Below are 103103 nucleotides of genomic sequence, written 5' to 3'. Positions count from 1 at the left end.
TTCATTGTGGTTTTTTTTGCATATGCGTTTTGTGGAATGAAAACAATATTTTTATGCTTGGAGGGACCTCATCTTGTCTTGGGGCCCCAATCGCCTGTATTGCCTGTTGGATGGGCCGGCCCTGTACAGAAGAAACAGTTACACATTTATTCTTACATAAACACAGTTTTTACACCAAACATTTATGTTTATCATTAAATTACAGTTATTGAGGTTTCATAATTTTTTTCCAGATCACAATCCAGCAACAAAAGGTTATAGCTAAATTTTCATATCAAAGTGTCTAATTGATTCATGCTTTGAAGATTTTTTTGAGTTCTTTGTACCCTCACATTATTTGCATGTCTATTGCAGCCTAAACAAAAACATTTTAGACATATTCAAAGTTACAGTAAGTCATTTAATTCAATACAACATTGTACTATTTTGTATTGAAACTCTAGTGAAGAGGCTCAGACCTACTTTATTTGTACAGCACTTTTCACAATGCATATCATTTCAAAGCTGCTTTACTGGCAATGCATGAAAAGTGGTTATAAACTTTGCTAAAAAGGCAAAAATGTTATAGCAACACCTGATGATAAAAAGTGCATTAGATATGTATTAATTGTCAGTTTGATGTGTTATGTGAAAATTCCAGTTAAGACCAGTATAAGCTGGTAGCTGGTTTAAGCTGGTTTAGGGTGGCAGTAGCTGGTTTAAACTGGTCCTCCCAGCCTGCCAAGCTGGTGGGTCAGCTGGTCTTTCAGCCAGACCAGCTAAGTTCAGCTTGACCAGCTTAAAAAGTGAACAAAACAAAGCTAAACTAGCTTGCCACACCAGCTTAACCTAGTAAAACCAGCTTGGTTTGAGCTGTTTTTACAGTAGGGATGGTTGGAGGTTTTTTATTATTTGCACAGCTCTGCTTATTGAAACTCTTGTGATGAGGCTCAAACCTACAATGACATTAGTAGAGATTTATAAGTGTATCAGATGTAGATCGTCTTTATATTTCATGTGTAAGCTTTACTTTAAGATTTGCACGTTACTCCTTCAGTCTCTTTGGATTTATAACATTCATATCATTTACAGTTGCATAAAGTACATTTACATAAACTACCCATCTCACAGCTACTGCCATAAACCTAATGTGACACAAACCCAGTATTTTTTTTACCCCTGTTGTCTTTACCCAAACTAAATATCCAGGTTCTTGCTTGATTTCTGAGCTAAAATGCCACCTGTTCACCTACACAGCACCCTTAGTGACATTAATTTTGATACATATTAACACAACTTTACTTTGGACTGTATTTTGAAAACTTCAACCTCAAATATTGTCTTAAAACATATTTGTCTATTGTGTTTTTCCTTTACTGGTCCATAATATCATAAGAATAAACCATGTCTGCAGCAACTCTCAGGCGACCTTAGCAACCACATAGCAACAGCATCAAGATTTCTTATTTTATGTAGGTTAGAGAAGTTTAAATAAATTAATAAAAACACACATGAATAAAATGAAAAAGGAGAGAATGTGTCATCAAAATTATTTTTGAGTTTTTTTGAGAGTTCATGGGTATGAATGTAGGCGGAAATAAAGTCCGATGAAAAATCCCCTCTCAAAAACACAAGCTTTGAACGTCACAAAGAAACACCACATGTAAGAGAAGACGCTTTCTCTTGTTTTTCCTCTTTATTCTAGAAAGAGGTCATTTAAATGTCAATTTGTTACACTGATTTTACTATGGTAAAGGTTGTGCTCAAATCATTTTCTATTATGGATTACAGCACGAATTATATGAATATAATTGACATTGGACCAAAACAAATAAATAACAACAACTAAACAACAAGCTAAAACTTTTGATCAAATGATGATGTAACACAAACGCAACACATTACATTTACAGAAGAATAATAAAGGCACATTCTACTTCTCATCATATACATGAATAAAATTAACTTCTTCAAGTGTAATCTTCAAGTACAAAGTGTTCCTGTAGACCATTGATAGTATCATGAAAGTTGTGGATATTTTAGATTCAGATAAAATCATCTGCCAAATGCATAAATGTAAAAAAAATAGTTCTTTGTGACCTAGTTAAGTTCAAAAATAAAACTTCCAGAAACATACCGCACACATGTTTCCTTAACACATAATCTTTCATTACTAACGACCTCAGAAGTCAACTCAATGTCCAGTGTTTACAGTTTTTTGGTGAATTAACCAAAAAGGCTCATCTGAATGGCTCAGTTTATTTTTTGTTCATCCGCTCATAACACCGTATGGAGTTTCTTGTCACAATCACATTGACCTTGATTATGGACATCTACAGAACTGGAAGGCTTAATAAAGACCAGAAGCTCCATAAACTGACCTCAGATGACTCTTTCTGCATAATGAGCCTGAAAACTATCAAGTATTTTTGAAACAATTACAAATATTGATTTTAAAGTCCCCCTGTAGTCGATAATCTTTTCACTTAAAACTCATCTTTGAGCATCATAATAGCAAATGTAAACATTTTGACAGTAATTTCTTCATGCTTTATAACTGCTTAAATCTAACCACACCCTTGCCTCATTAAGTATACACAGAGCTATGAATATGCAAATGAGTCCCCACCTCTACTCAACATACAGCCACGGAAAAAGTTAGGAGACCATTTTAATGTCCGTTTCAGATTTTGTAGATTTACTTTTTATAGGTATGTGTTTAAGTCAAATTATTTTTTGTTTCATTCTGTCATATCGACAACATTTCTGCCAAATTCTTAATAAAAATAATGTTTTTATTTGAACTTATTTATTGAAAATTTAAAATGGGAAAAACATGGTCAATTTAACAAAAAAATATGAAGTGTTTACCAATCTTCAATATTCCAGAGAAAACAAGATCAAAATCATTTCTCAACAACAAAATACTAATTTTTTACATGTATTTTAGTAAAAAAATATTTTATGTCACTCCCAAGGTTTGCTTTTGTTAAAATTTAACATGGACTGAAACTATCACAATACATCTATGATTAAAGTAAAATCTAAGTGGTTGCTTGATTTTTTTCTGTGGCTGTATATGAATATGCAAATTAGTCTCCACTCTTTCACACCACCTCGGAGCATAGATATAAATGTAAACAGATGCTACATTTTGTAGTTTCAGACACATAATTGTTAAGTCTGGTTTCACACAATGCATACATGAACTGCGTGTTTGCAGCACTATTTTTTAGTACTGATGTGAACAGATTAGAGAATTAACACTGCATGTGTCAGCATCCTAGTAGTAGAGCGAACTATCTATTGCTTAAACTACTGATCCACTCGTTCAACTGTGATTGGTTACATGTTTGGAAACTGTAGGGAATGAGACTATCTTTGGGAAACTAACATTTTATGGAGAAAATACTCAAAGCATTGGTGTTGAATTTGCACATGGTTTGTCTTAAAGCATATTAAAAACACCACATAGATGTATAAACAACAACTTGATTTTCACCACAGGGGGACTTTAACTAGTAGAGAATCTTCTCAAAGTCAGCTGTGACTTATTAACCTGAATAAGATAACCATAAAGTTCACAGTGAAAGTTGACATACATCGCATTAAAAAACTTCTTCCAGCTCTGTAATCTGTTTGCTTTTCTTCGGCTGACCCCGAGGCATCTGATAGCGCAGGTGTTTCCAGAACTTTCTGTTAGCGCTGTCGCTGGTGTCCTGTCTCCACCTGAGGATGCCTTTGGTGCGGCTGATGTATCGTAAGGATTCAGGAAGAGAAGACTCGTCCACTTCGTCCTCCACCTGCACCAGGATGACCTTCAGACCCTCCTTCACTAAAGCATCATAGAGACCCACCCGCTGCTCGTACGTACCCCATATTTGAGACATGGAGGGGTCTGATTTCATGGTGGACTCATTGTGTAATAAAAGCGGCTTCATGTTGGTTTCTGTTTGAGACTGAAAGCTGTGCGAGGTCAAAACGATGATGAGTCTTCGGCTTCGATTCATTCTGTCAGCAACGACATCATGCACCGCTAAAAGAGACAGAGCATTCATTTCATTTATAATAGGGATAAGAATAAATATCACAATATATTCAATACTCACAGTAAATTTGTGATGTTATTGCAATGATTTTAAAGTGGCTATTATACACACTTCTAATTTGACTATGACATTTCTTAAAGACAAAGTCACTCATGAATAAGAGCAATAAGACAGAGAGTAAATGACACTATATAGGTTTAAAAGCAGTCATGAAAAATAAATAAACACTGACATCCTACATATATGATAACAGTATCGCACCGTTAATGTTTGTGATCTGACAGCATCTTTACCTTCACCTGGAAGTTCATCTCGTCCACTGATAAAGAGTTTATAACCGTAACGTTTCTCCAGGACGGCAGGAAGGGAATGAAGAGCAAAGCTCATTGTGGAAGACAAGCTGAGTTCATTTCCATGAAGATAACTCACATACGCATCGTACGACTTTCCATCTTTGAAAAAGAATGTACACACTTTAGATAAAAACACATTAAAACATTTTCCTTACACATAAGCACACTACCCTGTTTCACTGATACAGTCATCTTTTTTTGGCCAAAAATATGATTTAAATATATACGAAATACATTTTGTAGAAAGTAAAGCTTTTTTAATTTGAGAATATATGTAAGGAATAATTGACGGGTGTGCATTATTTTCAAATAATTCAAAGGATGGGGGTCAATTATTCCTCTTATACACGATTACCACAGACATTGCTCTGGTGCCTATCTTAAGACACTTGTCAGGTCAGGTGTGCATCTATCAAAAAATAATCAACACCCATGGAACATCTGCACCAATCAGAATAAAGCATTCAACAGCACCGTGGCATAATTTGTTTTAACCTTCATCTATTACAGGGGCAACAAATACATTTCTAATTCTACAACCTATATGGCAAAAATATTTATTTTGTCTGGCCAAAATCTAAAAGTTTATATAAAATGCATAAATGTTAATTTTAAAATATATAAAATCTAAAATTATAAATATATTTTTGCAGTTGAAAACAAATCTTTTCAAACATGTTATGTTTAAAGTTTTTCTACCAATGCGATGTGAAAATAAATATACATATATTTTAAATGTACTTCAAAATATACAAAAAAGGGCCAAAAAAAAACATATTGGTGAAAAATATATTTCAGCACACATATTTTTGGCAATTTTTGTATATTTTGAAATATATTTAAAATTATGATTGAAATTATTATTTTTTTTTACAGCATGGACCATGGTCCTTAGTCCTTCTAGAGTAGTTTATTTCTGATAACAAGCAAAAAAGAACCAGTAAATTACCTTGGTTCAAATTATAGCTAAAGCAAATTAACTACTACACTGACTGAGTTAACATTACTGTGTAAACTTAAAGGCGGAGTGCACAATGTTTGAAAGCCAATGTTGATATTTGAAATCACCTAAACAAACACGCCCCTACCCCAATAGAATCTGGACCTTCTTTTAAAAGACCCGCCCCACACATTCGCAACCCGGCAAGGATGTCAGTTAGTAGACACGCTCCTTACTGCTGATTGGCTATAAGTGTGTTTTGGTAGTCGGCCCGTCTCCTTTTCCAAAGTGTTTTTCAAACATTGTGCACTTCGCCTTTAATATACAGTATACAATGTGAGCTACAGATCCTTAAACTCTTGTCTTGCTGGCAAATCTGCACAGCAAATCTGATCGCCATCTCCCCTCGTCTGAAAACCGAAACATTTTTATTTTTGACAAGGTATTTGTTCCAGAGGTCATTTTAGACACTAGCCTGACCCATCAGATGTCAGAAGTTAAATTCGGGCAAGGCAAATAACGCGACAACGCACATGCGTCCGATGAAACCATCAATAAGGCTTTGGTATTTCTCAAATATTCTGGAGTTTGCCTTTAACCATGTGTTTAACTCTACGAACTCAGTGACCCATCTACACAGAACCCAGGCAGCAGACGACTCCGGGCCGGATGCACACCGGATTCGGCCCGGAGTTGTCTGCTATCTAAACTAGAATTTTTCTTACAATTACTTTACTACATTTCAAGCACTGCATTTGTTACGCGGGTAACAGAAAGAGAACATTTTACATTTTACTGATTTCCCACCAGTTTTTTTTTAAGGTGCGCAGCAGCATTTTTTGTGTGATTTTCACAAAAGTTTCACAAAAAGCCTTCTAGTAAAATTTTCTTCTATAAATATTTAAACATACAAATATATCAAAAGAAACAAAACTGGGGAAAATGTTGATCCTATCTTTATTAGTTCTCTTTATATCACCTCTTAAATATGGTTACATTTTGAGCAAAAAGCTGAAATAATTGCATTTTTGTAAAGGAATTTTGTTAGAGATAATATTCAGAACGAAGATCATACACAGAGTTTAAAATTAATGAAATTAGTAGACATTTGAAAATCAAACAACATGAGGGAGAGTAAATATTGACAAACGTCTTATATTTGGGGGAACTTTCCCTTTAATATACCACAGGGCTATTAAATGCTTTATTCTGTTTGGTGTTGATTATTTTCCGAAAAACGTACACCTGCGCTGTCAAATGTCTTAAAAATAGGCACCAGAGTAATATTTGTGGTATAAGCAGAATAATTGACTCCTGGCCTTTAAATGATTTGAAAATAATGCAAAGCAGCTGTGTAAAGGCAATCCGCTTTGTGTTATTTTCAAATAGTTCAACAGCCTGTCTTCAGTTATTCCTGCCATAATCTTATGTTTCTAACTTCTGTCCCTACAGGTTGTCCTATTAGATTAAATCTGTGTGACATGTTGGACATGTTAATATGAGAATCGTAGTTTAAAAATAATAATAGCTTTATTTCTGTAGCAAGTACGTAAAAAAACACATTGTTCTTGAGATCAAATTTCATCAATTGAAATTCATCAATCTATGCAGGAAATAACATTAATATAAAAGACTGACATACCAGCGTGTACAGCCACAGGGAAACAACACAGATCTCTATACGCCAACACCAGGTCCACTTTAAAGAGATAAACCCCAACGACAGCCAATATGAGCAGAGATACCAGACCAGGAACTATCCAAAAATAACGCTGATTCTGATTGGCTACAAGGGAACACACAATAAATATAATATATTACAGGTTATAGTATATACCAGATTAAAGTCATTTTCATTTTTGCAGCAATAACTTCAATGAAAAAAACAACAATTTATTTTGTTTTCTTGCAGCAGATTTTAAAGTGAGAAATTAAATGTTATAATCCCTATATTCACCTTTAAGCAAACGATTTTAGCGTGCATTATTGCGTGGACAAAATAGTCTAGATGTATAATGTCTGCTTATTGGGATTTCAGTATCAGCACGTCATTATTCACCTGGAATAAGTGTCACTATTCCGGAATCTTTTCCCGTGGGATGCTCGACGACACAGGTGAAGTTTGTGTTTAAATGCTCAGCTTTGATTTCTTGGATGTGTAGAATACACATCATGTACTTCATATTGTCCTCCTCAATACTGATGACACAAAAAGCATTGTTTAAAAAGTTTCAGATGACATATTGTATTCATACATGCACTTATGCTCACTGTTTACATCAATGAAAATCTCACAACAACAACATGGCAAAGATTTTTCCTGTATATTCTTACATGTAGTAAGGGGCTGACTGAGTTTCCATGTTATGCAACCAATACATTAACGTTTCATCTATTCCGTTCTTCCCAACAAGAGCTTTACACGTCAGATTGCAACTCTCACCTGCACAGGAACACAATCACAATTCAATATACAAATATGTCTACAAATCATATACCCAGTTTGTCAAAATTCAGATAAATTCATTTAAAGCACCTCAACTTCCAAATAAAACAGTGCTTTAGCTTATTTGGTTAATAATTGTTGGAACATAACTGAGGTAATATATCATTAATGTACATTTTTTTTCTGCATTATCATTTTAGCTTTTCTTGTGCTCCGCCTTGTTGTTGTTTAAGCGTAAGCAGCTGTAAAGTGTGATCAACTGTGATGTCACTTCCAAATACAAACACTGTATTGTGTACTGAAGAGGATTGAAGGTCTTACAGGTGAGGATGAGGAATTAATGACAAAAAATTTGTTATTGGTTAAACTAACCCTTTAAGTCAGTGTAAAGTCAGGCCAGTTTGTGAAACCGTTTTAGCTGTAGATTCAGCATCATTTCGGTGGATAAGGGTTAACACGCGCACACAGACACACACACGCATGCATGCACTCACAAACGCATGCATGCATACAAATACAAGCATGCACACGCACAAACACATGCATGCATACAAATGCAGCATGCACACACACACACACACACACACGCGCATGCACATACGCACACACGCATAACACGCACACAAACACACAACAGAGAAGTCGACCTCATCCTCAATACTCACCAAGTATCACCGTGCGTGTTTCTTGTATTGGGTAGATCACTTTGGGCTGCGTCACCACTGTAAGCATAACAAACACAACTCTTTACACAATGCATTATCATGTTATGCTGTATATGACCGTATATACTCGGCAACCCTCTTCTAATGAACAGGTTTGACTGTTTTACTGTCATTTCATCACACTGACACATTCAGCAGAATTTTGTGGTTCTGTTGCAACTGTCCACAAAACCTACAGTACAGAAAGTCTGTTTTAAAAACCAAGAAACATTAAGAAACCTGCACAAAACCCCAAACTGAACACTATTGTAGAGCAAACCACAGGACCACATAACATCAGTATAAACTTGTGTGGACATCTCAGCATAACTGTAGCACTAAGATCCTCACAGTCATTTTTCCCTCCTAGGACTTTTTGTTCCTCCCAGGCTAAAAAGTCGGGAGGTTTTTCTCCTAGGTTTTTTTTCAACCCCAGAGAGTCAGCCGACATTGGCTTAACTAAGCACCTTCTTGTATACGAGATATTATTAATACGCTCGCTTGTAAAGTTTATTCATAGCCGCTGTATTTTGCTACTTATGTTGTCTGTCGATTTTTCTGTGTTTCCCCTGCTTTTATTAATGTAAAGCTGCTTTGAAACAATTAACAAGCACTATATAAATACAATTGAATTGAATTGAATGACTGAATTACTTTACTAATAGTTAGTGTTTCTAAAATATAAAAACTTCTGACAAATGCATGAATGTAAAATTAAATAGTTGTGTAATTCATTTTGAAGCTGTACGTACATTCATTTATACCCAAACTCCATACGCCATCTACTGGTCAAGAGCAGTACAGCATTTGAATAAATATTGTGGATTAAAAAGTAAAGAGTACGGTCATATGTGTGTGATGTTTACCAAAATCTTTAGGAATGCTTGTGATTTCTGTGGTCTGGGCAGCGGAGTAATTTTGACCTTCAAAGGTAAAGTTCACAAAGCAGGTGTAGAGTCCAACATCATCTGAAGATCTGTTCATGGGGAGGATCTTACTCTTTATGGTTTTATTCATTGGGCTGCAGTTCTGCAGAGGAAGAGAAACAGAAAATATTGCAATGTTTTAGGTGTAAAACACAGCACATGTGCAGCTAAAGCTGAAGGTTTCTATTGATGATGAATATATGAGATGATGTCTTACTGTACCTTTAGCCAGGTGACTTCAGCTTTTGGGTCTAACTGAAAGATCTCTTCAAGCACACAGGACACTTCAGGTGTACTCTGTGCCACATCCTCTCTGTTCATGCGAGGGCATGATTCGTCTTCAACAGAAATGTTAAACTTCATTTCCCAGGTTTCATTCCCTTCTCTGTTACATACAGACAAACAAACAAACCGACAGATCTTTAACTCTGAATTTTCACATGATAGATTTTTGCATTTGTGTTTCAAATGTTTTGAAGGAGTTACACCGCACTCACGATCACCAAGGTTCCAGCCAAACAAGACTGAAAATCTCAAAAAATAAATAAATAAACTGTCTGCACACTAACTTTCATCTATGATTTGGCATCATTAATCCTCAGATTACATTTTTTTGCCTTTCATCAGGGAGAATATTATGGAGGACTACAAGAGTCATGCAAAATGTAATAAAGAATTTTAACATTTAATATTACCTGGACAATAAAAATAGCAATTAATACATTTGTTTAAAAATTTATTAATTAATCTATAAATAAATAGACAAAGTTACAAAAAAACATTTAATTAGGCAATAAAAAGTGAGATTATAAAAATTATGTAGAAATGAAATATTAATCCATTAATAACAAGTTCAAATTAATACATATAATACAACATAAAACACTCAATAATTAAATAATGGAATTTCAAAATGCATTTCAAAAAGCGATTTAAAAAGAGAAATAATTTATAAATTGCACTACAAATACAGGTTTAAATTAGGCATTTAAAAGGGCATTTCCGTTTAACATTTCTGTTTTAACTTAGAAATGTACTTAATGCTGTGATGCCATATGTGATTTTTCCCAAACCAGTAAACCGCAAACTACAACCCTCACACAAAAAACCCACCACGCAGCCATGATTCATGTCTCTGCTTTGATTTCAGTGGTCAACTACAATACATCACAGCGCTGATTGAAAAATTATTTAAGCAATACTTAACATACTAAAGGTATACAGAAGTGTATTGTATATGAAATAAAACATCGGACACACAATTTAGATCTTGGTAAACAAATAAACAAACAATACAATACGACCTAATTAACCTAAAATTCAAAAGATTTCAAGCGTGTTGGACCTGAAGCGGTACTACACTATATGATAATATAATGCCATTAAAAATATATCAACTAGCTTCGTACACAGTATTATTTATTAAACAGCTTTAACTTAATGTTTAAACTTATTAGGTAACTATAACATAGTCTGCCAATGAAATCGAGCTAGACACGTCAATCATGGCTGTAGGGTGGGTTCAGTGCGTTCTTTGGCACCTTTAACACATTTCTTTTTTAGAAAATCACATTACAAATGGACCCGAGAGGAATAAATATGAATCAGAACATGGACAGCAGTAAGACTTGGTGTTTCAAATGAATTGGTGTAAAAGTGTATCCAGACCTGCTGAGACAGATGTACGTTCCACTGTGAGAAGACTCGGCAGGTAAAAACCACAATAAGTTTCCTCTAATCTTGATTCCATTGATGTTTTCCAAGCTCTGGTTCAGATTGTCGCTCCATGTCACACTCGCGTTCTGCTTTTGACTGTTACACTGAAAGACCGACGCAAGACCGACAGTAATGTCGTATGTGTTCAGAGATATTACTTGCATTTGAATACCTTGAAGAGAAAAACATAACAGTTGTTGTAATTATTATGCATTGTGTAACACAAAACCAGTTACAAGGTACACATTATCTGAAAGCTGAATAAATCATTTATGTTCATTTATGTTAGCTGAATAAATCAGCTTTCCATTGATGTATGGTTTGTTAGGATGGGACAATATCTGGATGGCCGAGATATAGACTAACTCTAAAACCTGAGACTGTAAAAAATCTAAATATTTTGTAAATCGCCTTTAAAGTTGTCCTTAGCAACCTTGATAAATACATTTTTGATATATTTACTGTGGGAAATTTATATTAAATGGAACATCCTCACTTAGTATTTATTGCATAAAACCTATAATTTCAACCCATAAAGTGTATAGCCACCTTTGTGGTCAAAGGTCACATTTATTAAAGGGGACATTATGAAAATCTGACTTTTCCATGTTTAAGTGCTATAATTGGGTCTCCAGTGCTTCTATCAACCTAGAAAATGTGAAGCAGATCAACCCAGTAACTTAGTTTTGGTAAACCATTCTCTGCAAGCATGTGAATAAATAGCTCATTGAAATTTAGCTCCCCTCATGATGTCAGAAGGGGATCTTATTATAATAATATCGCCCCTTAGTTTGCACTATCCAACCAAGGATAATTATTTATAGAAAATAATTCACAGCACAATTGAGTTTCAATTCCAACAAACCACCATTATGGTGATCAGTGTTTGCATTTCACCAGCTCATTTGCATTTAAAGGGACACACCTCCAAAAAAAAATCACATTTTTGCTCACACCTACAAAGTGGCAATTAGGACATGCTATAATAAATTATCTATATGATATTTCTAGCCAAAACGTCACATTTGTACTCAACACCAAATATTTTAAAAAATCTTGAAAAAGTACTTAAAATAATAATAATATATATAAAAAATAATAATATATATTAAAATAATAAAATAATACATAATAGTATATTACCTAAATTGTTCCTTCATGTAACCTGTAATAATTTTTATTACACAAGTATTTAAAATAGTTGGATCTGTAAATACAGATTTGATATCTGAACAGCCTTACAGACTTCAGATTCAATAGCACACCAGCCTTATATTTAATGAAATGTTTCTACACAAACAGTGAATTTCTACTTCAACTTTTGTGTTAAGTTAAAAAAAAGTTGATATAGTTAAGTTAAAAGGAAAGCCCAGATGTTTGCCTGTCTTTTGGACAATCTTAATAAAGGTTGTTAAATGCATCAGATTAACGCTTTAAATTTCCGCTTCAAGGTTTGCTTGTATCAAGTTCAGTAACCACAAGTGAAATATGCAGATTTGTTTGAGGTCAGTAAAGAGTCATCATCCGAACAGTGAACTTTAACTAAAGAATGAAATGCAGAACAAATCTCAACCACTGTAAGATTAAGATCTATCATTCTTACAATACTGTTGTCTTTATTTAGATGTAGTGATGTAGAAAACACACACACAGGGTTTGTGTATTTATACTGTAGATCTCATCTAGTTTGATATATTTCACACAAAGAAGAACTGCTTACTGAAATGAAGGTTATCACCTCACCACCACAATCAATCTTCAATAAACATCCTTACTTTAAGTGTTGGTTATGTCAAATCTATATTGTTGCACACTCAGATTAAACTGGACGTGACATTAAAATAAAAGGAAAACGTTTAGGGGGGAGCTCAGACCTTATTTAAGTAGTTTTGACAAATATAACTTATACTGTACAAAACATTACTGCTGTGCATCTTCATTGTTTTAAAGGGGACATTTCACAAGACTTTTTTAAGATGTCAAATAAATCTTTGGTGTCTCCAGGGTACATATGTGAAGTTTTAGCTCAAAAGTACCCCACAGATAATTTATTATAACATGTTAAAATTGACACTTTTGTGTGTGTCCATTAAATGCAAATGAGCTGATCTCTGCACTAAACGGCAGTGCTGTGGTTGGATAATGCAGATTAAGGGGCGGTATTATTACTATAATATCCCCTTCTGACATCACAAGGGGAGCCAAATTTCAATGAGCTTTTTTGTTTGCAGAGAAGGGTTTACCAAAACTAAGTTACTGGGTTGATCTTTTACACATTTTCTAGGTGAGAACCCAATTATAGCTTAAACATGAAAAAAGTCAGATTTCCGTGATATGTTCCCTTTATGATATGCCAGGGCAAGATGTTTTCAGTTAAGACCATGGATGGATATAAACTTCTTCTAACAGACTGAGTGGACAGTAAACATAAAGGGGGGTTTCTTGGACAGGGTCCCAGACTAAAATGCATATTTGAGCTGCCTTCATTTAAAAACATCTTGCACTGACGTATCTTAACATCATTATTTTGTCTCAAGATGCCCATCAGTATTTTTTGTAAGGTTTGTTTGTAAAAACTACTTAAATGTCTTAATATAACTAAGGCCAAGTCCCAGAGCAGTTTTTGAAGGGGACATAAATAATACAGCCAAAATTCACTTGTATCTGTGGAAAAGCCATCATTAGAGTAATGGAGATCATTATCATTTATCTTAAAAGTTTCTCTCTGGATCAATGAAAAATCTGATAATCTTCAAAATGATTTATTTATTGCAATATTTCTAAAGTGATTTACAATCAAGCCTTCAAAATAAAATGAAATTTGAATTTTATGTAATGACTATATAATTGCTAACATTGTTGACTCATGGAAAACTACTTTGGTTATCCTCACATGACTTATTTATGACTCAGCATCATCTGTATTAAAGAGGAAATAAATCACTTCATCCGGTGTTTTAAAGTTAATAAAATAGCTTTGACATCATAGCAACTGGAGTATGGAGTAAGATGCTGTTTTGGAGGGAGACTCATGATGTTTCTAGATTTAAAGGGGTGGTAAGTCCAAGACTAAAATGCTGTTGTCTTTGCTGCTGCTAAAATGCTGTTAAATTGACCCATCCTAAAACAGCTTGCGCTGCAAAATCTTAACAAATATCAGTGCCATTGCTTTGTCTCAAGATGTACACAAGTATTATTTTTTGTAGGGTGTGTTTGTAAAAACTACTTAAAGATGCGATTTTTATAATCCGCGCCACTAGAGGGCGCCAGATCAAAACAATAACAATGACGTAGATTAACCCTTTAACTACCTGCTCAACCAAATGGTTGAGCTCATTTTGAGTCCCTATATTTTATTGAGAGGAACTTAACTCAAGCTGATTGAGCCAACTATTTGTTTGAGCTATGTTATGCAAAAAAATCCACTAGATGTCAGTGTGTCAATCAACAGCACTTGTCACAACACAACTTCTTAGATGAATGTCTGAGAGAAAGAAATCCCTCCTGCCATGTGAACTGTTCTTGTTGAAATTTTGCATGGTAAGCATATATTTTTGACATAATACACTGTAAGAACCTGAACTTTACAAAATGATCTTACTTGGTGCTATGAAAAAACTTTGTATATTTTAAATATTTTTTCAAAAACATGCTCAACTAAACAGTTGATTTGTTACATTATGGTTCATGTAGAAAAGCTATTTCAGAATGTATTATTTGCTAAGAAATATGATTTTCTGATCATTAACAGCTATTAATATGACACAGCTATTGTCATTTCGTATTGAATATATTGAGATATTTAAAAAATAGTATTATAGTTCGTTCTGAAGCATCGTGGAATGACGGGATTCGTTGTCTTTAACTCAAACACTGATGGCCATCAAACAGACAAGAACGACAAATCATGTTATTAACAAATGAGATAAAGTAAACAAGTTTTATAAATGTTGTGTTTGATGACATCATTTTATTTCATTATGTAAGGTTTCATCATGAAACTGTCATGTAATGTTCAAAACGCAATTGTTAGTCATAGATGTTACAGTATTAGTCAAATACGATGGTGTGTTAACACAGCACAGAATTAAGTGTTCAGATTAACAAATTTACCATAAATAAGCGAGTGGCCGATAGACGCTATTACTTCTGCATCCGTCATGTGGTTTCTACATCAGTAAAGGTGATAACAAAGGGTAACGTGGATATTAACGTCATCGACTGCACTGCCCCTTGTCAATATTTAAAATCGCTATTTTCTCATAATTTACAAGTAGTTGAAAACATTAGAGATATTGTTAGTAATCAGCTGGACAAATTATATAACACTGGACTAGTGTTTTTTTGGATATTTTACTGCAAATATCTTACAAATTGTACCTTTAAATGTCCTAAATCTAAGGTCTAGTCCTGGTTTAATCTAAACCATATCTGGTGTCTAGATTATCTGGGTTTTGTTTATGTTTGTATTGTTTTACTACTTACACAATTAGTTTAAATATAGTTGTGTTCAAACTAATATCAGTGCAACCCTGATAAAGCACTGTTATTATTATTAGTAGTAGTGGTAGTAATATTTCTGCATTGAAAATGAGTCACTATAGATGTAGTCATGTACTGTAATAAATAACCAACAGAGCCATTGGTAATGATATCCACACTAGTTATTATGAGTTTTTGACTCATCATTTATAGAAAGTGGTGTGATCAAAATAACAGCAGTGTGAACTTTAAATACAACATGAGTTTTCTGTGAAAAAAACTGGTCCTTTATTAAGAAAGAGGGGAAGCCCATCATTATAAAATATATCTGCTGCAAATTTCTAAGTAAAATGGACCGTTTCATCAGAGGATCAATGCAATTTGATTAAAAGTTGATTTATAAACGTATAAAGAAATGCAAAAAAAGTTAAGGATGCTCTGCTAAAATGATTTCAAATGGTTTAAAATGGCAACAAAAACCCAAAGCACATGAAAGAAAACAAGTAACTACTGTTTAACCAGACTGGAAGATAGTCAGGATTGTAATGATTCAGACTTTCATCACCTCTAGAAAGATCAAAGGTGATGTAAGATGATCTGTAAGTACTGTGACATTCAGAAGACATCTTGAAGCGAAGCTGTTTCCAAGAAGCCTCCGTAAAGCAGCATTGTTAAAAAAAGACATCAACACATCAACTGACCCAAAGAAAGATGGCACAACATTTTGTGGTCTGATGAGAGTAAAACTGTTTGTTTTGGGGTCTAGTGGTTATCAACAAAACCTCAGACCCCCAGCTACTGAATTCAACCCACGGTGCACTGTAAAGACTGGTGGTGCAAAGGTCATGGCATGTTTTTCATAATACAATGGGCCTATTTATGGTATAAAAGGGAACATGGATCATTTTAAATCCATCAGAATATTTGAAGAGATGATGTTGCCCTTTGCAGAAGAGGAAATGACCCTAAACTGAGTGTTTCAACAAGACAACCACAAACACACAAGCAAGAGGGCAAAATCTTGGTTTTAGACAAAAATGATTGAGGTTATGTAGTGACCAACTCAATCCCCATGATCTCTAACACACTGAAACTTTTGGGGTGACATTAAAAATGCAGTTTCTGATGCAAAACCTAAATATTGACACGAACTGTGGATCCTAGACTGAAATATCTGTTTCTAGGTGTTAGAAGTTGGTTGATTCGATTTGACAGACACTGTTTAATAGGGCTGGGTAAAAATATTGATTCATCAATGCATTGCAATTATTTGTTTCTCAATTCAATATTGATTCATCAAATCCTATGAATCGATTCAGCCCTCCCCCTGCAAGTGGCGCTTTATCAAAACAGAAAGATCAAAGATGGCAAACAGCAGCACTTCTTTCAAGCCTTCACCATCAACGTGATCAAACATTAGTAATACTACACACATTATTTACAAATATACTGAGGTACTTAATTGCTTGTGTATTTACTTATTATTGAATCGATATCGAAGCAAGTAAATCAATATTGAATTGAATCGAATCGAAGCCTCAAGAATCGAAATTGAATCGAATTGTGAAATTCCTAACAATACCCAGCCCTACTGTTTAAGATGTCTGTAGAAATGACAGTATTACTCCAGCTGTTTGCCAGTAACTTACTGTAGATTTAAATGTATATCATTTACTGCCAACAGTTTGTTAAAAGATTAATAAACATTAACAAGACTTGGACTTTACACAAAAAAAAAAAAAAACAAGAAACTATAAAAAGTACAGCATTATGCAAAGCGTTTCTGGAAACCATAATCAGAAAAAACTGAAAAAGTCCATGAGGCTGTTATTTATAATTTTATTCTGTAAAGATAAAGACTTGTTTATGTTTAATGTTCATTTAACTTTGAACAAACTGTTGCCAGTAAATAACATCAATTTAAATCTACATTAAGTTACTGGCAAACATCTGCATAACTACAGCTATTTTGTTTAAAGTGCAGCAATTATCAACAATGGTAATGCAACTAGTAATTCAATAGATTAAAGTTAAATCTTAAGAAATTTCTGAAGTATTTAACGAGGAAAATGTTGACCCAGCTATTTTTTACAGCTTAATATTCGTTTTGTTTTTTTGTTTTCCTTTAAAAGAACAAGACAGACTTGATACATTTTACTTTAGGAATTGAATGTTTTTAATACATTTTTAACATGTTGGTACTGTAATGGAATGGTATTTTTGAAGTATTTTTTGGACATGTACTATTTTACCACCATTGTACTTTGATAAGTACCTCATAGTACCATACTACTACAGGAGATTCCATTGGAAAACCCATATGGACTATACAAGGAAATTACATTTAATACATGTTAGAAGAGAAAAGTCTCACCTCCAATCAGAAGGGCAGATAATAAAATCCATTGAAAGTAAAACGAGGACCTTCTCTCTGGATGTTTGATCCGCAGCATTGTGTTTACAGATGATCTTCAGGAGCAGCCAGACAGGTTTCACCAACACTGATCTTAATTCCTGAAAACAACAATGTTATCAATGTTTAAACAGCGCCTGGAGAAACCGCTGAAGACAAGCAATGTGACTCAAAAACATCAGATTGCAACACTTCCCATTTTTTCACAGAATGAGGTTTCAAACCATGAGCGTCAGAAGCAAAAAAAAAACAAATGTGGGTGGTTCCAAAACATTTACTATAGTAGATGCAGTTTTCTTGTATTCTTGTGCCTAGCTTTTGAAAGCTGGGGTAGCTGTGATTTGGTCACTTTTTAAGCTGGTCAACCTGGACAGGTTGGAAGACCAGCTTTGCCAGGCTCGGAAGACCAGCTTAAACCAGCTACTGCCAGTTTAAACCAGCTCAAACCAGCTACCAGCTTATGTAAAATTTTAATTAAACAATTGCTTTTATAGCCTAAAAGCTTTGGTTTATGTATAAATTATATAGGTTTATGCTAAAACACAGAACAGAGTTGAATTTATTTGGGCATTTCTCTAGTGAAAATGGATTTGACTGACAGTGATCTGACAAGCGAACAGACATATGCGCTAAATTAGAAAAACTGTGAGTGGGCCCATTATCTTTGGTCTTAAAAAGTGGGTGGGTCTTGTCCCAAATAATGATTTCGACACCCATGTTTCAAATCATTGTTTTCAAACCTTACTGGAAATGTTAAGTGTAAGACGAGAAACAATGTTTTCCAAACAGAAACCAGCCGTGCTGAATTAAACACATTGTATAGATGAGTTCAGCAGTAACATAAACAAACCGCTTTCGTGAAACAAACCTTATGTCCGGTAAATTTAGGCAAAGAATCAATAATAACAGAGTCCTTTTAGAGTAGTTTGTTTCTGATAACAAACAAAATAAACAATAAGTACCTTTCAAATCAGCTAAAGCGTATCAAAAACTACATTTAGCTAACATTACTGTGTAAAGTGAATGTATGTTAACTACAGATTGCAGTTGTAATGCTGCGTTCCAGAGCCCATCCAAACCAGTGGGTTGTAGGACTTATCCTACCTTCAACTAGGAAAAGTGCACTGGAATGCCTGTCGAAGTGGAACCTCCTACCGGCGAACTCGGGGGAGTTCGACCTACCCCGACTTCAGAAAATTAAGTCGGAGGACAATGGCGGCGCCCATAGATCGCGTCGTCGTGAGAGGAAAACTTCAAGGAATAGACTATAAATTGTACTTCTCTGCTTGTAGGGTTGTTTTAGACACTGTCATTTTAACACAACTTGTTTTTTTATATTATGGCGTGAAATTATGTCGTTATTATCTGTTAGCATGAAGATACGGTAAAAGTATTTCTAGTTACTTAAGCGATATGCAGTGCTTTTATATAATGGCTCCAGAACACTTTGTAAAGATGTTTAACATGATGTTTTACTGTAGTGTGAACTGCACAGTTTGGACAGACGTTTAAAAGTCATGTAGTCTGTACGAGCCTTAAGAAGACCGGTCGGTCGTCCATGTTTTCTGTTTATGGTCCACTTCAAATGCTTGGAACGCTTTTAAGTAGGAGCTAGGACACTTCAGGAAGGATAAGTCCCACTGGTTTGGATGGGCTCTGGATTCGCAGCATTAGACACAAGGAAACCAAAACACTTGTAATTTTCAACGAGGTATTTGTATCAGAGTTCAGTTTAGCTACTAGTCAGACCCATTAAACAAACAGAGACCGGAAGTTAAGTTACGTCCAGACAATCGCGACAATGCGCGTGAGTCCATTTAAAAGTCTAGCCTATTTCTAATGGTTTCCATTATAAACACCACTATGAACCATCAGTAGTTTACCCTTGAAATATTTAAGAGATGTCTTTATGTACATACAGTAATGTGTAGATGAGCTTTAGATTTTATTCCAGGATTTAGTCCCAATCCAAACAGAAACCAACACAGAAACCATCACAGAAGTTCTCATGGATGGTTTGTAGGGGTGTAACGGTACGTGTATTCGAACCGGACCGTTTCGGTTCAGGGCTTTCGGCACGGTGCACACGTGCACCGAAAGGCCGAATGCATTTTGTGTGCGCCTGTGCGGAACATAATACGTGCGTTTCCGCACGAACATATTAAGTGGCGGAAGTCTCCGCGTTCAGCGCAAGTCTTCTGTCAAACATATAACATAATTCGGCCCGCAGATAGATTTTTATTTACTTAGTTGTATATCCGTTTGATTATTGATGTAAACGTTTACGTGTCGTATCTAAAAGCGCATGTTAAACGCGTGTCAACGCGCTGCTTTGTTCTTTCAAAAGTGAGTGAGAGGTTGCGCGTCTTTCGTTGCTACGCATTCATGAGACGCGCTTTCTGTGACAGCGAGAATAAGGAATGCGTGATCAGATTTTTCATCTGCATATCACGTCAATCATATCATTGTCACAATGCGATCAGCTGGTCGGGACACGGAAGAGTTGTACCCGGGCTTACTCAGCTGTTACTCAGCTGCGGAGGGGTTCGTAAGTAAAGTCACAGCTTACATTGATGACACAAGCAAAGAATAGGAGAAACGTGCAAAAGATCATGGCTATGCATGCAACTCACTAATCTCAAAATGAGTGTATAATAAGTATATCATCATGTTGCTTGCTATGCAGTTACACATAGAGCAGTAATATTATTTTTATACAGAGATGGTACATAGCCAATTCAATACTGTGAGGTAAACAATCCAAAATATATCAAAACAGAACATTTTTGGTGGCAAAAATGTAGGCTAATTGTTCATAAAAGTATTCAGGAATTGAATTTGTTAGTTCAAGGTTTTAGTAGAAAAAGTTTAAGAGAAGGTTAAGAAAAGAGTTACCTTCTGTTATAAAATAATGTAAAAAAAGAACTTTGCAGTAGTATTTTATTTATTATTTTTTCATTTTATATATATTTTATATGTTATATTTAATAAAAAAGTGTTTAAAAAAGTGTAAACAAATTGTAAAAAAAGTTTATAGTAATAAACAACCTGCAGTTTAATGTTTGCATTTTTCCCTTACTGTACCGAAAATGAACCGAACCGTGGCTTCAAAACCGGGGTTCGCACCGAACCGTGATTTTTGCGTACCGTTACACCCCTAATGGTTTGTATTTCTTTTATTCAGAGATGTTAGACCTTCTGTGCTTACTGGTCGTAAATATAAGACTCATAGTTTCAACTGTCATTAAAATGATGATGGTAAAGTTATAAAAGACTGAAGCTCGTACAGTATGAAACAGTGCCGCACCTGAAAAGCTTTGATATTCTCCCCGGTAAAAATGAAACTAAGTGCGTAAAATGATTAGTTATCATTTTTATTTACAAAGAGAGACTACACGTCAAGACTACAATATAAAACGATATAAAAGTGATAGTTAAAGAGATGTGGCTTACCTTGTGTGAAGAACCGCAACTTTTGATGTGAATGGAGACGTGAGCGCATTCAGATTTGACGCGTCTGCGCGGAATTTCCAGCGTCTCCCGCGTCACCGCGGTTTATTAACCGACCTTTAAACTCACTCAACATCACTACCTTTGTTCAGATAAACCACCTCACTCCTACAATCCTACCACAGACAGTGAGTTCATAAACTTTCTTACAATAGGATAATGTTGGCGTTCTGTCCCTTGAGCATACTGGGGCGGTTTCTTATCCTATAGTCCTATGTTTGATCTGCCTTAAAGGGACAGTTCACCCAAAAATGAAAAATTTCACCTCCTCATGTTGTTCTAACCTGAGTATTTAATTTTGATCAACACAAAAGTAGATATTTTGATAAATGATTGTAAGCATAACAGCTTATTGTATCTATAGACTTCCATAGTAGGAAAAACAAATGATGGCAATATTGTGATAAATGATGAATAAGATATTTTGATAAATGACGGTAAGCACACAGTTCACATTGAATTCAATCATATTTGTTTTTCCTACCCGTGTGCTTACCGTCATTTATCAAAATATTTTCTTTTGTTATAATCAGAAAAAATAAATTCATCCAGGTTGGGATCAACATGATGATGAGAAAAAAAATGATTTTCTTTCTTGAATAAACTATGCTTTAATTTAAAAAAATATCATGCACTAAAATATCTTGGGCATGTTTGTAAAAACTACTTAAATGACCTAATATAACCAAGTCCTAGCCATGGAGTAATCCAGGAAACTTCCCCAAAGCGTGTGTGAATATTTTGCAATAATTATTGGGTAAATAAGTAAACATTTTACAAAACCTGAGGTATATATATATATATATATATATATATATATATATATATATATATATATATATATATATATAAAATGTTTGCATTGCAGTTCAGCCTTGTTTAAATGCTCATATACTGAACTACAATTTTCATGACAAAAATGTTTTTCAGAATCTTTTATTCTTTGACATTGTGCTTTTTCAAGATTGATTTACTTTTTACATTCAATCAAAATGACATTAAAGAGTCTAACAGGATAGTATTGTTACAACTTACCCCACATACTCCTACATTACCTGCTTTCATAGACAAGGCTTAACTAGTCCTAGACTGAAGCACATGTTTGAGCTATCAGATCTTAAAACAACATCTATTTGGGGCAAAAGATCAAAACATCACATAACCTGTAGCTTTAATCTGTGCGCAAGCATTCAAGAGTTTTTTTTAGGTTTGTCTCTAAAATTTAGATTTTTAAAGATTTACCCAACCTGAGAAATATTCCCTGAAGTTATAAACAAGAAAATTTACAGCGGCCTACAAACTTCAAAGCCCAACACTATAGACCTTTTGCGAGAACAATACATTTGCATTACATGCACACATCTCAGCCAAGCCATTTAAACTTTAAAGAAATAAATGTAACATGATGAAAACGCTATAAAAAACATCACACTAAAGGGAAAGATAGGGGAAATAGACTTCAACAGAACACCGGAATCATAAAAATCAGAGTTTAACGCCACTGCAGAGCTGTCACTTTCTGCCATCAGTTGGGCTCCGCCCACAAAATACGTCATCTCTGTTTGCAAACACGCAAAAGGTCTATACAAAAAAAAAAAAAAAAACGTAATAAAGGTTCTTGATGAAAGATTCTTTGTTAGTCAAGAACCTTCATTTTGCTCTATTTTATATACAGTACAGTATTTACATTGAGCGTATATAAAGTGCACATACTGCTGACTGTGTGTCACAGAAGACCACAGAAACTTCTACAGAAAAATACAAGATACGCTGTTGAACTGTCAGGAAATGATCTGGGTCACTCTTTGTGGTTGATGGGTTTTCATGTTGAATGTAAAGGTGATGAGTGTCATTTCTATATCTGGAGTGGCACTGAATAGAACTGCAAAAACACAGACAGTTCGGAAACAAAAGATACTTTTAACACCCATCAATAAATAAACGACAGTGTTACTCAGAAAATACACCTACAGTATAACTGCATTACATACAGTTGCTTCTTCATCTTTACTGGGCTATGAGTATTTTAATCCATGCATGCATGTACACGCATACAAATGCACGCATGCGCACGAAAAAAGCACGCATGCTCACGCAAACGGACGCATGCACACGCAAACGGACGCACGCAAACGCACACATGCACATAGTTAGAAAACGGACGCATGCGCACGAAAAAAGCACGCATGCTCACGCAAACGGACGCATGCGCACGCATGCACATAGTTAGAAAAAGCACGCATGCGCACAAAAAAAGCACGCAAACGGACGCATTCGCGCACGCAAACGGACGCATTCGCGCACGCAAACGGACGCATTCGCGCACACAAACGGACGCATGCGCACGCACGCACGCACATGCACACATGCATGCACACACCCACACAGTACTGTACAGTGAAATAAGATCCACACGTAGTTCATAGAAATTTGATGTCCAATGAAATAAAACTGTTATGGTAAGTCAAATAAAAAAGTAAAGTAAAGCAAAGAACATGTGGTTAGTAGAGTCTGAAATTGAGAATGCTTAATTTCATTTTGGGTACATTCTTCTTATTGTACATTAAGCCAAATTATACATTTGGCAGACACTTCCAAAGCGACTTACAGTATGTGTGTTCCCATGACATTTGCAATGCTAACGCAATCCTATAACACTGAGCTTTACAGGAGCAAATCATACACATCACATAATACATGTATGTTTATACTGTATGCCCTCATATAGGTTAAGAAATGCCTGTAAAATCAAATTCAGTGAGAAAATTTTGCTTTAAGTAAACATTCATTTCTGACACTGTTGCATAAACAAGATATCCTGTTATTGAATGCCATTTGTCTTTTTCAGGTCTTCAAGGTCTCTTTGGATCCAAATGTCACAACTTTGGTTCCTCTCCAAGCCAAACTCATCGGGTTTAAAGCTTTCCACTTTGCTTTGAAAAAGTAGTCCCCAAGGAAAACAGACGGCTGAAAGTGTCCGGTCACTGTTGTCCTTTCCATTTCAGACAAAATCTTCTGTAACCCGTCAGATTCCTGCTTGCATCACTACACGCAGTACAATTTAACCTTTTTTAACTATAAACTAAACCAAACGTTTCCCGTTTTAGCTTTGCCTCTGACGGGCATGTAATAGCGCACCTCCCTCCAGAAGCGCGCAGACGGGTCCAGTGAGGTCACACGGTCTTCCGACTTCATACCGTAACACGTCCACCTCTTCCTCTTTTTCCAGGCCTGCAAAGCTCCCTGTTTTTCCCTGATGAGACGAACGCTCGGAGGCAGTCGCTGCGGATCACGGATTTCCTCCATTTCCAGCAGCACTATTTTAATCGACTCCTCCACAGTGGCTTGGTACAAACCCGTCTGCTGTTCGGCCCATTCCTGCGCTTCCGGACTGCAGAGAGAAGACGCCGTATAGAGCAGCAGGAGTCTGCGACAGCCCTTCATAGCGTCTTCGACAACATCCACCACAGCTGAGGAGAACGAGGAAAACATGCTTAAAATAATAATGTAGTGAATAATGGACACAAGTACAAGCTCTTATTCCAATCCGTCTGTCTATAGGCAGTATTTTAAAGCAACATAGACACAGAAATTATGCTTTGGATTTAAAAGTTGAATTTCTGTAAATTAACTTCCTTTTTAATGAATTAATCCAAATATCTGACAAACAGTTTAGTGGTTAATTTGCTATTTTAAGTTCTTGCACTCATCTTTTGAAACCGATTGCGATTTATGAAAAAAAACAGATAGGGAATGTTTTTCAAATATTTTTATTAATTAAAATAAATGATCACAGGCTTATATTGATTATATTATATAATCAGGGTATTAAGTCACTTCTTGTAACTGTTAAAATAAAATACTGCATGTATAGAAATGTAATCAGTCTTGCTCGCTACAGTATATATGCCTAAAAAACTAGTAAGAAAATAGTATTTTATTTTACTTTCCTGTGTAATCTGGGAGTTCCCCTCGATTGTAATGTCTGTAGTTTCTGCTGAGTCTATGGTAATATTTATTGGATTTGTTTTGTGACGGTCTTGTAAAATACTATGATATGCTGCTTGAAATCCTTTTCATTTATTATTTGATTATTTAAAAAAAGTCTATTGGTGCTTGGCGACATTTGGAAAATCCAGGCATGGATTAAAAAAGGACCACGACATAACTTAGACACGGTGTCCCAATGTCACAGGAGCGGAAGCTGACAGTAATACTCCATTTCTGATTTTACTGTTGTTTGCACTATTGCGCGGCAGTGCTTTTAATTATATTAAAGGAGACATTTCACAAGACTTTTTTAAAAATGTAAAATAATCGTCAACTTCCTTGAGTACATATGTGAAGTTTTAGCTCAAACTATCATACAGATAATTTATTATAGCAAGATAAAATTGACACTTTGTAGGTGTGAGCAAAAAATGTGACATTTTTGGTTGTGTCCTTTTAAATGCAAATGAGCTGATAATGCAAACACTGATCACTATAATGGTGGTTTGTTGAAATTGAAACTCAATTGTGCCGTCAATAATTTTCTCTCTTTCTCTTTACTAAATGCCAGTGCCGTGGTTGGATAGTGCAGATTAAGGGGCAGTATTAATATTAATAGATCCCCTTCTGACATCACAAGAGAAGACAAATTTCAACTATTTTTCACATGCTTGCAGAGAATGGTTTACCAAAACTAAATTACTGGGTTGATCTTTTTCACATTTTCTAGGTTGATGGAAGCACTGGAGACCAAATTATAGCAATTAAACATGAAAAACATTAGATTTTTATGATATGTCCCCTTTAAATTATGGGTAACACTTTACAATAAGGTTCATTAGTTAACATTAGTTAACTACATCAGTTAACATAAACTAATATAATGAACTGCACTTATATAGCATTTATTAATCTTTGTTAATGTTAATTTCAACAATTACTAATGCTTTATTAAATCTGGTTAACATTAGTTAATGCATTGTGAACTAACATGAACAATTAAAAGCTTTATTTCTATTAACTAACATTCATAAAATGCCTAAAACCTATGTTATTCTAGGATAAATATCCTTATCTCCTGAGGGTTTTTCAGAAAAAAATACTAATAATTGTCAACGTCTACCAAAAACTTAATACCTAAGCCTCTGAAAGCACTTAGAAACATGAAATAAAAGTAACCGGCAGTATATGTAATGTTTCGGCCTGCAGCATCAGGTGCAAATGGGTTAGGATTAGTCAATTTTCTTAAAAAAAAAAAATCCAGATACTCTACTCACCACCATGTCATCCAAAACGTCGATGTCTCTCCCCGTTCAGTCGAGAAGAAATTATGTTTTTTTTTATTATGTTTTCTGGGATTTTTCTCATTTTAATGGACTTTAATGGACCCCAACACTTAACAGTTTTAATGCCGTTTAAAATTGCAGTTTCAAAGGACTCTAAATGTGTTGTGATTTAATTAAAAGTGCATTTTTATTTTTTTTCTTGCCAAAAATGAATCTCATTTCGCTAAATAAGACCCTTTAAATGATGTCAAACGAGGCATTAGTCCTTTGAAACTACAATTTTAAACTGCATTAAAACTGTTAAGTGTTGGGGTCCATTAAAGTCCATTAAAATGAGAAAAATCCTTTAATGTTTTCCTCAAAAAAAAAAAAAAAAAAATAATTCTCGACTAAAAAAAGAAAGACACAAACATTTTGGATGACATGGTGCTGAGTAAATTATCTGGATTTTTTTTCAAGAAAATGGACTAATCCTTTAACAAAAACCAATAAATGCCGTAACAAATATATTGTTCCTGGTTTGGTTCATGTTAGTTAATACATTAACTTATGTTAACTAATGAACCATATTGTAAAGTGTTACCAAATTATTTGGTTTTATATGGCAGTTTGATGACCATTAATCAAGGGGAGATCCATTTAAAATAATTGGGGATAACCCCCCCATCCCCTGACTATAATGCACAAAAATCAAGATGTATCAAATGTCATTAAAAGACTAAATAAAAAAAAAACAAGATATGAAGAGCTCAGATGCAAAACCCTCTAGGTGCTTGTGACGTTTTTTTATTAGGCTTTTATGTTTAGTTTCAGTAATTTCACTTTAATTGCAAGGGAAATTTTATTGGTTAGAAACTGAAATGCCTTATTTCACTAATGTCACGTTCGCATTTTCGTATTTTAAATACACGGTAAAACCTCCACTCCTAAAAATGTCTTCAGTCACTCGATTCAGAAAGGACAGTAAAAAGGAAAAATGCTCAAAATTAGGTCAATATGCGAAGATATTTGGTAAACCCTTTCTTTAATCAAGTACACCCTGATGTTCGCACGTTTAGCGGCTTTTGCATCCGAGCTCTTCATATAATTTCTTCAAGCTATGTGGTCCAAAGACTGTGTGGTGGCATCAAATCAATATCAGCCCAAAGTGTGATGTGCTTTGTGGAGAATTCAGCTTCTCCTGGCAGACTGTCCCGGCCAAGGATGAAAAGCTTATAACCATACAGTCCCTCTAAGACCTGAGGTAAAGTCCTCATAGCAAACATCTCCGCCATTTCACTGGAACCCTCCAGAACTCTTGGATAGGCAATGTATGCGTCATATCGCTTACCATCTCCATCTAGAAAAAATAACCAAACCACATTTTCAAACTCCGCTGACAATATTGAAACAGCCTTATTTATGATAAGCATTATCATTTATCAATATGTACATTTTATTTTATACAACAAAGTTGCAGTTTTCTAATTTGATATACAGCATATAGAAAAAATTAAAATGCTGTGAGAGCGAAAGAGAAATGGAAAATCCAAAGCGGTGTGACTTCTAACAGAAAAAATGTCTGCGGTCACATTCAACTGACACAAGATACAGCATTTCCTGACAACACACAACACTAAACATAAAACCACACAGCAACAACATGTCAACTGCAGTGAAATCTATCTGACTAAAGTTGTTTGTGGCATAAAAGCATGTGACACTTACTAACAATAATGCTGTAAATGCAGTGAAAGGTGTGAATTATAGTTGAAATGATGCAGGTCAATTCTAAGAAACAAAGTTAATGTGAAAAAAAAAGGTTTCCTGTTTGACTACCTGTGGTTTTGTAGAAGAATGGAAACATGTTCCTGAACCACAAGGTCAGCTCCACCTTAAATAAAGTGCACAGAAGTGCACCCAACATAAAGAGTAACGCCAACGAGCTCAGGACGAGCGCAAGAGGCAGGAGGAAGTTTGGATCTGTTTGTGTTCAAAGAAAAAAAAAACAAGAACAAATGACCTTATTAATAAACAAACAAAAATAACTAAAACCAGATGTTACAGTATTTATTTATTATTATTTTTGCCTAAAAAACTCTTTCTGCATTTCTTTGTCTTAAACTTGCATTTGGCTCTTGCAAGCTCACTGCAAAAAATGACTTTATTACTTAGTATTTGTGTCTTGTTTTCAGTACAAATATCTAAAAATTCTTATAGTTGGAATAAAAAAAAACAATTTGTTTGGGAATATTTGGATTTTTTTTATAATTCATGTGCCGTCATAATCTTTAATTAAAAATGCAAATCTCCATCCCTCCTCAAAAACGATCTCTCATATGGTACGGCAGGTGGGTGGGGTCCAGGAAAAGATCGCTGCGATTAGCAAATAGCAACATGACCTTCAAACGATCCAATCAGTTCTCGATGAAAGAATTCAAGTCCAGTTCTACTTTATTTCATTTCAGAAGCAGTTTCACTTAGAAAAAATAAGACAAACGCTACTTCCGTTTTATGATGACTTTAAGGAAATAAGGGTAACACTTTATTATAATGTTCATGATTTAACATTAGTTAATGTATTAACTAACATGAACAAACCACGAGCAATACATTTGTTACAGTATTTATTCATCTTTGTTAATGTTAGTTAATAAAAATAAAGCTGTTCATTGTTTGTTCATGTTAGTTCACGGTGCATTAACTAACGTTAACCAAATTTTAATAAAGTATTAGTAATTGTTGAAATTAACATTAATATAGATTAATAAATGCTGCACAAGTGCAGTTCATCATTAGTTCATGTTAACTAATGTAGTTAACTAATGTTAATTAATGAACATTATAATAAAGTGTTACCGAAATAAGTCTAGTTTTTAGATAAAAAATATTTAATTTAAGTAAAACAAGCAAATAAATCTGTGAATGGGAAGTGAAATGTGTTTACTTTTTTCTTAAACACTTAATGAATTATTTTCTTACCCCATTGACTCAAATTTTATGTTTTTTTTTGTTTAAAAACTACACTTGTTTTCTTAGGTCATTTTGTAGCTTGATTTAATAAGTTTTTGATATTTGTACGGAAAAAAGGCAAAAATACTAAGAAGGAAAGTCATTTTTGCAGTGCTTGTGCGACTATGAATATGATGTCTTGTTATAACTCACCTGCAGGCAGGAGTATGAACTGTCCTGTGGGATTTCCTCGAGCGCTCGACACCATGCAGATGAAATTTCGATTGAAATCTTCCTCGTACACCTCAGTCATCCACAGCGTGCGCACCAGCCAAACACCATCATCTGCACTTATTTCACTGTGAAAGGAATAAACAAAGAGTTTCTTTTACAGACTCAGATGTTTAACTTTAGCCAGTGAAAAAAAAGCCAGTGTTGGGTCTAACTAGTTACTAAGTAATTACTGTAATTAAATTACTTTTTAGTATTAATAAGTATTAATAAGCAGGTATTAGGAGTATATTGAAAAAAAGTAGTTAATTAGTTAACTCTTTCTTCACCATTGACAAGTCATCTCGTCAATTAAGAGAAAACATTTGCATAAAAACGTGGTCCTGATGAGTTTTTATGGTTATGTGTAATACCGCGATCACTGTGCTTACCCAATTTATAAAAAAAACTGAAGCAAAAAAATATTTATTTATTATTTTAAACTCTGTGTTTGTTTTGATAATCATTCTGAATCTGATCTCTAAAAAAGATTCCTTCACAAAAACGCAGTTATTTCAGCTTTTTGCAAAAAAAAAATATTTTGAAGAAAAATATCAATTTTAAGAGTTTATAAAAAGAAAAAAAAGAAAACATTTTTTCCCCTGTTTTGTTTGTTTATTTATCTTTTTTTTTAAATCAGAGGGTCTGTTCTTTCATTTGATATATTTGTTTGTTTATATATTTTAAGAAGATAATTTTCCTGAAAGGCATTTTTGTGAAACTTGTGAAATTACAAAAAATGCTGGCAGGCAAATTTTCCAAAAAAGGCTGGCGGGAAATTAGTTAATAGTGAGAATTTGACCTTAAAAAGTGTGACCAGAATAATTGATGTACTTTTATATGATTTATTCAAGCCGTTTCAAGCCTTTCTTCTTTGTATCATTTACTAAATAGGATCTAGAAAGTAATTAGTAATAAGTAATTAAATACTTTTTGGAGAGAGTAATTTGTATGTGTTATAGATGAAACTATCAATTAATTAATTACTTTTTTGATTAAGTAACCCAACACTAGTTGCAGCCCTAGATCCAATCAAACCTTTTGAAGTATTTAAAAAGATTCCCAGATGTCACTAAATCCAGTACTCACTCGAGGGACGTCTGATGAATCCGATCTGAGATGTCTTGAGATATGAAGGTCACATTATATTTCCAGAGCACCCCTACAAAATGAATTCCTTTCCCCGGTACAAAAACTCGACACGATTTACTCCAGGATGAACCTGTCAAGTATACACAAACACAGCTTGAGTTTAATAAGATTTTGTGAGTAATATTGGGCACATACACAGCAGGACGTTTTAGGAGGACAACTAAATTTAAAAAGTGACAGTCATAACATTTTGTAGACACACAGTGTGCGCTTTTATCAAACATCAGCGGGTTTACCCATTCACTGTGTAATAAAAAAATCTTTAGTAAATCTCTATCAAAAGAGATGTGTTGTATTGGTTATTTTTAACCCAGCATTGCGTCAAAAAGGGGACAAACCCAACTGTTAGGTTACATAAAGTTGAAACCGGATGAAACTTCTGACTCAAAATGATGCAAATGATAAGAACAATTCTCCCTCGTTCGATTCTGACATTTAACAAATGCAAAAAAATATGTTCATATTTCTTGATCTAAAACAGAAAAAGCACTCAGATTTAATGTATGACAGTGAAAAAAATAAAAACAATGACTAAAACAATCCAGCATTTGGGGTTGAAACAACTTAGCATAGGTTAAAGACAGGGTGCATGATCTCAGCAAGCCAATGTTGATATTTATAATCACCTAAACAAACACGCCCCCCCCTACCCCAATAGAATCTGGACCTTCTGTTGATAGACCCGCCCCACACATACACAACCCAGGCAACGATGTCAGTTAGTACTGTAGACATGCCCCTTACTGCTGATTGGCTACAAGTGTGTTTTGGTAGTCACCCCGACTCCCATTTTCAAAGTGTTTTTCAAAAATCATGCACCCCGCCTTTAAATGACTGTTTAATCCAGTGAGTTAAATGTGTTTGTTTTTGACCCAATGGTTGGCCAGCATTTTTTAGGTTGAAGCTATTTAACAGGTGGTAATTCAGACTTATCTGCTATCAAAATATTACAAAAATATTCAAATGTTTCTGATTAGTATATATACATTTTTGTGTAGCCGGTTTATAGTTTCATCATAATGCATTTATTAATTATTTAATTCGTTACATTTATATAGCGCTTTTCTGCAGACCTCAAAGCGCTTTACATATGACAATCAACCACCACCAATGTGCAGCATCCACCTGGATGATGCGACAGCAGCCATATTGCGCCAGAACGCCCACCACACACCATGACTTTTAATTATGACTTTATGAATTTGTGTCTTTAATCTGTGCTCCTCTCAGAAGTTAAACCTCTGGTCTAGAGCGGTTGTTCCCAATCACCTGATGTCCAGATCTTATTGGTCGACCCATTTATTTGTCCACCAATAAAGAGAAAGTTCGACACAGTGGTCGAAAAATAACTTTGCTTTTTCGCGGTGTGAAATCATTAATAGAAGACAACTGTTTTTGTTCTAGCATGCTTTTATGATGAACATTCACATCGATTATAGACGCAGTAACAACATAAACAAGCGGCTGTCATGGTCCACACGTAACTTATGGTAACTCCGCTAAGAATAAATAACAACAAAGTCCTTAAAATGCAGTTTATTTATATAACAAGCAAAAAAAACAACAACAAATAGATTACCTAGGAAACCAAAACATTTGTTATTTTCGACAAGGTATTTGTTCAAGAGATAAGTTTAGCAACTAGTCAGACCATTAAAAAGACGAAACCAGAAGTAAAGTTCGGATCCAGACGTGTATTCAATTCAATTCAATTCAATTCAATTTTATTTATATAGCGCTTTTCACAAGTGTTAATTGTTGCAAAGCAGCTTTACATGAGAAGATGTAGAGGAGAACACAGAAAATCAATAGATAATATAAGAAGTAGAGAAAGCGGTTAAACCGTACAAGCGAGCATATTAATAAAGTAACGTATACTGTAAAGTGCTAAATTAAGCCAAAGTTGGCTGACTCTCCCTGGGATTAAAAACCCTCTAGGAAAAAAAACCCAATGGGAAAAAGTCCTAGAAGGACAAAAACCCTTGGGAGGAATTAATATATATTTATATATATATATATATAGAAACGGTAGGGTTAGGAGGCGGGTAAGCGAATTAAACTGGTTTAGCCGGTGGTCGTTGGTCGGGCATCGGCTGGTCATCACGTTGAAGGACAGCCAGTGGATCAGTGATGCAATGATCTTCAGAGCAACCGGAACTGGGTCTGTTTGTCTCATGGTCCTCGTGGTTGAGGACGAGACAGGGAGAGAAAAACAGAATTCTATTAGCGTAGGGGCCGTTCACATGCAATGCAAGTGTCAAACATTATAGTGGTTCAAGTCGGCTCGGTTCCAGACAGGCTAACTATTGCGGCATAAGTATATTACCCATATGAGGTATGTGAGTGCTTTGTTCTGGACAAACTAACTACTGCGGGAAATGTACATTTACTGGACATTTTATGTGAATGCTTTGTTAAAGAAGAATGTCTTAAGTTTAGATTTAAATTGATCGACTGTGTCTGATACTCGAACATTGTTTGGTAAATCATTCCAGAGCTTAGGGGCTAAGTAGGAAAAGGATCTACCACCTTTAGACACTTTTGATATTCTAGGGATAATTAAGTGACCAGAATTTTGTGAGCGCAGTTTACGTGATGGATTGTATTCTGATAGTAGTTCTTTAATATACGAAGGCGCTAGGTCATTTAAGGCTTTGTAGGTGATTAGTAATATTTTAAATTGTATACGATATTTAACTGGTAGCCAGTGTAAAGATGCCAGAATTGGACTGATGCGGTCATACTTTTTAGATCGAGTAAGCACTCTTGCGGCGGCGTTTTGAACCAGCTGTAGCTTGTTTACCTGATTTGCATGGCATCCCCCGAGTAACGAGTTACAATAGTCTATTCTAGAGGTCATAAAAGCATGTATAAGCTTTTCTGCGTCTGATGCAGACAGCATATGGCGTATTTTTGAGATATTTCTAAGATGGAAGAATGCTGTGCGGCAGATGTTGGCGATATGACTATCAAAAGATAGATTGCTGTCGAACATTACGCCTAAATTCTTAACCGTGGAAGATGGCACCACCGTGCAGCCATCTATGGGCAACTTGTAATCTGACATATTATGTTTGTAGCGATTCGGTTCAATAATAAGTATCTCTGTTTTATTGGAGTTTAGCATAAGAAAGTTTTGTGCCATCCAGTCCCTAATATCACTAATGCAGTCTGTTAGCTTAGAAAACTGGTGGGTTTCGCTAGGATGCGACGAGATGTAAAGCTGGGTATCATCCGCATAGCAGTGAAAACTTATGTTATGTTTCCTGATAATGTCTCCTAGAGGTAACATATATAACGAGAATAGGATAGGGCCTAAAACTGATCCCTGAGGTATGCCGTATTTAACGGGGGAGTGATATGACTCTTCCTCATTTACATAAACAAAGTGATATCGATTGGTTAGATACGATCTGAACCAGGCTAACGCCTGACCACTGATGCCAACATAGTTTTCTAGTCTATTGAGTAAGATTGTGTGATCTATTGTGTCAAAGGCTGCACTAAGGTCTAGTAATATAAGGATTGAGATTTCACCACGATCGGATGTTAATAGGAGGTCATTTGTAACTCTAAGCAGCGCTGTCTCTGTGCTATGGTGGGGCCTGAATCCTGATTGGAACTTTTCATATGTATTATTATTTTCTACGAATGTGTGTAGCTGGCTTGCCACTATTTTTTCTAATATTTTAGAAAGAAAAGGTAGATTTGAGATTGGTCTAAAGTTATTAAGATCTCCCTGGTCAAGGTTTTGCTTTTTAATGAGCGGTCTAATAACTGCTAGTTTGAAAGCTGTTGGAACGTATCCTAATTCTAGAGATGAGTTAAAGATATTAAGTACAGTGTCTGCCACTACATGAAATACCTCTTTTAGTAATTTTGTGGGAACGGGGTCTAGTATACAGGACGATGATTTGATGACGTTACTAGTTTAGAGAGCTCTTCTATTGTAGTAGGATTAAATGACTCAAGATGTTCGTTTGGTAATCTAGTGGAAAATGTACTATTGGGTAGAGTGATGGCTGCTTGCATAGTTTCTATGTTTTCCCCAATAAACATAATTTTGTTAGTAAAGAAGTTCATGAAGTCGTCACTATTGTGTTGGAGTTTACTATTGGTTTCTGTTTGTTCTTTGTTTCTAGTCAGTTTCGCAACTGTGCTAAATAGAAAACGAGGGTTGTTATGATTTTCTTTAATAAGCGTACTGAGATAGGTAGATCTGGCAGTTTTAATATCCTGTCTGTAGTGTTGAACACTCTCTTTCCATGCTGAACGCCATACCTCTAACTTTGTGCTTCGGTAGTTTCTTTCCATTTTTCTAGCTACTTTTTTAAGGGCTGCAGTATGATGGTCATACCATGGAGCTGGCGGTTTTTCTTTGATTCTCTTTTTTCGAATGGGAGCAACGGCATCCAACGTGCTAGAGCAGACGTTGTTCAGGTTTTCTATTATAATATCTAGATCTTCACGATTATCTGCTACATGTTTCATTTGGGACAGGTCTGGAAGAGTGCTAATAAAGCTATCTTTAGTGGTGGAAATTATTGTTCTGGCTAATCTGTAGCATGTTGTAGACTGAGCGGTCCTATCTAGAAGTATTGTGCATGACACAAGGCAATGGTCTGAAACGGCATCGCTCTGGGGTGATATTTCGATGTCATTAATATTGAGTCCGAGTGACAGAATTAAGTCTAGTGTGTGATTACGAGTATGCGTGGGCCCTGACACATTTTGTTTAATGCCGAGAGAATTTAGAACATCCATAAACGCACGTCCTAATGCATCTTTTGGATTATCCACATGGATATTAAAATCACCAACGATAAGAGCTTTATCTACAGTGACTGTAAGCTCAGATAGGAAGTCTGCTATTTCTTTAAGAAAATCTGTGTGGTGGCCTGGAGGCCTATATATGGTAGCTAAAATGAACGAAAGTCGTTTGTTGTTGCGATCAGTTATTTCCATATTTAACAGTATTATTTCAAACGAATTAAATTTTAGGTTGGATTTATGGTTTACTTTGAATATTTTATTGTATATTGTAGCTACACCACCCCCTCTCCCTATTAGACGAGGAACATGTTTATAATAATAGTCTTGTGGGGTGGATTCGTTTAAACTGGTGTAATCGTCTGCTTTAAGCCAGGTTTCTGTTAAACAGAGTGCATCTAAGTTTTGGTCAGTAATTATTTCATTGATAATTGGTTCTTTGTTGGTAAGTGATCTAATGTTAAGAAGGCCGAATTTTAACATTTGAGTTTCATCTGTTAATGTAATATGTTCTAGTTTTATGTTAATAAGATTTGTGCGAGACGGGGTAAACGGTGCTCTGTATTTATTTGTTCGAGGAACAGACACAGTCGAGATGTGTTGGTACTCTGTTAAAAAAGGCTCTATGTGCTGGGATATATGTGATCTTGACATGTCAAGGCAGCTAACAGACTGATGGGTAAGCCGATCTGTCTGTTTCCTGACCTGGGCCCTGGATAGTCAGACAATATCAAAAGTAAGACTATTGGTCAGATTTCTAGAGAGTATAGCACTTCCTTCCGGAGACGGATGGAGGCCATCTCTCTTTAGCAGGTCAGGTCTTCCCCGGAAATGCTTCCAATTGTCTATAAACCCTACGTTATGCTGAGGGCACCACTTTGACATCCAGCCATGAAGAGACACTAATCTACTGTAAGTTTCATCCCCCCGGTAGGCGGGGAGGGGACCAGAGCAAATTACATTGTCTGACATTGTTTTTGCAATTTCACACACCTCTTTAATAGTATCTTTGGTGATCTCCGACTGGCGGAGTCTGGTGTCATTCGTGCCGGCGTGAATAACAATCTTAGAAAACTTACGGTTAGCATTAGCCAGCACTTTAAGTTTGGATCTAATGTCAGACGCTCTGGCTCCCGGTATACAATCGACTATGGTGGCTGGTGCCTCAATGCCAACGTTCCTGAGTATAGAATCTCCAATAACCAGGGCACCTTTAACAGATGTCTCAGCCGGTGTATTGCTGAGTGGAGAAAATCTGTTTGATATTAAAACAGGAACGTGATTTGGATGCCGAATGCGACTAGGCCGCCTGACAGTCACCCAGTTAGTCAGCCGCCTTGACTCTGAAGTATATACGCGTCAGCGCACGTGCGTCCGATGAAACCGTATATACAACAATGGGGAACACCCTTTACAGAGTCGCAATATGCATAATTATGTTAAAAAATTCTCATTTAAAAGTGGTGTGTGTAAATTTTATCTAGTGGTGAGATTGTGAATTGCAACCAACAGCTGACCCCTCAATTTAAAAACGCATACGGTAGCTGCCGCAGGACAAACATGTCGTCATCCGAGACAACGTAGAGACGAAATGCGCTCTTTATAGAAGTTTGTCCATTTAGGGCTACTGTAGAAACATGACGACGACTTCCATGTAAGGAGACCCCCGGTGTATGTAGATAAAAATGTCTCATTCTGAGGTAATAAAAACAATACAGTTAGGGCTGGGCAATATGTCGGTATATTCCGTAACCGTAAAATAAAAATGTCAGACGTAACAGATTTTTCTATTTCGTCTTTTCCGCGTAATGTAAATAAGTGGGCGTGGCTAACTCTGTACTCCACATGTTAGACTGAGTGTGACAGAGAAACATACACTCATAACAAACAAATGAGTAATTTCTGTAATTTCATAAGCGTCAGTAAATCCACCGTGGGTCTCTCTCTCTCTCTGTGTGCTCATGCAGCAGCCGGTCTCTCGCGTAAGGTCTCGAGGCGCGCACAAGGGGTTGCGTCACCAAATAAAAAAATTCTCGCACATAATGCTAATAGTTGTTAAGTTTTCTGAACTTTAAGCAAACTAAGACAAAACTGAAGTTTATATTAGTGACACGTGTGCTGCTGGAGCGATGTAGTTTGCTTATAGTACAAACAACATCTTTAATCAGAAAGACGAGAAAGGGATGCAGTGGTTAAGGTCTAATAGAAAATAAAGTGCATCAAGACCTTAAAACAGACTCTATGGTCATCGCTTCACAGCACTCGTCATATTTATAATCAGCCAACATTGGCTTAACTTAGCACTTTACTGTATAAGTCACATTATTACTACGCTCGCTTGTAGAATACATCTATCTATTATTCTGTGTTTTCCCCTACATCTATTCATGTAAAGCTGCTTTGAAACAATTAACAATTGTGAAAGCACTATATAAATAAAATTGAATTGAATAATATCTATATCTAGAGCTCTGTCTCTCATATGGTATTTATTCTGCCTGTAGGTTTGTGCATATAGTTATACCTGTTCATTTTACATGAACATAATACAAAATACAATGAATACATACTATAGCTTCAATAGTCTATAAAATTAATAACTCAATTAAAAACAAGATTCTGTCTATCAACACTTAATCTGTTGTTGTCTTCTGGGCATTTTCACTTTAACACTAACTTTAACTCTCCCATATTTTAAAACTGTGGTGAGAATTTAGTTTAAAGCTATTGTGAGTGGCAAATTTCAGCACATTTTTATAATCCAAAAACAATATAAACCGAAAAACATGTATACCGTGAAATATACTATTACTAAGAAATAAAATTATTCATTCCATGAAATGGATTTTTGGTCAAACCGCCCAACCCTAACACTGATAATATAGTTATGTATATTATATTGCATGGGTGCAAGAAATAAGGTTGGGAACCACTTCAGCTTTAAACATTGTGCTCTTTCTGGAGTGTACTATATATAAAAAAATAATACAGGGCTGGTGAGAAAAAGTACAAAAAGAGAGGAAGTATTTAAATGTACAGTTGTGGACAAAAATATTGGCACTCGTGGTAAATTTCACAAAAATAAATAAATAAATAAAATGTTTTATTATGGTAAAACAATTGAAATTGGGGTGGGGGGAATTACATTATTAAACAAATGTTTTTTTTCTAATACACACTGGACACAATTATTGGCACCTTTAACAATTGTTACAAGTAAAAAAATCTCTGAAGTATATTTCTAGATTTATTTTCACAGCCTTTTTTGCTCATATGTACCAAGGGTGCCAATATTTTTGTCCACAACTGAAGATACGAGGCAAAACACACGCCTCTCTTTTATCAGACGAGCTGTCAGTGCCCAAATAAGACTGTATTAGATTTATAGTTTGGATTTATATTTTCTGAGTGGCTTAAAACAGAAAGTATAAAAATATAAGTCACACACTTACCAATGTCCACTTTGATGAGGTCATTAACCGGCTCAACCATTCGAGGATTCATTGAATATTCATCTGTAAATCATCAAATACACAAACATATACAAATCACAAGTCATTTTATCATCACGCTACTATGTTTTGAAGAAAAATGCTATATTTGAGAATGCAGTTTTACATGTGGTACTGTATTTTACTGGTTTCCTTAGTAAATGACCTGTTTTGTGTGATAATAACGGTGATGTATTGTAAATGATCAGATCCATGTTTACACCATCACATTTTGTAGTCTAAATTCAGGGATTTTAATCCACCTCCTACAAATCTGAGTATAAGTGGCCACAGAAGTTGCATTTGAGACACATATCAGACTCTAACCTGATCTCATGAGAATCATATTTTACGAGTTGACTAATATGTATAAATTCATACAAAGCAAATCTTACAAAAAAATAGAATTATTATAAAGAACAATAACGACACCACACCCCTAACCCCAGCGTCACAGGGGTCGAAGCAAAGTGTACAATGTGGTCGTACGAATTAACTCTTTTCCCGCTATTGACGAGTTATCACGTAAACTAAAACCCTATTCGGACGGGATTAGTTTTACAGGGGTATATGGGGTAATGTAATTTTACCACACGACATCTGTAATATTGATGGTCAATTCGGACAGGATTAAAAATCTCAGTAAAAACATTCAGAAGTGGGAGGGGCAACTCGTTGGCGCAGCGTGTCACCTCTCGTCGTCAAGTGCACATTACCTTGCTTCTTGATATCAGATGTGCAAACATCATGAAACAGGCAAGGAAAACGCAAGATTAATTTCAGTTTGGGGAGAACGTCAGTTTCCGTGCCTCTACGAAGAAAACTGACTTGACTTATTTTTTAAAGTTTGTGTCGTGTTATTCAGGAACTGACTTGCCACTGACTTGTTTTTCTGGCTAGAACGCAAGTAAATGCTTTTTAAGCGCTTTTATATTTAAAAGAAACCCGCAAATAAAAAGGAAATGGCGCGATTTATGTGTATATTTACAGCTGATCTATTCCCACTTGGATTAGTATTACCTGAGGTAATTTCTCCGGACCTTTTTACAGAAGGTAAAAGTCGCCGTAATCTTTACTGACATTGTCCGTAATGATTACTGACATGGCGCATTCGGACAGGACTAAAATCACTGAGAAGCTCTGATAAAACTTGCTTTACCCCACCTCCCTACGTAAAACTAATCCCGTCCGAATAGTACTTAAGAGAAAACGCTTCTCTGCCAATGACAAGTTTTTACGCCAATCCATATTTCCACCATTATCCACTAGGTGGCACTCTTACACAACTTACACAACACTGCCGCATCCACCGATCCAAAACAGTAAAAACTCTGTGTATGTCTTGATCATCAAGTCCTTCACAAAAAATAATTATTTCAGCTTTTTGCTCAAAATGTGGTATTTTTGAAGAAACCTTCCCATATTTGAGAGGTGATAAATATGGGTAGGACAAATAAACAAAAAATGAAACTTTTATTTTGTTTAAAAGCAGGTGGGCTGTTCTTTCATTTGTATTGTATTTCATTTATATTATATGTTTAGATATTTAAAGAAGGACATTTTCTGGAAGATATTAAACGTTTGTGAAAATCATAAAAGAAGCTGGCGCTGGCTGGCAACTTTTTATAACACTAGCGGAGATAATATGAATTAGCCACCTCGTAAAATATGTACAGTATTTACTGGCATGAGACCCACATCAGAGTATAAACAGCATCTGTCTTGGCTTATCACATGTAATTAAATGACTAATACAGATGTGATGCAGGTGTAAAATGGGTCTTGATGTATGAATATAATATTCTTTAAATAAAGCAAGAGGTTTTCTGTCCATTGTGTTTTAAATCCTCACCGTGAACTTCACACTCAAGAGTCTCCGTCATTTCACTGATGATGTTGTCTAAACGAAAGGTCATTTTGCAGGTGTAAAAACCACTGTCATCAACATGTGCGTTTTTGATGAGCAGCATGTCTTGCATGGGTACAAATTTCTCATCTTCTTCAATCTTCTGACAGTTCTGAGAATGAGATCAAGAAAGTCAAGATAGTTTGCGAAGCACTAAACCATAACAGGAAAGTAGCAGTTCACAAAAAAAATAGATGCCAATCTTTTTGACAAGCAACAATTAACTGTGTAAAATAAATCATGCCTAATGGAGAGCAGGGGTGAAAGTACCATTTTTCAGAAAAACTTACATTTAAAAGCTAGACAGAGATATATTTTTGCTTTGGTCAATAACTCACAAGTGTGGTCACATTCAATACCAGGTGGAATTTTGAACGAATGTTAAATGACTTCAGTATAATTTCACTTTGAACATAAGTAGGGCATTGTTACTTTTGACTCCGTCAGCTGGGACGAAAGTAACACAACAGAACCAGATAGATTTTTGTGTTACAATTGTTTTTAATAAATATACTTGACTATCACCTTGTTAAAATGTAACTGCAAACATATTTCATTGTTTATCTTAAATTCAACGTTTCATCAAATGTTTCAAAAGCAACCCGACAGTACAAACTTTAATTGTTGAGAATAAAGTATTTATTTCAACAGTATGAACACTATGAAAACTAAATTAAATCAAATTACCATAAAATGTTCAACATAATGCAACAGTATTAGCAGCGGGACAAAAGTAACAAGTGTTACTTTCGTCCCGACAGGAACTCCTGACATTTAAACCCGATTTACTTTTATTCTGAAAAACCAGTGTCGGTCCTAAATGCTGGGGGGGCCCTAAGCAACTTTGTGAGGGGGCCCTGTCAGCACCTTTATAAAACCCACCGACTGTCTCTGCTTAAATGTAGATATAAACAAATGTTTACTAAAAATATGTTGTATTATCTTATAGCTGTACATTTTTGCCAGATGGACATTACAGTGACAGTCATCAAAATACTTCCTAATTATAACATCGACGTGTTTTCTGAAAAGCACTACCCTTACAAAAATCATCCATAGTTTTACTACAGTTAAAAACATGGTTACTGTAATAAAACCATGGATACCACAAAATAACCATGTCCATGTTTGTAAACAAATTGTATTAAAGTATTGTGAGATTATACTGCTTGTTATCCATTATAATAGCTCTCGTGCACAATGATGTCACTCGCTATCTGGTCTGTGCAGGGCCCTACGCACCTTGCGTACTCTGCGTATAGGGAGGACCGGCTCTGTGAAAAACTCTGAGAAGTCAAACTTCAGGATGTGTTAGAGGACTAAATAACCTGTAGATTGATCAATTCAATTCAATTCAATTTTATTTATATAGCGCTTTTCACAATTTGGTAATTGTATCAAAGCAGCTTTACATTAATAGAAGCAGTGAAAAGCACAGAAAATCGACAGATAGCACAACATAATACACGATAGCACAAGCAGCTAAATTTGCTGCGGCTATAAATCAACATTATAAGCAAACGTATTACTAATGTAACGTATAGAAGTTAAGCCCAAAAAGGCTGCCTCCCCGGGTTGAAAAACCCCCTAGGAGAAAAAACCCTGGATTTTAAGGCGGGGAAGTAAAAAAAGTCCTAGGAGGAAAAAACCCTTGGGATATATATATATATATATATATATATATATATATATAGTCAGTACAGTAACACACGATACCAGAAATTCAACGCGTTATAAGAAAAAATTACCGCTTTAGGAATTTACTTATCATGGTCGAAAACAGCTTTCTGGACCTACATGTCCAAAGCGATGACAAAATTTGTCAGCTTTGTCAAGGGTTGCATGCTAAAGATGTTGTCATAGTTTGAAATGCAAATGTCCCGTGTTACTTTTGCCCCAGTTCTCCCCTACTAGTCACAATTATTTAGAAAATCATATGAGAAATTAATTAATTAACAACGTGTTGCCTTTTGTTTTACCTTGTACCACTGGATTGAAGAACTGTCCACACTCTTTATATAACCCCTCAGAGGACAGGCGAGATAGCCATTGACCTGAGCGTTGATCCTCTGCCCGCTCCTCTGTGCTCGCACGCAGCTCTCTGAAGTCATTTCAGTGACCATTAACACCGTCGCCTGTTTAAAGCACTTCTCTTCAGTTCTGCTGAGACAAATTAAAGCAGATTAAACAAAGACTTGAATAGACTGTGTGAAACTCTATCCCTAAACCTAAGCCCAACAGAAATGTGCACGGCATTGGATTTAAATTAAAACATGAATCGGGTGAATTATGAGATTTTCATCCAGCAAGGACCAGACAAATGTTGTTCAAATGATATCAGTTAGTGAGAACATTTGTCCCTCATAGGAGATACAGCTAAACCTTTACATACATGACTAGACTTCTGCTGCCCTCTACTGACTGTTTGAGATCCAAAAGTGAAAAAAAAAAAAAAAAAATCACGTTCACTTGTTAAAATTAATCTACTTTTACTTAATCATGCTTTATAATGTCCTGTAGTGTTTCTTTCTAACACAATAGAGCCAGTAAAGTGTTGGTAGGGCAGGATACCTAAACCACTGACCTAAAAGACCCGGAAAATTGTGTTGAGCTTCAAAGAAGACCTTTGAACCTTTTCAGGAAATCTCAACAAATGTTTTTCCAAAGCATCTGGCTGCTTTCAGCCACTGTTGGAGTAGGTGTATTGAGATAACACGCTGTTTAAAGGTCACTGCCAAACAAATAACCTCGATTCATTAACTTTGCTCATCTCACCATCCTGGAAATGTACACCGTTTACCTTTGCAGTTAATCTTTCCACCTATTTACATCAGTGGTCAACAGAATGCTGCACCAGAACAGAGAATCTCAAGAAAATAAAATATGACGTCACATTTCACCCCAAAATAAAATAAAACTACAGACATCACAGCGTTAGTAAATATTGCTATTCATTCATATACACTCATATATTGCTATATTCATCATAAACAATGAAATTAGTCAAATTTATAATTAAATGTTTTCTTCTATAAACTATTTTAAAAAAGCAAAACATCTAAGGGAAAGACTGCTTGATAAATAAACAGGTATGTTATGGTACAGATTCAAAATACTAGTTAATTTGTCTTAAAAGGGGAGATATCATAAAAATCTGACTTTTACTATGTTTAGGTGCTATAATTGGGTCCCCAGTGCTTTTATCAACCTAGAAAATGTAAAAAAGATCAACCCAGTATCTTAGTTTTGGTAAACTATTCTCTGCAAGCTTGTGAAAAAAAAAAAGGGCATTGATATTTGGTTCCCCTTGTGATGTCAGAAGGGGATCTTATTATAATAATACCACATGCTATAATAAATTATCTACATGATATTTAGATAATAAATTATCTATATGATATACTATAAATATAGTATGTAAACATACAAATATATCAAATAAAACAACAGATTAAAAACATTTTATCCTATTTTGGTTTGTTCTCTTTTTATCACCTCTCAAATATGTGTAGGTTTCTTAAAAATTTTGAGCAAAAAGCTAAAAAAAATTGCATTTCTGGGAATTTTGTTAGAGATCAGATTCAGAACGATGATGAAACATGCACAGAGTTTTAAATGTTGAAAAAGTTGTTTTTGCTTCAGTTTTTATAAATTGGGTAAGAGCGGCATCTACTGGATAATAGTGGAATTATAGATTACCGTAAAAACTCGTCAAGAAAAGGAAAGCCTCATTGGCAGGGAATGAGATAACTTGTAAATGGCGGGGAAAGAGTTAAAAACTTTGTCCCCATTAAGTCTTAGAAAGCTTGTGAAAAACATATGAAATATCTGCCATATATGCCTATTAATTTGGGGGTGAACTGAGACATTTAAGTTTAGAGAAAGACCTCAGTCTGTACCTGACAACACATATGTAGCTCCCTTTGTGCTCCATGGTGATGTTCATGAACCACAGTAGTCTGTCCTGCAGTATGACATCACGCTCAACCCGTGTAACCTCAGAGCCCGTTCGCTTATTGTACCATGTTATGTTATAAGAGATGTTTGCAGGATTAAAGAGATGTTGGATATCCAATGTACAGATTAAGGCTGCAGCTTCCCCTGGTACTGAGAAAACTCGATCAAAAGCGGCTCCAAAGTCTATGCAAGAGTCTGTTAGAGGAAACACAGCCAGTCAGTTAGATATCCAACATATATATACACACATTAGAGAATATAACTAAACAAATGAAAGCGCACACCCTCCCTACTAGAAGCAATTTCTAAAAATTTAGCTCAGGGATAAAACATAAACAATTAACACATAATACACATTTGATGAGCTCAGATGCAAAGCCGCTAAACGCCACCTTCGTCAAAAATGAGATTAACCCCAGCTTGAGGTCGTTCAGAAATACCAGTTTGTTGGCAAAATCTGTTGAGTCTGATAAAGGGATCACATCTTACTTGGTGAAATCACGGCGACCGCCGTTCACATACCCCGATAGTATTTATATAAATAAATATGTATCTCTCTCAAGGGTTTTTTCCCTCCTAGGAGTTTTCCCCCTGGACTAGCCAGGAGGGTTTTTCTCCTAGGGGGTTTTTCATCCCCTGGAGAGAGTCCGCCACTTTTGGCTTAACTTACAACTTTACTGTATACGTTACATTATTACTATGCTCGTTTTTCTTGGTTTCATACATCTATTAATGTAAAGCTGCTTTGAAACAATTAACTATTGTGAAAAGCGCTATATAAATAAAATTGAATTGAATTGAATAAAAAAATGCTCATTTACAAGAAAACATGTCAGACGCAGGATATTGCAACCACATTTTGAACATTCAGGCTGTGCATGAGATACAGTAACACCATCAGTCAAAACACAATTTGCATTAGTAGAGGTGGACAGTGGATGCAAATTAACCATGAAGTGTCTAGTATACAAAGGGCTGCAAAATACCGGGAATTTTCAAGGCTGGAAACTTTCAATAGGATTTAACGGGAATATATGGAAATTAACTGTAATAAACTGGGAAGTTGAAAAAATTGGAAGTTGCCTATAACAGGGAACTTAAATGCAGTTTAAAAATTTTGCAGCATAATTTTGTTTAAAACAACAAAATTTAATCTAATTTCAATTGAATTTCTACCCTGCACATTCCTCAATCACATGCACGCAGCACACTGTTTACTGAAGGGCCAATGCACAGATCATTTATTTAATCCTACACACAAAATGAATGTCAAAATGTCCATCTTTGCATGCATATACGTAAATTACATACATTTGTTTAAAACTTCCTTGTGCTGTGTGTAAGCTATTGTGCGACAACATTATACACATAATACACTGACTGAGAAAACATTTTAAAAAAGTAGTGTCTAAAAATGACCCCCCACACACTCACTCCCCCTGAAATTAAAATCCTCCATATATTACTTAAGAGGGATTTCTACTCCAAGCCTTGACTACTATAAAAAACACATTTGTTGCATTTTTTTAACAATTTAACAAATACCTAAATGTGCTAGTAGATAGCTAGCTAGCTAGCAAGTAAAACATATCTAAATGTAAGCTAGAACTATAATAATAATAATAATAATAATAATAATAATAATAATAATAATAATAATAATAATAATAATAATAAATGTTTATTATGCTTTTGTGTTACTTCAAAAAAGAAAAGAAAAAAAGAATAAAGTTCTACTTACAATTAAATCAGTCAGGATGTCATTAAAAAATTGTATTACCTTGCATGCATGTCTGCTTATGACTATACAAAATCCATTTATTGTTGTATATGAAATATACTAGCCAACATTTGAAGTGGATCAAAAACATTCATCAAATTTCTCCTAAAACAAGAACGGGTATTGGATATTGGTTTTAAGAAAACTTTTAGGAAAGGTTTTGATCCACTTCAAATGTTGAGTAGTGTAGTTTATATGCAATTGCCTAAATTTCTAAATAATTCCCATTAATTTACATAAATTCTCGTAAATTCCCATGAATTGGAATATTGGGAATATATTTCCAAAATTCCCTAGATTAAGTTCCCACGAAAAGTTGAATTTGATTTAAAGTCTTATGTATATTTAAAATGCATATTTACTTAATTATCAGTAAAAAAAATATTTTACCTAAAACTGAAGGTTTCTGTGCTATTACAGCACATTGAGCAGCCCAGAATAACGAGAGCAGAGAAATGAGGGGCAACAGACCCATATCTGTGAATAAAACAGAAAACAGAGTTAAAACAGAAATCATTGTAACCTCTACAGACACGAGCATAAACATGAATGTAATGTGTGTACTAGAGGTATAATTCATACATTAATTCAGAAAAAATATTGAGAAAATTATATTGATAATTTGATTTGAAGAAGAAGCAAAGGGAGAACGAAGTTTCACACTAAACTGGTAAGAATTTTCGAAATGGTGGAACTGAAAAGGAGAAATTGATTATATGTAAACAACTTAAATAGCATTTAAAAATGACTCCATTGACTCCCATTATGATTTTTTTTACTATTTTATTGCTTAACTTTTATATTACAATGCATCATCAAGCTTTTCACATGACACTTTACAGTCACACTGCCACTGTACGATTGATGTCGCTTTCATTTCAGATTATTCCTCTTATTTAAAAAATTATTTAAAAGCTAAATATTAAATTTGTTTAACATTTTTCTTTAACCTGAGGACCAATTTATTGTTAAAAGTTTTTGGTGACTTTAATACGCTTGAAACATACAACTTTAATTAAAAAATTGTAATGTTATTAGTTATTTTAAACCTAAGTCATCTACAATCAGTTGACATATTTCAACTCATCTGAAGACAAGATAATAGTAAGTTAAAATGACTTGTAAATCTGAGGTGATTAAACAAACAAATTTACCGCTGGGACAACGGTAAAATTAAAATAAATTAAATGATATTTCTTAAACAGTTGAAATCCTGTAATAACTAATATGATGCTGTTGCAGAGATCTCTTTAGTCTAATGATGTTTTTTGATGAACTCTGAACTGCAGATTAACTGGAAGTCAACAGTGTTTTAACCACCGACTCAAAGGTCAAGTGTACTCAGTCTGTGTACATGAACATAATTGTCTCAAATGTTCTTAACAGATTTTATTAAAAGTCATAACAGGAAATGTTGTCCACGGTTCTAATCTCGAATTGTCTAAATAATTCACCTTGCTGATATACTGGTATATCCCTAACACAGTTATTTATGTTTAAATTGGTAACAGTTTTATATACATATTTAAAACTTTAAAATATACATAAGACAAATTATGATTTTGAACAAAACAAATTTGTTGGATCAGATGACTATTTCAGATGCAGTTTTAAATCTGATTTTTTTAGAAAGTTTTCTCCAAAGCTAAAATAGATTTAAAGCAAAATTTACATTAAAGCATTTGGAAGACCCCATTATTTAGAGCGACTTTATAACTATACATTTTTATCACTATGCGTGTTCCCTGGAAAACAAAACAAAGAAATGAAAGTTGCTGACAAGTTACTAAATTACTGCAGAGTTACTAAAACTGATTTCTTATCCGTGCATAACAGTTTCAGTTCTTTAAAAAAGCCGCAGGGAACTTAATGTTTTTGATCAGCATTAAAAATTTAAGGAAGGAAATAAATTGTGCAAACTGCTTGAGGTTTGAAAAAGCAGAACACACGCGATCTGAAGTAAATTGCATAAATCATTGCCCTGGAGTTGCCTACAAGAGTTAAAACCAAGAGCTGGGTTTTAATCAGAACCGGTTTCAAAATAAATACAAAAATAACTTCGACACGATGATGTGACGAGCATTATGTGAGAAGCAAACCAATCATTTGACTTGTTAAATTAGAGAAAGCAAATGTAAAACCTATAGACTAATAGAACATATGAAAAACTGCACAAAAAATTGCATTTTGATAACAAAATGCAGTGCCACCTGTTGGTGTAAGTGCAGCTGTAACTTAAACTCTCAGACAAATGTCTATATCTCTATACAAGGGGTTTCCAAACTGGGCTCTGGAGACCCCCATGGGGCCTACAGATGGTTCTAAGGGGTCCCAGAACATTCAAAAGCAAAAATAAATAGATGGGACATGGTTTAGGAAGGGGGTCCATCACAAAAGATTCATCATATTTGGGGGTCCCTGGGTCATAACGTTTGCTCTATACTCCTAAACATTCACAAAATATTTATTTTGAACAGGTGATGATGTCACCCAGCAAACATGTCTTCATTAATGTCACTGCACTTACTTTAATCCTAATTAAATACTTGACCCAGCAGAACACACTAAACCATTGTCTATAAAGGTTAACAAGGGAGTGTCAATCTCTCAACAGCTCGCAATCCTTGGGTGTGCAGCATGATTTTGGATTGAATCACTGAAACATTACATTCTGGTCTGACAATCTCCTGATGATCTATTACTTGCAAATGGAGGTTCAGAATAAAGTGGTTTGGTTGGAAGCATTTTTAGGACATGACCATCACTTTAGAGCACAAGTTAACTGAGAGAAAACCATTCAAGCAGAGTTCCCACGACCACAGAGATCTCAAGTACCCGAAGGATTTTAAAATCACAATACAGTGACTTTGGCTCTATGCCTCATACATCATGTTTGGTTCTTAGCAAGTATTAACGGGAATATATGGGAATTAACAGGAAATAAGAGTAAACTAGAAATGTGAAAAAAATGGCAAAGTTACAGAAAACATTGAAAACTGAAATTCATTGAAAATTGAAAGTTTTCCTATTTGGAATATTTCCAAAATTCCCCAGATTAACTTTTTTTGCAACCATACATACATGTGAGAACATGCATTTAAATAGCTGAAAGAAGCACGGCATCTAAACGGCCTATCTTGACATGCAGTAAGGGTGACTCGAAATGCATCTAATAGGATTTATGCATAAAGTAAATATTGCATATTTCAAAGTGTGTCCACCTGTTTTTTGGGCTGTTTATATTGCTTCAAACTCCACAAAGATTTAATGTAAGCAACCGGCGAGTAGTGCACTTCATTATTTTACATTTCTCCAAAAAGCCAATATTGCAGAATAAACAGACATGCAACTTCTCTGACGTTTATCCAGTGCAGCAAAAACAAACTTAAGAGTGTCATATCTGTCTCTAATCATTTTAACAATTTCTATTAAAACATGAATTCATGTACAGCAGATTGCATACTTGTTTAGCTTTAAAGACATCAAACATTCGTGCTGACTGAGTGAACACTAAATTCAGGAAATCACAGTCAAAGCAATAAAACAATATTAAACCACAAAACAAACCATTCATCTGACAGCTCAGTCTCGTGGTTTAAAGGGATAGTTCACCCAAAAAAGAAAATCTGTCATAATTTACTCATCCTCATGTTGTTGTAAACCTGTTTGAATTTCTTTTATCTGATCAACACGAAAGAAGATATTTTGATAATAAATGATGGTAAGCACACAGCTGATTTTAACCATTGACTTCCACAGTAGGAAAAACAAATATTATGGAAGTATTGTAATAAATGATGATGAAGAAGATATTTTGATAAATGATGGTAAGCACACACAGTTTACGGTACCCATTCAATTCCATCCTATTTGTTTTTCTACTTCTTTAACTAATGCTTAATATAATAAAAAATACACTTATATATGTATGAAATGTTTTACAAAATAAATATTGATGTTTTTCTAGTTTTTGTAAGCCGCTTTGGATAAAAGCATCTGCTAAATGCCTAAATTTAAATATAAATAATTTAAAATTGTTTCATATTTTATGGTAACCCAGAATGCACCATATGACGTAGTTTTCCATGTTAGTAACTAAAAAGGAATTTCTGACCATTTTTTTTCTATTTTCCATGTGTTTTGAAAATTTGATGGTTATGGAAAACATTAATGAAATATAAAAAATAGTCCGAGTTAGGCTTAAAACCAGACAAAATCGAGATTATTTCTGTATGCACGCGCTGTGTATTTTTACCTCAGCATGCAGTCACGCGCGGACGAACATGTACAACAACGACATAGGCAGGACAGGTAAGTCAAAACGTGGGCAAAATACATCAAACAGGAAACAACACGTTCTGTCAGGCACATATTTCGCTTAAAAAGGCAAACCGGGTAACTTATCTACAGTTTGCGGCGTTCCCAGGACATAACTTCATTCAGTAAACCAAACAAACTGACGTTATGTTTGAGTCACATATGAATAACATACAAACAAGACAACAACCGGCCTCAGACAGACAGACAGACACGAATGAATGTTTCAACACAGGCAGAACTGTCGTGCTACTTCTTCACAGTCTCTGGGATGTTTGAGAAAGATCATTTTGCAATATCCTTTCCTTTCCAACGCCTCAGAGTTGCGTAACAAATCAACGAGGCGGAGAAAGAAAGTGGATTTAATCCGAATCTGCCCTGTTTAAAGTGAACTCACACCACATTTGGCTGACACGTTTGTATAAATGAACGAGCGGGGTGATGAAGTTAAAAAGTTCTCACCTATTGCCAACGCATGAGCTATTTTATCCTCGTGTCCACCACGTTAAAAGCATTTCTTTGCCAATCCTGCAGGGGGCGATATATTCCAATGGAAATATAACTGTGTGCTATTATCAGGAATGTTGCTGGGATATTATAAATATCTTCAGTATTATCCTGGTAAAACCTTTATTGTGTCAAAATTCTAACTAAATATAGATACAAACTGCACATTCTGTAATTCACAACCAGAAACTCTTATACACCTATTCTGGCAATGTAACTTTATAAAAAAAAACTGTGGTTAGACATTTGCCAATTCATTGCCGACTACATTTATAATGATTTTGAGCTGTGCTTTAAAGATGTTTTGTTTGGTTTTGTTACTTTTGAGAAGCAATATGAAAATACTTACTATCTATGTAATTTAACTATTTTGCTTGCAAAGTATTTTATACACAAATGCAAGACGAGAGCTCCCCACCCTTTCTCTCTCTTTCAAAAAGATGTTTCAAATTACACTAAATTATTATCTTTATCTAGTAATAAAAAGACTACTAAAATTATAAACGTATGCACACTTTTTGGTGTTTTTATATAATTTTGTATCAACTGGCTTTCCTTGAACCCCTGGATTTTTCTTTTCCCTGGCTTACTGTTTTGTTATTTTCTTCACTGTTGCGTTATTATCTTCACCTATGTTTTATAAGCATGTTTATAATGATAATAGTAATAAAAAATATATTATAAATATCACGTAAGTCTGATTAAAGACAGACAAATTCATCTAAATAAATTTGTTTTATATATTTAAAAAATACAAATGTATCAAAATTAAAATGAAATTTGCCCCCAAACAGCCCCGACGGTGCTCTATCTACACCCAGGTGAGAATGGGGCACAACCTAACAGTTCTATCATTTAAACATTTTTTTAAGTTAAAGGAATACTTTTTTACACAATACACTAACACATCTCTGCTAAAAATTAACACTTAAAGTTTGTTTGTGGGATCTACCGTTATCGTACAATTACACTGAAAGTGACAGGAGTGCAAACGTTACCCTATAGGTGGGGTTCATTGTAACAAACAGAGGGTTTGTTGTTACACCTGCTAGAACATTTAGTTTAAACACAAATAATTCAACCAAATTCTGTCTATATACTAAAGGTGGATATTGTTTATATATCTGCCTATAATAGATAGATACCCACACATTCATCCATCCAGCATCCTTCATCAATGCATAGAAATAGATTAAAAACAAAAAAAATTATAATAGTGAGTTATTTCCCCTGATATTATAATAACAGTTATTATTTTGATGAATAGTATTTACATTGTTTTCATTATCATTGTATACCTGAGGCTTCATTGTAACAGTGTGTGACAACTAACCACGCTTTGGTAAAATGATTTCAATCCCAGCTATCAGTTACTGTGAGTTGCTGACATGTTTTTAAAATGCTGTTATGTTTTAGGTAACATTCACATGAGATCTTCTGACAGTAAGAGAAAAAGACCAAAAGCACAGATTGCTCGGCCTTGTATAAATATAACCCTGTGTTAGTTTGTGCCCTGCTCACCCATACTGTCATAATCTACTTAAACTGCTCTATATTTGCACACTAATTATGTAATTACTTACTATATTAAAAATTCTTCCTTAGTACTTCTAAGATAATCTTACGAACGTCTAAATGTACTTATCTGTACTACTTTGAGATCCCATGAATATGAACTAAAATGTGCTTTTAACATTTTATTTAGTTCCATGTTATCATCTCTGTGGCATGTGGATGATCACGTACAACGCGTTCTAATATTTTCATTAGTGCACTTGCAACATCATTTCCTCCCCTACCTGACATTACCTTTGTGCACAAAACACAGCTTTGTGTAGTAATACAAGTTAAGTTTCCACATATGAAGTTGATCCTGATTGGTCATCTTCTGTGCATTCGAAGCGCTCACGCAGATAGAACCTTATAGAGCCAAGTTAGAGTTGGACTTTGTAGATAGAACCTTTTTGTTTTTTCTATAAAAATTCCCAAAATGCACACAACTTAAAAAAAACATCACATAATGTAATAATGTTATAATGTAATAATGTTACATAATAATAAAATATGAACGAATAATTTCATATTAAGAATATGTGGATAACTCAATTTTGACAAAAATGTCAGATAAAACCATATAATTCCAAGGGGACGAAGTGGTGCCTTAATAAGTTTTAAAATAATTTTTAGTAGGCTATATTAAGTACAAAATTAGTACATGAAAACAGAGCACTTTACATTATGGAAGTGTAGCATACTTTTAACCTGGGTGTACTGTACAGTACACATACAGTATTGAAGAACTTGCCTTGAGTGTACAAGCTCTGTGTGTGTGTGAGAGATATAGTGTGCTACACATTTCAGCTTATAAATGGTGTTTTGTGTTGTTGGATATTTAATGCCTTGATAGGGCAATAATAATGTAATACATCTACTCATTTCATTAATTTTAGGAAGCTAGTACTTAGTCATTCATGTAAGCTAAAGATTCTGGTTGCAAAGCAGTTGGAGAGTTTTTGACTGAATAAATCATAATTTAGCACAAATTTGTCCCCAACATCAGCTCTCATTGTTTTTGATGCAAGGCGAGTGATTTCGTCAAGGGTTAACGAAATGTAACCAGAAACAACAAATCCTTGTTTTTTTCTGATTGCATGGTAGCCCTGTATCAGCTTGAACGAATGCATTTCTGTCTATATATTTCTGTCTTTTTACAGATGTCCAACAGACAGTGAGCGCTTTCAGTTCAAATAGATCTGATATGAATACAGGACAGAGTACAACTCGCTGAGGGTGGAAACTATGACGATGCAGGACTGTAAGTGGGTGGGGCTTTATCAATGTGACCTCACATTGATAAGAGAATCAAAACTGCATATCTAATGAGACTGCTTTGGTTCAAAAATCAAGGAGCGGGTGGATATGTCTGTATGCATTAGCATGTGTACTGTAAGTGCAAATCATGACACTAAACATAGTAGAATTTTTGTCCAAAACTATAAAAAATCTAAAAGTGTGGATGATAGAAAATATACAGTAACATCATTTAAAACCATTGCTGTGACAAACTGAAGTATGACTAATAAACTGGGGCTGGGGTGGTCCCAGACCTCCTATAAGCATTGAGAAGAATTATTTTAAATCTAACATTCTGTCAATTCCTCCAAAAAACAACGTGAGGCGCACTTGAGAGTTTACATTTATTTCAGACAGAAATCTTTTGGATTTGTTTATTGCAAAATTGGGACAATTTAGTATTGGTCTTAGCTAGGGGACCCCCATAATCTTTGACATTATTCGAACACTGCTAATAAATGTTATATAACGACTACTAGTTCTGACCTCAAATTTAATGGATAAAAAACATTTCTTAATAAAATAAATTCAATATAAAGTCAAATCTAGTTTTATGTCAATATGGTTTGATCTGATCACTTGACCCAGTCTTCCTATTTCTCTCTTTCTTCTGCTAAAGGATCTTATGGCCAAAGTTTTATTGTCCTCTAGTTGAATTTAAAGTTTGTTTGCTTGTCATTTTGGATAAGCCATATAAACAGAAGACAGAGAAAGTTTTATAGTCTGACTCAGTTCACTTAAGTGTCTTTGCTACTTCCTGTTATTTTATTTTATTTTAGTAATAGTCATCCTTATGTTCCACAGGGAGTACTGAAGGGTGAGTAATTGATGACAACGCTTTCATTCCTATGCTGTTAATTCCTTTAAATAATGCAACAGATCTTATGAGCTTATTCTCAAAATTAAACAAATCCTTCTGTTTCACTATGTAGTGTTTTGTTTTTTGGTTGTTTATGTACAGTGCATCAGTGATAAACTCCATACAGAACTTTCCTAAATCTTCTTAGGTCACTGTGACCACAAGATGGCGCAATTGTACCTCTGTATTCCTTACCAATACACTGTTAGGCATGATGATGCATGTCAGGTTTGGGTTGTATTTACAGTGATATGCATTAAATGTGGTGAGTTTATATAAACTAACATGACAGTTTACCCTTTACAACAATTTATATTTGGAAACAACAAGGAGGTGTGTGTAGAGCATTGCGTTAGCGGCACAAAAGTCATGGGTTAAACCCAGGGAACACACATGCTAATAAAAAAATGTCTGCCAAATATGTAAATGTAAATTCAGAGAGGCGAAGAGAAAAATTGTAAATATTCACACACAACTGCATTGTTACAGACAAAATCCCAAAATAAGCCCCGTTTATACAAAGACATGTACTGACAACATTAAAAATAAGTATTGACACTTCATTACAGAATTAGCTTATAATTACAAGAACCAATTGTCTACTTTGATTTCCTAACAGTTGGCAACAAATTTGTGATAGCTAATATTTCCAATAAGAAAAGTTTAAGTTGTATTGACTTTACAAAACAGCTAAAGATTGGTCATTCATATTTCAGTCCTGTTTTTTGTAGTACCGGGTCACATGTTTGTTGTGAGTGTTCAGAGGTTTGGGCCAGGACTGACTTCTCTTATATAATTCTTGCACTGAATATTTATTTTACATGTAATCTGTGTAGCAATCACCCCAACACCATCATTTAGTGGATTTTGGGATTTTCATTCATGTAAAAAGTAAAAGTTGCACTGTAAAAAAAATTGCTGTAGTTATGCATCTGTTTGCCAGTAACTTACTGTAGATTTCAAGTGTCGTTATTTACTGGCAACAGTTTGTTTAAAGTTAAATAAACATTAAACATTATCATATCTTTATCTTTACAGAATCAAAAAATAACAGCCTCATTCAAAGCGTTCTGCACTGTAAAAAATACTTTGCTGCCTTAACATTTTTTGTTGAATCAACTTGGATTTACAAGTAATTTTAACTTACTATTATTTATCTTGACTAGAAATGAGTTGTTATAACTACAGGTGAGTTGTTATAACTTATAAAATTAACTTGACTTTTCTCAACTATATTTTATAAGTTGTGACAACTCATCTCTTTTGACTTGTAAATCTGAGTTGATTTAACAAAAAAATGTAAGGCAGCAAAGTATTTTTTACAGTGTGGGAACCATAAATACTCTTCAACCTTTTATTTTTCCTTCAGATTTTGGTTTCCAGAATGCTTTGCATGAGGCTGTTATTTTAGTTTGGGGATCTCTGAGAAATGGGGTAATATTAAATTTATATTTTGAGAAAATGACAGTGTTTTTTGACCTTGCATGCTTTAAACCTGTTGTCCAGGACGCCTAAAATTTGCATGTTACTGGCTCTTTAATGTTTAATCTTAATTTATCTTTCATCAAACTGTTGCCAGTAAATAACATCAATATAAATCTAAGTTACTGGCAAACAGCTACAGTAATACAGTCAGATCTACAGAATTTTTTATAGTGTGGATTAACTTAAAATATTTCTACAATTGGTAATACCTACTAAATAAAATTTTTTTCAACTTCAAATTTTATTTTAGTAATGCAAGTTGAATAAACAATTTTTTTAGGTGTTACCAATTAAAGCAATTTTTAAGTTGAAACAACTTTTTCACTTGTTTTACATTACAAACTACCATTACAGTTTTGTTTTGTTTTAGTCTAATTCAGAGGGGAATGTTAATTTAAACTATACTTCACTTTGGAAATGGCACACAACCCTGATACATGCAAATGAAGTAGTTGAAATAATGTTGAAGACCAGTGGCGGCCGGTGACTTCTTTTTCGAGGGCGCTCGATGCAAAGTTTGTCACAACATGCATGTATGTAGCCCGTCATGTGTGTGGTTCATCAATTCAAAATATGCGTTCTGCATGTCGAGAGATCCTGTGTGCATCACGTGTCTTGTCAAAATAAGTGCCTGCTGCAGACGTGTCTAAAGGGTTTATGATAAAAGAAACGCTCGCGTTTGCCAGATACTCACATAATCTTATGCGTAATCAGAGTTTACTGTTATCTTAAGGGGGTCGCACACCGGATGCGCAGCTCAGCGCCACGTCAACTCGCGGCTAGGACAACTCTGAGGTATCGTACACCGGAAGTGCACATTAAAGGGGCCATGGCATGAAAATCTGACTTTTATCCATGTTTAAAGCTGCCGTCGGCAACTCTGGAGGATCGAGCAGTTTCCAAATGATCTGTGGCGCGTGCAGGTATTGTGATTGACAGGCAGATTTTACACAGCCCTGCGCTGATTGGACCAAATGAACCGGGAGCGGTGGATTTTTGCAAAACAAATAACAGGCTCTAGGTGGAGCTAGAAGCGCGGGTTTTTTCTTAAACAGTCTAATTTATGTTGTTCTATCGGAGCATGTTGGTTTCAGTGAATATGATACAAAAATATGATCAAAATAGTTGCAGATCGCAGCTTTAAGTGCTATGACTAGGTCCCCAGGACTTCTATCAACCTAGAAAATGTGGAAAAGATCAACCCAGTTACTTAGTTGTGGTGAGCCATTCTCTGCAAGCCCGTGAAAAAATAGGTCGTTGAAATTTGGCTCTCCTTATGATGTCATAAGGAGTTCTTATTATACAGTAATAATACCACCCCTTAATCTACACTGTCCAACCACAGCACTGCCATTTAGTGCAGAGAAAAGCACAATTGAATTTTAATTGCAACAAACCCCCATCATGTGATCAGTGTTTAAATTTCATCAGCTCATTTGCATTTTAAAGGACACACCCAAAACAGCACATTTTTTTGCACACACCTACAAAGTGGCAATTTTAACATGCTATAATAAATTATTTACATGATATTTTGAGCTAAGGCTTTACATATGTGCTCTGGGGACACCAAAGATTTATTTGACATCTTAAAAAAGTCTTGTGCCATTGCCCCTTTAAATAGCATGAGCTTAGTCAGATAGCGTCTTCGTCAAAATGCAAAATATACGTTAGCAGCCAGTGTTAATCACTAACGATATGGGACAAATATGATGTTATTTAATGTTAAACTATGTGAGTGGCGCGACAGGGATTTGAGCAACTTCCTGAGTCGTAGCTGGGCCACCTGTCGGCGCCGGTCTGCGTATACTCATAGAAAACAATGTGTTCGATTTTTTTAGAACGGCTCTGCGCGTCCGATGTGCGACCCCCTTTAGTGTCTTGTGTGTATTTTGTGAACGTGAGCGTCTCTTTTATCATAAACGGTTTTGACGCGTGTGCAGCAGGCACTTATTTTGACAAAACACGTGATGGACATGTTCACATGACGCAACAAACACATATTTTGAATTTGCGCCCCTCGGATGAGCAGTCATGAGCGCCACTCTTTAAGATGACTTTTTTATATGCAGCATGAAGTTATTTGGTTTTGCAAGTCAATTCAACTTACTATTTCAAGTTTTGGCTTGTGATAAGTTGTCATAACTTATAAAAACAAGTTGAAATTGTTTAACTTTATTTGTTAAATTAAAGTTACATAACATATATCTTGATTTCCCAAAAATGAATATTTTTTACAGTTATTTTACAGTCTGTCTGTCCGTTGTGCCTCCTCAATCTCTATGAGTTGCCTCAGAACAAATCCAGGGATTTAGGACCAGCATTTCAATGCCGTTGTTTTTTTAACCATGAATGCTTTAAACAAACTCTGAAATATGTAAACCAACAACAAATACGAGGTTGTTGTTTTAAAACATATCCTATTAGACATTTGACGTTGGTAAAAAAGGTTTTCGCTTATTGTTTGTACTTAAGATCATATCATGTTGTAAGTTTATTCAGGAGTGCTATTGAGAAAAGCTTGTGTCCACAGACACGCAGCTAGTAAGTATTTGCTAGACAAATTCAAGTGACATTCATATTTCACAGTTCAAGCGATATATTAACAATATACTTCAACACTTTTGCACATGATGAATGAGCGCGGTTTGACGGAGAGCTTGGCTACGGTTACGAGTTTGCGTTTCGGAGCTGGATGAATTGAGTTAAGACTTTTATTGTACACAGTATCAGAGGTCTTTGATTGGTGTATTATTCTGTTAATGCTATAGCCGTTTGGATTAGGTCAGTAGATATGATCTCTTCACTGCACAAACATCAGACTCGACAACCTCATCAGAGGGCTGCCGAACCCCAGGGAGATACCGTAAAAGCTTATCTCGATAAACACTGCTAGTGTCAATATGTACACGTTTGTCCTTCATCGGGAAAAACTATTGATTGAGATTATGATAACAGAGTTCGCCAAATTTTTCTGCCTGAATCGGACTGTTGACTTGAGGCCCTCAAATATTAAATCAATAGTCAAGTGCCTTTCTTGTATTTTTACAAGGCTTTACCGTAATCTCCTGCTCACACAATCGTATCTCACAGGGTTTTGATACGATGAACCATCCCTTTAAGTGACTCATAATAAGTACACAATAATACAACAAATTTAATTTCTGGGTGTTGAATAGCTGATGTGGCTTGCGTGGGATTAGTTAGTCTAGTTATAATGCAAACAAGAACAATTCATCTGAATGCTTCATCTCAATCTTTTATTTGTAAATGTTCTGCCTGAATGATCTTGTGAGCTATGCACACGATGGACCCGACAGATCAATACATGCAAAGTTGTCATTTACTGACCCATGGTAGTTACGTTAAAACGTAGATAACCAAATATTGAAGCTGAAAACAAATTATATGACCTAATTTCACTTTTCTGAGCCAAATTTGCAATAACATGCAATGAAAACTAAAATCCATCCTGCAACATCAGTACACAACTCTTGAGTCGAGCCGATTGTAGGTTTTGTTTATTATGACATTATATACTTGTGCATGCTTTTCTGCCATCTTCCTATTTAAAAAAAAATCCCTGTACATTTTAGAAAAAGTTATAAAAGGAATGGTCATTGGGGTGGTACCCTTTCAAAAAGTACACCTTTGTACATAGGGAGTGCATATTAGTACCAAATGTTTACATACCTGTGCCTAAATAGTGCTTCACAGAAACGTCACAATCAGAAATATGACCAGATACCTTACCGATGTACTAATGTTAACTTGTTTTTTACCTTGATAATCAGAATGATATATTTAACAACAATTACCATAGTCCAATAACATTGCACAAAAAAGCGCATGTGTAAATAATCAACACATGTATTTTTGTTTAGTTTTTTTCTGTAATGCAGAGCTTTTTTGTTTATAACTTTCTTAAATTGTTATATTTCAAGTATTTACAACATATAGCCAGTTTTCTCCTAATGACTAAAGTTGCACTTCATGTTTTCTTTTTTAATATTTTAAAGATATATGTGCTAAACCTTCTTTACATTGTACACTACATTCTGACTCGACTGTCGAAGTTCGCCCCCTAGTGGCAGTCGTAATGTAATTGTAAATCCATGTCAACATGGGAAAGAAGCTCATTTCAGTGGAAGAGCCTTTTATCTATGGAAATATTTATAGTTCATCATTTACTTATTAGTAATCCATTGTCGTTGGATTAAGGCTACGTTTACATGGAAACGATCTGAAAAGAAAACGCAAAAGTGGCATTGTGTTATCACTTTTTATTTCGTGTTTATACAAGCGTTTTGAGGGGGAAATCTACGTGCATATGGTGACGCAAAAGTGTGTGATATTTGATGTAGTATGCACTCCAGGCGGCTAGGTGGCAATGTGAAGCACCGACAAAAAACAACACCAAGCCGTGTGCCTGCGTAAAACCTTTTTCCTGGTTCTCCCAGGTCTCGTCCAAAGCCGTCTGGTTTACTGAGGTAATTAATGTGCCTTCTCTGATCAGTAATACTAGCTGTATTTCGTACAACTGCTCGAAAGACTCTTGTATATTTTTCAGAGCTGCTATGGCAACTTGAAGGTTCGACGTATGGAAATAATCCGACATGTTTGTTATTTTCCTGAACTGGCGCATGCCTGTGACGTAAATGCGTACATGACGGGAGCCACCGTGAGCAGACTTTAGCGTTTTTACTCTTTAGACGAGAACGCGACGGTAGATCGTTTTTAAGATTTCCACTCTGGAGGTGGTTTAACTTTTTTGCGTTTTTAAGTCCCCAAAACGCCGTCGCTGTGTAAATCTGTGTAAAATATTTTTACGTTTTTACCCTCGAGTGTTCTCGAGTAAACAGGCCCTAAAGTGTTACTGATAAAGTTAAACAAAAAAGGATTAATAATTTTCACCTTCCACACACTGAAATACATCACTTGCGGTCGGTGTGTCACATGCAGTGTAGTCGCACCATTTTTTTATGCATCCAAAGCTCGATTTGGATCCGATAATAACGCACTCGCAGATGGTTGGCACACCACACAGCCCCTTTTTGACTCTCCTCTTATTGCTATCGTTTGTCATGTACAGTGGAAAGGTCAAAGTAACCACGCTGATTATAAATCAGACAAAGATGACCGGCGGGCCGCATTTGGCCCGTGGGCCGCCAGTTGACTAGCCCTGCTGTAGGCTGTCACATTGAGCAAGAATGCATTTATATTTATTATAAAGTATGTGCAGTCACATGTGCAACAGCTTTGAATGTTCATCATCCAATCAGCATTTGAGAGAGAGAGAGAGAGAGAGAGAGAGAGAGAGAGAGAGAGAGAGAGAGAGAGAGAGAGAGAGAGAGTTGAGAGAGTTGTGTGCACACTTTTGGTCTCTTTATAGAACCGAGCAACAGTAGCAACCAAAACAAATATAATGTGTTGTTGTCTTTTATAGAAATATGTCTAACCCCTCCTTCTGCACACAAACTCAAATTCACAGTAAGACAGGTGTGCTTATATCATCATATCGCGTCGTAGTCTAAAGCTACTGTCTGTATAAATATATTTATATCTGTCTTATTGTCACGCACCTTCTTGACAGGTTTGGCATGTCTGCTCAGTTTGAGTTATTAACCTGTAATTGCTTTAATACTGTTTTGAACATGACTTTCGTTTAAACTATTTAAGTGATTATTCTGTTCAATTGAACTTTTGGTGCATTTTTTAAGTATATATAGCCATTTAACTTTGTATTTGAAGGTTTAACAAATAAACACTACAGTAGTGCTGCTCGATTATGTGCTGAATCATAATTTGATTATTTAACACGATTACTCTGCGAATTTAAAAACATGCATTTATTTAACCTTTTTATGAACTGTGAAGTGTTGCAACAGGCTACACATGTCAAAGCAGTGGTGCCTTCAGAAGTGGCACAATATTTATATTTTAATTGCACAATAATTGTTTTACCTCGATTATCTTGTTTTTGTAATTGAAAATCAAACATTATTAATTGTGCAACACTACAGTCTGATCTCTGAATAACTCTAACAATGGATCTTAAGAGAATAATTACACATAACGTGTAATGAAATTGTCATGTTGTTTTTTACAGAAGAAGAGAATCTACAAACATGCAACAACAATCCCTTCGTGTCCCACAGACAATATGAGATTCAGCGTATAGGTGAGATTTCATTTCTGGGTGTATTGCTTTAACAGCAGGTGCAGGGAGAGCATCAAGCTGTAACATTGCAGATTAACCTCAGACCCCTCATGGGCTGGTAAAGTGAACAAACGTTTGTCTAAATTGAGCTTTGAGGTGTAAGTGTGATGCTATAAATCTGTGACAAAGAGATGTAATAATATATTAAAGCTGTAAGGGAAAGGTAGAAGGAGGTGCAGATCTGTGATCTCCTCTGTGCTGAAAACACATACAGAAGTTCTGTTATCTAGATTACAACAGGGAAGTATAATTCGCCACACGTCCTGTAGTGAACAAACCCTGCTGGTCTCTGTTTATTGCATTTGTGAGGAGGTTCAGTTCATGACTTAGTGCCAGGGGTTTTGAACAACATGTTTGGTTTCTTACAGTGCCAAGCACAAAAGTAGTGCAAATATCCACTGGTGGTCTCAGTACAGCGATGGCATAGAAAAAACGCTTCTTTCATTTAGTAATCTGAAGAAGAGTGTTGTGGCAATTTATCACAATGTAATATTAGTCTCAGGTGTCCCCAGATTGCCTGTGAAGTGTCAGGTCCAAATACTGTATAGAGCAGGGGTCCTGGAGTGCCAATGTCCTGCAGAGTTTAGCTCCAGATTTAATCAAGCACACATGAAAGAGCTAATTTAGGTCTAAAGAGTCACCTGAAAAACTACAGGTAGGCAAGGTTTTATCAGGGTTGGAGCTAGAGGTCTTCTCGTGTCCAAAGAAATGTACCCGACCCGAAATGACCTGAATCACTTTATACCCGAACCATACGTGCATACATTTTTTTAAAAGAAAGACCCGCCCCGAGACAAACCCGAGAAAATATGACCTGAGTCTGATCCGAACTAGTGGCAATTTTTTTAACCCGACTGGACCCGAATGTAAATGGCACTGACGTGGGTGCATTCTGCAGACCCACACGCAGAAAGAAACTTCGGTGGCCTCGTAACCAATTTGGAGAGCTGCACAATTTGTTTTACTTTGTCATCTGTCGACGACACCAAGGTAACCGCTAAAATTTACATTTAAAATTGTCTGTCTTAATGAAAATTAACCTACTGCCAGCCACACAATGTCGCAAGCGCTCTTAGCAAACAGATGAGATGTTTGAAAAGGACATTGACGCACATACGCGAGAGAGTTTGGGTCTTCTCGGGGCCGTTTAGCAAAAACACATTCATTTTAAATTACCCGAGACCCGATGCCGCTATTATTGTACCCAACCCGTGTCCGGGGCACATTTGAAACTTGTAGACTCAAACCCTATTGGGTTTCCAATCGGACCTCAGGTTTTTGGATCTAAGTGGACCCGTGAACACCTTGGAGCTAAAATCAGCAGGACATTGTCATGTTGCCTATCCCTGGTTTAGATTATTTATAATGGTGGCTATTCTTTTCTATGCATTTTGAAATTGAGGGGTAAGATGTGGACTGAGCAGTTGGTCGGTCTCACCTCTAGGTGCTGCAACATGCACAGTTTTAATTTAACCATAACGAACATGCAATAATGAATTAAGTAAAGATTTAAAATAGAAATTATGATCTAAAAGGCATTTCACACTGCGCTTACCCCAGGATATCTTCATCTTAAACCTGCTTTTAACCCTAGTTTAAAGAGCATTTGACACTTGCAACTTAGAAGCAGGGTTATCCCTGAAATGAACCTTGTGTTATTAAACCCTGCTTTGAATGCAGTATAAAATGTTGGATTATGAATACCCAGGGTTATCTCTTAACAGATTTCTTTTCAGGATTCTGTTAATCCGGGGTTTAGAATAACCTTGGGTTAACGTTTTCAAGTGTGAAAAGTGGTCTTTTGGTGGTTGTGGATGGGGCCTGCGCAAAGTGATGTCAATTTGCTTAAGAAACGGCAACAGCTTGTCCCAGCAGCAGATTTTTATCATTACAGGGTAGTTGTGTTCACACACATGTGACACACAATTACGTTTAAACAACATATAAAAGTAATTTTTTTTATAACTCATTCTCCACCAGCCTTTTTTGTCAAGTTGCCTGCCAGCAATTTTTGTGATTTTACAAAAGTTTTACAGAATGCCTTCCAGGAAATTTATATAAATAAACATACAAATATATCAAATGAAAGAACAGACCCTCCGTTTATAAACAAACAAACAAACAAACAAAACGTTAATAATAATATCTTCATTAGTTCTCTTTTTATAACCTTTTTATAATTCTTCCAGATTACCAAATTTTGAGCAAAAAGCTGAAATAATTGCATTTTTGTAAAGGAATTTTGTTAAAGATCAAATTCATTGTGATTATCAAACATACACAGAGTTTTAAATGTTGAAAAATTAGTTTTTGCTTCGGTTTTATAAATTGGGTCATCTAGTGGATAATGGCGGAAATACAGATTACATTAAAAACTTGTCAGGAAAGCGTCGTTGGCCGGGAAATAATAGTCTCTTAATTGACTAAATAACTTGTCAATGGCAGAGAAAGAGTTAAAGATTCTTCATGTAACCATTCAGTCAAAAATGGTTCTTCTACAGCAAAGTGAAGCAGCTTTATTTTTTAAAGTGTACCAATGGTGCTGTGTTTATGGAATAGGATGGAGATAATTGAATTATCTCAAGTTATTTTAACTTTATTTTTATAATTTATAGCAACCATTTTGCACTGTAAAAAATTCTTTGCTGCTTTAAATTTTTTGTTGAATTAACTTGGATGTAATTTCCACTTACTGTTATTTATCTTGACTAGAGATGAGTTGTTATAACTGCAGGTGAGTTGTTATAACTTATAAAATTAAGTTGACTTTTCTCAACTATATTTTATAAGTTGTGACAACTTCCATCTAGTGGATAATTGCGAAATTACAGATTACCATAAAAACTAGTCAGGAAAGCGTCGTTGGCCGGGAAATATAGTCTCTTAATTGACGAAATAACTTGTCATTGGCAGAGAAAGAGTTAAAGATTCTTCATGTAACCATTTAGTCAAAAATGGTTCTTCTGCGGCAAAGTGAAGCAGCTTTATTTTTTAAAGTGTACCAATGGTGCTGTGTTTATGGAATAGGATGGAGATAATATCACTAAAGAAATGAGTGATGTTCCTCTACTTAAACCCAGTCAGCTACAGATAGATATTAGAAATGAGAAAAACAGACTGTTGAAGTAAGATCTTCTTAAAAGTGAAAGGTAAAGATAGACAGACAATAATAATAATGTAATAGATTGTATGACTGATAATACTACTTTGAAAGCAATGGATTCTCCAGGTTAATCTCAGCAATTCATCCCGGTCCCAAAGGTTCAGACTTTATAGGATAATCTTTCCAAAGGGAGCGACAAAAACACCTGCAGAGACAAAAGCAGAATAATGAACATCTGGGGTAAATGAAAGCAAGTCAATTAACATCATTGATGGCATGAAAACAGGTATGAGCCCTTGTTCTCAAAGAAAAGAGTTCCCGGAGGAAGACTTTGTTAATATGAATGCCTGCCTACCAACCACATAATGATTTATTGTTTAATTTAGATATGGCTCTCTATTTAATATTGCTCTTTGTGTAACTTGTACACCAGGTATTATTATAATGAGTACATAACAAAGTGTACCTCTAATGTAAATGTCCAACGTTTTCAAACAGGTCTGATGTATTGTTCTGCGAGGACTTTCTATTATTAGCACAGATAGATGAACCCTTGTGGGTTTTGGGGAGTGTTTGATCTACAGATACAGTATGTGCAGTACAAACAAACACAGTTCACTTTAAACCAGCAATTGTAAATAGTTGCAGCTTGTAAAATGTATTGGTAATAAACTCTGTGTTTATATAAAGCAACAAATTGTGCTTACCTTGCAAATGTGTTCAATTTAGAGATAGATATAAATTGTCCCCTTTAATAGTCATACAGTGTATACAGTGTTATTTATGTTTGTATGACTCTGTAACCCACAATGATGTCTGTGCGCTTACAATAATAAAATGACTCAGATTTTTATCCTCAAGGATTTCTCCATAGACGTTAGTCTTCACTGTTGCCATGGATTGCATTCGTCTGGTCCGTGGCAACAGCTCAGGTGAGGTGGGCTTGTTCGGGAGGTCATTTCATGCCTGGATAAACCTGATCTGTGGCCCCACTCTCCTAATCTGAAAATAATTATTGTGGGATTATCTGACGGTACACTTCCTCAAAGCAGTGTACACAGACACTTTGTAAAAGTGGCCCAAAGGGGTGGTCACTGTTTTGAGGAACAAATAATAAACGTGAAGACGATTCGCTACAGGGTTTTATGAACGACTAAAGCTCTGTTCAAACACTTATTGTACGTAGGTATAATTTACACTTGGTTGCTTGTTTACATTTGGTATTAAGCTTTATATCGCTAAGTATGTGTAAATGTCTTCGGAAATAATTTGGCATTGGATCCCTCAAATCACATCTGATGCATTTGAGACGCATGTTACTACCAGATGAATGTTGACCTATCACACCTGATCACATGTGATCACATTACCTGAGGAGTATCTGGATACAAGATATACTGTAAACAAGGCGCTCCTCATATTAAAAAATATATACACGCTGTAAAATTCCTTGTTGCACTTAAATTTTGTCAACTTAAAAAATTACAATTTGAACAAAATGTAAACAAAAAGTTGCTATAAATGACAAAAATAAAGTTGAATTATCTCAAGTTATTTTAACTTTATTTTTATAATTTATAGCAACTCCTCGTCCCCACTAGTCAAGAAAATTTCAAATGAATTAAACGTACAAATTTAAGTGCAACAAGGATTTTTTTTATATTGCATGAATTATTTTCAGCCCATGATCAAAAAGCGACAAACCCCAGTTGGGTTAAATTAACCCAGAAAATATTCATATTTGACCATTTTGCACTGTAAAAAATTCTTTGCTGCCTTAAATTTTTTTGTTGAATTAACTTGGATTTAAAAGTCATTTCAACTTACTATTATCTTGACTGCAGGTGAGTTGTTATAACTTATAAAATGTTAGGGTTTGACTTTTCTCAACTATATTTTTTAAGTTGTGACAACTCATCTCTGTTGACATGACTTGTAAATCTGAGTTGATTTAACAAAAAATTATAAGTATTTTTTTACAGTGTGGGTAGAAACAACCCAGCATATGTTAATGAATAACCCAACGGCTGGGTTAGTGCCACTTTTTTTAGTAAAATAATTATTTTTATTTCTCCTAATGTTGTCCAAGCATATAATTTTAAATTTAATTTTTTTTGATTATAGCATAAATATTGATCACATTTATGTTCATATTCAGACAGATATGTCCACAACACTGTATTGAATTTGAGTCACTGGCTTTACTGTATTACTGTGTAGGAATAAAAACAATGTATGACTTTACAGAATGTCTGGCATATAATCAGAGGTTAAGAAGATGCATGTGTGTGTGTGTGTGTGTGTGTGTGTGTGTGTGTGTGTGTGTGTGTGTGTGTGTGTGTGTATGTGTGAGACATTTCAACCAAACCAGAGAAAAGAGCAGTGATGAAGCCTGTAGTGATATTTGCAAAAAACATTTACTCATGGTCATTTTCTGACCTGACTGTCATGGTATTATGAAACATGAATGTGCAAAACTAAGGGGTAGGGGTAAGGGGTAAGACAGAAGATAGTGTCTTGTGAGTATTCGTAAGTGTATCTTTTATCATAAACCCTTTAGACGTATGTGCAGCAGGCACGTATTTTGACAAGATGCATGATCCACATGGTTTACATGACGCAACAAAAACATATTTTGACCTGACGAGTAAAGCACATGACACTGAAAATAAGTTACTGGCCGCCACTGGTCATAATGCAGTATCTTAAAGGAACAGTAAGTAGGATTTTAAGTGTTTTATTAATCAAATTCAATGTCTTTATTCCTAAATATGTCCTTGTTGATCTCAAATGACCTCTGCCAGTGATCTGACTTTTCTTTGTAAGCTTAGAATTTCTCCTCTTTACTAACATTGAACGGTAAGTCCAAGGAGGCTTACATGTCATTCCGCTGTATTGATAAACTATAATAGCAGAGAGGGACAAAAAGCACTAGCCTACCAACGCGTTTACACAATGCGTTTTCATTCAGAACACGTGAACCAGCTGCAATGGACAAGGAGATCAGTGATTACATAACGGCTACCGTAGTTGCAACACGCATTTGGAAAGGCGAGGTGCTAGAGAGCACTGTTCGTTTAAATGCAAAATACAATTTCACCACTAGATAGGGGTAAATCCTACTTATTGCCCCTTTAAGATTTAGAAAAGAAGAGGGACATATGACTGTACTTTTAAAAAAAAAAAACATTTTTTACAATGATTGCATTATCTAAAAGTGAAGGAAATGTGTTTCCTCATGATTAAAGCACACACGTTCAGATGATGTCTAAACTAACTAAAACAAATTTAGCCTTATTCAGAGTCACAGATGTGTCAAAGATTTTAGCCATTTCTTTCATCTATGAACAGAATAGAACAGCCAGTTCAAGATTTGATTCAAACACACGATGAGGTGCTTAGCTTGTCATGTTTTCTTGCATTAAATATTGATCTTTATTTATGTTTTATATTTCTACCACAGCTCAGAATGTTTATACAGTGTTTTATAACACTGACGGTCAAATGAAGTTAAAGGATTTGCAACAATCAGGCTTTGGCTGATCCAAACTGACTGGTCTAAAGAGTCCAGATTAAAGCCAATTACCCCTGTGTACTCAATGTACGCCGGCACATTGTTCATACACAATGTGCTTTATGGCCACAATAGAAATCATGGACGCTTTATGTGCTTCAGTTCTGAGTCTTTTCAACTCTCGCAGGTGCCTTTTATGGAGGACTTTGTCAATTCTACCAGGAAGCGAGATTCTCTCTCTTTTTTAAGAAATGCCACCGAACTCCATTGTTACGGCCTGCACAGAGAAACACTTTCCAATGGTCATTGTTTCAATGGTTGTCAGAGAGAATCAAATGAAAATTAATTAACAAAGGCCGTAACCGCTTCATCCTTCATTGTGAGCGGAGGCCCTCTCGATGTGAGAATTTCAATCTGTATTCGGGCCCTCTTCTCATACCTTGTTTCAGGTCTCGCGGCGACACATTTTCCTTGCACCGGAGCCGGTGGGGGATTCCTTTAAGCGTAGCGGCCCCGTGCCTCTCAATATTATGTTTCTCCGGGGTCGTATTCAGCAGTCAGTTAGCGTATTGAAAGAGAAGCTGGTTTTGCCTGCATCCTTTCTGTGACATCCACGAGAACGGTGAGGTCATGAAAAGCCCCTCAAGCGATGCAGAGAGTTTCTCTTTTGTGCGGACGTGACCTTTAAATCCAGGGTTACTTCCACTGTCACAGACTTTGCATTGGTATACATGAGGACAAAAGCAGGGTTGTGTCAATGGAGCGGCACCCTTGTGTGGCCTTCAGGTCGAGCTGCGCTGCTGGAAATTGGATCTTAAGGTTTATTTTCTCATTTTTAAGCATGATAATACTACATAATTAACATAACTATTTTGGTATAAAACATCACTGTAAAAAATGTCTGTATAAATGACTGTATTACTGCAGCTGTTTGCCAGTAACTTACTGTAGATTTACATTTATTTCATTTACTGGCAACAGTCTGTTTAAATGAGCATTAAACATTAAAAACACTGTAAAAAAATCTGTAGAAATTACAGTATTAATGGGTATGGCAACTAGCTGCCAGTAACTTACTGTAGATTTTACATTTATGTTATTTACTGCTTGTTCAAAGTTAAATGAACATAAATCATTTTCAGTCTTTATCTTCTACAGTAAGTTACTGGCAACCAGCTGCATAATTACAGCAAATTTTTTACAGTGAAGTCTTTATCTTTACAGAATAAAATTAAAATAACAGCCTCATGCAAAGCATTCCGGAAACCATAATCGGAAGGGAAAAAACTAAAAAAAGTTGATGAGGATTTCTGGTTCCCAGAATGCTTCGCATGTTATTGTAGTTTTATTAAAATATTTTATTATTTAAATCTACAGTAAGTTACTGCCAAACTACAGCATTTTTACAGTGATTTTAATGTTGCTTTTAATAATATTGTATGTTATTTATTACTGTACCTTTACCTTCACAAAAAAGTCATTACTTTAATTTATGCCTCACAAGTCTGAAGGTTCACTGTAAAAAAACTGTATAAATGACAGAATTATTGTCAGCTGTTTGCCAGTAACTTACTGTAGATTTAAATGTATGTTATTTACTGCCAAAAGTGTGTTCAAAGTTAAATGAACCTTATACATTAACAAGTCTTTATCTTTACAGAATAAAACACCCTCATGTAAAGCATCCTTCAGATTTTGGTTCCCAGAATGATTTGCATGAGGTTGTTATTGTAGTTTTATTAAAATAGATTTATTTAAATCTACAGTAAGTTACTGCCAAACTACAGCATTTTTTTACAGTGTAATGTTGCTTTTAATTACACTGTATGTTATTTATTACTTTATTTATTATTGTTATTTATTAAGTACATTTACCTTCACAGTCACTTTAATTTATGCCTCACAAGTCTGAAGGTTCACTGTAAAAAATGTTGCTTTAGTTTTGCAGCTGTTTCCCAGTAACTTATTAAATGAACATTAAACATGAACAAATATTTATCTTTACAAAATAAAACTATAAAATAGCAGCCTCATGCAAAGTTGGAACCAGAAATTCTCATCAACCTTTTTTCCTTCAGATTTTGTTTCCCAGAATGCTTTGCATGATGCTGTTATTTTATAATTTTATTCTGTAAATACTTGATAATGTTTGATGTTCATTTTTTTAATCAAACTGTTTTCTAGAAAATAACATCAATTTAAATCTACAGTAAGTTACTGGAAAACATCTGACAGTAATATTGTTATTTCTACAGAAACACAGAACATTTCTAACAGTATACCATAACCAAACTCATTTGCAGAAATTATACATTTGATACATTATGTTGTTTTTATTGAATATAATAAAAATGTAAATAGAAAACTGGTCAATGTTTGATGCACTGCGTTTACACATTTTAATAAATGACTTATTTACTAACATTCATTTCAGATGATAAAATCAGGTGTTAAACACAGGTGTGAATAAAAGTTTTTTGATCTAATCAATAAAACCACATTCAGAAACGCATGTTACCACATCAAGGTATGAACTCTAATCCACCTTCAGATATGATTAATAAAACATTTGACATTGATTCATTATTATCTGGATTATATAAGAAAGGGTGTGCGTGGATTCCATCGCATGAGTAATGAATACACGTTACATTTCAAAGCACTTAAGTTACACTTTGTTTTTCATATCACATTTGTCTTTGTGGTGAGCAGAGTTTAGCTCCAGGATAAAATCAGGAAATTCAGGAAATATTAGAGACAATTACAGTGTGACACACCTACATTAATCCAGAAAGATGCCTGAGGAATTAAAGACAAGTTCTTATTTTCCTCCTTTAATAACACTGCTGTCGAAAATCAACAAAATATTAAATATAATTTTTTTTATGCAGAGCTCTTACAGCAGATTGCCAACAGGGGGCAGCACACACCAGTATGGCCATCATAAATCTCATGAAACAGGACACTGAGTATCTTCTGATGTGTTTAAATTTGAAGTTTAATCATCCAGCTGTCTGCCTATTTGTACAATATTTCAATATTTCTGCTTGTGTATTGTGTGTTTGTTTGTGTATTATCTTTGCAGAAGTCTGCCTGTGATTCAGGTAAAAGAAGGCCGTTTCAAAAGCTCGTCTCTTATTTCTATACCGAGCAGCTTCACTGGGCTCAGATAAGTGACTTCTCTTACTTTTTCACAACACACAAAAGGTAATCCGTGCAGTACTCCAGCCACCAATGGAGACAGTGACCGAGACCACCAAAGTGTATGTCAGGTCGTTCTGAGGAACACAATGACGCATTGAGTGCGGCTTCATGAAGTGAGAAAGGGAGTAAAAAGACAGTGATGTCCATAGTTATTCCCTGAAAGAAAAGCTCTGGGCATCTGGGTGTTTAGAGTCCAAACTAAAGGCCACAGACAGGAGGGGAATGGATGGGGTCATCGCTCCGAACAAAGAGGGAAGCGAGCTGGTGATTGGGTTCGTCTTTGTGCCGTTGACCCCGAGTCTCATTCTGTATCTTGAGCTTTGAGGACCATTCCACAAAGGCTCCATGAAACCTTCATCTTTTGTATTGCTTTCGTTTTCGAAAACCCCACGTGAATTCACACGCTGTCAGAAACCAATCGTGGGTACTTTGTGGGCATCAACCCGCTACACAGAATAATTATCACAAATGGGATTCATATAGTTTTTATTGGACAGTGTAAAATATCATCGCAAACATTTATGTAACATTAGACAAGACATTCAATGAGAATGAGAAATATAAGTCAAAACTTAATCCATCAGGGATTAACTGAATCATTTACCGTATAGGGGCGGTTTCTCGGACAGTCCTAAAAAAAAAATGCACTGACATATCTTAAAATACATCAGTGGCCTTTGTTTTGCTTCAAAATGCACAGAAGTAATGTTTTTATTAAGGCATGTTTGTTAAAACTAGTTATATTTTGTAATTAAACTAAGGCCTAGTCCTGCCTTAAAATAATCCCTGTCTGGAAAACCACCCCATAGGGGATTTATCCTAGTCCCAGATTAAAATACTGAATTTAAAAACATCTTACATCGTAACATATATCAGTGCTGTTGTTTTGTCTCAAGATGCACACCAGTATTGTTTTTTTTTTTGTAAAAACAACAAAAATGTCCATCACAGCCTCAAGGCAAGTCTTGTTATAGTAACGAAAATTTTTATTAATCTATTCGTGTTTGATGACACGATTTTCCGCTGTCTCTGGAGACGAATGTCTTTTTCGTCCATCCCAGCATGAATTTCTATCAATGGCTGTTCGTGTCTGTGGCACGACTTTCTTTATCGTGTCATTTTATTTTTTTTCTCATTGTTCTTTCCTATTTTTAAATCACTTGGGGTTAGGGTTAGATTCGGGGTTTGCGTTAGGGTGTAATTTTATGCATTGGTTTCTACATGTTTTTCGTCCGCTTTTAAAACTATTCTCGCCTGGAGTTGGGGTTTGGGTTAGGAAGTTGCAGAAAGTGATTCTAACCCAAACCCTGAAAACAACTAGAAAACAACGAGAAAACAAAATATAAAATGACACGATAAAGAAAGTCGTGCCACAGACACGAACAGCCATTGATAGAAAGTCGTGCTGGGAAGGCCAAAAAAGACATTCGTCTCCAGAGACACGAAAAACAGCAGAAAATCGTGTCATCAAACACAAATAAATTAATCAAAATTTTCTTAACTATAACATGACTTGCCATGAGACTGGGTTGAAATGTCCTAATAAAACTAAGGACTATTTCTGGATTAATCTAAACCCTGTCCGGGAAACTGCCCCAAAGTGTGGACTCTTAAAATAAATTATTATTTAGATATTTCTCCTGCGACTCTGAGATCTCTATAAATGTTTTAAACTGTGCTCATCAGATGATCAAAAGATTTCAATTCAAAGTTCTCACACGACACATCAAATCTTAATCTGTGTTTTGTCCCGTCTCTATTTCTAAAGAATTTTAGGAGAAACGTCTGAGCAAAATTTGAAGGTTTTCCTCTGGGGAGGAAGAGCAATTCACTATCAATACGACACACAAACAAGCCAATTAACGGGAATTTTCCTAAATTGTTTGGACATCAAAGAGTCGATCCTATCGTGCGTACATAATAAAGCATTTTGGGTCAGCGGTGATGCAAATTGTCTTTTTTTCCCTTCAATGGTTTGATATCACATGCCTGCAGTAGCTTTCTTTTCTTACACAGGAGCAATTAGAGATAATGCTTTATTTAAACTGTTTATATACAAAGCGTTTATCTTCTGCTTAATGTGGCAGCCCTAAACAGGGCGTTTGTCTGTTCTGTGCCTGGATGACTGAATGTTGTAGTACAGCAGGTTGCGGCGAGGAGGGGTCACATTAAAGCTTATCACGGTCATCTGTGTGTAGCGCGGGTGGGTGGGTGTGCCCTGATTCTGATACGATAAACGGGGAAGACGTCCGTACGGAGGACATCAAACAGAGCCCTGGCGACAAACTGACCCCGAGGAGTAGAACCCACCCAAATCAAATCTTCACAAGCGTTTGTACTCGGGCGACCCTATCTGGAGCTTATAGAGATCTCACAACAAACACACATGATGAAGCTCACAGAACCCCTCTGACCACCATAAATGTGAAAGTGTAATGTCAACATCAAATATTCATTTATAGTTTTCAAGAAAAAATAACATTTACAGAAATGAGAGAAAAGACACTTTAAACTAGATTAAAACAGATGTTTAGTAATGATGAATGATGGCTAGTGTTCAAGATCATTATTAGTCCTTACCTTATAAAATTAATATTCATAAAATATTAAAATCGCAGGCATTGGCATTTTTTACTCATATTAGTGACGTGTTTTATTTTCTAATTATTTACATCAGTTTACTCATTTACCTAATAAAATGTTCATGAGTTTCAGAGAGTTACACAATATTAAACAAGACTACACTTTAAAACCTTAACATGAAGAACATTTCTGTAATCATTTAACCATTTTGTAATATTTAGTTTGTTTGCCATGACACACAAAAGGTGTTTTCTCCTATGCAACAATAATTACACCAAAAAAGAATTTTAATTTTAAAATTAATTTTATTCATTCGCTGTAATCCACATCTTTAAAATTCTGACGATTGCGAGAAACAGATCCAAATTCAGCTCCTTATCCAGGGAAGTTTTACGACACATTGTTTTACGGCTGTTATATCAAACACTCATTGGCTCTTGTGTGCTACATCACAGATTTACATTTATTGCCATCTTTCAGTCGATCTACTTTTGAAATTTGAAATGCGCGCCTTCACAGAGAATAGCTGGATTAACGTTCTTATGGATTAATAACTTTAATATTTCTGTACTTCATAAACTCCAGGGAGGACCGCGGCTGCAGCACATCCTCATTTTAACTACTTTTGGTGCCTTTATTAAAATCTCACAATAAATAAGTTATTGTGCATACACTTGTCTGTCTGTTATTATTTTTATTTCCAACAGTAATTTTAATATTGTTTTGAGTAGGATTGTATTAGTGGCGTAAAATATCTTTTAAATGCTATTGTTACAAAAATTTTCCTACACATTTCTGTCCATTACGATTGTAAGCTTCAGCATCTATTTAAACATACAAAAAAGTATGTTTTGTGTTTGAAACGTTTAAATACTATTAAAGGCACACCACGGAACTTTTTGGCCACTAGGGGGTGCTAGACATGTTTTTTTCACGTTTAGCGCCCCTAGAGGCCACAAGCGCCGCAGCACTGTCACAAAGGAAAAGAAGAGAACTCTTTAGGTCACAAAGTGTGCCTTCCAGCATGTTATATGAATATAATTTCATGGGTTTTGTTTTTTTCAAACGCCAAAAGATCGCGTAGCTTGGTTAAAGTTTATATTAAAATAAATATTACCTTAAAGGGGAATTGAACCCGGATCGCCTGTGTCGTAGGCCCATGACGCCACGACGGCGCCATAATGTCACGTGATATAAGTCTCTCTCTAAACTCTCCAAGTAGCATCCAGTAAAATTCATGTAAAAATAGTGTTCGGGCGCCAGACAGGACTTATAAGCTATATAACATTACTTACTAGTACAAAAGCATGAGGGCCAAGTCAGCATCGGTCAGAAACCCCTCCTCCTTCTTTAGGTCACGCCAGCGACCGAACGCTGGCCCAATATAATTGATCCTCATCCTCCTTTTTATTCTGTCACTCTCCCCTTTTCTCTTTCTGGTCTCCTCCGATAAAACCTTGGGTTTCTTTTTCTTAGTTGCTGCTTCGGCCAAAAAACATCAGGAAAATAAATAGTTGCGCTCTCACGGCCGAATTTGAGGAAGTGGAAGAAGTGACGTATGCCTTAAAGCAGATTTTTGTAGTTTTTTGTTTTGTGCTCGGGTTACTACCCGAAACCCCAAGTTTAAAAGTACGAGTAAAAACGATACAGACACCGTCAGGCTATGGTGGACATTTCATTCAACCTATTTTAAGTCGATGTACCATCACAAGGGTCTTGAAAATATATTATGAAGGTTGAAAAACTACAAAGTGTCACTTTAAAACTGAGACCAGGCTGGATTTTGATGATACTAACAAGTGACACTTGAAAACTTCCTTTGATTTCTCCTAAATCCCAAGAAATGAAACAAAACAGTAGATTGTATTCCATATGATTGACCTTAAGATGTTGAGTAATTGTGTAACTGTAGTCATTGTGTGGCTTTGATTCGCTCGTACTGTTATCTAAAGGGTACCATCCAGGATTAAAGTTAGTCAATATACTCTTGAGTGTTTCTGTGACATGAAACTAAGCTGTTAAACAAATGAAAGACTCTCTTAATATACTGGATAAGTAAATAATATTTCATTATCATATTTATCACAATAAAGTTGATTAGTGGATTTCATTACTTTAGTATAAGTGGATGATAATTCTGTCATCTTACGGTGCATTCAAATGGAGCAAAAGCGTTAACGCTTGACGGAAGGGTTGTCTGAAGCGCGGCCAACGGCCAATCACAGTGGCCGCAACACATGCTCTGGTCTTCCATAAACGTAATTGGCTGGCTCAGCCTAGGTTATTTGCATAAGGTGATCTGACTGGCTGACGCGTGCTTTGCCGCTTGAAAAGTTTAGAAATGTTCAACTTCTGCCGCGAGTAACAACACTGACGCGGCGCAGATGGATCCACAATTCAGTTCGGCAAGCATGATGTCAACCATTAAAAGTGAATCGTGTAGCGTTAATGCTAACGTTAAGGTGCTCTACGCTGTAAAAAAAGTTAATGCAACCAGGTAACTTACTTTTTTATGTTGAACCAATAAAAATCTTTTTTTACATTTAAACTGGAAATATATTAAGAGAAATTCAAGGTGTTTTTGTTGCTTTGATGACATCATCCTGCATAAAGTGACATCATTTACAGTATGATGAGAAAGCAACACCGAATTATGAAATTAAACTAATATTGAATTCTGTGATCTGTTTTGTGATTTTGTTGCACATTTCCTCATTGATTGTTATTACAGAGTTATAATAGCTTTATTATATTCTTAATTATGAACATGTTTATGAAAAGTTAACCTACAGTTAACCAATTAACAGATTTCTACCACTAACATCCAGTGACATCAAGAGTCCATCAGTAGGTTTATTTAAATGAAATTAGTCCGTTCTTCAGCTTGATAATAAAAGGAGTGAATGTTATGCAAATGATGCATTGAAGGAGGTTTGAGCGATTAACATAAAGGTTAAGGGTTTCCATTGGCCGTGGTTTTGTCTGAACACAACGTCCTTGAATCATGACATGTAAAACAAAGGTAGAAATGCCAGTGGTCTCCGGATCAGCATCCTCTTCCTCATAAACAGACTCCTCAAGCGTACCTCGGGACCGCTCGGGAGAGAAATACAATGGAAAGGAGAATATGTCACCAAATCATTCATGCAAATAAACACAATTTCTCTCTTATTTCTCCAGGTCAAACTTCATTATGAGCAACAATGAAAGAGAAGCACAATCTGACAATTGATGTACAAAATAATGGACAGCACATAACGTGTTAAACAGGACTAGTCATCTGTAAGTATAGCATCTAATCAAGTTATCCAAAGAGCTGTAACAATGACGGATATTTGTTAGCGGTGATGCTGCTTTCTGTGATCCATGAGACAGCTGATTTACTGATGGCAGTAAAGAGATAATCCTGTGATATAAAAACAAAATCTACATAAATAATCATGCAAAAAAAAACAAAACATGTTGAGCCATGTCAAAATCTCGCTGTATGTTGCATGAAAAAAATAACAACATATTGGTTTTCAAACAATTTTGTGAATTGTGGCAGTTTTCCCTATAACCTGAGATTTAAAGTACACACACGTACTGAATTTTTGTCAAAATAAAAATGTGATTACACAAATACATTACTTATTCCACTCCCTTACATATATTATTATAATGCTTCTGTTGCCAGATGTTTAACAAAACTATGAATGAATTCTTGATATTTGTTGTAACCTTTGACTGCAATCAATATGTGTGCCACTGTAACATCGTTATTTTCCATTTGATATGCGCTTGGAAAAATCAATTATTAAAGAAAGCTATTATTCTGTCACTAAACCCTCTTGGATCACACAATTTATGATTCATGGAATACATATCATGTAATTAAGAGCTTTGAAGTGAATCTATTTGACTCCATTTGCATTTTTTGTGCTCAGCGTTGACAGTTTCCCTCCATAAGAGAGAAAGTGCCACAGAATGAGACTGAAAGTAGAGATGAGAGTCCCAATTCAAAATTACAATTAGTCTCTCCCAAACTGTAGTATGGTCAAACGAGTATCATAAAATACTGTTTCTGGTAAACCATTTGAGATACAGATGCATGCACACTGACACAACTCATTGAGAGAGGGAGGAGTTTAGTGATGCAACACTGAATTATTACATTAAATACGTCATGCTTCACTGAATGAAAAAATTTAATCATATAGACCCTTTTACAGTTGGTAAACAATATGCCGTATTTGTGTGGGCGGGGCTTAGCTGGAGGCAAAAAGAGCCGCGGAGGCTATGTTGACAAGCTTAAGATAGCACGTTTTAGGAGGGATTTATTAAACATGGATGCAGAAGCAGTTTTGGAAGTGTCCGAATATGTACAGTCACTGATTCTGCGGGACCGTGACAGCTATTTTTGTAAATTAACTCTTGCGATTTTAACCAGGTTTTAGATATTTCCTAATACCATAATTTTGTCTAGGCTTACAGTCTTATGTAACCTATCGCTGGGCTAACTATGATTAGCAATGTGGATTATTTTAAGAGACTATTCAAACGATGGCATACACATCTATCGCTGTATGTTTGTTTAACATTTAAGCTAAACAACAGCGCGGTTGGGGACTTTTCAACTATAAAACAGAAACTTGCTGATTTGTACTAGATAAAACCAACACAACAGTATATATGCATAGATTATTTTACCTGCCGGGATCCGGTAAAACTTTATTTTTGAACCAAAAGTGCTGTTCCTTCTAATCTGGCAGCCAAAAACACAACAAGATGACATTTTAAAGTCAAAAACTCATACTTTTAGCGTGCCGGCTATGAGTTCCTACTTATTTTTTGCCTCCAGAGCGGTGACGTTACAGTGACGTGGGTGATTAAGGGGTCTATAGTAAAAGTACTTTACACTGTAAAAATACTTTGCTGCCTTAAAATCTTAAAACAGAGGTGAGTTGTCACAACTTATAAAATATAGTTAAGAAAAGTCAACTTAATTTTTAGGGCTGGGAAAAGATTAATCACGAATTCACGATTAATCGCATACAAAATAAAAGTTTTTTTTTTGCATAATATGTGTGTGTACTGTGTGTAATTATTATGTATATTTATACACACACACACACACACACACACACACACACACACACACACACACACACACACACACACACACACACACATATATTCATATCAGATTTGTTTTATTTATATATCATTTTTTTTAATTGATATATAATATAGAATATATAAAAATATAAATAAATATAAATGTTTCTTAAATACATACATGAATGTGTGTGTATTTATATGTACATAATAATTACACACAGCACACACTCATATATTATGCCAAAAATCACTTTTATTTTGTATGCGATTAATCACGATTAATCTTTTCCCAGCCCTATTAATTTTATAAGTTATAACAACTAATCTCTAGTCAAAATAAATAATAGTAAGTTGAAATGACTTGTATTCCGAGTTGACTCAACAAACATTTTTAGGGCAGCAAAGTATTTTTTACAGTGTAGAAATAATGAATGAACATACGCTAAAATACAAGAACTGAATTTACTGGGTTACTCATTGCCGATATAGTCAGCCTATGAGCAAAGTCAACAATGAATATCACTGAAAAAAAATTTGGCCTATGTTTAGACATCTATTAAAGATGCAGTTTGTATTATTTGCACCGCTAGATGGCGCCAGATCAAACAACAACAATGATGTTGTTTACTGATGCTCTGAAGCAGTGTGGAATTATGGGATTTGTAGTCTTTAACTCAACCGCTGATGGCCATCAATCAGACGAGAACGAGAAATCACGTTGATGGATAAGGTAATCAAGTCTTATAAATGTAGCGTTTGATGACGTCGTTTATTTCATTATTTAAGTTTATATGTGATGTTCAAAACGAAATTTTCAGTCATAGATATTACAGTATTAGTCCAAATTCGATGGTTAACACAGCTCAGAATTAAGTTTTCAACTTACAATCTACAATGATTTTTCACATAATGTATTGACAGTACAAATCTTATTGTGAAGTGTCTTAAAATGACCATTTATATTGCTTTACAATACCTTTTGATATGCATATCGTCCGCGGGAAGACGCGCTGATTACAATCTACACACTAATGTTGTGATCAATATAATAGCATACGTTCTTTTGAAGATTTACGAATCAAAACAACTCACCCATCGCGTAAAACACAAGCAGGATCAGAATCTCGGTCTAGTTAAATGTTGTCGTGAAGCTCTCTCCATCCAGATAATGCAACAACAAATTGATCCTCCCTCGTTTTGTTCCAAACTCTTCTTGGGTCGTTTGGTTGTCCCGTACGCTTACAGGAGCTGACACAACCAGCGGCAGACGGTACAGAGATATCCATAAGCAAGCGCATAGTTTCGCATTTGTCCACAACACTGTCTGCGTCCAAAAACTCAAGGCAGTGAGGACTGCGAGGACTTGTTGCCTCGCTGCCTCATGAGGACATGACTTTGGACTCGGAGGCCTGAAGGCCGCTCAGAGAAAGGCTTTCCGACGCACTCCAAAGGCAGCGTGTTTGAAATAAAAACAGAGAGCGCCTTTGTGATAACTAATCACATATTTGAAAACTACAATACTAATTTCTCGCTAGAAATGCAATTAAAATACACTAAATTTGTGCTCCAGGCGCTTCCTTGGCCGCCATTTTATTTTTTCGAACTCGACCTCTGTTGTCATGTGGGTTACGTCAGTAAAGGCGGTGACAAAGGGTCACATGGATATTAACGTCATTGACAGGAGACTGCACTGCCCCGTAAAAATGTTTTGAATGGAAATTTTCTCACGATTTACAAGTAGTTGAAAACATTACAGATATTGATAGTAATCAGCTGGACAAAATATATAACACTGGCCTAGTGGTTTTGGGACATTTTACTGCAAATATCTTACAAATTGCACCTTTAAATATTCACTGACAGCCCAAATTTTGTCTCGTTTTAGCCTAGACATCTGCACTGTGGTTTGGACGGCTCTTTTAAATGCAAAATGACTTCACTGTAAAAAATCCAACTTTAAAATTGTTCTTTCAACAAAGATAATTAAGTAAATTGAACAAAGATTTTTTTGTTTAAGAGTTCAATTTATTATTATGTGTTTACTGAATGAAATAAGCATAATCATCCAGCTAACAAATATTATTTTGTTGACTGGACTTAGATATGTAAGTTTTGGTCCAACTCTTTTACCCAACTTGCCAAACTGAGTAATCTGAACAAACAATTAAAAAAAAACAATGGTCGGAATGGTTCCCAGCATACATTGCGACATGTTCACTTCTTTGGTTAATATTTACAAAAAAATATGACTTTTTTAAGGTTTGCTGGCTTTATTTATGTTGTTATGTTGTTAATGTTAGTTATATGTTGTATTTAGAGTTATTTGAAAGAATTATGTTTGTTCATTGTTACCATGATTAAGATGTGTGTGTTCAGTGTAGAGGAAGGCACAGTGGGTTAGCGCACAATCGCACATCATTATTGCCTCACAGCAAAAATGGTTTCTGCTTCAAGCAAGGGCTAAGTCAGACAAAGACTTTGTCCAGGAGACCTTTCTGGTTAGCTGAACTGGATATACTAAATTGTGTATGGAAAACTTTATGGATAGATGCTGGAATAGTGTCGTACAGTTGTAATCTTAGTTGAGAGGACTTAAGTCACTACTAACTTTAAGTTGGAATTACTCAGTAAATTTAGTTAGCTGAACTACATAATCTTCTTATTAGTTTGATAAACATAAATATTTATGTTGTGACAACTTGTGATGTTAATGCAGTTTTTTAAGTTGGGTGGACTTTGGTCCTTGTTAGCGGAGCTTACTCAAAAAATTTTGTGCGATAGATTGACTTGAAATTTTACGTTCACTCAACTTTTTTTACAGTGTTGCTGTGAGGTACACTGAAAAAAATGATTCATTGAATTTAATAAATTTTTTTAAGGTAAGTGGTTGCAATCAATTTATTTAAGCTACATTTTAACAAAAAAGATTAGTAAAGTAAAATAAAATACAAAACTTTTGTTTAAATGTAGCTTAAATAAATTGATTGCAACCACTTACCTTAAAAAAATTATTAAATTCAATGAATCATTTTTTTCAGTGTATATCAAAGTATTTATACTTGTATTGTATTCTCCCAGAATTTCTGTTCACTTAAAAACGGTTTATTTCCCAGATTTTGAACGTACTGACCATGACTAATGCCAGATTTGAATTATACTAGTTCTTTATTCGATACTTCATTCCATTTAATATGGTTTTATGCATGAACTGTAACAGGAAGGGTCTCAATTTACATTTTTGATGTGACATGGTGATCTAACAGATTATGTAGAAATTAATTTTCGCTGTCTCTCCGTGGGCTTTTGTTGGCTGTTGCGAGGCTTCCGCAGTCTGCTGATAGCTGGCTGAAGGTTTGAGCTGCATGCATTCACGCATCCGACAGACAATGCGAGTGTGACTTTGGGAAATTCGGCTCTTCCGTGTGGAACGTGATTGATAAAGGCGCTGAAGCGTGATTGGAGCTGATAGCACCTAATGCTAATGCTGTTTAAGTCTGTCATGTTAACAGCTAGAACACTCACACAAGGCGTAGAGGTGATGGCAAAAAGACAATGGGAACATTATTTTACAGTGTCAATAATGAGATGTAATGTGATGAAAACGTACTCGCGTGTTTTGTTCTTTAGCTTTAGATCTACTTGCTGCATATACATATTAGGGGTGTAAGCAAATTTTGTCCACGTGAATATCCCGATATGCTGTCGGATAATACCGTATCGATTCTAAAAAATAAAACAAAATGCAATATTGATAAAAATCAACAACAAAGATTGTTTCATTTGGCGTTTACATCCCGACCAGATAGAATTCTTCTTTTGCGCGCCACAATTTTTTTGTCTGCCAACTGTTGCGTACGGTGCTGTGTTATCAATAACAACTTTCCTAAAATTATATCCTATTATATTCCTGAAATAGGAAAGAGCCAGGGGTGTGCAAGATATATCGTTTGCGATAATATGGTTGTTGTTGTGTAAACAATTTGCAAAATTATATTATCTAAACCAGCCTTCAGTGCCCACAAATTCATTTTGCATGCATTTTCAGAACATGATGTAGCAGCACATTTGATGGCGACATGTGTAAAAATCAACGTCATATTACATTTTAAAACTTTATTCGATCGCACTCTTTGCAATTTCTGTGTCACGAGTAGAGAACGTGGATGGGCCGGACACACTTTTTTTCATGTATGTCATGAGTAGGGTTGGGTATCGTAAGAAATGTTCCAGTTCCGGTTCCATTTCTGCATAACGATTCTGATTCCAATTCCATATAAACGTACCGAGCCCCTAAGAAAAATAAAAAATTTGAAAGTATACTTTCATGTGCTCATGGGAAACCTTCATGTGCTAACTCGAAACCTTCATATGCTCACGCGAAACCTTCATGTGCTCACGCAAAACCTTCATGTGCAGAATTTTTTTCAAAGTTTAGTTTCGCGTGCGCACGCGATGTTTCACGTGCGCACGCAAAACTAAACGCGATAGTTTCATGTGCGCACATGAAAATAAACTTTATTTTTTTTTTCTCCATGTTCCCTTAGGGTAGGGATGGGCAACTCCTGGTCCTGAGGGCCAGTGTCCCAGCAGAGTTTAGCTCCATCCCCAATCAAACACAGCTGAAAAATCTAATTGAAGTCTTCAGGACTGTTTTGAAATGACATTCAGGTGTGTTTGATTAAGGTTGAAGCTAAACTCTGCAGGACTGTGGCCCTCGATGCCCACCGCTGCCTTAGGGGCTCCGTATTAACGAAATATAAAAATGGAAGAATTCTAAAACAATGTGTGTTTATTAATCATTGTCAAATTATTTTAAATGTAATGTGGATTGATATTTCCTCATAAGGTTTCCTACCTGGTAAAGTGGACATGTTAGGAGCAGTAGTTCATAAACATTTGAAAACACTGCATGATTTGATATCTGCCGTGCTGGAGTAAGTGTTTTGTCATATTACTTGTATAGCCTTTACAGGATATCATTTTTTCACGTGTTATACTTTGCTTCATTGTTAAACCTTTGGAAATAAATCCACACTTTTGACTTTCTTTTAGACATGTTACTGTGTATACAAAGTGCACCTCAGCAGCTGGTAAGCTGCGTTAACGTATTTAAGCTCCAGTGCTGCCTGTGCATCGCATCAAAACACAGAAAGTGCACAATATATTGCATCGATTTACGGTATCACAATGTACTGAAGCATACGGCACAGCGACAGATGTATCGTAATACATAATATAACGCAAGATTCCTGCTGATGCACAGCCCTTATACATATATACATATAAATATATTTAGTAATGTTTAACTCATTCACCGCCATTGACGAGTTATCTCGTCAATTATGAGTTAATATTTAACTAATAAATATGCCTTTCTAGACGAATTTCAAAGTGAAAGTGTAATACCGAAAATTTGTGCCAAACCGAATTTATCAAAAACGGAAGTTAAAAAGATTAAATGATTTAATTTAACTGCCTTTATGTTTGATAGTCATTCTGAGTCTGATCTCTAACATATATTCCTTTATAAAAACGCAATCTTTTAAGCTTTTTGCTCAACATGTTGTATTTTTGAAGAGAAATATCCATATTTCAGTGGTTAAATTAAGTGGAAAAAGTAAATATATAATGAAACGTTTTTCCCCATTTTGTTTGTTTGTTTGTTTGTTTATTGTTTGTTTGAAAGCAGAGGGTGTGTTCTTTAATTTGATATAATTTGTATGTTTATATATTTGTAGAAGATAATTTTTCCTGCAAGGAATTTTGTGAAACTTTTGTTAAAATCACAAAAATGCAGGTGGGCAACTTTCCTCAAAAAGGCTGGCGGTGAATGAGTTAATATATTTACATGTATTCATTTGGCAGACATTTTTATTCAAAGCAATACAAGTGCATTACAGGGTATACATTTATTTTTCTCACTATGTGTGTTCACTGGGTTTCGAACCTATGACCTTTAACCCAAAGCCTTTCCACTAGGCTACAGGAGCAGTATATAAATAATACTCTCTCGTACCCTGATCACAGTGAGTTTTGTGATAATAATAATACATCTTAATGATCCTCATAACAGAACTACTGTAGGGCTGGGTATTGGGAAGGGCCTCACGATATGGTACGCATCACGATACATGCAATACGATACGTTGCACGTTGCAATACATTGCAAAGCTTTTTCTTTCTTTTATCAAAAAAGTAAAAAAAACTGATTTTTCTTTCTTTTTTTAAGCCAAAATACGTCCACACAAAAACTGCAGGTGTTTTTAAATTTGCTGCCACTTTTTCACTCCCGTTAACTTCTGAGACATTAGCCATATATGACAGACAACTGGACAGTGACAATTACAGCAGCGGCGGAGGAGGTTGTTTGACTCACACAGATGGATCATTAGTTGTTTTTTTTTTTAAATATCGACAGTAGAGATTGAAATATCGACATACTATCGTGGAAAAAACGTATCAGGATAGGTAGCTGTATCGATATTTTTGCACAGCCCTAACTATAAACATTTTATTTTGTTGGGTCACCACTTAATGTTCAATGCACACTTTTGTTTCCAGTTAATCTCACGTCTGTATAAAGACAACATCAACTCAAACGCATCATGTTTTGTGTCGAATGCAAACTTAGTTTAACTTAGAAAAGTACTTTTCTCCCCATCTCCCCCAGCTCTTCAGTGTTTATTGTTGTGTCACAGTTATTTAGAAAATGGATTCTGTAAGTATACCTGCCTTCATCCTTTATATTTGCATCTCACAAGAGATGTAATCCAAACATGTCTGGCATTTTCAGATTACCAAAAGGGCTCCAGTTTACTGCACGGATGACAAATCTGCTTATTTACAAAACACGAGACTCGGTCTGCACCCTTCCAGGTGAGCTAGCAGTCGTAACCCAAAACCTTCACACCTTTGTCAACTTCTGGCTTGGTTACTTCAGATGTAAGCTGGTTAGGAAAACCCGAGCGTCTCCCTTCCTGTCTGCGCGGGATATCAGTAAGCGAGACAGACAGATGCCCTGAGACAGTTTAAACTTTATTTCCGCTTGTTGAAACTGATAGCACATTAAGAAAATGCCAGCCTGCAGGGTAGTGCGAGGCGAGCAAACACGAGAAAAAACTCCCACGGTCATAAAGAGAGTTGAAGAACGAGAGAGAAGAGAAGCTCCTGTCAGTCTGAGGAGATTATTTCTTTTTGCTTTTGCCCTCCTCTTCCAAAACACGGTAAAGCTGCTTAGTAAAGACCCCGTCCGTCGCTGTAGGCTTCTCCTTCATTCTTCAAGTCAAGTTGCTTAGCATTCGTGAGATTGTAGCCCAGATTTCTCAAACAAGTTCATTAGGGGTTTCGTCATGGCCATGATGGGTTTCTGGTATCGATACTCTTGCAGATTAAGTTTCTCTCCTTTATAAAGCTGTAATTGTTTCCTGCCCGAGCTGAGCAATTCGAGTGAGGTGAACGAGACCTCGCTGTGCCAGGACAAGATTTTCTAGCGGTCGCCTGTTACGTTATAGCAAACATACAGTGTTGTTGTCAAGAGGAACATTAAGATCTTTTATTCTGGATGTAATTGATGATTAAGGTTTTACGTTTAAGCATGTTTGCCTTGAAATGAATGCATGCTTTTATTTCTTCTGTTAAACCCCCTTTCCTCCATCTGAAGAAATTTCTCTTTATGTATTTGACAGAAAAGCAACAGCACTTGGATTAATAAAGGTTAAGTATATTTCTGGAAACCGTTCCTTTACGATGAACAGGACGGGTTTCCATTGTAAACTTTTTTTATTCTCACCACACTGTGTGTTAGATATATTTTAAAAAAAAAACAGGATTCACTCTTCTTTTCAGATGGAAAATAATACGATACGAGGTATTTGTTCACCGGCTTTGTGATTTCTGATATGTATTCCATACAGAGGTCTATACAGAAATCCCCAAATCATATTATTCTTCACAATCCTTAAGAGATTTGATTATGATAAAGTTGTATTAGTGTGAAGCAGTCAATAGAGAATCCATTTCACGTTCTATTGAAAGAGGAGAATTGACACCAAAAGTCAAAACGAGAACCCAAGCAAACAGAAGAAGCAGAATTATTGAAGCACATCATCAGTCAATTGAAAGCTCATCCTAAAAGGGATTTATAACTGACACTAAACCAAGTGTGAGTTATATTAATGACTGTTAGGTAAGAACATACTTGAGTATCTCATTGGGCTCAGAATAATTACTTTTGTCCTTTTTACACAGAGATTACGGAAAATACACGGAAAATGCATCCGGATTTGATTTTTGGTTAATTCACACTGCCAGTGATTTTCCATAATGCATTCACATACATTCCGTCAATGGCGGCCGGTGACTTCTTTTCTCGTGGGCACTCGATGCCCATCATGTGTGTGGTTCCTTATTTCAAAATATGTGTTCTGCGCGTCGAGAGAACCTACAGGTATGTGCATCACGTGTCTTGTTAAAATAAGTGCCTGCTGCAGATGCGTCTAAAGGGTTTATGATAAAAGAGATGCTCGCATTTGCCAGATACTCTCATAATCTCATGCGTAATCAGAGTTTACTGTTAAGGTCAGTATTTTTCATAAACGTGTACTTTTATCATAAACGGATTTGATGCCTGTGCAGCAGGCACTTATTTTGACAAAACACGTGATGCACATGGTTCACACGACACTCATACACATATATTGAATTTGCGCCCCTTAAAAGAGCAGTCACGAGACGCCACTGCATACTGTAAAGATCCCACACGTGATGTATTTAAAGTACTGCACTTGTTATTTTTTTCCACAGTGTTTTAAGTTTGCTTATAATCTGTGTTTGTTTATGACAAGATCATAAGGAGTGCGTAATGCGCCATTTTGTCATGCTGGTGAATGATCTCAGCTTCAGCGCGGATAGTGACAAGCTCCCTGATCTCTGCTTCAGTACAGTTTGCCGACATTTCTCATCGTGAATGTTGAATTGCGTTTAAATCTCTGTTTCAAAGAGCTGAACCATAACTTCTGCCCCTTACTGCATTGTTTCTGCATCTCGTTCATACTGAATGCTTTCTGTGAATGTTACAGCAATGTTATTAGGTCCTCTTTACGGGAGAGATCCCAGAACATTTGCGGGATGTGTTTGCGTTCACACAGAAGCCTCTTTGACAATTTAACAGAAATTTTCAATTTTACGGAAACTCCAGGATTTTTCTCCATAGAGTGGACTTTAGTGGACCCTTAACAGTTTACAGTTTCAATGCAGCTTCAACAAGCTCTAAAGGATCCCAAACGAAACATAAGGGTCTTATCTAGCGGTGTTTACAAGTTTGTAGAAAGAGGAGCGTTCAGATGTTGTTATATGTGAAATGATATTAATTAATGTCTGTGTGTCAGTTTATTGTTTAAAATAGTCTGCAAGTGTGGGTTTCACATATGTAACGCATGACCTTTCCACGTGATTACATAATACATAAAGTCACACAGCTAGTTCAAGACGAGAAGTTGAGGTTTAAAAGTACTTTTTTAATTTTTGGCGAAAATGAGGATTGTTTCTTTAGATAAGACCCTTATGCCTCGTTTGGGATTGTTTAGAGACCTTTGAAGCTGCATTGAAACTGTAAACTGTTGAGGTCCACTAAAGTCCACTATATGGAGAAAAATCCTGGAATGTTTTCCTCAAAAAACTTCATTTCTTTTCGACTGAACAAAGAAATACATTAACATCTTTGATGATATGGGGGTGAGTAAATTATCAGGACTTTTGTATGAAAGTCAATGAATCCTTTACCAAATACATTTTCTTACCCAAACTCCATACAATCTGGACTAAGGGCGCACTTATATTATGTGCAAAAGGATGTTTTCGCCGACTGAGAATCCAAAGACCGTTACTGAGTTTTTGAAATGAGCGCATGCGTAAGAACAGCCTCCCTCCTTCCTTTCTAGGGAACGAATCCTAAAACTCGTGAACAAGTATTGGAACATGAGTTTGTTTACCACCATGCTGTGTCGCATCAGTGGATTCATTATGTGAAATGATATGATATTAACTCATTCACCGCCAGCCTTTTTGAGAAAAGTTGCCCACCGGCATTTTTGTGATTTTAACAAAAGTTTTACAAAATTCCTTGCAGGAAAAATTATCTTCTATTAATATATAAACATACAAATCATATCAAATTAAAGAACACACCCTCTGCTTTCAAACAAACAATAAACAAATAAACAAACAAACAAAATGGGGAAAAAACGTTTCATTATATATTTACTTTTTCCACTTAATTTAATCACTGAAATATGGATATTTCTCTTCAAAAATACAACATTTTGAGCAAAAAGCTTAAAAAAATGCGTTTTTGTAAAGGAATTTATGTTAGAGATCAGACTCAGAATGACTATCAAACATAAAGGCAGTTCAAATAAATCATTACATTTTTTTAACTTCCGTTTTTGATCAATTCGGTTTGGCGCCATCCAGTGGATAAAAGCGGTATTACACTTTCACTTTGAAATTTATCCAGAAAGGCATATTTATTAGTTAAATATTAACTCATCATTGACGAGATAACTCGTCAATGGCGGTGAAAGAGTTAAACACATAAGACGTAACATTAGCTCATAGCGAACTGCGCGTCTGTGTTGACACCTCTGTATTCCTTCATTGCTTTCCAGCGTTGAAATGTTTCTCCAAGAACGACACTGTTTACGTTCTTCTGACAATTTTCTCCTCTTCACAGCGACTTCAAAAAAGTCTTTCTTTTGCGTCCTCCTTCGGGTTTCTTCTCTACCATGGTGCAAATTTCGAGGATGAAAGGAGGAGCGACAATGAAAACAAACCGAAACTAAAGACGGAGTTTCATGAGATATACGCAAACGTCGCCTGTGTAAAGTTACTGGAGCGTGCACGTCTCTCACAAGGATCGTAATGTCAGTGATGGACAAGCCAGAGGGCCAATCATTTATGCGATCATCTGTAAACTGTTAAGGGTCCACTAAAGTCCACTATATGGAGAAAGATCCTGGAGTTTCAATAAAATTGAAAATTTCCGTAAAATTTTTAGAGGCTTCTGTGTGAACGCAAACATGCCCCTTTAATGTTCTGGGATCGCTTCCAGAAACACCTAGTAACATTGGCTGATGTTTTTAAGGCCTTGTACACAGATGACGTATACTATTAATATTATTACTTTCAGTGCACCTAATAAATAGTCTTTTGTCAGTAAAGACAGTTTCAAGTAATATTGCAAAAATGTATAAAACAAACATCATCTTTTGCACCTTTAAGCACGTTTGCCTTGAATCGTGCCCCGAGCGTGATTGTTCCCACTACCCACTCTCTTGCAGGTTTGCGCACACGCTGTACTTTTATCGATCCGTGCCCGAGCACACTTTCGTCATTAGGATGTTTTGAAGAAAACAGGAAGTAAAGTGCTCTTTCTCAACACTGGAGCCCATTGAATGTTAAGTTTGTGGCTTCTATTTTGAGTCATTTTGTATGCAATGACACACAGCCATTGATCCATCGCATGCCGCTCAGACGTTCACAAAGTGCTGTGTGCATCAGAAGGTTTTTACGAAAGTAGATGAAGTTAAATGACGACACAGAAATGACGTCTCACCTGTTGAACCACGCTCTGGTGCATTTTCAATCCCACTGTGCATTCCATGCCCGAGCCCACTTCTGCTAATGGACCAAGGCGCGATTAACCAAACCACATCCATGGATGATACGGAGCGATCACACTAGTCAAATGAAAAAGGCTTTAGGGGTCAAACACACTCGGGCATGATTTGGTTTGGATAGAGTCAGCGTACCCCAAGAAGTATTGGCACCTTAAAATCACTTCACTGCACTGTCACTTTATCACCATTTGTCATCTAAACAATACTGGATATTTAATTGTATAGTTTCACTACATCATAATGTGAAAACTTTTATTACAAACTGTTTTATAGAGGTTTTTGTATTGTCAATTGACTTTTGCATGTTGACTATATTTTTGTCTCTATATTCTGTTGTCTTTGTAATTTATTGTTGGTTCTCATGAGGTAAAAAACTGGAGCTGCTGTAGGTACATATGACAATAAAGATCTTGAATCTTGCAATTTATACTCGTGCATACCTTCTACACCATTATGCTTAACCTACGGAAGCCTAGAGGCCATGCACTATTATTATTTTTGCTTGCTTGTTTTCTCGTGATCACGACTTAATTTCTCATTATCTCGAGATAACAAAAGTTGTTTTCTCGTGATCTCGACATAACAAAAGTCGTATTCTTGAGATGTGATTAAAGCTTACGTGTACTCGATAAAATGTGTTGTTTTGTTTGTAAACAGCAAAAGCACATTTTGCCAAATTAGCATGGAGGAACAAATGAGATTTTACTTGGATCAGAGATTCGCTCAAGCTGAAATAGATTTGTCAATATTTGAATAGTTTCGTTGCAAAACGAGATAAATCCATTTTTTTACATTTTTGTCAAAACATGTTTATTATTATGTTATCGTGTTATTATTTTGTTTTATGGTGCTACTTAGCTGTATTTTTTAAGTTATGAAGGTTTAAATCAAAACAAACCAACTGCAGTAGCATTGAAATTAATTGAAATGCACAACCAAAAAATAAGATTTCTGAACAATTAAAAAAACGGTGGTTATCTCGTTTTGCAACGAAACTCTTCATTTACAGTTATATTTTACAGTGGTGAATTTAGGGACCGTCTTTAAGTTACTCAATAATATACATGTTTATACTTTTAACAGCATTTAAATGGAATGACTTAAAGTCAACAAACAGTCACAAAACCAACGTGTTTATGTGATCAGCTATAATGCATACTTTTTAGATTTTTGATATTTATTTAAATAAACTGTTAAATACTATTGAAGATACAAACGTGTACAGTAGTACTTTAGAGATGGTCCCTAAATTCATGAACATGAACGTCCAACTTTATTTATTTATTTATTGTCTATCGGCTACACATAGCTAAATGGGCGAATTGGACCCCAAGTCATATGCATTAGCAGTCCACTTCAAAATACACTACATATTATGGACAGGAAATTACATTATGACATTTGGATTATCATGTCAGGATAACGAGAAAATTAAGTTGTGATCACGAAAAAACTACTTTTGTTATCTCGAGATCACGAGAAATTAAGTTGTGATCACGAGAAAACAAGAAAGCAAAAATAATAATAGTGCATGTCCTCTCTCGGCTTCCGTATTAACCTGACACGCACCTAGACAAAATTTTAACAACATTTTCATTCTACGCGCACCGCACGCGCTGTGATTGGTCCACTAGAATCCCTCCAATCACGTAAAAAAATCTGCATTGCATTTCTTCATAGACATTTCCACTTAAAGGCGCATTTCACCCATAGAAACATTAATCTTTATTGAAAGTGTGTCATATTTGAAGTCGAAATGTAACATACATTTTGAATTTGGTGCCTATTTGACCGAGAAAAGGGGTGTTTGTAGTCTCACCCCTTCAACAAAGATATTGGACTTCCTGCCATCAATGATGGAAAATGATGATTTTTACATCAATGAAAGAAGGAAGTACAACACTGAAATCTGTATGAGGAAATGATGCACGACCATTCAAAAACATGACTGGGGTTCTACCTACAGTATACAAAGCTTAATGCAAATGGGGAAAGTGTCCCTTTAAGATCAAAGATGGGCCAAGCTGAGGAGTAATTTATCTAGCGTAGATACTAGCGATCTGCATGTGTAATTGCATATCGATGCGGATGACGATGCAGAAGTATCTATGAAAACCAGTGAGGCTACGTCATAGGATCTACACAGAAGTATAATGAGCCCTTAATTAGGAGTTATGAATAAACTCGTAACCCCAATTTCATAGTCAATACTATATTCTGACGTTTATATTTACTCTGGATATTTTTCACTAAGCTTGCTGTATTCTGGGATTGATTTCTCTGCAGAGAATACATGTGATGCTACCTTTGAATTTGATCATTACAAGGTTTCTTAGAAGGTGGCATCATTATGCCAGCTAGCTTTTGAAACGACTCACGAGTTTCTTTGCAACCACTTTGGTCCATAGTGTCACCGGTTGTTTCTCACAAAAGCCAGTCAATGATAGCACAAATGTGATCCTTTAACAGAGATGTTATCTCTCTTCATATTGTCCTGATGAATGTATGATGCTTTTGTTCTGTAGTCATCACCAAGTCTCATTCATGTCACCTCTTGATGACTAACACACACCTTCGTTTTCTAAACAAGTTTCCTAGCAAACACACAGTGAAAAAGTAATTGAGAGTTAAGAGGTGTTTGGATTGCGATAAAAGATTTTGTTTATTTCTTTTTTAAACCGTCTCTCCGCTCGGACCTTGATATACTAGTGCTTCTGGCAGTGAACAGAACTCGACTTAGATCAAACCAGCTTTCGTAGCTTTAGGTCTGATCTATCGTGATAGTTCTCATATTGCTGTCAACCAAGTACTACTGATGTTAAAATGATACTTCTCTTAGATCGAGCTGTATTTTTAGTTACTTCAAGTGTGGCAGATGTAGTGTAGTCATGTATGTATATGTGTGTGTAGTGTCAAAAACACAATCTCAGTACTGACAATCACACAGAGATTCAATGTATACTTTAACAGACATTCACACTCTTTATGTGGAGGTTAACCTTGTTGACTTTGGGGTGAATCTCAGGAAAACATGTGCAGGTCACATTTCCCCTTACAATTCAAAGAAAAAAAATACAAAACCTATTTGTTGGACCATTAACATTTTGTTAACATTATTTTCACGACAAATAAACACTTTCCAGACTGAAGATCAGTGATGCAGTCAGCAGCTCCGGTCCAGATCCGGCCTGGAGTTGTCTGTTGTCTGGGTTGTTTATCCCATATACTCCCTAACATTTCCTTTTTCCGCATTCGGTGAAATATGCAGATAATTTTGATAAGTTTTGTCCTAATGGTCCACATTGTGCCGTTCATAGATTGTTTGTCCTGATGTCTCAATGATTGTAAATATGGACTAGAATGAGAATCAGCCTGTGTATTGTTGTTTGTACAAGTTGTTTCTGATCTCAAGGTCCCCCAAGTTCTGTTCGGTTTAACAGTGAATATCCATCAATTTATGTTATTCAAGAAGTAAAACCCACCCAGAAAGCAGACAACTTCAAAGTCAGCGGTGTTGGGGACTCATCAGGATTATTTTATGTTGACTTTAAATGTTCATTACAAATGTAGGTGTTGATGAAACATGACACGTCAAATCTTTGAGGCGTCAAAATCGCATCTACTGCGCCTAGTTTGCCGCTTGAACAGTTTGAGTTTACTCACGTCATTCGCGTGTGAAAGCCACGTGTAAAATTCTTGTCATCGAGACATTCATGCGGAAATTGACGTCATGGGAGGGGCTTCTGCAACTCCACTTGTTTCCTGTAATCACGTCACTAATAAAGCAAGCTCCTACGGCGTGTTTTTCTGCCAAAGTTCAGATTTTTCAACTCGCGCGTTTGCAGTGGCAACGCTCAATTCGCACGAACTAGACGCATCTACCGTGCAGCGCTAAACTCCTCATTCGCGCAGCGAGACCTCCAGACGTGCGTCAACGCGTCTTCACATTGACTTAACATTGAAATCACTTGCGCTTGACGCCTCTACCGCGGCTGGTGTAAGCGCAGCATTATGCTTATCAGGGTCATTGAAATTATTTAATGATGGCTGTGTACACTGTAAAAAGTGAAAAGTTGTATCAACTTAAAAAATGTCTTCAATTGGTAACACCTAAAAAATTAAGTTGTTTCAACCTAAAGAATTAGATACAGCACGTTTTCTGTTGTGTAGACGTAACTTAGTAGTTATAAGTGCTTGTAATTTTGAAAACAGTCCTCCGTAAATAGTCCCCTGCCATTGAAAGTTACCAAGGGGACTATTTTCGGCTGCTGCGTAATATCATCGCGCCTGCTACAGTCATGTTACGGCAGCAAAGTCCTTGATTATTACACCAGAATGAGAGTATACTTCATATCCATATGTGACCAGTCACGGAAAGTAGGGACACAAGTCGGATCTGGGGCATTTTGAGTTATTCATAGATTCTGAAAGTGCAGATTCTAAGCTTTCCAACGATGTGTAACACATGGAAATCTGATAAGATTTGGAGAAGTTGTGGCCATTTGAATGTAACACATTCAAGAAAGAGAATGCTGAGAAATTTGAGAAAGAAAAAAGTTAACACTTTCCCTTTTCCCTGGCTGGAGAGACAATAGGGCTCATTTACATCTCATTTAGCTAAGCCATACCCCCTGTAAAGCCGTTTTGAGATACAGAGGTTCTACCATCATATGTAGTATTTTATTACAGAAGTCCGAATGACAAAAATACAAAAATAAACAGGACTTTTAACGTTACCTTTGCGGGGATCACAAGTCGAATCCAGTGTGTTTCAGATGTGTGAATCATCCAATGATTTTTGTCCACAAATGCGTATAATCCGTGAAATAGATATATAGTCTATTTCGCATGAACTTCTGGTAATACAATATAATATACAATCTGAGGACTATTTACATCGTAACATGTAAGGGTATATCAGATTACACTCCGGTATTTACGTTCCGTTAAACACATGAACCCGCCTTAAAAGTTTGTATTTAAAATAGATAATCCAAAAACAGCACCGTCGAAAACGTGAAGTCCTTAAGAGATGTTACCAATCGCTCGCTCGTTCCTCCATCAGCCAATGACTTCATGGAAAATATTGATAGACAAAACATGTAGCCAATTATATAAAGAATACAACGATCTCTGTGTAACTTCTGTGTGTTTGGACAAATAACAGTCAGCCGCATCACTGACTTTATGGGGCACCGCAGTCGGATGACGTCAGAGTACCGCGAGAGCGAGTCGAAATTAAACTACTCCGTAAGATTTCTTAAAGAGCTCTCGCGGGACTTTGACGTCATCCGACTGCGGCGCCCCATAAAGTCAGTGACGCGGCTGACGTATATGCGGTTGACTGTTATTTGTTCCGCCCCAGCTTCTTTTATATTTCTTTTGTTTTGTGCGCCCGAGCTTCATTTACAGTCTGGGGAGACGCACGCTATAAGTTTGAAAAAAAAAAATAAAACTCAGCAAACATGTCTTAAGGGACAGAGCAGCCGCGTCACTACAGTCACGTGACTTCACGCTCGAGCCGGAAGAGAAGACAATGCTGAATAATGCTATTTTTGGACCAAACTGTATTTTCGATGCATCAACACAATTTTACTGACCCAGTGATGTCACATGGACTACTCTGATAATGTTTTTATTACCTTTCTGGACATGGAAACCGTAACGTTACATAGATTTTCAATGGAGGAGACAGAAAGCTCTCGGACTAAATCTAACGATAAAACATCTTAAACTGTGTTCCGAAGATGAACGGAGGTTTTCCGAGTTTAGAACGACATAATGGTAAGTCATTAATGACATTATTTTCAGTTTTGGGCGAACTATCCTTATTCAGTATTCACGCTGTTCCCTTTGGGGGCGGAGGCGAAAACACAAGCTTATACAGTATGTAAATATACACACAGACAATGACGCCCCCCGCTGCACGCTAGAATCTCCGGAAAACAAGCCTATTTTAACCACAAAATGTACGCTTTTAAATATACATAAACTGCTATCTCAAACATGGAGAGGCTTCTTCGTGATCTCAACTAACAGATTCTGCAATAAAACGAAAATCACAAATTTTGAAAAAAAAAACCTTGTTTCTCATTTTCTCGAAACTTGTGCTGCCGACTTGTGTCCCTGGTTTCCGTGACGGGTCACATATCTGCCTAGAAAATCACAACTTTTAATTTTCTGTCTGTCTTAGTACATGATGTAACTACAGAAGAGTCAAGTTTTAAATAGGAAAAATATCAAACCTCTTTGGTTATTTTTTAGCACGATGCTAATGGTCCAATCAGATTCAATGGACCATGCCAAGCTAGGGCAAAAGTGGCAGCGCCGACATGGAGATCGGCTGAATGGATTCCAAAACGGTAAGAATCAAATGTTCAACTCTAGGGGAGCTGGAAAATAAATATATAAAAAAGTGGAGTGTTCCTTTAAATTGATGTTATTTACTGGCAACAGTTTATTCAAAGTTAAATGAACATTAAACATTAACAAGTCTTTATCTTCTACAATAAGTTACTGGCAAACAGCTGCATAATTACAGCAAATTTGTGCTATCAGTATGAGAAGACTTTAAACCAACATAACTAAAAATGTGTCTGGATTAAATCAGATACCCTGCATTTAATGCTAATACATACTGTACAGTATTCCCTTAAGAGTTGATGTTGATGTTTCCGCTCATCCTGTACTTAATGATTAAACCGTTGTCAGCAATGTAAAGGATTATTGACCAAGATTCTAGATTCATAAACATGTTTGTTTAGTTAAACTATAGAAACACAAGCATATATGTGTGCATTAAGTCTTTCACATGATACTAAAGTTACACTTTGACAATAAAGCAAAATGATGTTTGATTATTGAGAAAGCAAACTGGACACACAGACCTCTTAATTCATTTAAAACATACTACACCTCAGAACTGGATGCTTTGCTGTGTTGTGATTTAGGCACATATCTGTATAGGACATTTGTAAAGGGTACAGTCTCAGTGAAAGCTTTATTTATTGACAGTGTTTGTTATTTTCTTGCATGAGTTGTTCTGGTGTTTGGTAATAATAACATTGGTCCTACTGTAACTGTGACTGAATACTGAATTAAAAGATTTCATCTGTACAATGTTTTGAGTTCAAAGATCCCTTTTGCTGAAGAAATAAGAAACAAATCAGGATTTAAATTGACAAAAATAAAAATCCACAAAAATGAAAACAAAAATATTTGCAACTTTTAAAAAAGTGAATTTTCTGAAAACTTTGTTTCTCTGTATCCCGCGTGTGGTCATCGCTGTCCTCAGGTCAGACCTGCAGAGGTGCCAATTAGAAGCATTTGTGACAGCATTTGTTGGGCATCCGTGAGGAACGCCAGCCGTCCGGTCGGTGACCGAGGTGAAGGACGACACCAAATGGAAAACAGCAGGAAGAATCCTCACCTAAACTGGTGTCAAACGGCCCCTTACTGCCAATAATGAGAGGCACCTTTACTCTCCCAGCCAAAATAATCAACCTTCCCCAGTGATTAGATTATAAAATAATGAAGGATCCAAATGTCTAACCCTAGATGCCAACTTAGTTTTCATTAAACCCAGGAAAGATTCACAATGTCATGAAGCTGTTACTTTCTTTATGAAAAAAAAACCTATGCTGTGTTTACCATGTTTTTATTAATCTCATACAGGTAAACAGCCATTTGACAGGAGGAGAGAACAAGGATGATAAAGGTTATTTGTGTTTTGTAGATCATTCCTATATGTAGTGATATTCAGTCTAAAAGTATTACTGAAATTGATATAAAATATTTTAAAAGATGGTGAGAAAAAAATGAAACATTATTTAGCATTTCCAGTTAAAACCAAAGATAAAAGTAATGCACGAGCTTAAGATAACTTATACTGAGGTGAACTGAGGTAAATTCAGTTTAGTGTTGAGCAGGATCTCTTACACAGCTGCTTACGTAACACAATGTATCACATTTAATGACATTTAGTAAATAACACTTCTCTGTGCCCACTTTTTTATCCCAAAATGCACAGTTATATCTTCAGAACAGATGTTATTCATTTTGGGAACCAAAAGTTAGGAACCACAAAACTAATTTATGTTCAAATATGGTAAAATAATATTACAGTTGTCCACTGCTTAATTCATTTACTCATATGATATTGTCCAATAAAAGATTATTGTACAATTTAGTAACAAATTCTTTATAGTCAATTCATCAGATCTTTTATCATATTTTTTTAAACATCTGTCTCAGCCTTTCTGTTTATGATCCATTTAATAATACAGCAGTTTAACTTTATCTGGTTTTAAGATCAAATATCTATTAGGATTAATATAATAGCACTTGTGTTTAAAATATATATATTTTGAAATTCATTTCTGACGTGTTTCCCCGTCCGGCCGCTCTGGAGATAAGCAGGATTGGATATATACATTGTTCCCTTCAATTCTTATGCGCATCTCTCAGAAAGCAGAGATACAATGATATAACTTCAAACAGGCTTTGTAAAAATTATTTCCTTGATTTCTTTTCTGTTCCTGACACACATTTATCAGCTGAACTGTATCTCATTCACCACAGCTAGAAATTGGTATGGAGACGCACAAAAAAAACTTTCCAAAAGTAAGCGGTTGTAATCTTATTTTTTTCTTTGGTGTCAAACACATCATTCTGGATATCATTTCATTACTCGTCTTTTCATGTTTTTTCAATTCAATTTTATTTATATAGCGCTTTTCACAATTGTTAATTGTTTCAAAGCAGCTTTACATTAATAGATGTAGGAAAAGCATAGAAAAGCATGTGTAGTAATAATGTAACATATACAGTAAAGTAGTAAATTAAGCCAAAGGTGGCAGACTCTCCAGGGTATGAAAAAAACCCTCCTGGCTAGTCCAGGGGAAAAACTCCTAGAAGGAAAAAACCCTTGAGAGAGAGATACATATATATTTATATATATAAATACTATTGGGGTATGTGAACGGATAAGCAAATTTTTCTGTATATTTAACTTTTTAATAAGCGTATTTCTGCAGATTTATCACTAAATTTGTCTGTATTTGTCAGACTCAGATATTCCAGACTGATCTCACGGAAAGTCGCGTTATAGTGATGGAAAAAATGTATTCATTTATTTGTGTCCATGGCATGAAATTCAGCTTTTTTCATGCCTTAAAGCACAAATGTCTTTTTCGTGTCACTCAGCACAAATTTATAAATAGTTTCTCATGTACGTGGCACGACTTTCTTTTATGTGTCATTTTATGTATCGTTTTCTTACCATTGTCACTTAAGGGTTGTTAGAATCACTTTCTGTTACATTTTAAGACACCCAAACCCCAACTCTAACCCCAACTCCAGACGAGAATACTTTTAAAAGCAGGAGAAAAACATGTAGAAACCAATACATAAAAGTACATCCTAACCCAAACCCCAAATCTTACCCCAACCCCAAGCGACAATGATTTAAAAATAGAAAAAAAGAGAAAACAATACATAAAATGACACGAAAAAGACATTCGTGCTCAAGGCATGAAAAAAGCTAAATTTTGTGCCACACAAATAAATGTATATATTTTTTGTGACTAACACGACTTTTCGTGAGATCATGTTGGATATTCAGCTCATCTGATGTGATTCCTCTTTCTCTGTGTAGCTAACATCATAAATACCTGCGATGACAATAAATGTGGGATAGCCACGGAATTTTGTGCTCATTTTTCCATGGCATTCTCACGGATCTCCGCATTTTTCCGTGGCCCTGCTACGGACTGTCTTTTTCCGTGGCATTCTCATGGATTGGTTACTCAACTGCTTTTTCCTATTTTTAAACAATTTTCGCTTCGGTTTAGGGTTAGATTTGGTGTTTGCGTTAGTATGTCACTTTAACTATTGGTTTATACAATTTTTTTCTGCTTTATTCTTTTATATTTTCTAAACTTTAAACAATTGTCACCTGGCGTTGGGGTTAGAGTTGGGTTTGGGTAAGGATGTAATTTCATGTAAATCTAACCCTAAAACGAAGTGAAAATGGTAAGAAAATAGGACAAAACAGTTGAGTAACCAATCCGTGAGAATGCCACGGAAAAAGACAGTCCGTAGCAGGGCCACGGAAAAATACGGAGATCCGTGACTATCCCACGGAAATTCGTGAGATCAGGTTGAAATGCCTCTGTCTCACTTTTGTTGTTTTTAAAAGTAGTTTTTATTTCTTAATTTTGTTTTTAATTTGACTTGCATTCACATATTGTAGTCAATCAGTTTGTTCCTCAAGAAATAAATCACCAAAAATTATAATACTAAACCCTCATGTTGTCCCAAACCTGTATACTGTTATATATGAAAAAGTCATCATTTATAACTAAAAAGTTTATATGCTTATATAATTAAAAATAAAGGTGTTTCACAATGCCATAGAAGAACCATGTTGTTGGCTGAAGGGTTCCATAAAGAACCTTTAATATCAAAAGAAGTGAATAAAGGGTTCTTTATGGAACAAAAAATGATTCTTCTCACTGTAAAAATATGCAGCATGAAATTAAAACTTGGTTTCGCAAGTCAATTCAACCTATTATTAACATTTTGGCTGTGAAACACAAAATTAAAAATTAAATGAAAAAAATTTCAAGATCA

The 103103-nt window shown here is 35.5% G+C and overlaps 2 protein-coding genes across 3 annotated transcripts; both read right to left on the bottom strand.

Annotated features, from left to right (window-relative positions):
• Positions 1-1653: 1653 nt before the first annotated feature.
• On the bottom strand, positions 1654-21730 carry il1rl2 (interleukin 1 receptor-like 2). Its single transcript, XM_055215099.2, has 11 exons — positions 21462-21730; positions 17970-18109; positions 11066-11285; positions 9620-9782; positions 9338-9500; positions 8433-8489; positions 7656-7764; positions 7381-7520; positions 6964-7107; positions 4322-4480; positions 1654-4015 (listed from the first exon to the last, which is right to left on the bottom strand). The coding sequence occupies exons 2-11, from the start codon at positions 18046-18048 to the stop codon at positions 3588-3590; spliced, it is 1662 nt and encodes a 553-aa protein (XP_055071074.2). The 5' UTR covers positions 18049-18109; positions 21462-21730; the 3' UTR covers positions 1654-3587.
• A 708-nt stretch (positions 21731-22438) lies between these two features.
• On the bottom strand, positions 22439-51898 carry LOC129451532 (interleukin-1 receptor type 1). 2 transcript variants are annotated; one of them, XM_073854744.1, is made up of 11 exons: positions 51831-51898; positions 47442-47528; positions 45214-45466; positions 43294-43474; positions 41261-41426; positions 39370-39432; positions 31085-31217; positions 29939-30084; positions 28613-28756; positions 27971-28133; positions 22439-24990 (listed from the first exon to the last, which is right to left on the bottom strand). In XM_073854744.1, exons 2-11 carry the CDS (start codon positions 47524-47526, stop codon positions 24594-24596), a joined length of 1731 nt encoding a protein of 576 aa, XP_073710845.1. In that variant the 5' UTR covers positions 47527-47528; positions 51831-51898; the 3' UTR covers positions 22439-24593. The 2 variants fall into 2 exon arrangements, with proteins under 2 accessions (XP_073710845.1, XP_073710844.1); XM_073854743.1 differs by lacking the exon at positions 51831-51898 and adding an exon at positions 51458-51793 and having other exon boundaries at positions 47442-47530.
• Positions 51899-103103: the final 51205 nt, after the last annotated feature.

Source organism: Misgurnus anguillicaudatus, chromosome 17, assembly GCF_027580225.2.
Source record: "Misgurnus anguillicaudatus chromosome 17, ASM2758022v2, whole genome shotgun sequence".
In the NCBI taxonomy this organism is placed as follows: Eukaryota; Metazoa; Chordata; class Actinopteri; order Cypriniformes; family Cobitidae; genus Misgurnus; species Misgurnus anguillicaudatus.
This window is presented reverse-complemented; position numbering and strand designations above follow the sequence as displayed.

What these genes read in the sequence shown, in the direction of transcription:
- il1rl2 (XM_055215099.2), bottom strand. Translation starts at nt 18,048, where the DNA reads ATGCTGCGGATCAAACATCCAGAGAGAAGGTCCTCGTTTTACTTTCAA. An exon ending in AAGCATTCCTAAAGATTTTG is followed by an intron (nt 8,490 to 9,337) that starts GTAAACATCACA and finishes TTATGCTTACAG; the next exon opens with TGGTGACGCAGCCCAAAGTG. An exon ending in AACACGCACGGTGATACTTG is followed by an intron (nt 7,765 to 8,432) that starts GTGAGTATTGAG and finishes GTTCCTGTGCAG; the next exon opens with GTGAGAGTTGCAATCTGACG.
- LOC129451532 (XM_073854744.1), bottom strand. Translation starts at nt 47,526, where the DNA reads ATGGGTCTGTTGCCCCTCATTTCTCTGCTCTCGTTATTCTGGGCTGCT. An exon ending in ACAGAAACCTTCAGTTTTAG is followed by an intron (nt 45,467 to 47,441) that starts GTAAAATATTTT and finishes TTCCTCTAACAG; the next exon opens with ACTCTTGCATAGACTTTGGA. An exon ending in ATTCTTCTACAAAACCACAG is followed by an intron (nt 28,134 to 28,612) that starts GTAGTCAAACAG and finishes TATTTTTTCTAG; the next exon opens with ATGGAGATGGTAAGCGATAT.